At 47.3% G+C, this 142821-nt stretch overlaps 3 protein-coding genes across 3 annotated transcripts; 2 read left to right on the top strand and 1 right to left on the bottom strand.

Annotated features, from left to right (window-relative positions):
• Positions 1-447: 447 nt before the first annotated feature.
• FAM43A (family with sequence similarity 43 member A) lies at positions 448-2937 on the bottom strand. The gene has a single exon (XM_028101206.2). The coding sequence runs from the start codon at positions 1976-1978 to the stop codon at positions 671-673; it is 1308 nt and encodes a 435-aa protein (XP_027957007.1). The 5' UTR covers positions 1979-2937; the 3' UTR covers positions 448-670.
• A 13635-nt stretch (positions 2938-16572) lies between these two features.
• On the top strand, positions 16573-43161 carry LSG1 (large 60S subunit nuclear export GTPase 1). Its single transcript, XM_028101116.1, has 14 exons — positions 16573-16710; positions 18237-18363; positions 21337-21457; positions 21637-21723; positions 22243-22329; positions 25788-25848; positions 27587-27763; positions 31610-32035; positions 34881-34982; positions 35128-35271; positions 37282-37405; positions 39998-40077; positions 41478-41651; positions 42175-43161. The coding sequence occupies exons 1-14, from the start codon at positions 16612-16614 to the stop codon at positions 42352-42354; spliced, it is 1989 nt and encodes a 662-aa protein (XP_027956917.1). The 5' UTR covers positions 16573-16611; the 3' UTR covers positions 42355-43161.
• An 11404-nt stretch (positions 43162-54565) lies between these two features.
• Positions 54566-85709, top strand: TMEM44 (transmembrane protein 44). Its single transcript, XM_088017031.1, has 11 exons — positions 54566-54714; positions 57142-57268; positions 59426-59519; positions 60344-60510; positions 60703-60789; positions 64671-64841; positions 66359-66487; positions 68184-68288; positions 73271-73429; positions 82242-82271; positions 84810-85709. Exons 1-11 carry the CDS (start codon positions 54566-54568, stop codon positions 84957-84959), a joined length of 1368 nt encoding a protein of 455 aa, XP_087873157.1. The 3' UTR covers positions 84960-85709.
• Positions 85710-142821: the final 57112 nt, after the last annotated feature.

Below are 142821 nucleotides of genomic sequence, written 5' to 3' on the forward strand. Positions count from 1 at the left end.
GCAGGAGGAAGGTGTGTTTTTAAAGGAAAACTCCTTTTTTAAAGATATTAGATGTCTTTAACTGTAAACAAAATGCAACTTTCTTTCATTTCCCCACCACCACCACCCCCAAACAGTTATTTGAGGAATTTGGCAGAATTTCAAGGGTCTGAGTCTGAGGTAAACAACCCAAGCTCTCGCACCAAAAAGACTGGGGTTAAGGAGGTGGCATCAGCCTCAAACGTTGTGAGAGCAGGAAAAAAAAAAGTTTTTTAATGACATGTCAGTGACAGCGCTAGGCGGCTCCCTGTTATTGGGTCGGTCCGGGGAGGAAATTAACCCCTCCTCCTCAGGCCCCAGCTGTCCCACAAACAGGAAACTGGCCGGCAGGCAGGCATCCCTGGCGGGTAGGACTTTGCTAACCAGCAGGCCCTTCCCTCACCAGCCCCCCCAACGCCCACCCCCGGCCCCTAGGGCCCTGCCTCTCTCTCCCACCGTGCACTTTGCCCCCTCGCACATCTCCACGCGCAACCTGAGCCCCGCTTCTAACAGAGCCAAATGTGCTGAAGGAGAGGGCCAGGGTAACTCTGGGCCTCAAGCGTCCCGTTTCCCCTTTCCTGGAGGCTGTCCAAAAGACGGGTGGGGAGTCACGGTGGGGCGTCAGGGGCGCGCGCAGGGGGCTGCTGCGATCTCAACCCGAGTGGGGCTCCTCTGCGTTGGCGCCGTCGGCAGGGCCCGACCGGTCCCCGGCGGTGGCAGAGGTGGCGTCCGGGCCCCCGCCTTCGATGGAGCTCTCGCTGCCGGTGCTCTCTCCGGACAGCAGGCGCGTCACCCGCAAGTCGGCCTGCAGGCTGCGCACATCATTGCCGAAGCTGAGCTCTCCTAGGTCGTTAATAAGCTGGGACAGCTCGGCCTTCATGTCGGGGGCGCTGCCCATCAGCAGAGGCGACGGCCCAGCCCCAGGGCCCAGGGAGACCCCGCCGACTCCTAGCGCCTCCTCGCGGCCACTCTCCAGCGTGTCCAGCAAGTCCCCGCATTCCAAGTGCATGGCCACCACCAGCGCCCGCTGCGCCTCGGCCTCTTCCCCTGCCGGGTGTCGGTCCTCAGCACGGTCCTCCTCCTCCTCCTCCTCCTCCTCTTCCTCCTCCTCCTCCTCTTCCTCCAGGCAGCCCTCCGTGTGCTCCTCTTCCTCTTCCTCCTGCAGCTCCTGCTCCTGCTGTTCGCCGAGCAAGTCCTCGGTGATGGAGCCCAGCTTGGGCGCGCTGCGGCTGCGTTCCACCGGCGGCTTGTAGCAGCAGGGTCCGTGCAGGAGCAGCTTGCGCAGCGGCACTAGCGGGATGGTGTGCGCGCCCACCAGCTCCTGCTGCTGGTGACGCGCATCGTCCCTCCGCTTGAGCCGTTTAAATTCCGCCAGTGCGTTGGCCGACGTCTGGTACAGCAGCAGGGCCATGGCCTGAGCCTTCTCGGGCTTGGACACCAATACCGCGTGGCAGCGCAGCATTACCGCCTTGTGCTTGAGCTCGTGCCGGTATACCCAGGCGAAGACCTTGGGCAGCCGAGCGTCTGCCACGCAATAGGTAACGCGGTGCAGCAGGTAGAGGTGGCCCGGGCGGCGCAGCGCGCGCTCCTCGGCGTGCACCATGCGGATACCCTGCGCACTCACAGTCAGCTTCATCTTGGTGCCCTGACGACCCGCCTCGCTCTTGCTCCAGATCTTGCCCACCGCTAGGTCAGTGCAGCCGTCGCCGCGCGCCTGGATGGTGGTGGCATTGCCCAAGTAGAGCACGGTGTAAGTGGGGTCCTCGCTGGTGATGTGCAGCTTCTTGCGCTTGGAGCGGAACATGCTGCCCACCCGGCTGAGCGCGCCTTCGGGGCACGCCCGCGCCAGCGAGCTGAGCGCCGAGTAGTGCAGGCTCACCGCGTAGCCCTTGGGCTTGGACGCCTGCCGTGGCGGCGCCTCGGCCAGCAGCTCGAACTTGTGCTTCTTCCACGGCAGCATCTCCGGAGGGCGCCCCCGCGCAGCTGGGCGGCGGCGGCGGAGCGCGGGGTACAAGACCCGCCGAGCCACCCGCCCTGGCCGGGCTCGGCCCGGGCAAGACAGAAAAATAAAACTCTGCTGGGAGTGGCCCAGTGGTAGAGAGGGGGTTAGGGAGTATCGTGCTCTGGGACCCCGCCGAAGGGGGTACGGGTACAAATTTTAAAAGAGAAGAAAATATCTAGCTGCGAGGGGGCGGGGGGAGGAGGAAAGCGCGCACAGATTTACCCCAGCCAGGGCAAGGACGAGGGCAAAGAGTCTTAGGCAAGCAAAATGAGAGAAAGAAGAAATCAGAGAGGAACGTTAAAAAGAGATGCGCGCGCGCAGAGGGTGCCCCAGCCAAAGCAGCCGGGACGGGGCGAGAATATGCAGGAACTCCTCGGTGAACCTGGAAAGGCCCACCGCTCGCGCTCTCTCTCTCTCTCTCTCTCTCTCTCACACACACACACACACACACACACACACACACACACACACACACACTCCCCAAGGCTGGGACTAGAAACCGCGGAAACTCGATAGCGAGTGTGCCCAGCGGCCAGTGCTCCCCGCCCCTAAGTGGTGTTGGAGCCTGAGAGCCCCTCGTCTGGGCTGGTCCCAGAATGTTTGGCTTGCCGGGAGTGCAGTCAGATGCTGCCCCGGCTGGCCGCGGCTGGCCCGGCGCAGCACTCCGCCTGTGGCTCACTGCATCTTCGCTCCGGCCCGACGCGGGGACTCAGGCTCGGCTGGCTCACTGTCCCAGCTGGCTCGGCCGGGGCAGCGCGGGGCGCCGAGGGTGGGGCGCGCGCATGGTCGGCTCCGGGACGGTCGCTACCTCATTTCTTCCCTCCGGGGGTGTCCGACTCCGCTCCCGAGGTCCCGGAGGTCTGCTGCCCGCCCTTGCGGCGCGCCTGTCCCGTGCTGCGAGCAGTAGCCGGCTCGCCAGCCTCACATCCTTGCGGTCCGAGAGCCAGATCTCGGGTAAATATAGGCCGGCGCGAACCATTCGCTGCGCGGGGACAGGGGAGGAGCAGAGAAGAGGATGCGTTTCGGGCTCGGACGGCCGGTGGGTCCCTGGTCTCTTAAAGGGACCTAGTTGCAGCCATTTGTCGAGGGAAAGGGGAAACTGGTCCAATCCCGCAATTACATCTCAAATTTACCAACATCTCATTTATCTACAGGTATCGCCAAGACCCGGGGTTACCCCTCGGGAAAAGCAACTTGAATTCTGACACTCCACCCTCGGGCTGAATTGCAACTCGCTAAATAAATGTACGTCTACATCGAAACTTCTGGGGGAAGTGGTAGAACGTGGGATTTAGACTAATTTACTATGTAAAAAGGTTGGGGAAATAGTGGTTCTTTCCATGTGTGACAGCTCTCTGAGAATGACTGGGTGCTGTTTAATATTATTTTTTTTCACAATTTTTTTTCATTAAAAGTAATAGAAGCAAGGAAAACTGCGAGATTTATCTTTTAGGATCTTGGAGCCCTTTCTCCACAGACAAGCAGATAGTGAGAAGCGAGATGAACATAATGGGGTGACTGGAGTGAACAATATGGTATATAGCCCATAAATAAAGTGCTTCCTACGCCTAATCCCTAGCAGTAACCCCTCCTGCTCTCAGGCCTCAGAGAAGAGCAGTTTTCTGAGACCCATACAATTTCTAAGTAATGCTTATGTGTGATTAGAACTCATTTTATTTTGGCAGGTCAGTCGTTCAGTTTTATTACATCACTGACACATTTTGGGTAAGAATTCCTAGTAAAAATCCAAGTGACCTTTTTTTATTTCACTGTCTAATAATGCTCAGCCACCGTCCACTAGGAATGACAATCACATTATTATGCTTTTCTCCTATGCTGACTGAACAGTGTAGCTTCAGTCATCTGACCAGCTTGACCTTTGGCTGATAACTCATTTCTGGACCCTCAAAACAACCTGCTTGCCTCTATGGTCTGCTCAGTCAAAGCAAAAAAGAAAAACTTCAAGCTGGAATGTGTGATAAATGTCCAGATGATCCTGCATCAAACTCCCAAGTTTGTCCTGGAGGAGGACAGTGGACCCCTTTACTCCACAGGCCCCATCCACTGGGGATCTTGGATATCTTTGGCTTCCATGCCAAAACCACTGATTTCAGAACCACCACCGTAGCCCCTCCTGGAAATTCTCTGGAGCCATACCTTTGCTAACTTTTAACCTTTCTTTGAAATTTAAATAACTTTTCTCTGAATTCTAACCCCGTTTTCTCAGACTCATTGGTGCTGAGTTTCAATGTAACTTTTCTGAGTACGTTTTGGTGCCAGGCCCTGAGCCAGGAGCAGACCCAGTTCCTTTCTCCAAGGAGCTCCCAGTCCAATGAAGGATGTAAATTGCACCCAGCTCTGGGCTTCCACTGAAACTAGGAGAGCACCCTGTGTCCCCCAGTGCCTGGTACACAAATAGGCACTACTTGATTGTTGATTTAATGAATGAGACATGCATGTGAATGGGAAGACAGAGCTACGTGCCCTGACAAAGACCCAAAGTACTATGAGAAGCTGGAAGAAGAGCAGTTTCATTTTGAGTAGGAAAATCAGAAAAGGCTCCACAGAAGGTGATGTTTGAAGAATGAGCAGGCTTTCTCCAAGCAGGGAAGAACTAAAGGGCTTTCAGGATATAGAAGACAGCAGAATTATAGGACACGAAAATGCATGCACACGTGCAGACTAGGATGGAGTTTAATGATTATAACAATGAGAGTAGAAAGTTTCCCGATGGTGTTTTTGGGCCCCCCTAGTATCTGAGGGAAGGGATGGCCTTTTCACGGCTGACTCTTGCCCCAGAGTATCATTAGACCAGAGCTGTGATGACTTACTCCCCAGCTGCATTAATGGACTAATGGAGGGATACCAGGCCTTGTGCTGGAATGAACTAGTTAGGACTGTCATAAGCCATTTAAGCCAAAGGGAACTCCTCTTCTGCTCAAACTTCTGGAAAATCTTGCAGTGGCAATCAAGTAGACTGTATGTGCTCCAAACCAAAAAGTCTGGTAAAAAAAAAAAAACCCACAAAAAACACCAGATTAACCAGTGTTAAGCGACCGTTAGCTGGTCCATAATCTTGAAGTCTAAACTCTACGATAGTAGATGTCATGTTCAAGCAGGTACCATTTCCAAGTTGCTCAGAGGTCCAAGGCCCAGAAGGGTTCGCGGAAGACAAGAGAGGACCAGTGGTGGGAGCTAAGGCTGGTCTCAGCTTCCGCAAGGGCACCACCTCGGGCATCACACGGTAGCAGGGAGAGCTGTGGACCACAATGGCAGGGAGGTTTCCACTGGCAGGCCCAGCTTCTCCGAGGCAGTGACAGCATCAGTTCTGGGTGCGGAGGCCCACAGAACTGCTCCTATGGACTGGTCTCTGCCACGCCTGGACTACCTTCTCCATAATTTGTTTTCGACCTTGGGAGGACAGAAAGGTTCTAGGCAAATGTGAACACTCTAACGTGTGAGTCACTGTCTGTGCTGGTGCTCACAGACCCAGGAGGAGAAGGACAAGGCTGTCTCTTGCCCGCCTGGACCTGGGGCCTGGAGCTGGGCCTGGGCCTGGGCTGGCCTCTGGGGCCGGCCTCACCTCGTCGCAACTGAGGCTGAGTTTCTTCAGCCGGGAAAACTGGTGGCACCATTTATGAGCCCACACCACGGACCTGAGACACAGGGCAGTTCCAGAACAACATGAGCCAAGGCAGTTGGGGACCAGGTTAGCAACTGCTTCAGACCGCAGGCTTTTTTGTGTGATGCTGCCCCATCTACTGGTGGCAGGCAGAAGTGCCATTCGGTGGGCTGGTTTCTCCTAAACAGGTTAAGGCAGTGGTTGAATCCACACACAGCCAGGACACAGCCGGCAAGAAACCTGGCCTCTGACTTGACACCTGAGAGTCAGCCTTCGAGCTCACAGAAAGCGTCCAGGCCGGCTTTCTCCCACCTTATTTCTTGCATCATGATCCTCCCTCTTGGGCCTCCTCCCCCAACACTCCACGGAATGCATGTTGGCTTCAGAGACAACCAATGACTAATCTGGGATCCTCAAAGTCATTCAATAAACATTTGTTGTGAGTCTATGATGGATGTGATGTAGTCGCTGGGGATATGATATTAAAGCAGACAGACAGGTCTTTGCCCTCATGGGATTTATATCCTACAGGGAGGCAGAGACTAAGCAAACAAATAATAAAATCTCAAATAGTGGTAAGTCTCAACACACACAGAAAAGCAGGGCTAAGAGCAGAAGGTGGTTGGTTTAGACCACAAGGTCAGAGAAGGTGTCTCTGAGCAGAGATCTCAAGGAGGTGGAGTCAGGCATGCAGGAACATTCTAGCCTGTGCTGACCAGTAAGGAAGTCACAAGCCATGTGTGGCTGTTGAGCACTTGAAATCTAGTTGGTCCAAACCGAGGTGTGATGCAGGTGTGAAATACACGCTAGATTTCCAGGACTTCGAAAAAAAGAATGAAAATATCTCAATCATCTTATAATAATTATATATTGAATGATAATATTTTGGCTATGTTGAGTTAAATAGACTATATTATTAAAATTAATTTGGCCTGTTTCTTTCTACCTCTTTAATGTGGGTGCTAGAACACTCACAACTACAGATCTGGATAGCACTGTGCGGGGCAAACATGCAGGCCTGAAGGTGGGAATGAGCTCAGGGGTCCAAGGACTCTCCAGCTTAAAAAATCCTCCTGGGGCGCCTGGGGTGGCTCAGTTGGTTAAGCGACTGCCTTCAGCTCAGGTCATGATCCTGGAGTCCCGGGAAGGAGTCCCGCATCGGGCTCCCTGCTCAGCAGGGAGTCTGCTTCTCCCTCTGACCCTCCCCCCTCTCATGTGCTCTCTCTCTCTCTCTCATTCTCTGTCTTTCAAATAAATAAATAAATAAATCTTTAAAAAAAATAATAAATAATAAATAAAAAATCCTCCTGTGTGACAACAGCCTCTGGCTCTTTAGCCCTCCTCATTTCTAACTCCTATTATATCAACTCTTTTACCTCCTCAAGACCTCCAGGATCGGTATCAACATCCGTCACAGAGTGAACTCACCCACTGGCTGCACCAGGAGCCCCTGGGCCAATTTCTGGATCCCTTAACTCAGGATCTCTGCTGAAACTCCTCCGTGGTTGAACATATCCTGAAATTCGGGGAGCCCTGCCCTGGCCCACTTCATTCCTCCCACTATCAATTCCTTCCTCGCCTCTTATCCTTCCCCTCTCCCCCTCACAAGGCTCCTTCAAAGTGGGGATGGGGGCCTCCAAAACAGTATGCTAAATGAGAGAAGCCAGACATAAAAGGTCCCATGTCATTGGAGTCCATTCATATGAACTATAAGGAATAGGTGAATCCATAGTTACAGAGCACAGATGGGTGATTATCAGGGGTTGGAGAGAGAGAAGAATGGGGACCAACTGCTTAATGGATATGGGCCTTCCTTTTGGGGTGATGAAATGCTTTGGAACTACATAGAAGTGGTGGTTGCACAACATTGTGAACACACTAAATACCACTTCATTGTTGACCTCAAAATGGTTAATTTTATGGTATATGCATCTCATCTCGACTTTTTTTTTTTTTAAGTGGAAGAAGGAGGCAGAGAGAGGGTCAGAGTGATGTGATGTGAGAAGGACCCAACCCTCCCCTGATGGCTTTGGAGCTGGAGGGAGGGGCTACACGCCAAAGAATGTAGGCAGCCTCTAGAAACTGGAAAAGGCCAGGACAAATTCTCCCACAGAGCATCCACGAAGGAGATCCTGTGACACCTCAGTTCTGGCCCGGCGAGACCTGTGTTGGACTTCTAGCCGGCAGAATTGTCAGTTTCTGTTGACTTATGCCAAGTTTATGGTAATTTGTTACAGTGGCAGGACACCTCCCAGCCAGCCATCTCTTCTCTTCTCCTGATTCCATTTCCTCCCCGACTCGCCTCAGTGAGAACCCTTAGTCCTCACCACTCTTCCGAAGCTGCCCACTCCCCAGCAGAGCCAAGCACAGGACCTAGAGCTTCTTCAAGAAAATCAAGGCAGTCAGAGCAATGTTAACTGTGTGCCAACCCCCAACTAACCCACTCACTCAGTCACATCCATACCTTCTCCCACTCCTTTCCTCCAGGCACCCTGGGGCCCATGGGTGGCTCATTCGGTTGAGCGACCAGTTCTTGGTTTGAGCTCAGGTTATGATCTCAGGGTCGTGAGATGGAGCCCCATGTGGGGCTCCATGCTCAGCACCAGGTCTGCTGAAGATTCTTTCCCCCTCCCTTTCCCTCCCCCTCTGCTCTTCACCCCCTTCTCAAGTAAGTAAGTAAATAAAATCTTTTTTAAAAAGAAGTCTCTTTTCCTTTGAACCTGTCCCCCTCAAACCCACCCCCCACACTGATACCAAACCACAGATGTGACCTTGTAACCCTTCCCATTATAAGCACTCAGTGGGTTCCTACCAATCACGGGCTGCAGCCTCAGCTTCTGAGCATAACACATGGGAATTTTCAGGTCTAGCACCTGCCTACCCCTCCAGCCTCATTCACCACTTCTCCTGGCCTTCTAAGTCCTGCTCCAGCCATGGAGAATATGCTTCTCACCATGCGCCTGAGACTGTTTCTTGTCTTCATGCCATTGCTTAAGTGATTCTGTCTAACTGGAATGACCGCCTCCTGCCACTTCCCTGGGCTGATCCCTACTCATTTTTAAAAAGCCAGCTCAAGGACCATCTCATCCAGAAAAGGGGCCCAGGCCTCCCTAACTCCTTCTCCATGCTCCCTGCATCTCTACCTCTGAACTTCCTTATTGTAACGTTATTGTCTTTAACTCTGCCTCCCTCACTGGACTGTGAAGTCTTGGAGAGCAGCAACTATATTGAATTCATCTTTTTGTCCTCAGCTCCTAGCACAACGCCTGCCACCAAGTCAGTATACAATAAACATTGTACAATGAACAAACATTAACCCTGTGTTTATTTTCACAGCAGTTGGACTATCATAAGCATAGGTGGTCAGAACTGGAAGGGCCCTTCAGGACAATCTTTTTTTTTTTAAGATTTTATTTATCTATTTATTTCAGAGAGTCGGGAGGGAGAAGGACAAGCAAACTCCATGCTGAGCATGGAGCCCGACACAGGGCTCGATCCTGCCACCCTGAGATCAGAACCTAAGCCAAAATCAAGGTTCAGATGCTCAACCAATTGAGCCACCCAAGTGACCCCCTTCAGGACAAGCTAGTCACCCCCCCTTTCCTGATTCCACAGATGAGGAAACTGAGGTCCCAAGAGTGCACATGCATGGGTATACCGTTATTTAACAGTCAAGCCCAGATTAGGACCCAGGTGGCCTGAATCTCATTTCAAGGCTCTCTCCTTCAGCTAAACATAAAGCCAGAGACTTTTTTTTAAAGATTTTTTAAAATGTATTTATTTGACAGAGAGAGACAGCTAGAGAGAGAACACAAGCAGGGGGAGTGGGAGAGGGAGAAGCAGGCTCCCGGCCAAGGAGGGAGCCCGAAGCAGGGCTCCATCCCAGGAACCTGGGATCATGACCTGAGCTGAAGGCAGACACTTAACGACTGACCCACCCAGGTGCCCCAAGCCAGAGACTTTAAATACACAAATATGCAGAGCACATGTCAGGCTCCCTCTTCCCTCTATGAAGGGCTATGTTTGGGGGGTTCATGGCTTCATTTGGTAGACTGGGCAGGCTCAGCCCTCATCAACCAAACACTTCCCCCCATAACCTAAGCTGCCACTCACTGGGCCCCTTAATGGAAAATCCCCTTATTACTGGCTGTCACTGCCACCAAAGAGGTTAGAGTCAAGCATGACTGTCATGAGATTTACACGGTGAGACTTTGGTCTCTCTAGCGGTCAAGATCACGCCCAGGTCCATGAGAGTCTGGTGGCCCACTGGGCTCCTCCGCTCTGCCCCGTGACCTCTAATCTCTCTGGGGCTTTCACTTCAAAAACAATGAGAGTTGTAGCAGTTCTTATTTTACAGGAAATAGCATAAAGAAGTACCAATGAAATTAAATGTGCCTGGTAAATGCTTAGAGGTTTTCACATTGAGAAAGGATATTATGCAACTTGTGTTTTCATTTGTCTCTTGTTTTGGAACTTCTCTCTGGGCATGTTGGGCCTGGCACACCTTTAGCGAGCCTATGCAAATCAGCTGGCAAAGTAACAGCTATTCCATCACAAATGTTAAGGGCACTGGCCTCTCCCCACTAGGTGCTGGGGAGATGCACATGGTGTCACCTTTAAGGAGGTTATAATCCAGAATCCGTTGATTCAGAAAGAACTCGAGGAGGTACTTTTGGTATGCTGTAGGAGGTGATATAGGTGCAAATAAGTGTGATCTGAGCTAACACAGGCTGAGCTTTACACAAAGCACTGGGGGCTCACAGGGAAAAAAAACTTCTGGTCAAACAGTGAAGACACCAAGGCACTCATCACCTGGGAGGGGGTAGGCTTCATGCTCCACTGAAGGACAAGCAGGTTGCTATGGACAGAGACAGGAGAGAGAAGTCCAGAGGGAGGAAATGGCCCATGTACACAGTGGTTAGTGTTGAACACTAAACAACTGGACCAAAAGCAGGGAACTCAAGCATACTGAGCACCTACTAGGTGTCAGCCACTGTGTTAAATGCAAGTGTGGTGAGGTCCGTGATGTTCTCTTCACTAGAGGGAAAGGACTGAGGCTTGGAGGAGTTAAGAAACTGGCCTAAGATCGCCATAGCCTAGCTCTTTGTGTGCGAGTCAGGTTGGGGCCTGACTTTCAGGGGCCTTGAATGGCAGGTGGAGGCATTTCCCAAGCTGTGGTGAGTCATTGGGCATTTGAGCAGGGACTTGCTGTGATCAGAGCCGGAGCTCAGACACCCACATCCCCACCCTGACTCACTGAGGGTCCCTGGCCTCCCAGTTTGTGACCTAAGCAAATTCCCTTCCAGTCCTGAGATTGCAGGAGGCAGTATTGGTTTCCTAGGGCCACCACAACAAATTACCATAAACAGGTGGCTTACAACAACAGAAACTTTTTCTCTCACAATTCCAGAGGCCAAAATAAAGAAGCATCCTTCCTTGCCTCTTACCCTCGGGCACTAGCCAGCAATCCCCGCATTCCTTGACTTATAGAATCTCTGCCTCTGTCCTCACGTGATGTCCCCACTGCCCCGTGTTTTTTTCTGTGTGTGTCCAAATTTGTATCTTATAAAAACACATGTTATTGCATTAGGACCCACCCTAATTCAGTATGACCTCATCTTCACTTGATTACATCTGTAAATGTAAATCATCTCTTTCCAAATAAGGCCACATCCACAAGAACCTAGGGTTAGGACTATAATCTATCTTTTTGAGATACACCATTCAACTCAAAACAGAGGTCATGACAGGAAATTGCAGGAGTGAGAGAGAAACAGTAAACAAGTCAGACACCTACAAACTCCTGAGGTCACCCTTTGGCCCATGCTGGCCCTGACACCCCTCCTTTCACGGACTGCTTGTCTACGGTGTCTGCCACCCAGAAAGCACCCAGGCAGAAAAGCAAAGGCATGAGAAAGAAGTCAAAAGAAGCGAAACCTTGAGCCTTACAAGAGAGCCTTTCTCATCGGTGCTACCAGAGGCAGGAACCAGACTGGTTTGTCCCCTCTGAAGTTGGAGGGAGGAGAAATCACTAGCCCCTGCATGGTTAGCTTTAAAAAAAAAAAAACAAAAAAAAAACCCTAGCACCTTAACATTTTCGCTTGTGATATTATCATTTGTATCTAATGATGACTGAATTTGCTAGATGGTGGTTCACGGTGCCCTCAGCCTTCACATGACAAGCAGGGCAGATGTCATCTTCTCCCCAAACTACATGGTGAAGGCACTGCCCTGTGACTGCCAAACTGAGCACCCTTTCTGAGACCATCACTGTTGCCCTGTTATGTCAAATACTGGGGTGATGTAGGGTAGTGTGAAGAGGAAGGGAACCTCTCAGGGTAAGAAATCCGTTAAGCACCTCAGTGATCATCCATTCCAACCCCCCACTTTGGAGAATGAACCTGCTTTAGAACATCCTGACACTTGGTTATGTAGCCTTTGCTTGAACACCCCTGGTGGCAGGGAGCTCACTATCTTATAAAGCTGTCCACTCCATCTTTGAACCACTCTGATTGTAAGAAGGTTCAAACAAATTAAAACTAAAATTGTGACTCTGTAGCTTCAACCCATGTATTCTAGTTCTGCTTGCCTTGTGTCTACTCAGAGCAATGTTCTCTCCCTTCCCTATAACAGTCCTTCACATAAATAGAAATAGCCCCCACATACCCTTGGAGTCCCTACTCCCGAGGCTAGTCACACTTCCTTCACCTTTTTCTCATTCCCTCACCATCTAAGTTGACATGCTAACACTTGTTAGTGTATTTATTAGAGTGATTTAAGGGGAGTGGTTAGAAGGCCATTCTGGGAAAGTAGGGTCTAACTGGCGGTGTGGTTCATGGCTCCACCGCTGATCTGAGCTATTTAACATTGGATGAGTCCCTCTGCAGGCTGACAACCACTAAAATTTAAGCTCATAGGGGCGGGGTGTTTGTCCAATACTGAATCCCTGGAGCCTAGCGATGAACGAGTGAATGAATGAATGAATGAATGGGAAAAGCCTGGCACTTTCTAGCTGCAGATTTTAGAGTTGGTCATTATTAATTCTATGTCTCCTCTCCTTTACTTTGCTTCACTTTATTGCAATTTTTTTCCTGCAACTAATTTCTGCACTAAATTTCTGCAACTAAACGTTCAGAAAAATAGGGGCACCTGGGTGGCTAAGTTGGTTAAGCGTCTGATTCTTGATTTTTGGCTCAGATCCTGATCTCAGGATTGTGAGATGGAGCCCTGAGTGGGGCTCTGCACTGAGCGTGGAGCCTGCTTAAGATTCTCTCTCTCTCTCCGCTCCTCCCTCCCCCAAAAAGAAAAACAAATGCATAAGGTGGGAATGGGGAGTTACTCTTTAATGGGTACAGAAAAAAAAGTTCAGAAAAATAAAAGTTCCCTTTCTCATTTGACTACCATGGGGAAAAAAATAATTACAAAGTCATCTGTAGGTAGAAGACCCTGGATATTCCATATAAAACTATAAGAGTTGTGGGGAGCACCTGGGTGACTCAATCAGTTGAGTGTTTGACTCTTGATTTTGGTTCAGGTCATGATCTCAGGGTCATGGGATCAAGCCCCGCATTGGGCTCCGCACTTAGCAGTCTGCTTGTTCCTCTCCCTCTGCTCCTTCCCCTGCTCCCCTGCTCTCTCTCTCTCTCTCTCTCTCAAATAAGTAAATTAAATCTTAAAAAAGAAAACTACAAGAGTTTGGGGGAAAATGCATAGGTTCTAATATAATATATATAGAATCTTGTAGCCTTTATCACCAGAGCAAAAGGTCTTTTAAACTTTTCATTGCACACAGAACGACTTGCACCAGCAGGCAATCAATGTTTGATTGAAGTGATTTAAGTTAGTCACTTACAATAACCACAAATAAAGGGCTGCTAAATTATTGACACTCACTCATGTGTGAGAATCCACCCATTTTCAACAGGGATAAATTGAGAAAGGCAGATAATTGAAGGGAGTTTTCTTTACTGATTGAGTGACTACAGAGACTGCCAGACTTCTATTTTCACAACCCTCAACCTCACACAAACTGCTTTACTGTCCTGATGGAACGAGGTGCTGTAGAGAACGGGTGAGAGAGAGGAGCAGGGCTGCAGGCTTGCCTTGGAACAGGGTTTCTGCCACTGACCTGTTTTTGGCCAAGGGGTGAAAAGAAAAAACAAATTCACCCACTCTCCCTTCTCTCTCCCCAGACAGATATGGAGCCCAGGGAGGCACAGCAGTGTGGAGACAGAGAGCAGAAAGCCACTCCAAAATTTGTTCCTGGGTGTGGGTTTCAGGGTTTGCAACTACATTTGTTTAGCCACGGTAAATCAAGTATTATGCAACACCATCAATGAGGAACACTCACTCTCTGTTGCTATTTGGAAGCTGGATATGAATCAAAATCAATGCAACCTCCTCCAGAGGTCAGCTGTGCGGAGAATCCTGGCTTCAACAGAAGAGCTCAGCTATGTGGGAATCAGGAGGATCTGACCAGTTTTCAGACACAGACCTGGTGGATGGGCATTTCCACTGTCATGACAAAGTGACGAGAGTAGTTTGGCTGGGCTGTGTTGTTCCCTGAAGTGTGCGGGTGGAATGGCTTCAATGGTCGGAGGGCAAGAACCTGGGCTAATTCACCTTTGCAACCCTCCCCACTTGGTTTGCAGCCAGTACCATGCTCCACCCTTCACCACCACTATCATCACTCCGCACTCAATCTCACTTTCCGCTCAATCTGGATCCCATAATCTTATCTCATCAGCACCCTCAATCGCCTTCCTCCTTCTCAACGAACTGGTCTCATAATCCCACAACATGGATCAATTATACAGGTGGATTTTCACCTGCATCATCCAGTTGTTGGGAAAGAAACTGTTCAGCTGTGAAAACTGGTACCCCATGAACCACTAGGCAATGATCTTTCAGCATTATCTCATTTGCTACCTCTGCAGGACAGGGATTATTATTATCCCATTAAACAAATAAGAAAACTGAGGCTCAGAGAGTTCTTTTTCAGTGATAGATTTGAGAAATGTCTTGAGAGAAATATTAGAATTATTTATGTCTTACTTATTTGTCAGCTAAGAATAGTTGCTGCTATCGTAGTCTTACAATGTCGGTGTCTGTTCGACTCTCTACTAGTCTCGATTAAATTATCACTTTATTCAGTTAAGATTTTTTGGAGCCCATGGAGGAATGACAATAGAAACCCAAAGGGCTTGCTCTCTCTAAATCTCTGGAGATGACAAAATCTGGAAAAGGAAAAGAGGGTGCAATCCCAAGTTCCTGACTGAGCTCTAGGAATGAGATGGCAGGTTTCTTTATAGCATCTACTGTTGTTGTTAGTAGAATGTAAAAGCCATGTAATCTTACTTTATGAGTTAGTTTTATTCTTAACCACTCAGCTTCAAGAGAATTCCAGGAACTGTCAACTTACTCTCTTCCATGGATCTTTCCCATATCTTACTATGGAGATTTTGCAGTATTTAAAGACACACCCTTTCTATGTTGGGAAATGGGAGAAAACACATTCTGATTCATTCCTTCACTGATCTGCGGTCACTGACTTCCGAAAGCCTTGCCAACTACAACATGACTTTTCAGCAATCCCTTGGTTGTTTCCTGAAGTTCACTCCAACTCAGTTAAGAGTCAGTAGTGAGGTGTAGCCCACCGTGGGCTGCGCAGGGAACCCAGAGATGGGTGGGTGATATAGTCCCAGCTGGTTATGCCCCTAACTCGCTGTGATTGACATTTTAGCCAGTGCAGTGCCTTCCTCTGCACCAAACGGAGAGCACTCCTCTTGCTACTCAAAATGTGGCCCTTGGACCAGACCATTTGCATCGGCCTCACTCGGAAGCTTGTTAGAAGTACAGAGTCCCCGGCCCCATTCCAGACCTTATTAATCAGAATCTGCATGTTGACGCGATTCCACAGAGGATTTACAGGCATGATCAAGTTCGAGAAGCGCTGGGTTCTGAAATGTGTGCTAACAACCCTCATGCTTCCCTTTTCCCAGGAACATATAAGATAGTTGATGAGATCGGGGTTTGATACCTGACACCATACATATTCCATCTACGACGTGAGCAAGCTTCTTCCTCTCTGAACACGGTAACACTGAGGTGGTTCTCACGATTAATGAAATGTAAGCAAAACGCCCAGCACCCACACAACTCTCACCCAGCATTCCATCTGCCCATCGCTGGAAATTAACGATGGAGTGAACACCAAAAGCCCAGGCCACAGAGTGGAGCCCGCTCACCGTTTTCATTTTAATCATAGGACATATTAATGCAATTCTAAGTAGAACTTTTATGTTTTTTAAATAAAGCATTTAAGTCAGATCCTGCTGGCTTTCCTCGCAACCTTGCCAAGCTCTGGAAACATGGCTCACGCTTCCATTCCAAACTCCCATCCAGGCCGGGACCTTTCTCCCCAGTTCGCAGCTAGGAAAGACTAAGTAAACAAAAACTATTTAGATTCCGGCCTTGAAGGCGTTAGGACCACACCTTGAGAAGCACGCCGAAAACCGGCGCCAGGAAGCAACGCCACTTGGCGCGGCAGAAATATCCCTCACCCGTGTTTCCGCCTCTTGGCGACAAAAGCAGCTGGGAGGCGGGGCTAGGACCTGGAATACGCACGCCCATGTTTTTCAGGTCTCCCAGTTCCTTACCGGACGTTAAAGATCGACGCACGAATCTGGAAGGTACCATTGTTTTGATTCACTCATTCTATCCAAATTTGAGATATTCCTAGAGATAGCCATAGAAATTAAGTTCTCGGGCCATTTTCATATTTACATTCTGTAACAGTGGCAATGAGAGATATATGAAGGGCAGTTTGGAGTAAGTTATTCCGCCTTCTCTTCAACTCGGGCCTCCGCTACTTGGGCTCGCTTATACGTCACTTCCGGGCAGCGAGCTCTTGAAAACCGGAACACGCGCGTGTTGTGCCGGCAGGGTTCTCGCCGAGTGCGGTGCTGCGATGGGCCGCCGGAGAGCGCCAGGTCCCGGCACCCTCGGCCGGGCCCTTATCCGCCAGAAGACCCAGCGGAGCCGTAACCACCGTCACGGCGACTCCTGGGTAAGACAGCTTATCGTGTTTCTCAGCTTTTCTTTCTGGCTGTGAGAGAGAGTCTGAATGCTGGACGCCTGGAGTCAAAAGTCACAGGAAAGTTTTGTAGGGAAAGTGACGCCTAAGTAGGGTTTGGAAAGAGCAGCATATTTAAATTCCTGTCAGGCCGATAAGCAGGCCCTCCTTCTAGCAAGGCACAGGGCACAGAGGTAGAGGCTGGAAAGGAGGGCTAGTGTGACGATGAGGCTGTTGGGAGAGCTTGAAGAATCTTGAATGTAGGGAGCGTTTGAAAGTTTCCGAGCAGGAAAAAACGTAAAAGCTACTTCTTTTGGTATTTTTCAAAGAATGAATCCTCCAAGAGTGTCTGGTTGCCACCAGAAATACAAAATAACTCAAATGCTTGCTGCATCCTTATTATTCCCTAACGGTTTCGCTGGAAGATGAACAGTGCATCTCCAAACTGTGGTGAGCTGGCCTAATACTTCCGTGGACCTAGGGATGAACATAATTTCAGGATCCTTGAAAAATGATGAAGTAGTTTGACTTTTGTTTGTTATTCTGACATACCTCTAAGTATTTGAGATTTACTGAGTTCTCAATAAGAACCTGTGCTCTCTGTGTGTGCCACTGTAATACCATCTGATTTCCAGCCATTTTATACGCAGAGTAAGCAGCATATACAGGGCTCTTCCATAGTCATCAAGTCCAAGTTAGTCTAGACATTAGATTACTGATCATTTTAATTGATTTTGAGGGAACCTGTTATAATATAGCCTTTAGGAAGTGGTAGGAAGATTGAATATGAATCCTTAAGAATTGTATTCTAATCCTTACTCTGATTTTTTTTTCCTGACCTGTGGCCTTGCACCAACCACCTACTCTTTTAAGCTTCAGTTTTTTTTATTTATTTGTACTAGCATGTAGCTAGAATAGTGTTTATCAAACTCTGGATTGTGCCTGGGAATTAGTTAAGTAGGTCCCAATCAGTGGTTTTTTTTTTAACCCAACAGGATAGAACTCAAAATATCAGAGTGTATTACATGTGATAAGGTAACTTTGTTTCAGCATTCTTTTTTTTCCCCATATTATTCTACTTAGTGGCACAGAATTGTATCATTGTGCGTATGGCAGCATTTGAGTCACTGTGTAACGTGTATTTTTTACTGTGGGTCTCCATCAAAAATTTTCAGCTGTGTCTGTCAGGATCAGAGAGTCTGGATTTAAATTTATCTCTACCATTCATTAGCAGCAACTATAAGCAAGTTATTTTTATCTATTCAAGACTGTTTCCTCATCAGCAAAACAGAGATACAATAAGATTTATTTCAAAAATTTCAGAAAAAATTAAATAATGAAGTGCCTGTCGTGTTTAAGTGTTTACTAGTTAAATGTTAACTAGTATTAGCATTGACTCTAAAGGGGCTGACACCACCCTCAAGACCACAGAAGAGTTAGTTCCTTGGGAGGTTAGAGTTTGTTCAGATGTCAGAACCAGAAGAGAACAGCTGTATTATTACCCTGTGTTTTACTCATAGTTACACACAAGTGAGCTCAATGATGGCTACGATTGGGGTCGTCTTAATCTTCAGTCAGTGACTGAACAGAGCTCCCTTGATGACTTCCTTGCAACTGCAGAACTTGCAGGAACAGATTTTGTAGCTGGTAAGTTGTTTATTTCTGAGTACACATGACACTGGTCACCCTTCCGTCTTTGCTGACTAGATGCAAATTTGTCTATTTGGAAGTGTTTTTGTGGACCCTAATAAACTCATAAATGGGCTGTCTTTAACCCAAACGCAGATATCCCAGAAGAGTGTGGGAAGGTCTAATCAAGTAGAATCAAGCTGTGAAGTACAGAATGTGTCACAGTTTTAAAATTAAGCTCTAAAAAACCTTCAGATTATACATTGTATCAAATTCAAGAAACTGAATCTCTTGTAGGAAAAAGACCAGTCAGCATTATGACGGGCAATACCAGAATTTTCCAGAAAATGTTTTTTGATACCATTGTTAGAAGCCAACTCCCTGGGCCTGCTGTTGTTATGTGGGCAATATGAATTGTATTTTAAAGCACTTGTTGACACAGTATAGTGAATTTTCCATGCATGTAATTTGTTTTAGTCACTGCTCTCCCATGTTTTTTGGTGTCTTCTGAGCACTTAGAAAAGTACCTGGCACAGGTAGCATTATAAACTATTTTTATTGCTCTTTTATTATAAATGTTATTGTGCTATTTAGCAAATTCATTCATTTATTTAAATGCTTTTATTGGGCCCCAGCTACTCTCAGGGATTGCATTGGCTACTGAGAGTATAGTGTTGAATAAGATAACTTTGTTTCTGCAGAATTTTTAGGTGCTATGAAAGAAGTCTGTAGCAAGCAATGGGAACATAAAAGATGTAGTTAGTACTCATTCTGTCTGAAGGATGACCAGGGCCAGTCAAGGAAAGCTTTATGCTGGGGCTGAGTCTGAAAGGATGAGTAGATGTTAGGACAGGTGAGGTGACCCAGGACGATATACACAGGTGGAGGACTCAAGCTAACATGTGAGCAGCAGCTTACTTTGTTCAGAAAATGGTTATAAGTTGGCCTTGCGGGTGCTTGAAGTACACAGGGACAGGTGTGATGAGCAAACACGAGGGAGGTGGGCAAGGGCTAGAGCCTGGAGAGAATAAGGGCTTTAAAGGAATCTTTTGAGAGGTTTAAGCAGGTGTCAAATGTGATTTTAGATTTCATTGTTTTGAAAGATCACTGATGGATTTTGAGCAGGAATGACCAGTTACATTAGTCCAGCAAGAGAAGCAGGCAAGACTGAAATAGCAGTAATAGAAGAATGGCACAAAGGATCAGAACAAGATTAATAGGGACATGGACTAAACCAGACCTTGTGGAAGGGGGTGGAATAAGTGCAGAAGAGTGAGCAGTGTTAGAGTTCTATTCTTTTGAGAATTGCATTCTTTTAAGATACTTGACTATGGCAGGAAGAGGTGTGTGTGTGCACGCGTGCTTATGTGTGTAAGCATATGTGTGTAAGCATTAACATAAGGTTAATACCAGCGTGTGTATAGGTTATGGGGTGAGAGCCAGCACAGAGGGAGAGGTTGAAAATACAGCATTTGGTTTCACAGTATCAAAAATTTAAAGTGCATGTTTTATGACCTGGTGTTTCCACTTTTTAATACCTATGCTAGAGCAGTTATTTTAGTAAGCATCAGAATTACCTGGAAAACAGATTCCTGGGCCCCTCCTCTGGAGATTCAGTAGGTGTGGGTTGAGCCTGAGAATTTGTATTTCTGACATATTTTAATAATGAACACTTGGAAACAACCTAAATGTTCAATAGGTGGAAAAAATGGCTAAACTGTGGCACAGACACGCTATGAAATACTATATGGCAGTTAAAAAGAATGAGGTAAATTTGTGGATACTAAAGCGAAGGATCTCCATGACCTGTTACCACATGAAAAGACCAAATTGTGGAATAATGCATATGTATGGTACCGTTTGCATTAAGAAAATAATCCGACCGGGGTGCCTGGGTGGTTCAGTTGGTTAAGCGTCTGACTCTTGATTTCAGCCCAGGTCATGATCTCAGGGTCTTGAGATTGAGCCCCATATCAGGTCCTGCACTTATCAGGGAGTCTGCTCTAGATTCTCTCTCTCCCTCTCCCCGGAAAAAAAATAATAATAATCCAACCAATCCCTATATCTACGTGTATATTAGGAAAAAACTTGGAGGCCTACACATTTAATCAATAATCTCCAAGGAGGGAAGTGAGATTGCATAGGTAGGCAGAAGATTGGGAGTTGGTCAAAGAGAATGTATGCCCTTATTGAATTTTTTTAAAAGGAGTGTTTATGTATTGTGTAATTAAAATTTTTTTAATTTTTAGACACATGACGGAAAATAGAGATTAATGAGGAAATGGAACAGTTTGAGTCTGGAAGGAGATGAGAATAGAATGGGGTCAAAAGGAAGCTGGGATACCATCAACCCGTCCAAAAACACTCATTCCCTCTCTCTCTGTCTCTCTCTCTCTCACTCACACTCACACACACACACAGATAAATTTGGCATGCGATCTGTAGGGTTCACAGAGGTCTCTGGTTTGTACATGGACTTGGATTTTTTTTTTTATTCCTTTGAATTGTTATATAGCATTAATTGTGGGCATTCATCATAAACATCCTACATAAATGATGGCCGTGTAGTAGTTCACCAGTTTTTTAACTGGAGGGAGTCTCTTTGCTGAATCTTTGCTTCCCCACCCATTCCCATTGGATGATAATTATTCCCCATATGTAAAATGAGATTGGTTGTACTGAACTTTTACAGTCCTTCCCACTCTTAACTGTTTCTGTTTCCTTGAAGTGCATTCAGCATATGGAGTTTTATAAAATTAGTATTTGAAAAAATTTTTGGCCTTTTGGAAGCTTTAGTAAAGATTTTTTTTCTTTCATTCCTTTTTTGGTAGATAACTTCACTTGGAAATTATTTATCCAAGGCTGGAGGCATCTACATCAAGAAAGCTCAAATTCTGTTTTAGATGCTGCATTTTTAATTTTCCAAGTAATGACCAATATCCACTCTCTAGATTGCCACATCAATTACAGTACTTTCTTTTCTCTAAACAGAGAAGCTTAATATCAAGTTTGTGCATCCTGAGGCTAGAACTGGGCTGTTGTCTTTTGAGGAAAGCCAGAGAATTAAGAAACTCCATGAAGAAAACAAACAGTTCTTGAGTGTACCACGGAGGTGAGTTGAGCAAGAATGTAGAACATTACAAGGCATAACAAGACTCCTGAGTATAAAATTTTTCATTTGGTGTTCTCTCTTTTCCTGTTTCCTTTTATCGCTGCCATTATTAAATCCAAATCTTCTGTTTTATTTTGGTAACTCACATGGAATTCTTTTTCCCTCTATGATTGTTTCAGACCAAAGTGGGACCAAAACACTAGTCCAGAAGAACTCAAACAGGCAGAGAAAGATAACTTTCTAGAATGGAGACGTCAACTTGTCCGGTGAGTGTTAGAATATATGAAGATTTGTCTTGAAGTTCTGAGCCTGGCATTTTGGTGTGTTTGCATTGCTATTTGCATTTTGAAGGCTTGATTCTTTTAAAAAAGGAAATAGATTTCTTCTTTCAAGTGCAAATTCTGTGTGTAACCAGCATTACTGGGTACGTGTGCATCTTTGCACAAAGATGGTAAATTGATTACTACGCTCCATTCCTGGCCTTCTCTCCTTCATACCCTTCTCTAGCCATTAGTCACTCTGGAGTTGATCACTGCTCTCTTGAACATTCTTCCAGAAGGAGGTGTGTGGGAAAATGTCATTTTGTGGGATGAATGTCTAGGGCTTAAGTAGATTAAGTATAAAATTTCAAATTTGATTTTCATAATGACTCAGCAGAAAGTAATAAAAACAGTTTGATAGTTGATATTTGTGTATTTTTTAATGCAATGAATTTGAGTGTTTCTACTACTTGAAACCTTTGATTATAATCTGGCAAAGATAAAAACTTTTCATTCTAAAGCCAGGCTAGAAGAGGAACAAAAATTGCTATTGACTCCATTTGAAAGAAATTTGGACTTTTGGCGCCAGCTCTGGAGGGTGATTGAGAGAAGGTAAGTTACCATTTTCCTTTGGTGTAAGGAAGACATTAGTGGTGTTAGATTAGATTTGGATGTTGATGAATGCTCATAGACCCCGGGGGCTGGGGTGCTCAGGGATTAAGCTATGCAAATGGCTATTGAGGATTATTATAAAAACTGAAAGTATAATGCTATATTTCTTTCAAAGTATAGATTTTTTTTTGTTATTATTAGGTGAACATGCTGATAAGCATGTAAGAATGGTGAACGTTTTCTGTAAGATGAGTTCTGAAGTACCTACAGTTATTTTAGCAAATGTCTGTTGATTCCTATTGGAAATATGGAAAATACGGGTGTGAAAGGGGGTAGATGTCTGCTTGCAAAGAGAAAATACATTGTAGGGAAGGCATCAGGGGCACAGGAATGAAGCGCAGTCAGTCTTTGCACTCAGATGATCAGTCCTTGGTAAATCCAGAGTGTGATTCCTGCTGTGTTACAGATAGAAAGGCGGTGGGCCGAGTTATAACAGAGAAAGGAGCAGCTGATGAGTATTGGGGGAATCAAGGAGTGATTTGTTTTAATTGGAATTAGTGGTAATGGTTGCACAACTTCGCAAATATACTAAAAATTACTGAATTGTAAACTTGTAAAAGGGTTAATTTTATGATCTGTGGATTATATCTCAATTTTTTTTTAAGTCACTTACATACCTTCTCCATCCTGCTCCGGCAGGGGCAGAGAGAAGGCTATTGGGCTGGGATATGGGGGGGTCAGGGTAACAAGGCAAATCTCTAAGCCTGAAAAGTGTAGAAGCTTGCTGCTGATTCCCAGACTCTGTGCAGGCCCCTTTGATTCAGTTAGGCTTGAATGAGGCTTGGGAAGACCCATTGATTCTCCTGGGGAACTTCTGTGGAGCACAGTGGATCTCTTCTTCAGGGCCTCTTGAGCAGTTGAAGATGTGTACTGCTGCTTCCAAAGAGAAATGGTAACAAGGTTTAACATAATTGAAACCTGGCCTTGGAATGCCCCCATCTGCATATTTAACAGTATTGTTTTGTTTTTCTGTTCTTTTGATTTTAGGTTTTCTCCTTCCTGTATTGTCTGTCTTTCCTCTCTGCTTTTTTTTTCTATTTATTCTGGTTTCTGACTTTTATATAAGAGGCCTTCCTCAGATATCAAGTGATGTTTGTTGTCTGTTCATACATTTTTAAAGATTTTTATTTATTAGAGAGAGAGAGCACAAGCAAGGGGGAAGGGCAGAGGGAGAGGGAGAAGTAGGCTCCCCACTGAGCAGGGAGCCCGATGCAGGGCTTGATCCCAGGACTCTGGGATCATGTATGACCTGAGCTGAAGGCAGATGCTTAACTGACTGAGCCATCCAGGCACCCCAGTGTGGTCATATTTAAGAATGAAGCTTTATAAAGTTGATTGACAGGATGACCTGTTTGGGTGGAATTTGCCATCTGGTAGACTTCACTGTACAGGACCAAGTAGGTATCAATTTCATTTTGTTGGAATACCCCAAGATGTTAGGATCTGTAGGGGTTTTCCCTGGAGCCAGTCAGTTTCTTAAAGAGAAGAATGGTCTTCTGCCAAGAACATGGCTAAATGTGGTGGTATATTGCAAAGGGGTTGCTCATTTTCACCATTTGGTATGTAGACTTGTTTAATCCCCCCTTTTTCAGTATGGCACCTTTTCCCCCACCTTCTGTGCTTGAGGTCCCAATTCTTCAGCCTCTCAGGTTCATTTTCTCCATTATAAACCGTAGCCTTCTGCCATTGGGATAGGAGATTGAGGGGGTGTAGTTGCCTGCCTGGATGGAATAGGGGAGCAGACCTAAGAGCTCCTCATTCAGATTGATTTCAGTCCTACACTTCACCCTTGCCTAGAGACCTTTCATCTGACGCTTCTAATCTGCCTCCTCGGGGCTGTGGAGCATGAACAGGCTTGCTTCTTGACTGGGCTACCATGTGTCAGTTGCTCCTGTGTCCTAATGAGCTTCAGAGTTTACTTTCATTTTTATAGGTTTTGAGAGGGCAGCATATGTGTTCATTCTTTCACCTTTGACAGAATGGCCCTTTACACATATTTATGTCCCTAAATAAGCAACTGGTTTCTCCAGAGGAAGCCTGTACTTAGAACTCCTCACTTCAGTTAGTTTACAGTGTTACTTGCTCTGTTACTTTTATTATGAGGTATTTCTCTGTTTGTAAAAGAGAGTATGTTTGTAACTTATATATAGTTTATATCACATGGAAGTGGATCTGAATTACATAGAAATATTATTAATAAAGTGACTACTGCCAGATTTTTTAGCAGGAAATATTTATTGATGTGTTCGGTACAGCAGATGTCTCCTGTTTGGTAACAGGCTAGCTAAGCCATCTGCCTTTTTAATTTCAAGCGTAGTTATTGGAAAAGATTTGATGTATGCCCTGTAATTTTTTTTTTTTAAGATTTATTTATTTGAGAGAACGAGAATATGAGAGAGAGTATATGAGAGGGGGGAGGGTCAGAGGGAGAAGCAGACCCCCCGCTGAGCAGGGAGCCCGATGTGGGACTCGATCCTGGGACTCCAGGATCATGACCTGAGCCGAAGGCAGTCGCTCAACCGACTGAGCCACCCAGGCGTCCCTGCCCTGTAATTTGAAATGCAGGAAGCTGCTGGGGCACTGAGGGCAGAACACCATATTCCAGGAAGATAAGGCACTGTTGTACCACAGGAGCCTTTCCTGGTACACGGTCAGCACTGTGCTCTGCAGCCTCGGGTAGCACACGAAGCAAGCGGTCTTAAGTTTGTCTTTTCTTACTGGTGTCTACTTGTTTGTGGGTAGACCTGATGTTTGTGGACCTTGCAATTTTTTTATTAGGCTTTGTCCACATTTTGCAGTCATTGTTGCATTTACTGTTAAATCCTTACAGTTTGAAAGTGGTAGATATTACCTTAAGGAAGAAATACCGGGACCCACTTAATTAGAGAACTTAATTTGTCATTAATTAGCAAGGCTGTGAGTTCCTATGAATCACAGTATTATGCTGGAAATTTAACTATTCTGAAAGAAAATGCACTTTGATTGTCAAAGCCCTGCCTTAAATAGTAAGCTTGATTTAATACATTTTCTCTGTCTCCAGCCTAGTTGCATAAGCATTACTTCAGAACAGGCTAACCAGACACGGCTTTTTAGGAGACTGCTGTGAGCCTGTCTGCCGCTCATTTCCTTCCAGTGGCAGCTGGCCCTTAGAGCATCTCTCCTAGCCACGGGGGCAGAATGAAAGGAGGGTCCTCCCAGAGAAGTGGGAGATTTATTCTTGAAGCGCTCGGCTGCTCTAGTCCCCCCCTACATTTGTGAAGGTTCTGAGGAGCTTGTATCGGCTGCAGAAAGTTTTCTTATTGCTGCATCTTCTGTGTGACGAAGGAAGTTAGACTTCTCCTTCCTGCTTCGATGTGGCATCTTAAGTTGATATATTCCTGTTTCCCTTTCTTTTTCAGTGATATCGTGGTCCAGATAGTAGATGCTCGAAACCCACTCCTGTTTAGATGTGAGGATTTGGTAAGTGAAGTGTGACAATTCAAATGCGCAGTCCTTGGAGCCGCAGTGGGAGGACGGCATCACTGGTAGCCGTCACTGTGGGCAAGCGTTCGGTCCTCTCCTCTGTGTTGAAGGAGACCCCCCTCTACTCCCAGGGGCAGGTGCATGCATACTGCTGCTGTTTAGACAGGTGTCTTCCCTCGAAAACAAGTATTTCCATCTGTAGGAAGGGCAAACACATGAATTTTCTAGCTTTTAGTTTAGAAGCCAGTTTGTTAATAGACATTTGCCAGTGTTTCTCATTTTTTAAGAGACGTCCATTGAAATAGCATTGTGCTTATTAGTCGCATCTTACCCACACTGTGAGGTTCTCTCCCCTCATACCTTACTTATCATCCCCTGTGATACTTTAAAAGCGAACTAAGTTTGTAAAACACCAGGGGGACTAACAGTTAAGGAGTGAAGACTGCATGAAATAATATAATACAGGTTTTAAATTAATAAAACACTGTACACATGTGAAGTATTCCTATTAGTGTTTGAGTCCATAGTAGTAATAGTACAGAATATTTTTTTAAAGATTTTCTTTATTTGATAGAGAGCGCACAAGCAGGGGGAGCGGCAGGCAGAGAGAGAAACAGGCTCCCCACCCAGCAGAGAGCCCAACATGGGGGCCAATCTCAGGACCTCAAGATTATGACCCGAGCTGAAGGCAGACACCCAGCCGACTGAGCCACCCAGGCGCCCTAGTGCAGAATTTTTTTTTTTTTTTAAGATTTTATTTATTTATTTTGACGGAGAGAGACACAGCGAGAGAGGGAACCCAAGCAGGAGGAGTGGGGGAGGGAGAAGCAGGCTTCCTGTGGAGCAGGGAGCCCGATGTGGGGCTCAGTCCCAGGACCCTGAGATCATGACCTGAGCCGAAGGCAGACGCCTAACGACTGAGCCACCCAGGTGCCCCTGAATATTTTTAAATCCACTGGTGAGGGACAGTTTTAATACTGAAACTCATACGAAGTCAGCTTTTATACCTCGGGTGTGTTTCCTAATGAAGAGCTGTGGCTGGGAATTAATTTCAATTACTGGGTCTTATTTTTCTTTTAGACTTCAAAAAGTATTTTTTACGTGAAAAGATGAGATTTTTTTTTTTTTTTAAGACTTATGTATTTACTTATTTGACAGAGAAAGACACAACGGGAGAGGGAACTCAAGCAGGGGGAGCGGGAGAGGGAGAAGCAGGCTTCCCGCCGAGCAGGGAGCCTGATGTGGGGCTCGATCCCAGGACTCTGGGATCATGACCCAAGCCGAAGGTAGATACTTAACAACTGAGCCACCCAGGCACCCCAAAAGATGAGATTATTACTGGCTATCATCACTTGGCTGAAAAATAGTCCCTGCTGGCTGACAAATCTCCTAGTTTTGCAGTTCTTAAACTTTTGTGTAAAACAATTCAGCACTATTCAAGAGAGGAACTACATTACTTAAAGAATCTATTATACTTCGACAGGGTAGGAAAGCATTTCCTTTTACCCTTTCTAATTCTTTATGTCGAGAGTATTTCTAGGTATATATGATCTGACTTTTTCAGAGCTTGTTGAGAGGGTCAGTAGAATGTACCAGGATGAAAAATCTTTAAATTAGGATTGACTTAAAACTGAGCACAGTAAAAACTTTTAGTACTATATGGGGGCTTTCAATATAATTAGCCCAATTTTTACTTGTTTGAAGAGGCCTGTCTAAATACCTTTGTCTTGCCTAGGAATGTTATGTGAAAGAAATAGATGATAATAAGGAAAACGTCATTCTGATAAATAAGGCAGATTTGTTGACTGCTGAGCAGCGGAGTTCCTGGGCCACATACTTTGAAAAAGAAAATGTGAAGATTATCTTCTGGTCAGCTTTGGCTGAAGCCATTCAGCTGATTGGTGACTCTAAGGTAACCTCTGGGGGACTTTGTCAGGTTGCGTTTCTGGGAGGAGGATTTCAGTTCCTGGTTAGTAAGCATTGTTTTTTCTTATTGAAGAGTTATGGGAATCCAGGGCTTTTGTTTGTTCCCTAAATGCTCTGATAGTAGGATGACCCATAGAAAAATGAGTCACAAGGTTACTTTCTCTGGTGTCAAATAATCTGACATCTCTGGGGCTCTGTGGTACACACTGATGTTAGCTATAATTTTTAATTTTTTTAAAGTTTCAGTAGGAAATTGTATAGGAGGTTTCGTAATGACTTTATAATTGTTTTTAACAGGAGGCAGGTACAACCGAAGCATTTACCTCTACCTCTCAGGACTTGATTAGAATCTCTTTTGACATTGTTTTCAAAACAAATGAAGTAACCCTAAAGATATATATATATACCATGTTATCTTGGTTTATTTGTTTTATTTTTTTAAGATTTTACTTATTTTTTGAGAGAGAGTGAGCAAGAGAGCACGTTGGGAAGGGGAGAGGGAGAGAGAGAGGGAGAAGCAGACTGCCCACTGAGCAGGGAGCCCAGTGTGGGGCTCCATCCCAGGACCCTGGGATCACGACCTGTGCCAAAGGTAGACACTTACCTGAGCCACTCACAACCCCAAGATCAAGAGTCACATGCGCCACCCACTGAGCCAGCCAGGGACCCCTGGGGTTTATCTTCTAATAAAAAATGTAACTATTAGCTAGTAATAACTATGAAGTGAAATTGCTAGTAGAATCTTAGAGCTGAAAGAGACTTAAGTAATACCTTTTCTCCTAGCCTTTTCCTTTTCTCTTCTCGTATCTCTGTCAACCATCTGTAGACTATTTTGTATGTTGAGCTGAGTGCCAGTGAATACAATGCCCTCCCCTTGATGAGCTCACAGGTTAGCTCTAACTATGAATTCCTTCCCTCACCTTCAGGGCAGACAGTCACATAATCTCTCTGTTATTTATCTGCGTTAAATGATAAAGACCAGGTAGCTCACTCTTTCTATCTACATTTAGAAAGTTCTTCAGTTCAGTGAAGCTAAGTCCGCCTCCCTAGCCTTTGATCTGAGGACTCTTCCTTTGTCCCCTTAGTTCTCTCTGTGTATATTTTCTGGTGTCCTAGTCATCATGGACAGAATATCTGGGACACTCTTCATCTCAAGTGCCTGTCTGCCTATGTCTGGAAACACAGTTGGTGTCACTTAATTTATACGTTATATATTCAGAGGGATGATTATTTCTTGTGATCAGAATACTCCCAGTAATTCAGTTTTTTTTTTTTTTAAGAATTTATTTATTTGACAGACACGGCGAGAGAGGGAACACAAGCAGGAGGAGTGGGGGAGGGAGAAGCAGGCTTCCTGCGAAGCTCCATCCCGGGACCCTGGGATCATGACCTGAGCCGAAGGCAGATGCTTAACGACTGAGCCACCCAGGCGCCCCATAATTCAGTTTTTGTTAATTTACCCCATTTCAGAGGAGCTGTGTTATGCTCTTAGCTCATTTAACCTGTGAACAATGAAATCCCTCAAATATTTTTTAAAAAAGAAAAGACTTAGCAAATCTAATCCCATATTTACAATGGAAAAAGTTTTTCATTTTGTATTTCTCTCAATTTAGGACATACAGTTACTCTGAAATATTGTTAGTGATTTGGGGCTAAATAGGGAATTCATTTTGGTTGTACAGTTTGCTTTTCTCTCCTAGCTTTGAATCTGCCAATTTTATGTGTTTGTCCTTCTCTATATTCTTTCCAGTCATTGATAACATTGTTAAACAGATTAGGACCAAGGGGAGAGCTCTGTAACCTTTTGTGAACTTGCTAAGCCCTCTGTACCAAGCATTTTGATGTGATGAATACAGATGTGTTCACAAGGATACAACAGTAATAATTGTTCCATTGTTACTATTGTTAATAAAAACTAACCCATGAAAGCTTATTCTGTGCCAGGCATCACTGTCCTAAGCACTCTATACATTGTATTCATTTAATCATCTTAGCAGTGAGTATAAGTGCTTATTATCCTCAGGTAGTCTGGCTTCATGGCTTGTCTTCTTAACCATTACTTGTTGTTTCAACTCTTTCCTGGAAACTAATGTTTTACTGAAGTTTTTTTAATAAATATTTATCACTGTTTTACTTATCCCGGTGTACCAACCCAATAACTGTCAAAATGGGGAAAAGATTAGTTTCTACATCTGTGGTATTCCCTGAACTGTTAACCAAGTAGTACATTGGTGACTGTCTTTCTAGGGCTCACCAGCAATCTTGTAGACTTGCTCCCATACCCAATTCTGAGTTCACAGGGAGTGGTTACGGAAGATACTGTTTCTCCCTTTTTAAGTTAGCCATCATTTACTTCTCCCAAGTCTTCTGAAGTATCTGCCATTTTTCATGATTTCCCAAGACCAATAACCAGCTACTGTTGTGATATCATAGCTGGAATCACATCTGTCATTTGAGTATCAAACACGAATTTATTAGAAATAGTTTGATAGTCACTGTTTTCTCACCTACCTGAAATTTGGTTTTTCCTTTTACAGTTGTTTGATCCCTTCTTATTTAAAAAAAAAAAAAGTTTTCAAGCTGAATACTTCGGTATTCTCTTAGCCATCTGTTGCACTGTGTTTGCTCAAGGGATTGATTTTTCCTTTCTTTTTATTTTTAATATAACTGGCACAAAGTCCTTTTGTTGTCTTTAACATTTTTACTGAACCTAAAGTGCTTCTAGTTTTGGTTTTTTTAATACACATCCACATTCAGTTCATATTACTGTTTTCTGTTTCTTTCATATTTTGAAATGATCCAGAAGAGCTCACAGTGAAGACACACCGTCTTCTTTACATTTATTGCTCATTTCTCATAGAAATTGCTTCCAGTTCTGTGGTTCTATTATAAGCCATGCTGCCATGTTTCTTTTTGACCTGCCAGGTTTGATCATGAAATCATGTCTATCTTCCCTGACATTTTCTCTATATCTCTACTTTCCTAAAATTTAGGATACTTGTTTAACTGAGTTCATTGTGTCCTGTTCTGTGACGGTTACTCATTCTAACACTAGGTAATTTAGAAATGATACAAGGTTTGCATCACTTCTAAATCCAGACCTACTCACTCTTGTTAATTCAAATTAGTAATACTGTAAATTGTCTTATTTTTGCCTTAACCATCAGTAGGAATTCAGAAGAATTAACACATCCTTGAAGAGTAAATGATTTTTATCTTTTTCTTTGCATATGTGAATAATTTTCACATGTGGAGTTTTGTTGCGTCTGCATTTCATCCAGAGGAAGCTATGCTCCACAGTGCTTTGATTTATTAAAGGCAATTATAAAGGAATAGCAGTTTCCTTAAACATGCAAATCACGGTCTTTAAAAATGCAAATGTGAAAAGAAACTCAAATTATAAACCATGCCCTTCTTGCTTTGTGCAAAGAAGGGAATGTTAAATATTTTATCGTTAATGAGAAATGCTTTGTTCTGCAGCCTGGTGCAAAATGAATGTACTGCCAAAATTCAGCTTGACACATGTCGGACTTTTTTAAATGCTTGCTTTTTTTAAAGATGTATCTGTTACAAATGTAATGCATATTTTGTACAGGGTCCAAATAATACAGAAATGTCTAAAGTGAGGTCCCCAGAGGGCACCATTGTTGATTGTTGTGTCCTTCCACCCAAAGGCTTACCTTGTCTCCCTGTTTTCACTTTTTCTGGTCTCCTTCGTCACTTGTGTTGTCCTCTGTTCATCTGAGATAACCAACTCTGAGTACATTCACTAGAGTGAAAGGTGCCATTGTTATACACTTCTGAGCTTTTGTGGTTTCTGTCCTCTCTCCAGGAACAAGCGAACGGGGGTGCTGGAGAAGCCAACACAGCCGAGTCTGAAAAGTCCAGTTGTGATAAGGCTGCGGTCCCACACAGTGAGCCCAGACATCTCCCAGACTGCGGTTCCCTCGCACTTAGTGACCTTGCCCCTAGCGATGAGGACCCCAGTGAGTACGAGGACTGTCTGGAGGAGGAGGAGGAGGAGGAGGAGGCGTGGCAGACATGCTCCGAAGAGGACAGCAACCCTCACAAAGAGGCCTGTGGCCAGGACCGGCAGACAAGCTGCACTGCAGATTCTGAGGCTCAGGGTAGGAAGCCCCTGCAGAAGGAGTGCACACACAGTTTTAGCCACCTGGTATCAAGGCAGGAGTTGTTGGAGATCTTTAAGCAGCTGCACACTGGGAAGAAGGTGAAAGACGGACAACTTACGGTTGGACTGGTAAGATGAAATAGGTCCTAAGATTGTTACCACGTGGGTACCCTTTTTTTTTTTTAAGATTTATTTATTGGAGGGACACCTGGGTGGCTCAGTTGGTTAAGCATCTGCCTTCAGCTCAGGTCATGATCCCAGGGTCCTGGGATCGAGACCCGCATCGCGTTCCTTGCTCATTGGGGAGCCTGCTTCTCCCTCTCCCTCTGCCGGCAGCTCCCCTGCTTGTGCTCTCCCCACCCCAACAAATAAATAAAATATTTTTTAAAAGATTTCTTTATTGGAGAGAGAGAGAGCACAAGCCCCGGGGGTGGGGGGCAGAGGGAGAGAGAATCCCAAGCGACTGCACTGAGCATGGAGCCCAATGCGGGGCGTGATCTCAGGACCCTGAAATCATGACCTGAGCCGAGACCAGGAGTCAGACGCCCAATGACTGCACCACCCAGGTGCCCTACCACATGGGTACCTTTATTTCTAATCCATTGGTAGTTACACTGGCACCCAAGGGACCAGCCAAGCTTCTGGCATCATAAGGATCGTTATTGCCCTCTTGTTTCCCACTGGCCTTGTGGGGGTAGGTGAAGCCCAACTCAAAAGAGTGAACTCTCTCAAGGCTTATATTGGTTACACCCCTATTCATATTAATTATCTTCTCCCATCTTCCAGTTCAGCCCTACTGGTCCTGTGACTTACCAAGAGGTAGCAGAATGAGAGCGCCTGTAAGGGTGTCTTCACACTTCCAGTTCAATAATCTTGCCTTTTTCTATAGGCTTTTGGTGTCATGTGATCCCTGCCAACTTGTATTGTAAATGTTCCAGGTGAATGCATTTTAGGGAGAATCCCGACATCTTTGGGCCAAGCAAAACATGACTGGTGCTTTAGTTGCAGAAAAACAAGGGAAAGGAGATCACATCCCTAGCTAAATACATGCTAATTCTAGAGGTGGCTGTGAGAAGTGCTCAGACCTCAAAGACATACAGCACAGCTCCAGAGGCCCCATCTTGAGCTAAGGAAATGTAAGATGTTAGAGAAGGTATTTTAAAGGTCTCTCACCCAGGAGAACAAAACTGTGAGGGACTGTAGATCATGGCAGGTTTAAAATCTTCTAGCTCTTAAGTTACATGCCAAGTATAGTTAATCCTAATTGTTTTGAAGCGCTCCCCCACCACTTACAATGATTGTAGCAGATCAACATTTCACTTCAGAGCGCTAATTAAAGGAATTGCCCCTGGAGCCAGGCAGACCTAGTATGCCCCCCAGTGCTACAGTGGGATGGATTCACTGGCTGTGAACCTTGGAGAACTTACATCATTTCTCTCAGCTTCACAACTTCAGCTTCTTTTCTTTATATGATTGCTAAAAATCCATTTCTTACATGCTGCCAGAAAGTCCAGCTTCCCTAAAAGCCAGTTTCTTTCTTACTCACACTTATGGAAATGTCTCACATTTATGGAAGTGTTAACTACCAATGGATTAGAAATAAAGGTACCCATGTGGTAGGGCGCCTGGGTGGTGCAGTCGTTGGGAGTCTGACTCCTGGTTTCGGCTCAGGTCATGATTTCAGGGTCCTGAGATCGAGCCCCACATTACAGCCTCCACTTTCTGAATGTTTTACTCTATAAATCCTGAGAATAGGTTAATTTACTCATTCTACGAACATTTATTGATCACGTGCCACAGGCCAGGCATCCTGCTGGTCCATAGCAGTGTATCAGCGGACCAGACGGACACAGTCCCCACCCTCCCAGCGCTTGGTGTTCCGGGTGTCGTGAGTGCAAGAGGGCATCCAGCGGCCCGTAGGGGTGTACAGTGAGGGAGCCTGGTCTGCAGAAGGTGGGGGAGATGACAGCAACAAAAGTGCCCTCCCCCCAACAAATGACATCTAAACAAATAGTAATATGTCACGTAATCAAGATATAAATAAACAGAAGACCTGAGAATATTGAGAATGAGCAGTTATCTGCACTCTTTATGTAAGAGGTTGTACCTTAAAGTATGTGAGTTTTTGACAAAGTGACAGTAGAAGGGCCTTTCAGGCAAACAGAAGGTAGATGTTTAAGCAAAGCCCCAGGAATGGAAATATGTTCATGGAATAGCAGATAACAGTATGGCTAAGCGTGGAGAGGAGTGAGAGCGAAGACTGAAGCAGTGATGTTGTCTGTTATGAGGCCTGGAACAGAGGTGGAAGGTTTGGGGTTTTATGTCCGATGGAATCAGTATTTATAATCTTCCAGTCACACTGATAGAGGATTCTTAGAAGTAAGAGGGAATTGGATTTAGAGTCACAGGGGCAAGCCCGAGAAAAAGCCTGGAGCAAGGCTGCCATGATTTGAGTGCTTATTTGAGAACCTTTATATGATCCCGCTAAGAGTAATTGAAGAGCTTTAGTAGCTTATTAACCCATATCAAGTCAATGTGCCACTTAACATTTTTAACCAACAAGACAAGAGCTTTCTAACAGGTTATTAAAAATTAAAGATTAATTGCATGTGGTGATGATTAAAAATGTCTATCTGATGCTCGACTTCACCCACAGTGTGAAAAATACAGCGGAAACAGTGAAATGCCTGTAAGATGGGACATCGTGGGGAGAGCTGGGAACAGGGGGCTGAGGTTTACTGTAACATCTGTTACAGCAAGACCTATAAAAATGTACTTAGCTTGACTGTTCATCACTGGAAACATGTCTGAGTAAATAACACCCACACCACAGGGGAGAAAATTGTCAACAAACAGCATCTATTTCAAATCTTTTGAAGCCACCAAACACTTATGCTACTGTTGCACTATGTGTGTATTATCTTTGGGTTCGACAGAGCGTTTGACTCTTCAGTAACTTAGGTGTCTCTTGCAGGTAGGCTACCCGAATGTTGGTAAGAGTTCCACAATCAACACCATCATGGGCGACAAGAAAGTGTCTGTGTCTGCCACACCTGGCCACACCAAGCATTTCCAGGTATTTCTGCAGCATCAGCTTCTGGATTTCCTTCTCAGTCAGTTCCTCCCTCTGGGTGTTTCTGTGAAGTTCTTTGCCACTTGTGTGCTGGTCTTTTCCCTTCCTCTGCTGTGTGCCCAACATAAACTTCTCACTTGTCTTTCAGACCCTCTTTGTGGAACCTGGCCTCTGCTTATGTGACTGCCCCGGCCTGGTGATGCCATCCTTTGTCTCTACCAAGGCAGAGATGATTTGCAATGGAATCCTCCCAATTGATCAAATGAGAGACCACGTCCCCCCTGTGTCACTAATATCCTTCCTGCTTTGCAAAGATTGGTTGTTAATGTGTATATTAGGGCTTCAGGTTTGTTTGGGACATTGCTTTACATTGGATGTTTTCACAACTGCTATTGAACGGAAAAACATGAAATACTAGTGATCTGCCCAAGTTTGTGCAGTGAGGTAGCATCAGGACTGCGGGAGTAGAACCTCATGTCCTGATGGTGGCAGTGTTGCCTGGTATCAGTGGGAGAGCCCAGGTTTTGGATGGCGGTCCCCAATTGAATCCTGACACTGGCGTTTTGACTATTTGTGTGACCTTAGTAAGCTTGCTTAGCCTTCCAGAAACATTCCTTTTCTGAAAAATTCCGAAAAGCTACTTCACAGTTGATTGTGAGAATTTAATCGTTAATGCCATTTATTGTGTGCTTACTGTGTGCTTCACACAACACTTATCAAGTAATCTCATTTAATTCTTAAAGCAACCCTTGACGTGGGTACTGCTATTGAATTTTTTCGAGCTTGAGGAAAGTCAGGTGCAGAGAAGTTAAATAATTTGCCAAGATCTAACAGCTGGTACATAGCTAATTAGGAACTCTGCAACCTCCCAGCATAATGAGTTACCTTAAGTGAAGCATCTAGAGTAGCGTCTGATATGAAAAAAGTACTCAAAGATAGATCTGTTAAGAACCACGGTGTCTTTAAGATTTTACCCTCCTTAAAGCCAACGAGTTAGTCTGTTACTGTTCTGTGGGTACTGGTGGAACACAGGAGACTCCATGAGACTGGCACACTGATTTGTTAGTTTATAAGTATGCCAAATTACAGTTCTTGACAAGATCCTTGCCACAGGTTTTCATGCACCCCAATTTAATTTCTCTTTCTGTAAGAAATAATGAGGAAGAACTCATTTACCAGGATAGGTAAAATATAGTGTATCGCTAAAATAGAATAGTATACAGTAGTTAAAAATACTGCACTAGGGGGTACCTGGATGGCTCAGATGGTTAAGTGTCTGCCTTCGGCTCAGGTCATGATCCCAGGGTTCTGGGATTGAGCCCCACATTGGGCTCCTGGCTCAGCGGGGAGTCTGCTTCTCCCTCTCCCTCTGCCTCTCCCCCTGCTCATGCTTGCTCTCTCTACCTCTGTGTCTCAAATAAATAAAATCTTAAAAAAAAAAAAAATACTGCACTAAACATACCTGTAGTGACCTGGGTAAATCTCAAAACATTACATATACGATATGACACTGTTTCTGTAAAAAGTGTCATCTCGCAGAACCATACTTTATATTAATGGATACTCATGAATGCGAAAGTCTGCAAAGTGGCCTGGTGGCTATACCACAAACTCTACTTACCTCCAGGTGGCAGGAGGGGCTGGTATAGTGTTCCAAAGGTTTCCATTTTCAGTGCATTTTTTTGATAGATGACATTGTTACTGCCTCCTGATAGTTGGGAACACAGATGTCACGTTACTGAATGCTTCTCTGTATATTTTCAACTCTGAATTAGTAATCAGGTGTGTACTGAGCATTTATTACAAGCCAGGTTAGGTTGGGTTCTGTGGAGGCTAGAGGCATGAATCAGCCATGGATCCTGCCCTTGCCGGATTCACTCTGGAGGGCAGATGGGGCATGTGCATGAATAACTGGTACAAGGTAGCATGGTGTTTAAAGAGGAAAAAAAAGTATTCAAAAATTAATGAATAACTACCCTTTTTTTCTGGAGAGGTGAGAAGGCTTCTGTCTTAGAAGTGCTGAATTAGGGGCGAGTGGGTGGCTCCATCATTATGCGTCTGCCTTTGGCTCAGGTCATAGTCCCAGGGACCTGGGATCGAGCCCCGCATCGGGCTCCCTGCTTAACGGGAAGCCTGCTTCTCCCTCTCCCACTCCCCCTGCTTGTGTTTCCTCTCTCGCTCTGTCTCTGTCAAATAAAATAAAATCTTAAAAAAAAAAAAAGTGCTGAATTAGGAAGCACGTGTCAGAAGCTGTGGTGGGGCAGGGGTGAGTTCAAGGGAATGGATTCCTTGACAAGCTTATGTTTGCCAGAATATTCCGAGACACGTCTTAGAAGCCACCTATGGCATTAATATCGTAAAGCCTAGAGAGGATGAAGATCCCCATCGACTTCCAACATCAGAAGAACTGTTGACGGCTTATGGATGTGAGTTGTGATTTATTTTAAAACATGAACAAAAAAAGTAACAACATAGTTAATGAGAGAACTACTCCTGCAAAGATACAAATTCACATTTTTCCTTAGCATTTGTCATGTCATCTTCCAGCGTTGATGCTTTTGTTGTCTCTGTGGGCCTTGCCCACAAGCTGTTCTGGTGGTGGGTTCAGAGTGCAACAATGAGGTCTCGAGAGCTGAGTGCTGCCTGAGTAGTGTGTGTTAAGCGCTGTCTAGAGTTAGAGAAGGAGATGATTTGAGTCCCTGGCCTCTTCTGGTCTGCCCTTTGTGGACCTTCACGGTCACAATCAGTCCCGTTCCGGGGGACACATGTCTTCCCATGCTCTCCTGGTCTCGGGCCCCTCCCTGTCGGAGGCCTACATGCGGACCGGTTGAAAGCTCCCACAGGGCACACAGGGCGAGCCAGCCGCTGTCACATGCTTGGAAGACAAGGCCCTTAGGGCATTCACTTTCGTGTAGATATGACTGAGGCTGCGTTGGCTTTTTCTGGAGTCTTCTCCCTTCTGTTTGTTGGGAAGAAAATGAATATGCTATCATAGCAGGATAGGAGAGTTGTGAGGGCAGCATGGGAGAGGAAAGCCCTCAGAGATTGGGACAGAGTGGAGCGTGGTCAGGATGGGAACACAAAACAGCCTCCCTCGCCTTCCATCAGTCCCTTGGAAACCTTGTTTGACAATAAAATGAGTCCACCGCTCTCCCACCTCTGTGTCTTACCCCAGTTCTATGTGGGAGCTATCTGCCTGTCATTCTTCAACTGATTGTGATTTATTTACCTTAAATACAAACTTTAAAGGTGGTCTGGAGGAACCTACGTCTACCTGAAGAAATAGCAATGTTAGAAACATTTCCATACATCTGTGGCATGCCTTTAAAGGAACTGCCACCAACAGGGAAGGAGTTCAGGTTATTGAGTGATTTGATACGAAGAGAAAAAACTTGTATTTTTCTCACAGAGAAAGGTGATTTGATATGAAACACACTTAAACCAGAACTTGAACTTAGTTTAGTTGGGAGACTTTAAGGAGGATATATACTAAGCAGTTTTGATGAGACTGGTGTAGTCACAAAATCAGAACTAGAAAAGACCTTAAAAATCAGGCTACCTTTCACCTCCTTTTTTTTTTAAAAGAAGTAATCTGAAATCAGAGCATGAAATGACTTATCCGCGGTGGTGTCTGGTCAGTGGTATAGCCTGGATGAGAACCCGTTTCATAATCCAGACCTCTCTCTGGTGCCAGAGCCTGAAAGATGGGGAAAGGTGGACCTCCACCAGACTTCCCATTTAGTTTGACTTCCAGATAAAATGAAAAGTAATTGAGTTTGAGTTTTTTAAGATTTGTCATCTAAGTCGGATAAAATCAGAATAAAAATGGATGACCACATATGTACAGTTTCTAGGATCATCTGCAGGTCTGTAAAGAATAGTTTCTGACAGTTCATTTTAAAAGATGTTGCTAAATAATTTGCATTTCTTTAAATAGTAGTGAAATGGGACCTCTGTCCATATGTTAGCCATTTCTGTTTCTTCTGGGAATCACAGTTTTCTATGCATCTTTTGTTGTCTTAATGATTTGTAGGAGCCCTTTGTGGTTTCTTTAACCCTGTAGACATTAACAATTTTAATAGCGTTTTTTTTTCCTTTTCCTTTTTGGCTTGTTGAGGTTTGGTGTTTTACTTGGGGAGGGCCTTCCCTATCTCAGAAAGACAAAATTGTTTCCCTCTAATATCTTTTTTTAATATCTTTAGATTTTTAATCTGCCTAAATGTATTTTTGTGTATTATGTGAACTAGGGTTTTCACTCTTTCCTTCTAAACATGACAGAGCCTACTACACAGCAACTAGGTGAGAAAGCTGAGTTCTGAACCCCGCTTGTCTGCCAAAGCCCGTATTCTTAACCACTGTGCTCTGCTACTCCCTCTATTGAGTCAGTATTAGAGGGATCTGTATAGTATGTTTGAGAAACTAGAAAAAGCACAGATACATGACTAAACAAAAAGAGGCTTACTGTATTGCTTTTGGTTTTGCTCATAATAGTGACAACATAGCATTCTACAGGTAGCCTCCATGATTAAATGTTTTTAAAATCAAGAGATGAAAGAAATAACTGGAGTAGAGAGAAATTGAATGTTACCTCTTGGTGCTAGGATAGCAGAACAATACCGTCTGTTCACCTGGATTCTCAGATGTCTTTATGGTGCTAACCAGATTATCTTCTGCCATGATAGTTGCTTTTTTAAAGCTAGCAAGTCAGGGGCACCTGGGTGGGTCAGGTGGTTAAGTGTCTGCCTTCAGCTCAGGTCATGATCTCCAGGTCCTGGGAGCAAGCCCCATGTTGGACTCCCAGCTCAGCAGGGAGTCTGCTCCTCCCTCTGCCTCTCCCCCCTGCCCGTGCTCTCCCCCCCCACCACAAAGGAATGAATAAAATCTTTTTAAAAATTTTTTTTAAACTAGCAAGTCAGGATGCATAGTAAGTGGGGTAAGACTAAACTTCCGTCACCTCGGTTATCCTTGTTGTGACATTCTGGCTCCTCACTTGGGTTTTGCACCATTACTTCTCACAGACATGCGAGGATTCATGAGTGCGCGTGGGCAGCCAGACGAGCCCCGGTCTGCTCGCTATATCCTGAAGGACTACGTCAGCGTAAGTGAGCCCGGCTCCTTGTTGCTCTGGAGTAAACAGGCCTTCGTCCTCACGGTGTGCTTTTACATGCCGGCAAGCTGTTGAGTTAGAAAGGAGATACTTCCTCACTGAGGTGGTGGTGTCATTGGCGAGAGGCAGCGTTGGCAAGATTTGAGCGGCTCTTCTAGGGGAGGGGATCTGCCGCCTTGGCCGGGCATTCTTGATCCAGGGGAGCTAGCATCGTCTGAACCCTACATGTAACCGACAGCATAATGCGAGGGAGATGCCTCTACACACGTCCTCAGTGAAAGTGAGAAAATGTGTGCCTCTGGTTTTTCCATCTCCCGAAGCCCTTGCTGGTTCCTATGACAGCTATGTCCCCGCCCTCCCTGCAGCATAGCCCGTCATCTGCCCTTCTCCCTGCGCTTCCCCTTGTGACAACAGCACTCCCAGCGCGCCCAGCTGAGGGCAGTGCAAAATGTTCTCCGTGTTGTCACCTGGTTAAGAATACACAAGTCTATGAGGTTGTTATTCTCGTATTACAAATGAACACGTGCTAAGTTGGGGGTTTTCCTTATCAGTAAAATAGGAATTAATAGTACCTATCTCATGAGATGATTATGGGAAATAAATGAGAAAAATACATGTATGTGGAGACACACACACCACTAAGCTTAGTGCCTGGCACATAATTAACCCCCAATAGTTGTTGTGGATTAAGCTTAATTCTTTTCACAAACAAGCATTCCGGGTCTCCGGTAATAACTGGTTATGAGGATTTGGCTTTGTTACCCCTTCTCAGTGCCACATCAACAGAGCTCTGGGAAGCACAGGAGTCAAATTGGGCAGCATACTCTCTTGCCTTCAGTTCAGGAAGAAAGAAGTTAATGGAATATTTGTATGGATAAATTATGTATTCATTTACCACTTGTAAAACCTTGGAAGATGAGAAGATGAGTTAAAACCAACCACAGTTTATAGAGCGCTTACAGCAGGAAGCAGAAAATTTGTGCCCAGTGAGCAACCATGGTCAGCCCAACATCCCCATAGTATCATCCTGCTGTCCAGTTGTGTCCTGGTTTTTGTTGTGGGAAATATTTATCCTAAGTACAGTCATGTCGGCGTACTGAAGGACACTTGAGTAGAGATGCAAACAAGGTAAAAAGGAGCACAGAGGAGAAAGATTTCCTTCTGTGTGGGGGCTGTGGGCCGGCGAGGCCTCCCGAACATGTGAAGGAGCACAGTTGGTGTCTTCATTAGGGCTCTCCAGTTGTAGGTGACAGAACTCTGCTCAGCTCCCATCAGAAAGCGGGAAGCTTGTCAGGGTGCCTGGCAGAGAGGTCTTCTCAGAGGACTTTTTCTTCTGGGATAACACAGATGGCACCTGTGAGGTGCTGTTACGCTTCTTGTTGTCTTCGCAGGGTAAACTTCTGTACTGTCATCCTCCTCCTGGAAGAGACCCTGTGACCTTTCAGCAGCAACACCAGCGACTCCTAGAGAACAAAACAAATGGTGGCGAACTGAAAACACATCCAGGCAGAAATAAAAAGGCAACACAGATTGAAAACATAGTTGATAAAACTTTTTTCCATCAAGTAAGTTTTAAAGTTTTTCTTTACCTTCTGATCCAACACATTTTATATAGCAGTTTTGTTGAAATACCCCTTCACAGAGCATAAAATTCACTCTTTTAAAATGCAGTTCAATAATTTGTAGTATATTCAGAGTTGTGCAACTATCACCATAATTTTAGAACATTTTTTCACTCTAGAAGGAAACATTGTAGCCATTAGCAGTGACTCACTATTCCCCTCTTCCCCCCAACCCCTGCCAACCACTCGTCTACTTTGTCCTAGATAGATTGGCCTGTCCTGGACGTTTCATATAAATAGAATCGCCCACTCTGTGGCCTTTTGTGACTGGCTTCTTTAACTTGGCATCGTGACTTCAAGGTTCATCCATGTATTATCAGTACTTTTTTTTATTGCCAAATAATACTCCGTTGAGTGGATAGACCACATTTTGTTTATTTATCAGTAGGTGGAATTTGGTTGTTCTTGGAGTTCTCCATAAATAATTCTGTGCTCACATATCAAATAATACTATCTTACTTCCTAGGAAAATGTGAGAGCTTTGACCAGAGGAGTCCAGGCTGTGATGGGCTACAAGCCTGGGAGTGGCATGGTGACCGCAGCTACTGTGAGTGCTGAGAGCCGGGCTGGGAAGGCCTGGAAAAAACATGGCAACAGAAATAAAAAAGAGAAAAGTCGTCGACTGTACAAGCACCTGGATACATGAACTTGGGCTGCAACAGAAATGGCATCTGCATTGTGCATCTGGAATAGAACAGGAGCTGCTCTGGCCTGTGATTCCATAGAATGGACCCTGGTCTCGTGGCACGCAGCCACACCAAACAGCCAGTGTCCAGACAGAGGGGCTCCTTGGAGCACCAACTCTTAACGCAGTCATCTTGGAGCCCCAGAAACCTCATCCTGTAGAAGGCTGAACTTAAGATGAGGGAACAAATGATTGTATGTGTGTGTGAACAAATATGCAGATGCATACTAATTCGTAAGTTGGAGTTTTGTTTTGTTTTTTTTTTCAAGATACTAAAATTAAATTGCCACTGACACATGTTTTACTGATTTATGTAGATAAACTGCCATTTGGACATTTCATGTTCTTTAAATAGTTTCAATTTGCCAAGACATGACTGGGATTTTAGATGGCTTCTTTAGAGAACATTATTTAGGTTAATGACTCTCAACCTCACACATACCCAGTACACCCCTGGTATGGCAGAAGGCATATCAGATCTTGGAATGGGGGACTGGCGTGTGTAGTTTTCAGAGGCTTCTGGAGCGCACAACCTTCTTGGAAAATCACCATCAACATGAGCTGCCATTACAGAAGGAAGCATGCGGTCTTCTGTAGCTAACTACAGGGATGAGAAAATGGGGGGGTAGATAATCAGCTAGTTTTTGTTTTAGGCATAGGGATCCCTGATCTCCTTGGTACTTCCAACCATCAAGAATGACAAAGGCAGTTTACCTTTTATAGCACCATTGTTTGTAATAAATACACAATGGCTATTTTACCCTCTCACTTTACTTTTGTCTCTCCCTTTTTCTGTGGGCCTCATTATTCCCTTAACTCGGTTCCTTACCTTGTTTTGTGTGGTAGATACTTTTGGAAATCTAATGGAAGTTATGGATGCTTTCTTCAGAAAAATGCACATTCCCATAAGAAACACAGACCCTCAAAGTTCATCTATGAATTCACAGTTAAGCCTTGCCCTATGTGGTCATAATGAATTTAAGATATATTTGAAAATTTCTTCCACTCGGAGAATAAAAAAAGTACACTTGTTCATTTAACAAACCCCACCTCCTGTGTGGCGGGAAAGGGCACTGGAAAATGGCCACAGCAGGAGTAGGGCCTGAAGCAGGAAGGACGTTAGCAAGAGTTGCCACACGGGGCCTTTGAGCGTGTGGGGAGGATTCTGGATGTTTTCTCAAAAGAACTGGATAAGCCAAGGAAGAAGGGTTTATAAACAGGTAAGGGGTTAGTATTCTAATTCTTTAAATACTGAGTGAAGAGTTACTCCAGACCAAGGCTGAGGCAAATTGAGAGGAGGCAAAGCTAAGGAGGTTCTAAAATGGTGTTGGTCCATCTGCAGCCATCTACTTCTGGTCATTCCCTTTTATCTGAGAAAAATGAGACAGTCTCGGTAAAAAAAAAAAGCTCATGGTAGAGGAGCAGCATTGGCATGTTAAAATAGACTTTGTTCCATTTACTGAAGAACAAGCACAGTTGTGTGGGAGAAGCCTCCATACCGGATGAACAAAGCGTGTACTGATTTAGAATAAGTTTGCTTTAATGATAGTGTAATAGCTAAAACATGAGACTTTACAAAAAAAGTAGGTACATATGTTTCCATGCTCTTGATTATTTTTGTAACAGTGTTACTGAGATTCATATACCATGCAAAATCACCAATTTAAAGTGTACAGTGCAGTGGTTCTTAGCACATTCAGAGTTGTGTAACTATCACCGTGATGAGTTCTACGTTACTGTCACAGAAAGAGGCCCAGGACCCTTTAGCTACTGGCTCCCAACCCTCTCATCCCCCCGGCCCCAAGCAACCACTCATCTGCTTTATACATGGACCTGCCTCTTCCGTACATTCATATAAATGGAATCTTAAGCTGTGTGACCTGTGGCTGGCTTTCCCTTAGCCTGACGTCTTCAAGGTTCACGTATTTGAACATCTCTCCGTACTTCATTGCTTTTTATTACCAAATAATACATTCTGTCGAATGTATATACCACAGTTTGTTTATCCATTTATCAGTTAAAAGACATTTGGGTTTCCAGGGGCACCTGGGTGGCTGGGTCAGTTAAACGTCTGCCTTTAGCTCGCCTCGTGACCCGGGGGCCCTGGGGTCCTGCGGTCCAGCCCCACCTCAGGCTCTGCACTCCGCAGGGAGTCTGCTTCTCCCTCTTCCTTTGCAGCTCCCCCCACTTGTGTGCTCTTTCAAACAAAATAATTTAAAAAGGCGTCTGGGTTTCCACTTTCTATTATAAATAATGCTGCTCTGAACATTTGTGTGCAAGTTTTTGTGTGGACACAGGTTTTTTAATCAGGCATATAGGAGTGGAACGGCAATACATTTAACCTTGTGAGCAACTACCAGACTCTTTCAGAATGGCTGCACCATTTTACATTTCCCATCAACAGGTTCTAATTTCTCCATGTCCTTTTTTTTTTTTTTTTTTTTTAAGATTTCATTTATTTGAGAGAGAGCGCAAGTGGGAGCAGCAGAGGGAGAGGAAGAAACAGGCTCCCCGTGGAGCAGGGAGCCCGATGCGGGGCTCCATCCCAGGACCCTGGGATCATGACCTGAGCCGAAGGCAGACGCTTAACTGCCTGAGCCACCCAGGCGCCCCCTATTTCTCCATATCCTTGTCAACACTTGTTACTGTTTTTTTATGTCTTGGCCATCCCAGTGGGCACAAAGTGGTATCTCATGGTTTTGACTTGAATTCCCTTAACGGCTAATGATGTTGATTGAGCATCTTCTCATGTGCTTACTGGCCACTTGTATATCATCTTTGGAAAAATGTCAATTAAGATAGATCCTTTGCCTATTCTTTGAGTTATCTCGTTATTGAGTTACAAAAGTTCTTTGTACATTGTATGTACAAGTCCCTTATATCATAGCTGTCATTTGCAAATGTTTTCTGCCATTCAGTGGGTTGTCTTTTCATTTTCTTACAGTGTCCTTTGGAGCACAGTTTTAATTTTGATGAAGTCCAAAGGTATCCATTTTTTTCTTGGGTTGCTTGTGTTTTGGGGGTTAAATTTAAGAAACTATTGACAAATCCAAGGTTACTAAGATTTGCCCCCTATATTCTTACTAAGAGTTTTATAGTTTTAGCTCATAGATTTACATCCGTGGTCCAATTTGAGTTATTGTATATGGTGTGAGGTAGATGGACCAACTTCATTCTTTACATATGGTATCCAGTAGTCCCAACACCATTTATTGAAAAAACTAGTGTTTACCCATTGAATTGTTTTGGCGCCCTTGTCAAGAATTGAACATAAATGTATGAGGGCTTATTTCTGGATGTATACCTTTGGTATTTAACTTTTGTGAATGTGGAACAATTGTGAAGAGGTTCTGACTCAATTTTCTAGCAAGTACTACTGGTAAGAGATGTCTTTGTGGATGCCCCACACCACTCCATATCCCTTAGCCCACTGTGAGTTCACCGGCAGCCCCAGTGGACAGTTCCTGTGCAAGTCTTTCCACCACAAAAGCCCTGTATTCCTTTCTCCTGCCCCACAGGAGCCTGCTCAGCCTGCACACAGGGCAATCTAGAAGGGCTGGGGATGTAACACCCCCAGAGCAACCGCCAACTGGTAAAGAACAGGGGCTGGTTAGTAAGTGCCCCGGCTTCCCTATGACTCAGTGCATACATTGTACATGTGCCTCACTGCATCCTCAGAGGAACTGAGCCCCACCTGCCCACAGTGAACATCACCTCACGAACTCACCGGTGGCCTTTCTCCCTTCCCTCACTTTCTCCACTCCCTCACTTCTGCTTCATTGGATTGCCTCCCAAATAAACTAAGCCTAAGGGGTTGCGGGGTGGCTCAGTCAGTTAAGCGTCTGACTCTTGAGCTCAGCTCAAGTTGTGAGCTCAAGCCCCATGCTGGGCTCCACTTTAGGTGTGGACCCTACTTAAGAAAATTAATTAAACCTAAGTCCTCTGCTTAGAGTCTGAAAAACCAAAACTAGGACACCCTGAAAGGGGGCTTTCTAGTTTCACCTTTGCTTCTGCCCAGAATGGGTGTCCTGTTAAGCATCCTTTCAGTTTTTTTAGGTATCCTCACCCTTGCAGCAGTTAGTACTTTAGACTTACCAATTCGTCATTAGCATTATCACTTTATTGTTTTGATTTTTTTCCCAGCATTTTATTACAAGAAATATATTGTCCTTTTAAAGTAGAACCTGGTATACATCTGTCATCTGTTTACTTTTTGGGAAACTAGAAGGAAGTTAAGGTTTTGGTCAAGATGTCAATAGCAACATATGCTTTCTTCGTAGGTAAATTGGAAAATATGGCAGCAAGCCAGAAATCTGCTTAATGCCATCCCTCTAACGTCTTTGTGGAGAAGTGAGGAAAATCATTCAAAATATCCACCCTTAACCATTTGTTGTCTGTCATGTTCATCATACTATTGACCAGTTGAGGGTGAAGAAAGGGCCCTAGAGAAAGGAAAAGATTTTGCTTTCAAAAGACTCTGATAGGAAGGGAAAACAATTTTGAGCAATCTAAAAGTGAAAGGCATCGCTTCTCGGCCTTTTGGCTAAGATCAAGTGTAAGTGAAAAGTGCCCAGTACACAGTAGACTCTGAATACATCTTTTAAATGTTGTATTGAGGTGTAATATGTATACAGAAAGCACACAATCGTAAGAGTATAGGTAGCTGACTTTTCACAAACAACACATGGATGCAACCAGCACCTTGATTAAGACACAGAAGGGTCGGGGCGCCTGGGTGGCTCAGTTGGTTAAGCGTCTGCCTTCGGCTCCGGTCTATGGTTCTAGGGTCCTGGGATCAAGCCCCACAAACCTGCTTCTCCCTCTCCCACCCCCACCCCCACCCCCGCTTGTGTTCCCTCTCTTGCTGTGTCTCTGTCAAATAAATAAATAAAATCTTAAAAAAAAAAAAACACACAGAAGGGTCAGCATTCTGTGCTTCCTTTCAGCCACAAACTGACCTTCCCAAGAGTAACCACTATTCTGACCTTTTCACCAGATTTTGTATGACACATATACCGTCTACATTGTGTACTCATGTATCTGGCTTCTTTAATCCAACATTGTGAGATTCGTCCATAGTCTTACATATGATAAGTAATAAATCATTGTCATTGCTGTAGGGTAGTTTATGGTTCTATTATTGATGGACACGTAGATGTTTTTGCAAGTTTGTGTTTTTTAAATTTTTAATTATTTTCTAGAACAGTGTTTGGTTCACAGCAATATTAAGCAGTAAGTACAGAGTTCCCATATTCGCCGGTCCCCACATATGCACAGCCTCCCCGACCCTGACCACCCCGCACCACAATGGTTGCGTCTATTAACAGTGAACCTACACAGACACATCATCATTCTCCAAAGGGTTTTGATTTTTAAAAGTTATACTGCTATAGATGTTGTAATACAGGGGTTGTCAAATAGAACTTTCTGGCTACAGTGCAAATAAATGTTCTGTAATCTGTGGTATCCTATAGGTAACTACAGCCAAATGTGACTGTTAAGCACTTAAAATGTGACTAGTAACAACTTCAGAAGTTAATTGCTAACAGTAATGACTTTTAACTCTTGCCTGACCCAACAAGCAAAGGTTTCAGAATGGTGAGAATTTTTTCAGGAGAGTGGGGGAAGAAAGGGGTGGGTTTCATATTTATAATTTGTAAATATTGGCTACTTCTAAAGTAGGTAACTAAGAGTTGCAAATATTCAAGTACTGAATTCTATTTAGTTGGCTCTTTAAAAGGTGAGTAACCAGGACGCCTGGGTGGCTCAGTCATTAGGCATCTGCCTTCGGCTCAGGTCATGATCCCAGGGTCCTGGGATCGAGTCCCGCATCAGGCTCCCTGCTCGGCCGGGAGCCTGCTTCTCCCTCTCTCACGCCCCCTGCTTGTGTTCCCTCTCTCACTGCGTCTCTCTCTGTCAAATAAATAAAATCTTTAGGAAGATAAATAAATAAAAGGTGAGTAACCCGGGGCCCCTGGCTGGCTCAGTCAGTAGAGCATGCGACTTGATTCTCAGTGTGTGAGTTTGAGCCCTACACTGAGGGTAGAGATTGCTTAAAAAATTTCCTTAATGTAATGTTTCAACATCTATGAGTTCCATTAGCCCTTGCCTAGCTTCTGAGCATCGTGAAGTGAGTGACTTTCAGCAATGGGGTGTTACTAATGAAGAACTTGAGGGGGAACCAAAAGTAGAATTTTCACAAGACCAAACAGTGACTTGATGATGGAGGTTAAAGAAGAACCCAGGACCCCGACAGTTCTACCACCTGCTTCTTTCATGACAGTCCAGCATGTCCACAGTGGGCCTGATTCAGATTTGGAAATGCCATTATTTCAAAATGCATCCTCTGAGAATTGATTTCTATCTTGCTAGCAGGTAAATCCAACTGGCAGAGAGCCTTTTTTAATGTTGCTGTTTGAGTAGTAGCCACAAGCCCTTCTCCTAAATAAAACATCCTACAGGGACACTGGCAGGGGGCAGCATGTCCTCAGAAGGGAAGCAGCTGAGCTGCCGGCCTGTCCCCCCCCAAGGAGACTGGCACTTCCAGCCGCGCCGGCCGCCGGCTCCTGCAGGACAGTCCCGGCTGCCGCAGCCCTTCCTTGCCCAGGACAAAGCCTGTGGGCTCGGTGCCCCTACCAATGGGAAATGCCGCAGAGGGAGGACCTGTGTGACGGTCCTCTTGTTAGCTTTTCTTTTCGGCAAACTCTGGACCGTGGCCAAAGGAACATTAGCTTTAGCTTCTGGGTGCGGCAGCTGCCAGGCCTCCAGGAGCCTGGTGAAGGAACTGATTCACTTCCTGAGGGCCAACTGTGTGAAAGGCCCTTTGGAAGGTCCTGGCAGAATTTGGGAGGGGTCCTCCCAGCAGGGAGGGTGTAGGTTCACCTATATAACCCTGTGTTCCCGACCGGATGAAGTCCTGCTTCCCTGATGACTGGGTGGCGTGGCCGCTCTCCTGCCTGTCTCCTCCCTTGCTGCAGGACCTCTCCTGCAGGGCTTCAGCTTTTGCTCGTGCCACACTTCATGCCAAAAGCAAGCTTACCCTCCCAAGCCCCGCTTGTGGGTTTCTTAAAAAGCCCTTCCAACCCACCCGCATGCACGATGGTGGGGGCACCGGAGCATCGTAAACATGCTCTCACTACAGTACATATCATGTCAGTTCGGGGCGCCTGGGTGGCTCAGTCAGTTAAGCGTCTGCCTTGGGGTCAGGTCATGATCCCAGGGTCCTGGGATCGAGTCCCGCATCGGGCTCCCTGCTCGGCAGGAAGTCTGCTGCTCCCTCTCCTGCTGCTGCTCCCCCTACCCTACTTGTGCTCTCTCTCCCTTTCTCTTGCTCTGTCAAATAAAATCTTTAATAAATACCAACTGACTGGATGGTGCAGTCAGTTGAGCATCCAACTCTTGGTTTCAGCTCAGGTCATGATCTTAGGGTCCTGGGATTGAGCCCCAAACTGGGCTATGCACTCACTGGGGAGTCTGCTTGAGATGCTCCCTCTCTCTCTGCCCCTCTCACTCGTGTTTCTCTCTCTCTAAAATAGATAAATCTTTTTTTAAAAAAATCCATTCGGGCACCTGGGTGGCTCAGTCGTTGGGCGTCTGCCTTCGGCTCCGGTCATGATCTCAGGGTCCTGGAATCGAGTCCCACATCGGGCTCCCTGCTCTGCGGGAGGCCTGCTTCTCCCTCTCCCACTCCCCCTGCTTGTGTTCCTGCTCTCGCTATCTCTGTCTCTGTCAAATAAATAAATACAATCTTTAAAAAATAAAAAAATTAAAAAAATCCATTCATGGGGCGCCTGAGTGGCTCAGTCGGTTAAGCGCCTGCCTTTGGCTCAGGTCATGATCCCAGGGTCCTGGGATCGAGCCCTGCATCGGGCTCCCTGCTCGGCGGAGAGCCTGCTTCTCCCTCTGCCTGCCACTCTGCCTATTGTGCTATCTCTCCGTCAAATAAATAAATAAAATCTTTAAAAAAAAAATCCATTCGTTCAGTAACTATTTTCCTTATTATGGGCTAGGCACTGAATCAGGTGTTGGGGATACAGATATGAACTAGAAAGCCCTGGCTGAAGATGTTCCCAAGCCTGGCAGAAAGACAGCACTCATCCCACTCTGAGGGGTGCGCTAGCTGAGGAGGAGTATAGGCCCAGGGGCTTGTGCCCCTCCAGGACCAGGACACAGAGCAGCCTGGGCGGGGGGACTGCTTCAGGAGGCTCCAAAGCCCACATTCTTCCCATTGCATTTTCCTGTGAGCCAACATGTCCAGGGACTGGCAAGAGCTCCCCACAGCCTGTCTGTCCCCCACTGAGGGCCATCTCCATAAGTCCGCATTTCTCATAAGAATCTCACAGGAAGCTTGTGGGAAGGCAGTGTCGTAGGCTGACTAATGGCCCCCCAAAATACCAGGTCATAATCCCTGGAACCTTATATGGGAAACAAGTCCACTGATGTGATTCAGTTAAGGATCTTGAGATGGGGGGTGTAACGTGGATGATGTGAGCAGGTCACAAATGCAATCTTTATAGGAAAGAGACGGAGATCTGACACAAGACGAGGCCAATGCGAGCGCAGAGGCAGAGACAGAGTTAAGTGATGAGGCCTCAAGCAAGGAGCCCTGGCAGCCACCAGACACAGGATGAAGCGAGACAATGAATGGATTCCCCTTCTAGAGTCCCCTTGATTGTGGTCCAGGGAACTTGCTTTCAGAACTGGGAGGGAATATATTTCTGTTATTTTAAGCCACTAAGTTTATGCTCATCTGTTAGAGCAGCCACAGGAAATGATGAATCGGTGCAGATTCCAAGCACACGTGCCCAGAGAGCCGGATTCAGCAGGGGTGTTTTCTGACAGGCCGGCTGAGTGATCCCCACACTTCCATCTATGCACCACACCGCCCCCAGGGCTTTGGGAGGGGACTCAGGGCTTAACCCCTTAAATGAGGGGGTTTTATTTATTTTTTTTAAGATTTTATTTGTTTATTTGGGATAGAGAGAGAGAGCACAAGCAGGGGGAAGCAGGCTTTCCACTGAGCAGGGAGTCCAACACCTGATCCCAGGACCCTGGGATCATGACCTGAGCCGAAGGCAGACGCTTAACCGAATGAGCCACCCAGGCGCCCCTGAAACGAGGGGTTTTTAGTCTGGGGTCTTGTCTTCCACAAAATCTATAGTTGCATTTCAGGACTTCCAGAAATTCCTTAAGATTATATGAACAACTGCGTGGGTGTGCACACATGTTCCTATTTTTTAGGGTTGAGGTTTTCTCCAAATTCTCAAAGAGTCACTGAAAATCAGGCTGAGAACTAACCACTCTAAGGACAAACTGCTGAGGTGTGTAAACCTGGTCTAGGGTGGGGTGGGGAGGAATGAAGCAATTTGTTCAACTGGGCCCAGCCTCCAAGGGCTTATACTGAGCCTGAGGGACAGGGAAGTGCTAATAAGAAGCAAATCAAATTAAATTCTGGCGTCCTCAAGCCTCAACAAAGCAGAGCATAAGGTAGCTGTGCCCTACGGGAACCTTGTGAGAGGACACAGGCAGGGTCTGTCCTCGTTTTAGCAACATAGTTCATGGAATGGATTCTCTTTTGGGAACAGTAGGTAGGCCATGTCACCAGCGTAACCCAGGATCCAAGCAATCACAGGTCAGTATCCACAGGTGCGCCCGAAGAACCCACAAAGAACCAGCAGGCAGGGCCATCAGACTGTGGGTATTTGTTTATAGTCTCTGAGAAACTTGGCTACTATATTTTTTCCTTTTATTTTATTTTTTTTAAGATTTTATGTATTGGAGAAAAAGCGAGAGAGATTTTTTCCTTTTAATTTAACCTTTTAATCTTGCCTTAGTTGGTATTCATTTTATATCACTTTATCTTAATCATTTCCATATTTTAATTTTGGCCCCTTCTTTTGAATAACATATCATTTTACTTTTGCTTGTTCTATTGCTTGATTGATGTCTCTCTCTCTCCTACTGGACTGTAAGCTCCATGAATGTAGAGACTTGTCTGTTTTTCTCAAAAACATGTCCTCAGAGGCACCTGGGTGGCCAAGTTAATTAAGCACCTGCCTTCGGCACAGGTCATGATCTCAGGGTCCTGGGATGGAGCCTGGTGTCTGGCTCCCTGCTCAGGGGGGAGTCGGCTTCTCCCTCTGGCCCTCCCCACTACCCCCCCCCCCCGCCCTGCTCATGCCCTCTCTCGCACTCTTTCTCTCTAAAATAAATAAAGTAAAATCTTTTAAAACAACAACAACAAAAAACCCATCCTCAGCTCCTAGCCTGACAATATCTGACAAACAGTGTTTTCATTTCTCCTGTGAGTGGTCATAACTTTAAATATAAATGAATCTGTAAAATAATGTAGCCACTTTGGAAAACAGTCTGGCAGTTCCTCAAAACCTCAAACACAGTTACCAGGAGCCCCAGCAATTCCCCTCCTAGGGACATGCCCAAGAGAACTGAAAACCTCTGTCCACACAAAACCTTTTACACAAATGTTCACAGCAGCACTGTTCATAAGAACCAAAACGTGCAAACAACCCAAGTGTCCGCCAACTGATGAATGGATAAATAAAATGTGATATATCCACACAATGGAATATTATTCAGCCATAAAAAGAAAGGAAGTTCTGACACACTCTAAAGCATGGATGAACCTTAAAAACACTATGCTGAGTGAAAGAAGTCACAAAAAGCTCACTTATTGGATGGGACTGCCTTTAGATAGAATTTCCAGAACAGCAATGCCTGGGTGGCTCAGTTGGTTAAGCGTCTGCCTTCCACTCAGGTCAGGATCCCAGACTCCTGGGATCGAGCCCGCATGGGGCTCCCTGCTCAGCCGGGAGCCTGCTTCTCCCTCTGCCTGCCCCTCCCCCGGCTTGTGTGCTCTCTCGCTCACAAATAAATAAATAAAATCTTTAAATAAATAAATAATAGAATTTCCAGAACAGACAAACCCGTAGAGGCAGCAGGTAGATTTGGGGTTGCCTAAGGCTGCCAGTGTGGAGGGGAAAGTAATTGCTGATGAGTACCGCTTTACCGGCTTCCTGGCAAGTGAGGAAAGCGTTGTTAAATGAGATAGTGGCGGTGGTTGCACAACTATGTGGATAGATTAACAACCACTGAATTGTACACTTTAGCAGGTGAATTTTATGGTATAGGAATGAGATCTCCATAAAGCTATTTTTATTTTTTTATCTTTTAATTTTTTTATTGTTATGTTAATCACCATATATTACATAATTTGTTTTGGTGTAGTGTTCCATGATTCATTGTTTGTTCATAATAAAGCTGCTATTTTTAAAAAAGAAAAAAACCAAAGTGATACGGTCACCTCTTCTTTATGCAAACTTACTAAAATCAACAAGGAAATTTTAAAATGATAATAGCTTGTTTTCAAGAGGAGCTCTGTGTACCAGCCTTGTGTGGCAATGTGGCAGGATGGGACAGCAGGATGGCCAAGACCACCGGCCTCCTCGGCTCGCTGGGCACCTTCTAGAGTGACTTCTGGAAGTCTGTCTTGGGCGACTGCGTGGGGGGTGGGGGTGGGGGTGGGGGGCGGTCGCTGACGGCTTTCCGACAATGGAGTGAGACGAGATGCGGGGGTGGGGGGGGTTGTGTCCTCCTGCCCGGCCTCCCACCGCACCCTTTCTTTTGTACCCTCAGAAGGCTCAGACCGCCCGCTCATCCCCGGGATCGCCGGCACCCAAGAGCTGCGCCAGGCGCGAAGTATTGCTCGGTTCAGAAAATGGGGTGCATTAATGAGCGAAGTGCCTTGTCCCGTATCCCCCCGGTTCACGGTATTCGGCTCTGGCCGCCAGGTCGCGGGGTGGGGGACCGCAAGGGGTCCGGGAGCGGCGCCGCCGCGGCTGTCGGGGGGCGGGGGCCGCAGCCTTTGTGCGGAGGCCGCTGCCCGCTCCCGCCGCTGGGGGGCGGCCTACGGCCCGCCGACCCCCGACAATAGCGCGCCGGGTGGGGAGCCGCGCGGTGCCGGAAACTTTTCTCTCGCGCCGCCGCCGCTGCCAGCGCCCATCTCCGGGCCGCGGCCGTGCGCTCTGCCGGGGCCGCCGCCGCCGCGGGGCAACCGGGCCGGGCGAAGGGGGCGCGGGGCGGCAGCGCGGGCGGGCGGCGCCCGGGCCCCGCCACGCGGGAGGCTGGGGCCCGGGCCGGGCGGAGCCGGAGAGCCATGGGGGAGGCTGCCAGCCCCGCGCCCGCGCCCGCGCCAGCGCTCTGGGACTGGGACTACCTGGACCGCTGCTTCGCCCGCCACCGCGTCTGCATCTCCTTCGGCCTGTGGATCTGCGCCTCCTCCTGCTGGATCGCCGCCCACACGCTGTAATGGGGTCGGGACCGGGCGGCGCGGGGGTGGGGGCCGGATCGGCCGCGGGGAGCGGGGGGCGCGGGGCGCTAACCCCACATCCCCGCCGCCAAATCCCTCCTAGAAACCTGGGAGGAAGGGGGCAGAGAGGGAGGAGGCAGGAGGCAGGAGGCAGGAGGCAGCTCAGCTCCGGGATCGAAAGGAGCCTTCGGCTGCGGACTGAAGTCGGGACTTCTTTCCGGATTCCGCTCACGGGAGGCTGGCTGGGGGCGGCAGGAGGAGGCCGGGTGGGGCAGTGCGTGGAGCCGGGGACGGCAGCAGCAAGTCCTGCCTGGGTTCTATTGTCAGCCTTTCCCCGCCGACTGGCGGTGTGAGCTGGGCAAGCTTAAAACCTCTGAGCCTCATTTTCCTCACCTAGATGGGGATGGAAACACATGGCAAGATTAAATGAGTTAGTCCCTGTAAAGCTCTTAGTATGTGCTCATTAAACATCCTTATCATTGTTCCTGCGCCACCACCAACCTTTGGCAGAGGGCGAGGACCTAGGACAAGGCTCTCGGTGTTTCTGGTCTCCCTTTACCCAAGGCCCTCTGATCAGCCATGGGGACTGGCAATGATCCGACTCTGGCCACAGTGGTCACCGTCACCTGGGTCCTAAGCTGGCTGAAGTCGGGTTAAAGATGGCCTCCAGGTCTTCGGCCACCCTGTCCCAAGCTGGTGCAACGCAAGTATTCCCCGGCAGAGGAGAAAGGACCAGCAACCCAGAGAGGGCTGGCGCCGGCTCATCGTAGGCACCTCGTGGACATTGCACTCCCTCGTGTGATATCGCTGCAGAGATTTGGCAGCCCCTGTACTCAGTCACTGGAATGCAAATAAAAAGACCCTTAGAACATTTACTGTGGGCCCAGTGTTGCATTTATTAACTCATTTCATCCCTGCCACAGCCCCATGAGGGAGGGACTGTTATTACTCCCATGTACTCAAGAGGAAGCTGGAGATTCTGACAGGTTAACTAACTTGCCTGAGTGAATGGAAAGAACTGAACCCCCAGACCCTTATAGAAAGGGGCAGACTTGTGAGGATTAAACTGTCCAGTGGACACTAACGAGGCACTCTATGTGCATTATTAGGCATTTCCTGACCTGGAAACTCGAGTTGGGAGAGGTTAGGTAAGTCCCCCGAGAATGCCCAGCAGGTCATTCTGAGGGCAGAGGCTCTGCTTTTTCAGCCCACCTCAGGTCTGCTCACCCATTGTTTTCAGGACTTCCCCCTCCCTGAGCCCCCCCCCCCTCTTCAGGCAATGTATGTCTTCCAAGCTGTGTGTGGCCTGGGGTAAGGTCAGCCCAGGATTCCCCTCCCCTGAGAGCTGGGGAGCAAAGCCTCCACATGCAAAGCCAGAGGGTCTGCCGTGAACTCACCTAGTATAGGCCTCACTTTTCCCGGCTCTCCAATGTGAGGGTTGAAATCAACTATTTCTAATCTGAGTCCAGAGAGTCTCTAGAGTCTTCGCTCTTAGGCTTTGAATTGGTGTCAGGAGCCCAGGGTCCAAATGAAAGGTTTCTGTTCTCACTGTGAGCTTGGGGCTTCATCTGGCAGATCAGGAAATGTGGGAACCCAGCAGCCTTCCCTCCTCCTCCATTGTGCCCCAGGGCGGGCCCTCAGAACCAGCCAAACAGTCCGAAAGACGTGGAGTGAGTACCACCTTGTGGTTGAAGAAAATGAAACAAGAGCTGCAATGGTGCCTCAGTTTCTCCATAAAATGTAGCACGGAAACATCTAGAACAAAGTGTTTCTAAGAGATCTCTGAGCCCTTCCAGGCTGTTGGGCCTTTCTGTGCTTGTTCCAGGGGAGTGGGGCAGGGCAGGAAAGGGGGCATGAGGGAGGGAAGTCAGGCCCCTCCCTAGGGGCCTGTAGGGAGAGGTCAGCCCAAAGTGCCCTGGCATCTTTGAGAGGTCTTGCTCGCTGTATGTGTGTAAAGAACATGCTTGATCTGGGCAAGGGCTGGTAGAAGCCAGGCCACCCCCCTTGCACGTACGGCTTTGCAGGATTTCATGTGAATTTGAAAGAATCAAGTTCCCTTTTTCATTTAGGCAATTTTTTTTATAACCCACATGTTTCTTTCAATAATCAGACCTAACAGCTAGTTCGTCAGCACTGAGTAGTAGGTCATGAACTTGAGTTGGCCTGATTTGTGGGAGGAAAGAAATTCCTCTTCATTAGAGAGGCAGGTCGGGCTCGTGCCGTCGGCTTGTGCTGCAGTCTTTGATCCTTGATTTTCCCATCTGTAAACCAAGTTCAAAAATACCCGCCGAATCCCTGGGGGAGAGAGTGCTTCACAGAGACACAAAGTCAAAATTGCCCTTTTCAGACCACCTGCTTTGGGAACCCACTCATGGCTCTGGTGTTCCGTCCATACCCACCCACACCCCTGTCTGTCACCACAGGCTTCTCTATCTGAGATGTGCAAAGAGATCCAGACAGGACCAGTCAGCGCTGTGTGCTGCGTGCTGCCTCCTGACCAGCCTGTGTGACACCATCGGGGCCATTCTGGCCAGACAGCTCACGATCCAGGTGCGTCAGGCCTACAGGTGACAGTGGCTTCTGTCTGGTTTCATCACCATCAAGGTGCGGTTTCGCCTCATGCCTGTGCCCTTCTTGGTGTTTCTGCCCCCGTCCAGTGCTCCTGCCCTGAGAGCCACATGGCTCACTGCTCATCTCCTTCGAGGCTTTGCTCAGAGGTCAGCTTCTTGGTGAGGCCTCCCCTGAGCACTCCCGTGAAGCCGTGCCCTACCTCTACAGCAGGGGCTCCAGACCCCTTCACCCTGCTCTGTTTTTTCCCATAGCTGACCCCCCCCATACACCGTCTGTTTTCCTTACTTATTGCTTATTGCTTCTGGTCTGTTAACCCCTACCAGAGGGTCAGCTCCCCAGGGGCAAGAATTTGTATTCACTGCCTTATCCCCATGACTTCAAACAGCAGCTGGGACAGAGTAGATGCTCAGTAAATAGTGATGGTTGTGGTGATTGTTTTTAGAGCCTGGAGCCCAGCCCCAGCTCAACAGGGCTGGCTGAATGCTTTCCCAAGTGGTGATGCAGGCTCTGGGGCAAGTGAGAAACAGTGTCAAGCTTTCCCAAGGTCTAGGCCCTCAAACCTGTGGAGAAGGGGCCTATCCCAAGGGCATATGCACTGCAGAGGCCCCTCATGGGCTGGTGCCCACCCAGGTAGATGTGACAGAAGGCAGCCTCGTGTCTGCAACACACACTGGGAGAGTTCGAGACCCTGCTTTGAATAATACTGTCTCACAAACAAACCGCCTTTCATTTTGGGTGCCCGTTCTCATTAGCTGATGGAATATAGTGACACCCAGCTCCATCCCGGTAATAATAGCTGATGTTTAGTAAATACTTCACTATGGGGGCGCCTGGGTGGCTCAGTCGTTAAGCATCTGCCTTCCACTCAGGTCATGATCTCAGGGTCCTGGGATTGAGCCCTGCTCAGGCTCCCTGCTCAGTGGGGAGTCTGCTTCTCTCTCTGCCCCTCCCCCCAACTCATGTGCACCCTCTCTCTCAAATAAATAAATAAAATATTTTAAAAATAAATAAATACTTCACTATGTACTTGGCACTGAGGGCTTGTCTCATATGAGTTCATTTAATACTCGAATTATCTTATGACCTAGGCTCTCTCTTTATCCCTGTTTTACACATGTGGACACTGGGGCTTAGAGGTTGAATAACTTTTTTTTTTTTTAAAGATTTCGTTTATTTATTTATTTCACAGAGAGAGAGAGAGAGCACAAGCAGGGGGAGCATCAGGCAGAGGGAGAGGGAGAATAGGCTCCCTGCTGAGCAAGGAGCCCGATGCGAGACTCAATCCCAGGACCCTGGGATCATGACCTGAGCCGAAGGCAGACGCTTAACCAACTGAGCCACTGAGGCGCCTGAGGTTGAATAACTTTTATAAGGTCCAGTAAGCAGCAGTGCCAAGTATCAAACTGCTCTTTTTTTTTTTTAATTTTATTTATTTTGAGAGAGAACACGCTCATGAGCTGGCGGGGAGGGGGGTGGAAGGGGGTGGAGGGGGGGGACATGTGGGCAGGGCAAAGGGAGAGAAAGAGGGAAAGAATCCCAAGCAGACTCCACGCTGAGCATGGAGCCCCACTCAGGACTCGATCTCATGACCCTGAGATCAGGACCTGAGCCGAAATCGAGTCGGACACTTAACCGACTGAGCCACCCAGGTGCCCCTCCAGAGACTGCTGTTAACCAGTGACTCGACTGGCATAGTGGCTGGTACATTGGTAGGTAGGAGCCTTGTCCGTTCCTCCAGGTGCTGGTCTGAGCACTTTCCATGTATTGGTTCATGCAATCTGCTTAGCATGGAGGGAGGCACTGTTACTATCCCTGTTTTACAGAGGAGGAAAGTGAGGCCCAGAAAAGGTCAGTGGTTGGGCCAAAGTCACACAGAAGAGGCTGGCCGTGCGCTGGGAAGAGTGCGGAGTGAGAAGTGGAGGGCTGGTTCTGCTGGTGGGCCTCTGCCTAAGGGATCGGTTATTCACGCGCCCCACCTCTTCGTCGGTCAAATAGAGTTGATAACCAGCCTTTCCTGGGGCCAGTAGGCGTCTTTGCCGGGAGCACCTTATCAGTGGGAGAGGAGGCCCAGGATGAGAGGTGCTGTGGTCACTGGAGAACGTTCGAACACCAAGACTGTATCTCCTTTGCTCCCAGGTATTCACAGGTGCCTACCTAGCAGCTGTTGACTTGGTGAACTTTGTCTTCATCCTTTTCCCCATCTGTGGCTGCAGACTGAAGTCTCACCCGGGTGAGTGTGTGGCCTTCTGTTCCTGTGTGCAGCACCCACTCTTTCGTAGGCGTGCTCAGTGCCTCCTCCTTGTCGCGTCTGAGCTGGGCCCCTGCCGGGTGCAAACAAAGGAATGAGCTCCCTGACCCCAGCCAGAGAAGAGAGGCAGGGCCCTAAAGAGTCATCGGTTCTGCTAGTGAAGCGGTGCACGCACGCCATGCACAACCGGAGGGAAGGATGTGACCGTGGAACGGGGCCCGCAGGGAAGGGTACTCCAGGTGAAAAGAACAGTATGAGCAAAGGCCAGGAGGTGGGGTGGTACAGGCTGTGGGAAGGAACAGTGATAGCTCAGTGTGCGAGCCCAGGATGGCCAGACAAAGCCCCGTAACTTCTGGAAATGGATGCCAGAAGTGGGTGTGGGCCACCTCGGGCAGAGAGTCACTGAGCTGGGATGGGTCACCCTGACTCTGCGGGACTGGGCCTTCCTGAAAAGGGGCAGCAGTGTGCCCAGACCCTTGTCCAGAAAGGGAGTGCTTGCATCAGTGGGGTAAGGTAAGGTGCCCCCAGCTGCTCAGCACTGCCCAGAGGAGCCATGTTCTTACTAGAATTTTCAGAGGACTATCTGTCTTGTATTTCAAGGAGACTTCCAAGACCGTGCTCCTTTTTCGCTCACAGTTTCGGGCCCCAGCACAAACACATGGATGCATTCCCCAAGGTTGTGCCGGCTCTGCTCTGTGCCAGGCTCTGCGGAGCTTACAGAAGCTGGGTTGACAGCTGGTTTTCACAGGCTGCAGTCCGTCGAGTTCTAGATCCTAGAGCCTGTGGCATTGTGGTGTTTGTTGCAGGTCGGGGCTCCCGGGAGAGGAAGAGGGGGCGGCGGCTCAGGGCCAGTGTATTTGCTCTGGCCCTGCCGCTGAGCCTGGGGCCAGGCTGGGCGCTCTGGGCCGCCGTCCCAAAGGCTTCAGGCCCCATCCGAGGGCCCCAGCGGAGGCTGCTGGAAAGCCTGCTGCAGGTGAGGCTGAGCCCAGGAGGACGTGGGGGTGTGCGTGTCCTTTCCCTCCTCAGGGTCCCAGCAAATGCCCTGGGTAGGGATAGGGTTTGGGCTTGCCGTGGTTGGGAGGAAACTACTAAAATTGGGAAAGGATGGGTCTGGGATGCCTGGACTGTCTCCTCAGGGTGCTGAGCATGTCGCCTACTCCTGCAGGACAATACTGAGATCCTCGGCTACCTGCTGGGTGGCATCGCTGCCTTTGGCTCCTGGGCTTCCCGGATCCCCCCGCTCTCCAGAATCGTGAGGCTGGGTCAGGGCTGGGACTGTGGGTCACCATGGCAGGTCTTAGGGCACCTGGGAGCATCTTCCAAGCTCCAGGTCCTGGGGTGGAGGGTTGTGTCACATGTGTATCACGTGTGTGTGTGTGTGTGTGTGTGTATGCGCGCGCGTGTGCGCGCGTGCAGGGGCTGGGCAGCCAATCACGGGAGCTCATGGGGCCTGCTAGAGCCTTTCCCGGGACAGCCCATTGTGTTCCCTCCATAGCAAAGAAAAGCAGGCTCTCAGGAAAAAGGCCCTGGGGTTCGGTAAACGAACATCCCATTAGGAAGTGAGACGGTTTCAGAGGAGAGCATCACGCAGCTGCCAGGCTTCTGTGTATTCGGGAGCACCTCCCCCCAGAAACTGCCCGGGCATCTAGGCTGAGGGAAGCCCTGTGTTGGCCGGTTCCGGAGGGGACGCAGCCGTGACTTGAGATGCTGTGCTTGCCCTTGGGAAACTCACAGTCTCCTGGAAAGACGCAGAAATGCAAAGCAGGATATTTTAATGGTCTGACAAGGATAGAATCAGATGTTTGGGGTTTCGGAGGAGGGAGAAGAGGCTCTCACGCTATTCAAATGAGTGAGGGTGAGATGGTCACACCGCCAGGCGCGGGGGAGGCCGCCTCAGCTTGGCCCCAAAGGGAAGGTGGGCCTGGAGGAGGCAGAGGTGAGGGGAAGCGGGGAGCCCCCGGGAAAAGCCACCGAGGCCGGAGAGCTGCTGCGGAGGAGCAGGATATCGTGGGTGTGCAAACCTGCTCTGCTGTGCCTGGCGGGCCTCGCTGACAGGAATAACGGCCAGACCTAACACTGGAAACGTAACGGGCTCCTCGCTGGGGCTAAAAAAAAAACATCACTTGCCCCAGAGCATCATTTCATAGCAGTTCCAGGAGAACAGGAATCGGGGGTGGCAGTGCTTCGTTGATCATTTGTGGGAAGCGGAAGCCTGTGTTGTGCTGGCCGGGAACCCCCCGGGGCATGCCGCCCCCAGATCGAGGGAGGGGAGCATGGGGAGCCCCTGGGACGTGGGGCTCGAAGACCTTCAGAGGGACTGGTGTGTGCCTGGCTGTATTAGTTCCCTGGGGCTGCCGTAAGAAAGGTTCACAAACTTGGGACAACAGAAACGGATTGTCTCAAAGTACTAGAGGCCGGCAGACCAGTACCAAGGTGTCAGCAGGGCCATGCTCCCCGTGAAGGCTCTAGGGAAGGAGCTCTTTCAGGCCTCTTTCCAAGTTCCTGGAAGATCCTTGGCCGATGGCTACGTAACTCCAGGGTCCACACGGCATTCTTTCTCCCGGTGTGTGTCCTCATGTGGCCGTCCTTCTGTACGTGTCCAGGCCTAACTTTCCCTTTTATAAAGACACGGCCATATTGGGTGAGGGTCCACCCTAATGATCTCATCTTAACGAGGTCATTTGGAAGGACCCTGTTTCCAGAGAAGGCCACGTTCACAGGCTCTGGAGGCTGGGACCTCGGCATCTTTTGTGAGAGGGGAAAACAAGTCAGCCCCTAACGCCACGCACCTAACATAGCCCCACGACTGTGTCCTTCCTTCCGCTTCATTTTATTCACAGTGTTTGTCACAGGCTGAAACTAGCTCCTTCAGTTATTGACCAAGTTGTTGGTCCCCAGTAGAACGTGAGCGCCCTGAGGGCAGTGGTCTCGTCTGTTCTGTTCCCCTCTGTATTGCATGTGCTTGGAGCCTGCCCGTGGTAGGTGCCAGCAGACACTTTTTAAAGACTTAATCTGGTCTGGGACAAAGGAAGCTCATGGATGCAGGAATCAGAAGGGCTTTCTTGGGGCAGAAAGAGCAGCCCTGTTCTCTGTGGTCTAGGGGAAGAGAACCGAAACCAAGACTGGAAAGAGGTTATGGGGGGGGGGGCCACATCCCATTTATAGGTTAGATGCTTTGCATAGTTTCTGGAATGTTGAAAGCGATCAGTATTGTTATTCCTGTTTTAGGAGGTAGTGGGCTCCCCATCACTAAAGGCATTCAAGCCTGATGGCCCCCTGGCAGGCAGATAGAGTTAGATCATGTTAGGGATTAGATTGGGCAATCTCTGAGGTACTGTCTCTGGTCCCACGAAGAAGAGCCCAGAGCTAGGATCCCCTTACTAGGGAGAAACTCAGCAGGGCTTGGGGTGTTCTGGGAAGCCTAGCCAGCATGGCTGTGAAGCCTAGATTCCCCTCCAGAAGCTGCTTCTAATTTACCCCTGGTGGGGGCGCTGAGAAGCAGAATGGTTGCGTGGCTTTGGTGGAAGAAGGCCCCCTTCTTCCAGGAGGGACGCGCCCGCTGACCAGTACAGCCTATGCTGGCAGCACTGGGACGGGTCGCCGTTGCAGGAGTTGAGGCACGGCTTGCTTCCAGCCCCCAGCGCAGATTTGCCAGGCAGCCCTCTCGCTGAACATTCCCGCCCTGGGTTATGTGTGACCAGCCAGACGAAGCCCGCATGTGCTGGACCTGCCTTATCTCGAGTCACCGAGCCAACCCCAGGCTATAGCGGTTGCTCAGCACCTACGGCGTGTCCAGTGTGCAGGCAAATAGAGCCCCATAGGCCCTAGTACTGACCACGAAGGGAGATTGAGTTTTAAAGTCAGTGCGCACCAGGAATGGGTTGGCACGTGAGTGACAGCAGAGAGCTCACCCAGCTTGAGCTGATCCAGAGGAGCTGCAGGTGCAAATTCAAGAGGCAGAAGGCAGGTCCCAGCCCTGGCCCTGCAAGTCACCTCCCCTCTCGGGCCATCAGTGTCCACAGGAAATGGGGGTGGGCAGGTGGGGGGATCCCGAGGATTTCCCATCACAGCAGTGCTGACTGGGACAGAGCTGCTTCCTGGGCTGAGTCAGGTGCAGCCGGCAGGTCAGGGACCACCCTCCCCAGCCTGGGTGCTGGCTGTCTTTATGAACCATTCTTCAGGGCGTGGCCAAAACAAAACAGGGAGCCCCGGGAACAAAACTTGAACAAATGCAGAGGGAAACAAAACTCCCAAGGAATCTTTTTGAGAGTTAAAATAAAAATGGGGAAAATCAGCCAAACCTTACTTTTTCCTCTGAATTTTTTTCACTCTCTAGCCAAGGCCTGTATCTCTAAATATAATTATTTAATAAGTAAAATGAATTGTATATAATTTATATGTTTAAATATGCCATGTGATAATATATAATTGAAAATATATAGTATTTGTGTATATACATATAAATGTATACACAAAGTGACTTCATACCTGTAAAGGGTACTTAACATATAAATATTGAAAGTGGCTTTTTTGGCTTTTGTTTTGTTTTGGTTTTGGTTTTTTTAACCAATATTGTCATTATTCATTCTCCAAAAATATCCCCTGGCTTCAAAACTTCCAGAATGTTATCTCTAATGTTCTTGACCTTTTCCCGGCTGACCAGATTCAGCACTGGTGGCCCCAGGAAGAGAAGTCAGTCCTTGGCTGTTCATAATTTGTCCTAATTCCTTCCCATTCTCCCAGCTGACATTCATGATCCCCTACCCAGTGCCCGGTGTCAGGAATGCTGAGATGGGGAGGACACTCTCAGGAGCTCTCTGTCTGCTGGAATGTGTCATGTGTCATGGGGCCTGGAAGTGGGCGTGACTCGCCCCTGTTAGGGTGGAGATGGTATGGGAGGTTTCTCAGAGCTGAGTTTAAGCCAGGTTCTGAGGCATGAATAGGAGTGTACCAGGCAAAAGAAGCAGCTTAAGCAAAAGCCGAAGCAGCTTTGGGGACTGGCCATGGGCAAAGAGAGGGCTTGCCCTCCAACCTGCATGCCACCAAGAGTCTAGGTCTTAGACTCCAGCTCTGAGGAAGGTGGAGGAAGGCAGTGCTCCTCCCTGCCCAGCTCCCTCCTCTCTCTCTGTCCAGTGCCAGGGTAAGGCGTTTCCCTCCATCCACCTGTGGACCCGGCTCCTGTCGGCTCTGGCTGGCCTCCTCTATGCCTCGGCCATTGTGGCCCATGACCGGCGGCCTGAGTACCTGCTTCGGGCCACGCCCTGGTTCCTGACTTCCCTGGGCCGAGCTGCACTGGACCTGTCTGTATCCACCTGGGACCTAGGGGGCTTGACTGCTTGTGTCTCATCTCCTCCCTGCCCCTGTGGTGCCCTCCCTCCCTCTTGCTAGATGGAGCTCTCTCCCAGGGGCCAGGGCCAAGATTTGAGGCCTGGGGCCCACAGATGCAATTGCAGTTATTTGCAATTTTGTATTTTGTTTCCTTTATATACATATAAAAGAAAGAATGATCTCTTGGCTGGAGCTCTGTGGAGCAGCAAGGGGGAGTGTGCAGGTTCCTGGCCCTGGAAGCAGGAGACCCGGACACCAGTCTCACTGCTGCTTCTCCCCTGGGCCGGCCCCCACCCTCCCGGGAACCTGTTCTCCTCATCTTTGCCCTTTCTCACAAGGCTAGGAACGGGCTTTGCAAGCCGACCTGCCGTGCAGGGCTAAGCATCCCTGTTCTCTTGCCTTTGGCACTGGAGCCTGGGCTGGGGACACAGATAAAAGCTGACAAGGGCTGCCCTTTGTCAGTGACTGCTGAGCACCTTTCTGGTTCCCCAAGGGGTGTTGCCTGATGCGCAGACACCCCAGTGACCTTGACATGAGAGCCTCAAGGGCAAGCAAAGCTCAGACAGTGCGTAATTTGTGTATGAAAAACCTGTGGATTTATCAAACATAGTTTAGAAATAGTTAAAAACCGTGATTTTTCTCATTAGCTGCCATATTAAGTTACCAGAAGTTGGTGGCTTGAGACAAAAGAAGTGTATTCCCACAGTTCCAAGGGCTACAAGTCCAAAGTCCACGCAGGGCCACGCTCTCCTGGAGGCTCTGGGGGAGAACCTTCCCTTGCCTCGTCCAGCTTCTGATGGCCCCTGGTGCTCCTTGGCTCTGGTAGCATAATTTTATCTCCTGCCTCAGTCTTCACAAAACCTCTTCCCTTCGTGTATCTCTGCCTGTCCTCTGATCTTATAAGGACTCCAGTCGTGGGACTAAGGGTCCAACCTAATCCACATGACCTCATCTTAACTATATCAGCAAAGACCCTTTAGAGAAAAAAAGAAAAGATTTTATGTTTAAGTCATCTCTACACCCAGCGTGGGGCTTGAACTCACAATCCCCAGATCAAGAGTTGCTTGCTCCATCGCCTGAGCCAGCCAGAGGCTCCAAGCCCCTATTTTTAAATAAAGTCACTTTCTGAGCTTCCAGATAGATATGAATTTGGGTGGGGGTGGAGGGGCACTAGTCAACCCACTCCGTGTACTGTCCCTGTAAGCCAAGCCCTTCAAGGAAGATGTTTTTCAAAATGCTTTTGTTGAACAAGTATTTACTAAGTATTTACTAGATTCTTAGAGGCAGGGTCTTGCTGGCTGCTGGGCCCTGGTGGGGGAAATGTCAGACCCGGTTCCATTCTTAAATGAACGTGTCTGTTCTGGGGCCAACCCAGGCAGGATCATCCCCGGGAGGGAGAGAGCCCAGTCGGGGGGCCCTCGGGGTGTAGAGGTGAAGGTAGCTGTGGGTGGCCAAAATGCTCTGCTTCCTTGGACCTTAACTCTCCCTCTCAGATCATATTCCTCTCCTGGGTGATGAAGAGCAAGATGAGACGGACCTTGGGATTTGCCCCTGAAGCCAGAGAGAGCCCTGACACCCAAGCCCTCTTGACCTGCGTGGAGAAAGAGGAAGAAAGCCAGGAGGCAAGGTCTCGCCAGCTGGAAAACTGCTGGTCCCACGGGGGTGCTGTGTGTGGAACCCGGAGGCTCCCTCGAACTAGGACAGTTGGTGACTTTATTTATTTTTTTTTAAGATTTTATTTATTTATTTGAGAGAGAGAGAGACAGCGAGAGAGGGAACACCAGCAGGGGGAGTGGGAGAGGGAGAAGCAGGCTTCCCGCCGAGCAGGGAGCCCGAGTGGGGCTCGATCCCAGGACCCTGGGATCACGACCCGAGCCGCAGGCAGACGCTTAACCGAATGAGCCGCCCAGGCGCCCCTATTTTTTTTTAAAGATTTTATTTATATATTTAAGAAAGAGAGAGAGAGAGAGCATGAGCAGGGGGAGGGGCCGAGGGAGAAGCAGACTCTCCGCCAAGCAGGGAGCCCAATGCGGGGCTCGATCCCAGGACCCTGGGATCACGACCTGAGCCAGAGGCAGACGCTTCACCGACTGAGCCACCCAGGCGCCCCTCTTCCGTAGTTCTTTACAGCGATGGTTCTCAGCGTGTGGTCCCTGGACCAACTTCGGCCGTGAACTTATTGGGGATGCAATTCTAGGGTTCCACCAGCCCCACCAACTCTGAAGCTGAGGGTGTTCTAATAAGTCCATTGGGTGCTTCTGATGCACACTTAACATCTGAGAACGATTGCTTTACAAAAGCATTTATTTAGTGCCTACTGCAGTGGTTCCCAGACTTTGCCACACTTTAGAATCATCTGGGGGGCTTTGAAACTCCAGGTCACATCCCTACCAGTAAATCAGAATGTCTGCTGGGGGGTGGTGGGCAAAGCTAAGCATCAGGGGTTTTTTTGTTTTGTTTTGTTTTTAACATGCCGGGTGACTCCACTATGCAGCAAAATTTGGGAACCACTGGCCTACTGTGACCTCAAAGAAAGAGTTAAGAGGGGCACCTGGGGGTGCCTGAGTGGCTCAGTTGGTTGAGCGACTGCCTTCGGCTCAGGTCATGATCCTGGAGTCCCAGGATCGAGTCCCGCATCGGGCTCCCTGCTCGGCGGGGAGTCTGCTTCTCCCTCTGACCCTCTTCCCTCTCGTGCTCTCTCTCATTCTCTCTCTCAAATAAATAAATAAAATCTTAAAAAAAAAAAAAAAGGAGGGGCACCTGGGTGGCTCAGTCAGTCAGTTAAGCATCTGCTTTCAGCTCAGGTCATGATCCTGGGGTCCTGGGATTGAGTCCCGCATCGGGCTCCCTGCTCAGCAGGGAGTCTGTTTGTCCCTCTGACCCTCTCCCCTGTTGTGCTCTTTCCTCCTTCACTCTCTCTCTCAAATAAAATCTTTTTTTTTTTAAGATTTTATTTATTTATTTGACAGAGAGAGACACAGTGAGAGAGGGAACACAAGCAGAGGGAGTGGGAGAGGGAGAAGCAGGCTTTCCGCTGAGCAGGGAGCCCGACGATGCAGGGCTCGATCCCAAGACCCTGGGATCATGACCTGAGCCGAAGGCAGACGCTTAACGACTGAACCACCTAGGCGCCCCTCAAACAAATAAAATCTTAAAAAAAGAGAGAGAGAGAGAGAGAACATAGGAAGCAGAAAGTGAAATGTACCATGAAAGAACAGAAAAAAATATTTTAGGGATTCTTTTGAAGAAAATGGGACTTTGTTTTTGGAAAATATCTCCTAAGAATTCTGTTTTTGTCTCCCCGTCTCTGCTTGAAAGAATTCAGATTGGGTGCCTCTCACTACACTACCACCCTGCAAATCACTCAGGACAATGGCAGCCATCAGTCGCTACTTGGAGCTGACCATCGAGCCGGTGCAGCAGGTAAGTGGCAGTGGGCCACAGCCAAGGGTCCAGAAGGGTGGGAAGTAGTCATGGAGGGCTTCCTGGAGGAGGTGACACTTTAGCTGCAGGTGGGCAAGATGAGGCAAGAAAGCATGTAAAAGGAGGAAGGAGCTCTCCAAGGCCTCAGTGGGGGACGGGTGAAAGGCTGGAGAGGAGGCGAGGGAGAGATCGTCCCACTGTGGAGCCTGTCTTCCTGAGGGGCAGGAGTCCAGGAGGCATCGGGCCTAGAGACTCAGGGGCAGATGTGCCTTTCAGAGGTGTCACTCAGGCAGCATTGCGGGGCAGACGAGGCGAGAGGAGATAGAAGCAAGGCCGTCAGTGAGGGACAGCTATAAGTCCGGGAGAGAGGTGGTGTGGCCTGAACCAAGGCTGGGGCAGGGGGAGAGGCGGAGACTGAGGGGAGGCTTGCGAGGCCGAGGGGGGCTGAGCGCTCCCGATGACTCCCGAGGTCCTAAGCCTGTGCGCGGAGGGTCCTCGGGAGGAAGAAGTTTAGAAAAGAGATGGGAAGAGGTGACAGGAAGCCCACCCCCTCGTCCCACACCCACTAAGACTTCCAGCCACCTCCAAGTCCGTAAATCCTGGGTCGGCTCTGTCCTGGTTAGGATTGAACACACTTGGCCACTGGCTGCTTCGGATTTATGGAGCCCCGGTGCTCCCAGCTTCTCTGCCACCTTGTGCAGGCCCCTGAGGGCGGGCTGGCCCCCGAGGCTGCAGCACCCCGGCTCTGTCCCCGCAGGGCTCCCTCCTCCCGGCGTGCTTGCCTGCCCAGGCCTGCAGTCCCAGAGCTCTTGGGGCCGGCTCTCGCTGCTGTCCCCAGCGTGCGTGCCCACACCGTCCCCTCCCAGCGGGGTCACCACATGGCACCCCACCCTTGCCGTGTCCGAACAGAACTTGGGATTGCCATGCCCTCCCCCTCCCCCGTCCTCTTCCATGCAGTTGGCCAAGCCCCAAATTCTTCTCTCCCCCTCACTGCATGTGCACTCCAGCTGTGAGTATCCTACAATACTGCTTTTACAATAGAGCCAGCAGCCTCCTACCTCATTCCCTCATCCCCTTCTCGGCAGTTAACCTTGCCCCCCCTCCACTTGCAGCCAGCAGCCAGAAGGGGCAACTACATCGTGTTCCTCCTTGGTCTGAAGCCCCCTGGCTTCCCATCTCATACAGAAAAAAATCTAAAGTTCCACAGACTTGCGAGACCCCGGAGCCCAGCCCTCGCTCCCTCCCCAACTCTCTCCTATTCTCTTCCCTCTTCACTCACTCCTCCCAGCTGCCTAGGATTTCTCTCTCCATTCCTGTGCCTAGAATGCTCTTCCTTCTAATTGCTTTTATATGGCTGCCTCCTTCCGGTCTTCCGGACTTCCGTTCAAACGTCACCTTCTCTGGGTGGCTCAGTCGGTTAAGCATCTGCCTTCGGCTCAGGTCATGATCCCAGTGTCCCTGGATCAAACCCCGCCATGAACTCCCTGCTCAGCAGGGAGTCTGCTTCTCCCTCTACACCTCCCCCCTGCTCTTGATCTTTCTCTCCCTCTCCCCAAAAAAACAAATAAAATCTTTAAAATAAAATAAATGTCACCTTCTCAAAGACCATCCCCGACTACACACTCAAAAGTAGCCTCTACCCTTCTATCATATTTCTCTGTTTTACTGCCTTTTTAAGTACTCTACAAAGCACTTCTCACTATCTTTTACTTCGGTTGTCTGTCTCCTGCTGGGATGTAAACTTTGCCTCCTTCTCTCCTGTTTGCCTAGACCCTGGTGTGTGAGGCCCTCGGTAAAGGCTGTTTGGATGTTTGGAGCGTGGCGCGGAGCTCATTAGTAGCGGCCCCGTTCAGCTGCCCGAGGGACGGACTGGTGCTCAGGATTTGGGCCTGAAAGATAGGTTTTATTACTCTTTGTTGTGGTTCCTTGGAAAGGGGGCACAAGTAACCCCAGGACGTCAGTGGCGTTCAGAGAGATCGAGAGCACGCTTTCACAGTTAAGAGCCCACTTGGGCCATAAAACCCTTCTTAGGATGGGAAGTCTGGGGAGAGAGCACAGGGAACCCCAGCAGCATCTGGGAACGTTTTACGCTAGAAATTTTTAAATCATCGAACTTCTGAAAAATAATAGTGCAAAACTTGCATTCACTGTAACCCTCCCAGTACCTGAATCTTGAGTGGATTCATGCCGCGGAACAGACTCCGGGAAAAGAAAAGTGTGTCCCTCCTTCATTCTCTTCCATTGAGGCCACCTGCAGCACATTTTTGAGCAAATAGTCCCATTTGGCTTCTTCGTTCTGTGTCCACCAGAGGGCAGTGATGTCGCTGAGACAGCTCCCAGCAGCCAGCCTGCAGGCCCTGTTCCCCGTGGCACGGGAAGCAGCTTCTCTGGGCTCCAGGGCCACCACTCCCACAGTAGTGTGTTTATTGAGGGCTAACTACTTGCCAGTCTTTGAGACAGTAATAACAGCCATCGCTTCCGTGATGCTTCTTACGCTGGTCATAGATGGTGCTTAGAGTACTGGACTAAGTGCTTTGTAACCAACCATAGAAATGCTCCCTCTGGGCTAAGTGCTTTGTGTACATGAACTCATGTAAACCTCACAGCCGACCCCCAACCTCATTTTACAGATAAGGAAAACGGGGCACAGAGAGGTTAAACAACTTGCTCAAGGTCGCACAATCTGTCAGTGGCAGAACCAGGATTCAGACCTATCTCTACCCGAGTCTGTGCACTTGACCATTAGGCAACACTGCCTCTTACTTGGCATAATGTCTGACACCAAGTAAGCACTTGATAAATGGTTGGTTTTTAAATTATTATTAATGCAAATTCTCATAACTATTATTATTTCTATTGTTATTATTGAATGATTAACCATTGTATTATGATTTTAAATTGAGGTGCAGGGAGGGTTAAGTAACTTGCCCAAGATCTCATAGTTAAAAAAGCACAGGAATGGGTTTCAAATGAAGCCTGTCTGATCCTGGGACCTGAGCTTTTTTTTATTTTTTATTTATTTTTTTATTTTTTTAGATTTATTTATTTATTTATTTAACAGAGAGAGACAGTGAGAGGGGGATCTCAAGCAGGGGGAGTTGGAGAGAGAGAAGCAGGCTCTCCGCTAAGCAGGGAACCCAGTTCGGGACTCGATCCCAGGACCCTGGGATCATGACCCGAGCTGAAGGCAGACGCTTAATGACTGAGCCACCCAGGCGCCCCCGAGCTTTTTTTTTAAGGAGAACATGTTCTCTGTGTTCATTTCATGCCTGCTCAGTTAGCCAATTTTTTGTTTTTCATGGCAATGTCCCAGGGGACAAGGTTGTGGTGAAATAGGTCCCCTGGTGCCATGTGCATCGCTGTGTGTCCTGTCTGCCCAGCCATCTGGAAGTGGACAACAAGGCCACAGGGATGCTCATTTGTCTTCCCAGCAGTCTCTCCCCGGCGCTCGCTGGTCCTAAGGAGAGGTTTTCCAGGAGATGCACCTGGGTTCAGGCTGAGCTGAGAGGCTGAGGGCCATGGGGTCATGGGGATCATGGCTTGGAGCATTTGAAAACTCATTTTCTAAAAAAAAGAAAGAAAGAAAAGAAAAGAAAACTCATTTTCTCTCTTGCTTCAGGTGTGGTCGTGCCCTGAGGAATTCACAGACTCTATTGTTGTTGCCTGGGGGACCTGTGCCCCCTACCCCCCCAGCCTATCTAGCCAGCTCTCGCGTGAAACCCTGCGCCTGATGCATCCAGGCCTGGAGTCTGCGTCATTTGGGGTCCAGTACAAGTAGCCATTCTCATGTGTCCGGGGCATTTACACCTGAGCCCTCTGACCCCCCCACTTCAAAGGAGGCAAGGCAGGGACTACTACCCCCTTTGCTAGATTAGGAAACTGAGACTCAAGGAGGAGGCATTTCTTGCCAAGGTGTGCGGTTTGTTGTGGAAGATGTGGCTCTAGAAGGCAGGTTGTTCCCCTGTGGTGTGTCAGTGGAAGGACCCAAATCCTGCCTGGTTCTGAAGCCCCAGCCAGCAGGGCTTTGAGGATCTCCGACCGAGCCTCCTGAGCCCTGTGGGGGGAAGCTCTCTTCTGAGATGGATGGATGGATGGATGGATGGATGGATGGATGGATGGATGGATGGATGGGTGGGTGGATGGACTGACGGAAGGACGGAAATCTTGCAAGTTTCTTCCTCCCTTTACCTTCCCGAGCTGCTGGTGGGTATGAGGCCATGCATTACATTTTGGCAGAAGCTCTCCAAATTACAAATGTACATACCCTCTGATCCAGGAATTCCGCTTCTAGAAATGTTTCCTTTAAGTACCCTGAAACCTTGAATGTACAGTAGAATTTCCTGCAGCCAGTGTTGTAAAAGCAAGAGACTGGGAACGCCCTCAATGTCCGTCAGTAGAGGACAGGTTTTGCAGATTGGGAACACCTACACGATGCCACGAAAGGAACAGAAAGAGCAACAAAGCCTCTGCTATAGAACTGTCTCCAGAACATACTGTGAAGTGAGAAAAAGCAAGGTGCCTAGGAGAGTGTAGATGTGCTGCCACCGTGTGTGGAACTAGGGGAGCTGTATATTTGCATTTGACTGGTATGGATGGACTATCAGGATGGATGCACAGGACCCCGAGTCCTGGCTGCCCCTGGGGAGACCTGGGTGGCTGCGGGATTAGGGTGGGGGCTGACTTTGCATTCTACACCCTTTTGTACCTTTTTTAAAAAAGATTTTATTTGAGAGAGAGAGAGAGAGAGAGCATGAGTGGGGGGAAGGGCAGAGGGAGAAGCCGACTCCCGGCTGAGCAGGGAGCCCCATGTGGGGCTAACCCCAGGACCCTGAGATCATGACCTGAGCTGAAGGCAGATCTTAACCAACTGAGCCACCAGCGCCCCTTGTACCCTTTCAATACTGGAGTATTTGAATGCTTTGACAATTCAAAAATAAAGCAAGCTAAGTCTCCCTGCCTGCCTTTTCCCACACACCTTGCAGGCAAGCTGCAGCACCACCAGGCTGCCCGGCGATGGACAGATGAGCCCTGGAGACACCACACTGCAGGAGCCCCCCTCGTACCCTCCCGTTCAGGTCATCCGGGCCCGTGTGTCTTCCAGCAGCTCCTGCGAGGTCTCCTCCATCAACTCGGACCTCGAGGTACACGCTGCCGCCCTCCAGGTGCATGGCTGTCACTCACTGCCGCCTGCCGGTGCCCCCGCGGCGCTTGCACTGCTGTGCTTGAGGCTGCCCACGCTAAGCTCACGCCCGCTAGGCGGTGAATGAGCCTGCACGGCCCTCCCGCCCCGGGAGGCGTGCACGCCCGCTGTCCGGTGAACGAGCCTGCATGATGCTCCCGCCCCCGGAGGCGCGCACGCGGGGCGGGGCTGAGAAGAGCTTCCTTGGTCAAATGAGTCAGGGCCACAGGGCGTGTTGCAGTGCCGTCTTAGAGTCACTTGCATGTTCAAGTCTTACAGAATTAAACGCATGAGTGATTAACTTTCACAGTCGGAGTGTTCCCTGAACCCATTTGACCATGGAGCATCTCTTCCCCCGGAGGAGCACCAGCTACCGGCCTGGAGCTCTCAGGGTCTCGTACTCAGGAGCCCTGTGCTGGGCACCGTGCACGGCACTTCAGCAAACTCCACCTCAGATCTGTGAAGAAAACACAGGTCATATTTTGGATGCCACAACTGGCTCTAACTCTCGGGTCGAGCTGTTAGGTCACTGTCCGTCCCCCCGCTGTGGCTCCCGGCCCGGTTCTAGGAGAAAGTTTCCCTTTGCCTGTGGAAAATGAGAACAATGACGGTGTCGTGGGTGTGTGGAGGCAACAGGAGAGTGTCCGCTGTCTTTGGCAGGGCTTGGGTAGGGAAAGGAGGACTGTCCTTCCCCCTGGGTTTGTCTTCTACACTCTTGGAGTTAAAATGCCCTTTTATAAAATGATGATAATAGCAAGTGGTAGTTGGTGTTGAGTTTTTGGTTTTGGCTTTTGTAATGGCCTTATCTGGCAAAATAGTCAGTTAGCCATCTTGGATGAGTCGAACTTGTTGTGAACTCCAAAATCGGAACGACTCAGAGCCAATGATCTGTGGGATACAGTCCAGATTCTTTTTTTTTTAGATTTTTTTTTAATTTATTTTATTTGAGACAGAATGAGAGAGAGAGAGAGAGAGAGCACATGAGAGGGGGGAGGGTCAGAGGGAGAAGCAGACTCCCCGCCAAGCAGGGAGCCCGATGTGGGACTGGATCCCGGGACTCCTGGATCATGACCTGAGCCGAAGGCAGTCGCTTAACCAACTGAGCCACCCAGGCGCCCCAGATTCTTTAATGTGAGGTTCTAGACCTTTCACCGCTACCTTAGCCTCATGGGATCACCCCCCACCCTTATCACCTCGATGTCCACCTTGGCAGTAGACTGTTCCCTGTACCCAGGCCTCTGGGCCTTTCTCCCTGGGGTTCTCCCTGGCCCATGTGTCAGAATCCTACCCAGATGCCACCTGCTGGGTGATGTTACTTTCACGACGACAACACACACACATAGGAGATTAATGGCTCCTTCCCTTGGGTGCCAGAACATACACCTCTCTTACACAACTTCCATTGTTCACCGTGTCATCTGATGAGCTGTAGGGGCGTGTCTCCCCACCAGGCTGGGCATGAACTTTTTAGGAGTAGGGCCTGAGCCACTTTTACCTTTCTCTGCCCCTCGATTCCAGAACACAGCGGGCCATTGAAAGCTGGGTTTTGAGTGAAGAATTCTGCACCAGACTGAGGACCATTTGGGGCCCATGTGTCCCCATGTCTTTTGGTGATGTTTATTTCCTGGATCCAGTCTCAGAATTTGTAGGACACCCACAGCACATGGCTTGGCAGCCTGCATCCCTCAGTCTTGGCAGAAATCTAAGGCTAGGGGGGATGGATGCAGAATGAGCCTGACGGCCAAGTGTGTTCAGTGAGGAGGAAAGCCAGATAAGTCAATGAGTCAGGGAGGGCCTGAGGAGACCCAGGATCAGTATTTGCTCTGTGGAAACAGGGGCAGCCAAAGTTGAGGTAAGGATTGGACAGTGACCTTGAAAAATTGAGAACTTTGTCTCCGTGGCAGGTTTGGGCCATTCAGTGATTTGTGGTCCTTGGCCTTCCCCCGTTCTTTACAACCTCTGTTTTTCTAGCCATTGATTTTTTAAAACTATCTAAGTACCAAGGGGACAGGGTTACACTTTTAAATTAGGCAAATGGAAGGCTTTGCCCATGTTGAAAAGAATACAGTTTTTGAAGCTCACCTGCCCCAGCCCATGGCACAGTCCTCCGGCTTCACTCCCAAAAGCACACACACCACAAATGACAAAGCTACTGAGACCTGCAAAGAAATAACTTAGAATTCCACTAGATATATACGCTAACAGATCCAACGGAATTGGAAAACTCCCAACACAGACGGTTCAGTAGATGAGCAGGAGACAGTGGAGCTTTTGTCCGCTGTGGGTTCCACTGGGCCTGCTGGTTGTCTGCATGTTCTGTTCTTAAAAGTAATACATGTTTGTTGTGGAACATTTGGAAAACGCAAAGAACAAAATTGAAATTACCCCACAAGCCTACCAACCAACAGCTGCCTCTGGGTGGTGGGACTGTCCAGGCTTGACAGGGTCCCCTGGTTTTTGAAGCAATATTCCTTAAAGATCCCAGTTCATTGATGGCAGAATATGAGCAAGAAGGTGTCTCTTGGCAGGTGAGTAACCTAGCACTTCACCTGCCTGTTTGGTCACTTACTTGGCACATATTTTCTGAGCATGGGAATTGGAAAGAAAAATGCCTGAAGGCTGGCCTGAGCCCACCTCACAGGGTGGCAGGCACCGGGTAACTTGGTCACAGATGAGAGTGTTACTCCCCCAGACCACACTCCTGAGGGACTGAAGCCTGGGGACCGATGCCAGAGCCTCAGTCCGGCACTGCCTCTGGCTTATGACTTCTTGCTCTCAGGCTTGCACAGTTCAAATCTTTGCTGGCGTTAGGCCGAGACAGCTGTGGCATCTGACCCCACTCTCGGGCTGCGCCACCCTGCCCGTCTCCCCTGGACTCCCCTGAGGTGGCCTTGTCTGTCTGTCTTGATGGCTTCTGCTTGTCCCCTCGGACCCCTAAGTGAATGCATTCCAGCTCCCCACCGTGGAGGCCTGGGAGCCCCTCTGTGTCATTGAGGTGATGTGTTTATCTCTCCTGTGGTCCTTTATGATGTTGTAACTCTCAGATGGTGGCTTTATGTCCGTGTGCCAGGCACACACTGACTGGGGTGAATACTACTTCCTGCGGTGCTGGGGAGGCGGGTGGGCTGGGGCGGGGGGTCCCCACAGCACCTAGTTCACTCTGTGCCTGCACATCCATCAGTCAGGATGATGGTTGTCATCGCTGACACTGACGACATGTGGGTCACATGCCAGACACTGCGTGCTCTGTACTTTACAAGCGGCAGGCGCTCCAACAGCCCCGAGGCAGGTACCTTTGTTATTCTTTTTTTTTTTTTTTTAAGATTTTATTTATTTATTTGAGAGAGAAAACACATGAGAGAGAGCTTGTGGAGATGGGGCAGAGGCAGAGGGAGAAGCAGGCTCCCTGCTGAGCAGGGAGCCCTATGCGGGGCTCAATGCGGGACTCAATCCCAGGACCCTGGGATCATGACCTGAACCGAAGGCAGATGCTTAACTGACTGAGCCACCCAGGTGCCCCTACCTTTGTTATTCTTGTTTTCCAGAAGAGGGGACTAGAACTCAGTGAGTTTAAGTAAGTTGCCCAAGAAAACGTTAATAGTAATAATAATAATAATAATAATAGGGGGCAGGCGTGGGGTTTGACCCCAGCTCTGTCTGGCTCTGAAACCCCTGTTGTTAACTGCTACACTGCACTGCCTTGGCAGGGACTCCTACCCAGGGAGGTATGCAGGACCAGGCTTATCCTGCATTCGCATTTTACAGATGAGAAACCCGACTCTCTGTCCAGGACTCTTCCTGCCCCCCTGTACTCCCCTGGGTGTTCAGGGAATGCCCTAATAGGAGAAAACACTGGGGTTTGCAAGTAAATGCACTGATGGCAGAACAGGAGAAGGGCCGAGACAGAGACCGATAAGGCCGGGTGAGTTCACATGGAGGGAGACTTTGGATTATTTTCACCTTTCCTCAAGTGTGCAGGGCTGGGTTGGTCAGGCCAGATGAATGATGCCAGAGCCTTCAGTGTGACCTGTGACCCTGTAGGGAGGCCATGTGTTTGGACTGTGTGGGACTCTGGACGTCTGCCCAAGAGATGGCATGCTCCACAGAGACAGGATCCACTCGTTCATTTGCTCACTCATTCACCCACTCAGCACAAGGCAGCCCTGCTCCTGCAGAGCCATCCGAGGGCAGACTGAACAGATGCTGCGTGTCTACAGTGGGGGCCGCAGCCCAGAAGGACAGGGCTTTCGGGAGTGGCCTTTTCCCTTTCTGGGGCAGCCAGCCCCTGACTTTCCTCCAGTGTTGAAACTGTTCCTGTGCCTTTTGAAGCCCTTCCCTTCCTTTCTCTCCCCTCCCCTCCCCTCCCCTTTCCTCTTTTCTTTTCCTTTTTCTTTTCTTTTTCCTTTCCTTTCCTTTCCTTTCCTCCACCCGCCCCCACTGGGATGCAAGAAAAGATTTAAGTCCAGCTTTGTGATGAAAGAGTATTTAGTCTTTTTTCCCTCTGTACTCCCTCAAAATGCCATAGACCTGGTGGAAGAAGCTTTGTAGAAATTTTGCAAAGAGGCTGTTTCTGTCTTTGGAACAAAGTCTGTTGTGTGTACATGTGTGGGGCATAAGAATGGGCCCGAACACCAGATTGCTCTATTTGAAGAGGGTCAGGTCCCTGTATGTCCCTGCTAATTCTGTGCCTAAACCTGTTGACAACCAAGACTGCTCGTTCCCTCTCTAAACCCTGCTTCCAGCACCAGCAGACCAGGACAGATTCCTTTGGATGTTTGCCATTCTTAAGGCCAAATCATTCTTTTAAGGAAAAAAATTATATGTATGTGTGTATATATATGTACACACATATATATATAATGAAACATTTAACTTTTTATAAAATGTATATTATATATAAATTTATATTTGTGTATAAGTTTATTACCTATATTTTTAAATATATATTTATATTAATAGGCTATAAAAGTGCTAATTTTAGAAGAAAATCATGTTAGTATGAAGAAGGAGGCCAGAACATTCCAGTAAGTCCAAAGTTCAAAATCAAGTTCAGGACATGGATTCTGCCCTCCACGGATCTGTGTCCTTCCCAGAGAGCTGGCGCCACTTGCAGTGAGACCATGAGAAAGAATACTTCCTGGAATGTGTGTTCAGTCAGCTGGTTCCCCCCGGGTGAGCAGAGAGGCTCCCCTGGGCCCCAGAGGGAAATGGGCTGTGCAGGACACAGCACAGACTCGGGCTTCTCTGGGCTCTCACTGACCTGCCAGGCAGCCTTGGGCCCCCACTGGACTTCTTGAGTTTTAGTTTCTCCTTCTGTACATAGGAATCTTGAGACTTGTGCTACCTGTATTACAGGGTGACTGGGAGGATCAGGTAGGGGCAGCTGGTGTGCTACACATAGGAAAGCAGGCTGGAGGTGGGCTTGGATACGCACTCTGGGCCTTCTGGCCATGGTATCAGTGGGACTGCACTCATCCTTTCTCTGGACCTACTCTGAAAGTGGAGACAATGATTTCAGGGAGGGCGCTGAGTCTCCGCCAAGGTCGGGATGTGAAGAGCACTGTTCCCACAGATGCTCACTCTGAAACCCCAGCTTTGGACTGGGCTGCCTAACACCATGACCTTAAGTGTAAAAGTGTATTGTGGAGTTTGGGCAGGTGGAGAGAAGGAAGGAATGCGTGGGGAAGTGAAACCCTGCTCCGTCTATGGTAAGTGCTATAGAATAGCTTAATGAACTAGAGAAATAGAAAGGGTGCCATTTGGAAGCATATGGCGTAATTTTTTAAAGTCTGTAAGGCTCCAGGTCAAAAGGAAATCTACTTAATGAATTCTGGGAGAGAATTATAGCTGGCATGTACCTGGCCAGTGTTTAACACTTTATAATTAGAAGAAACAAAAAACTCTGTAATCGGTCCTGAGTCCAATACCATGTCACCTCCCCAGTTTTGGGAAAAGTCACTTCTCCCTAAATGCAAGAGGACGAAATCTAAAATGTAAGCCTGGAAAGTGACCCTGTTTCCTCAACGGCTAGGACATACCTCAAAAGCCTTCAGAAAAAAGGAAAAGTTACCCCATGCTTTGTAGATGGGAAGCTACATGTTGCTTCTTTGATTTCAGAAGCACAAAGAAGTGTGCTTTTAGAAAGGAGCTGAACTGACATATTACATGCTGTGGTTCATGTCGGTGATAGAATCATGGTCCTAAAGACAATTTCAAGACGCGAGGTAATGGGGCGCCTGGGTGGCTCAGTTGTTAAGCATCTGCCTTCGGCTCAGGTCATGATCCCAGGGTGCTGGGATCGAGCCCCGCATCGGGCTCCCTGCTCAGCGAGGAGCCTGCTTCTCCTTCTCCCACTCCCCCTGCTTGTGTCCCCTCTCTTGCTGTGTCTCTCTCTAATAAATAAAATCTTAAAAAAAAAAAGACATGAGGTAATGCTCACAGATGTTAAGGGAGAAAAGCCATTTGCACATTTTGGTTTGTGTGTGTGTGTTTATGTGTATTTCAGAGGGCTATTCAGTAACTGTTCATGGAGGCTCTTTCTTGGAGGAGAATTATGGGGTAGAATTTATTTTTTGAAAAAATTTCTGCACAGAAATTAACACATTTTGCTCTTGAAATGGGGAAGGCACCAGAAAATGTTATTTATTTTCACTTTTGGGGACGTGGAGAGAGATCTCTCAGACATTTGGGTTCATTGCCCTCCTTGGGCACATTGTCGTTTTTGGCTCAAGACGTAACTTTAAAAAGAAATCCTCACTACTACTGCCGCTAGAGGGCACTCTTCTTAAATTTTAGACTGTGATGTTGAAGATTGGGAAAGGAAGTTTCAAGCTTTCTTATCAATCCAATTGGAGGACTCTTGGGCCTGTTTGCTTGGTTTTAAATAACCTTTTTAAATTTTGTAATAATTTGAGATTTACAGAAAAGTTGCAAAAGTAGTACAGAAAGTTCCTGCGTGCCTTTGCCCAGTTTCCTGTAATGTTAACATCTTACACAAGACTGCTTTTGGCAAAACTGAGAAATTAACAGTAGTACGTTACTATTAAGTACTACAGACTTTATTGGGACGTCACCAGTTTTTCCATTAATATTCTTTTTCTCTTCCAATATGTCACACTGCATTTAATAATTTTTTTTTTAACAAATACAGCCGCTCACTGTGGTAACATCAGATTACTATTGCTATTTTGCATGAACATCTGTATTTCCTAAAGAAAGGTAAAAGCAACTTTTCTTTCATTTCTCTCTTTATTTCTGTTGCATTTGTAAAAGTTGTTTCACTTTTCAACCCCTACGTCCTCCCAACATTTCTGTCATTTGCAGTGTGTAGAATGATCGTTTTAGTAATTTCATATCTTCTCCAATTGATCCTGTTTTTATTTTCAATTCTGTGGGTTTCTTTTTTTCCAGTTTATGTCTCCCTCCCGCAGCAGGATGTCATTAAAAGATGAATACTATGGAATTATCACTAATTTTGTTGGGTCTAACAATGCACTGTTCTTAGGGGTTTTTTTTAATGCCCTTATTTATGAGAGGCGTGCTGAAATATTTACAGGTGAGATTATTTATTTTAAAATACTTAAACAAATAAAAAAAATTGGGGAGCTAGATCAAATAAAACAGGTGTGTCCATGGGTGTCCATTAGATGTTCTTTTATTGGCGTATGGTTGAAAATCTACAATTAAAATGGAAATTTAAGGGGCGCCTGGCTGGCTCAGTCAATAGAGAATGCAACTCTTGATCTCGGAGTTGTGAGTTGGAGCCCCACATTGGGCATAGAGATTACTTTTTTAAAAAACACTGGACCTTTAATTTAAAAAAATAATAATTTTTAAAATAATTTAAATTAAAAAAATTTTTTAAAGATTTTATATATTTGTTAGAGAGAGAGAGAGAGAGCACAAGCAGGGGGAGCGGCAGGCAGAGGGAGAAGCATGCTCCCCGCTGAGCAGGGAGCCCGATGCGGGGCTCGATCCCAGGACCCTGAGATCATGACCTGAGCTGAAGGCAGATGCTTAACGACTAAGCCACCCAGGCGCCCCTAAGATGTTTTTTTTTTTATGGAAATTTAAAAGAATTGAACAGTAGAGGCTTTGTTTTAATGTAACAACACCAAATCCTGTGGACTGTGTGGATCAGCAGCTATTCAACAGACGCTGAGAGATCAGTGTACCACACATCTGTAGATTCACAGCTGTATGTCAGAAACACACATCTCCCAGGCACTGCGTGAGCTGCCAAACAAACAAGAGCAGCCCATCATGCACCCTTCAAGAACCTGAGTCAGGCATATTTGAGCCTTGGGGTGGAACCACCCATGCAGTAAAGGCTAATTAAAAATGAATCTTGGCTGGTAGCAAATAACCTGTATTTTCAAGGGGATTTTATTTGCATCTCTCCTAGTTTTATGGGTTTGAGTTGACTCATCTCAGCCATGTGGTTAATAAATGGAAGATCTATTATTATGCCTGATAATAATAATAATTTCTGATAATAGTAATTTTAAAATATTGTATAGATTGTAATTTTTCCGAGGACCTGCAGCCTTTCCTAATTACCACAATTATCCTAGTGATCATTTAGCTAAATTGTAGCCACCAGTAGCTGCTGCCTTTCTGCTTGCTGAAGTCAGCTTCTCCTCTGGCCCCAGATCACTGAAGGGCCCTACCACCTCGCTCACTGGGCTGGCGCTGAGCTCAGCTCCGCTCTGCTCTGTGATGCTGGCAAAATCTAGCCAACACTTGTTTCCATCTCTCTTTTTATTCTGCAGCAGAAGTATTGGGAAGCCCTAAACTCGGAGCAGGTATGGACAATCATACTCTCTCTATTCCAGAAGGAACGTCCCTGTGGCTTGATTCCATTTGCTGTTTTTGTGAGCCCTCCTTGGATGGCCGGGCCCATGCTACGTTCCTTTCGGTAAAAAAAAAAAAAAAAAAAAAAAAAAGGAATGAAAACGAGAGGGCAGTCGGAGGCTCAGGGGATTTTCCAGCCTCTCTCAGTTCAGAGTTCTTTCTGCTCTTCCCGGCCATCTGGTAGGGACTCAGAAGATGTGTAACCCAAGGAGAAGCATGGTTTGGAACAAAAGCCCAGGGACAAGCCGAGTAGCTGCAGGTTAGCGGTCGTAGTGGTGCTGGGGGTGGCTACATCCCCCCACACTGTCATTCTGGGACCCTAGGCCGCTGGCGCTGTCTCCATGCCTCCCTGGCCTGCAGGGGAGAGCTGAGCTTGCTTTATGCCAACCACCTGTGCCTGTCATCTCCCAGGATTCCTCCTGGTAAGAGTGGAGATCATCCTTTGCTCAGATTTTCTTTATGCCCGGATTCCAGCAATGTTTTTATTGCTTAAGATGAGGTTTCAAAACGCAGTACTCTGGGGATTCAGAAGGAAGACATTTAAAATGTTTTCATAAGCTTAACCCACTTCAAAGAGTGCACTCGATCGAAGAGGCTGGCTGTTTGGCGGCAGCTGAGTTGGTCAGGAGTAGCAAGAACCAACTCTTAAGCGCTTTCGGGAGCTGGAGCGGTGATTCTGAAATATCGCAGCGGCTAGAAATCACCCTAGGCGCTTGTTAAAATGTCAGACCTTAGGTCCCAAGCCAGAGAGGGTCGAGGGCGGGTGCCCGGCATCCGTCTTTTTTGACGAGCACCTTGGGCACTTCGGGTGAGGTTGATCCACAGCCCACTCTGAGAGCTGTGATCTGGAATATGGGCCTCGGCCTGAAATCGGCATTCATCGAAAAGCATACTATCCATCCTCAAAAAATGGAACAGGCCCCTACTTCCACTACTGGGCACCTGGGCCATGGAGGCTGAAGGGCTGGGGAGCTCTTTGACTGGGGCTTTGCTTGTTATCCGCTCCCCCAAGTCTGCAACCACACGTAGATAAGTTAGTATTGGAAGGGGCTGCCACAGCCCCAGACAGGTGCGGGAGCCAAGCTGCACCAACCGGATCAGCTTAGTCCCTGGCCTGCAGGGTTACTGCGGAGGGGGTGGCATTTTTAACATGACGCTCTTTTTAGTCACCAAGTAGTAAAACTCCGTTATGGGTAAATCACTAATTGAATTGGGCTCTTCCTTTCTATTCAAAACAAAGCCACATTTTGTATTTTATAACTGGCATGGTGTGGGCATTTCTCTCAGTGGCTCAGGGAGCCCTGCAGACCTCATCTGAGACCCCTAAGACTGGACTGTTGGATTGAGCTTAAGTCTGAGCTGCCGGCAGCGTGTTTTTGTTGGGAGTTCGTACCATGACTGCCTGTCTCCCTGCCCAGATAGGTCATCTGGCCCAGGCGGACACGTCTTTTCCTGTGCTTTTTCCTGGGTCTCTTGATATTGTCAAATGTGACCTTGTCACCCGAGTTATCAGTCACAGAAACTCAGAATTTAAAGAGGTCATATTTAGTGTTGATCCAACACCCTAGCTTACCCCTGGAGAAACTGAGGCCCAAAGAAGAGAAAGCAAGTTAGTGGCAGAAGGAGGACTTGAGTCCAAGCCCCACTTGCCTCCGTGGCTGGACTCACCAAGAAGTCCCTGCTCTTGGCCATGTGCAAAGTTCTCTCTCTCATTGGTCACATGAAGAACAATAGGAGGGCTTCGCAAACCGTGTCATCAATGCATATGTGACTGCTTCTCTTTTTTCAACCTTTTACACCTAACCTTTCCCATACTTGTGTGAGTCAGAGTAATAAAATATTCACCGCAGTGACCACCATTCTCAATTAAGTTTTAACTGTTTGTTTTGGACAAGCCTGCTGTGCCTCGAGTTTAGAGGAAATGGCATGGTGGGGAGGAGGGGCAGGCCGGTGCCCTGCTCTTAAGGAGCTCATCGTCTACCTGAAAGGACCAGGTGGTGCCCATGCTTAGCTACAAATGAACGGTATGGGCAGAACAAAGAAAGAGGGGTGTGAGAGCTCAATGGGTGAAAGCAGTCAGAGTAGGCTTCCTGGAAGAGGAGGTACTTACCTGGGCCATAAAGAATGGGTTGAATTTGCCTGGTCTATTCCAGGAATGACTTAGGCATGGAAGTGGGCATTCTCGGGATAAAATGACTCATTCTCACTAGAGTAAAGATGGAAAAAGGGGGTGGGAAGTGGGGCTGGTCCGTTCCAGGTGGTTGTCCATTAACTCCTTGCTCTAAAGTTAAACGTGTCCCATGAGGTCCTAGAAATGCAGGCCTGATTAACCTGCCCTTACTGTTTCTCCTGGTCTGTGCCTGGGTCATGAGAACCAGGACTGGAAGCTGTTGTTAGTGGGGTGGGGGGGCGGCGGCGGCGGCGGTGGCTTTGTAAGAGATGGGAAGCATCTGTTCCATCCAGGTACCATTTGTGTCTTTTCTCCACAGTGGGACCCTGAAGACGTAAACCTTGAAGGGAACAAAGACAACATGGAGATGCTCAGATCCCAGGTGCATAGGAGCTCCATGGGCCCAGTGGCCCTGATATCTGATGAGGAACACCTCAGAGCCCCCAGTCAAGCGTTTGTCAGGAACTGAGCAGGGATCATCCTGCAGTGACACCCATGGCAGGAATCACAGCTTCCGCAGAGGCGGCGCATGAAAGTGAGGAGCCAGGTGCTGTCACTGAGCTTGGCTGCTCTGCATCGTGGCTCAGAATGGAGCGAAGACTCAGTCCCGTAGACAGACCTGGACATGCACAGAGTTTGTTCTGATCAGAAGTTCCCAGACCACTCTTGCTTTGAAGTAGAAAACTTCATCTAAAGGACATTGGGCCCTCTCTTCCTTTTCCCTTCAGATTCAACCATACCCTGAATATCTGCTAGGTGCCAGGAAGGAGTTCATCTAACAAGTAGCTCATGTGTTTGGGTCTCCATAGAGCCCCATTCTGCAAGACCTGGCTAAGCCCAGGAGATGAGACCGGTGGGCCCATATGCCGGAGATATAGGACATGGTCACTGGTACTCATGGGACCTGGCTCCTGCCCTCCCAGTCAGCCACTTGAGTTTTCTGCTAGAAGTTGGAGGTGGGACTGCTTGGTCAACCAGAAGTTTGTGAGATCACAGGTGTGGAAAGGGGAAGAAAAGTTAATTGCTCTAGGTACCAGGACTTGTTCCAACCCGCCAGGGTATGTGCTGGGCAGGGTTTGCAGGTGAGGGGGACAGTCTGCTTCAGGAGCTAACATGAAAGCAGGCAGAGGGTAAGAGGCACCGTGGGAGGTGTTAAATTCAAGCACAGCCATCTCATTTTAGGATTATTTTGATACTGTGATCACGGGAAAGGGAAAGGGTGGAGGGACACTGGAGTGAATAAATCATGATCGAGTTGAAGCATCTCACTGTGGAGCACAGAGATGTCTGAATCCCAGCACAGCCACAAAAGCCAGCCATGAGGGCAACTGAGAGACATGAGGAAACATGGCTCTGCTCCTGGCTGGCCCCTTGGAGCCTATGTGACTCGGTTGCAATTGCCCAGTTTCTCCAAAGGGGTAGTGCAAATGCCAGCAGCATGAAGAAGGGGGTGCCTCAGGGAAGTAGATGGGTTCCACAGATCTCTGTGGAGATCTTAATCTTTTGAGTGGCCTCTGAGCTAGAAGGGACCTTAAAGCCACCCTATTTATCCCCTTTATCCAACTGCTTTGATCCCTGGGTGTCTTGTAATGGAGTTTGCTAAAGCCAGTTTTTTGTGTTTTGTTTTTTTAAGATTTTATTTATTTGACAGACAGAGACACGGTGGGAGAGGGAGAAGCAGGCTTTCCATGGAGCACCTGATGCCGGGCTCGATCCCAGGACCCTGGGACCATGACCTGAGTCAAAGGCAGACACTTAATGACTGAGCCACCCAGGTGCCCCAAGCCAGTTTTGCTTGGTGATCTTAACCACGGAAGCTGTTCTTAGAAGATAAAGATTTGAGTGGGGGATGGGGTAGAGAGCACATTCCAGAAGAAATCATACAGAGGATTGGACACAGGGAAGGATGGAATCCAGTCCAGGAAGGAGGACTCTGATGTGGCCGGGATGGATGGTGCAGTCTGGGCTAGATGGTAAAGAGGCTGGCAAGGCATCAGACCGTGGAGGCAAGGGAGTTGGCACTTAGTACTTGGTAGCCATGACCGATACCAGAGTAGGAAGGTGACTGACATGCCTCTGGTAGGCCACGGCTTTTCAGGATGCAGAAATGTAGTCATGGACACAGTAGGAATATGGAGAACATATTTAATTGGAGTGATAACAGCAGAGCAGAAGGAGGGCTCATCTTTAGAAAGGCAAGGCGCGGAGATAGGATACCATCTCTGGAGTTTACCTTTTGCATATCCTCCCTCCCTCAAAGGGAAGCTGGCCCTCGGTCCCGGGGGGCACCAGAAATTGGCTGGGTCTTGATGGAAATGGCCATTGACCCAAGAACATGGAACAGTCTCACTGATTTGAGCAGCACAAACTACTTGAGTCCCAGAGGTTGTCTGTCTCCCTAGTTCCCATTGTCCCAGCCTTCCTTCACAAACCAGTTCCCCATGTTGTGGTCCAGTCTTGTCCAAAGCTGAATCCCAAGTCTCTTCAGCCAGAGTGAACTATTAAACTGAAAATTTTGGTAGCCAACTCTGGCCTCCTTGTTCAATAAGAATCTGCCTGTTATGCAAAGCTCTGGAACCCTGGAGCCTTTGTAAAGAGGTGCCAATCAAAATGCCTTTTTCCTAGGTGGAGAGTCCCTGCCCTGGGCCTCCATTGCAGCTTCACCCGTCAGACCAGGAGGATAATGGGAGTTACTTGCCCTGAAGACTCACAGTGAAGGGGGTTACCTATAAGGGGAGAGGCTGGGAAACAAACTGTAATCATCTTCTCCTGCCCACTCATCTGGATGTGAGTGATGGTATACTAGGGCCTCAGTTGTGCTGCCTATTATCTCCATGGCTTGGAGCATGTTACCTAACCTTTGTGAACTGAGGTAAACAGAACCCCTATCCACAGAGCTTGTTGTGAAGACTAAGTAAATCAACATCCATGAACCGCGTAACACACAACGCCTGACTCAAAGTAGACCTTGAAAGGGATTTAGTTTCCTTTCTCCCTATACTTGCTGGCCACTTACGTGCTGAAAGGCTGTTAGTAACCAAAAATATCAGACCCACAAATAGAACGGTCTCCAGAGGTTTGAATCCCCTCGACAATCCTTATAAATGATTATCTAGCCCCCACTGAAGCTCTTCCAAAAAAAAAAAAAGATTTCACTATTTTGTATTCCAAAGTCTGTATCCTTTAGGGAGAGTTCTGATCACTAAGACTTTCTTAAAATCCTGTCCTAGATCCAGAAGAACCACGATCTTCGCATCTCCTGCCAGCACTTCAGTATGCTGAAGAGATCTGTGAGCGACACCTGATGCCACACTCACATCATGTTTGTTACCATGGGGTATAAGCTCCAACAGAGTAAGGAGAGGTACTCAGCCAAGGCGCGTGGCTGGGCTCTAGCTCCCAGATCTGATTCAGTGTGATCCTTGTCAAGTCATTTTCCTTTCTGGGTCACAGTTTCCTCATCTGTAAAATGAAAGTTAGGCCAGATTTCTTTCTTCCCTTTTATGAATGTGCCACTGAATTTGTTTTCCAGAGAAGACGGACATCTTTACAAACCTTATTAAGACATTTCAGATTTACTTTGAAAGTAGGATTCAATGTGTAATATATACTTGTTTGGATTTTGCTATCCAATTAAGATAAAAATTTGTCTTTGTAACATGAAGGGATCATAGCATTTGACCTTTAAAAATTTTGCAGATTCCTTCCAGTACGGAAAAACCGAAAACTATACACCACCTTCTTTCCACACTTGGGCATTCTGGTGAATTCATTTAGTTTCTTTATTAAGAGGCTCTATTATTGATTGGCAGTTTATTTTGGTCAAGTGTCATTCTTGCTAAACCATCTCTTATATTGAAGGATACATGAAAAATGTTGTCCACACTGGGAGAAAAAGGATCTGTATCCACTGAGGAAATGATAGAGATGTCTTAGGAGTGTCTCAAGACTGACTTCAGAATACTTTCAAGATTGTCTCCACTTCTTTTTCTGCGCCTACTTGATCATTCTCCAACTATGCGGGCATGCTCTACTCTCTCCGACTTTACATTGCTTTTTTTCCCCCAACGTTCAGGTCGATGCTTTGGCAGAGAAGGCTCTGCCTTGAAATAAGCCAAGATACGCAATGCTGACAAAGATCTCTTCAAGTTTACACATCCTATCTGGTATTAATCCAAAGGTCACCATCAGGTGAGAGGGGCGTTCTTAAACAAGAAAGAAGTTCAAGAAATGGTGCTAAATCGAATGATTTGGAGAACATCTGCTTTGCTTTTTCCTTACCAAACTCAGAAAGCTAAACAAGGCACCAGGCATCCTGGACTGCTGCTTCTGGGTTGGACACTTCAACAGCGCGTTAACTTTTAAGTGCCTTCGGATTCACTTCAAACTAAGCTGTTGCTTGGAGCATGCATCATACTCTTCCCGATTCCACCGGAAATTTTCCACCAGCAGCCGGCACTGGCGGCAGAGGGCCCTGCTCTTCTCTCCCGGGGTCCTCAGGGTCTGCAGCTGCGATTGCAGCAGGGCCTAGTCCCTGTGGGGGTCAGGGGCTCTTGCCCCTCTTCAAGCCCTGCTGCTGGCCCGATCAGAACTGAATCCGGCCGACCTCGTTCCCGAGAAGCTGCCGAGCCCCGCAGTCCCGCGGTCCGCTCAAACCGCCGCCGCGGCACTTCCGAAAGGACGGCACCGCGCGGCTCAGCGCGTGCGCACTGCGCAGCCCCCGCCTCCCGCGAGTCCCGCCGCGCGCGGGTTCCCGCCTCGCCGCGGCCGCGCCCGGGGATCGCCGGGTCGCCGGGGTCAGGAGAGCGGCCGAGCCGGGGCTGCCGGTGTGTCGCTCGCCCCGCTGGTGTGTTAAGGGGATCGTGCTGAGATGATGTTACCTTGCCTAATGTAGTTAGACCACTTGACGTACTCTATGGTGTACTGTAAATCACTCTCGTCTTTGCTTTTAAATATTTTTTTAAATAAAGATAGGGTAATGGTTTTTTTTTTTTTTTAAGAATCGGGTTGTAGCAAAACGTTTATGAAGAAAAACAACAGTGCCCTGCTCCTCCCCTCCGCCCTCAACAGCCCTGCTTCTCAAGCAACCATCATTTTTCTCTCTCTTCTTTTCCCTTACCTCCTCTCTCTCTCTCTCTCCCTCCCTCCCTCCCTCTCCCCCTCCCCCCTTCCTTCCTCTTTCTACCAGTCTTGCTTGTTCTAGTAGTTTTCTCACTAGGTTTGATTTCAAACATGCTTTTTGGCTCTCGAGTTCCAGGAGGATACTTTTTTCTCTTAGCTGGACTGTCTCCAGCTTCCCCGACGAGCGGGCTAATGAGGCGGAGCAGCTCCACCTGTGTGTTGAGAACTGTGTATTAAGAACTGTCTTCACATCCTGCAGGTTGCTGTGGGATCCTCCAGTGCCGGAGCCCCGTGGGTTCCTCGGTGACTCCTAAACTAGCTTCCAGCTTCTGAATCCAGCCTGGTCCAATTCACATATTCCTTCAAGGCAGCCTGGCAAGTTCCACTCCTCTACTCTGGACTTGACCTTATCCTTCATCCTGTTAACCTCTTTTTTTTTTTAGTTTTTTTATTTATTTGTTTGACAGCACAAGCACAAGCAGGCGGAGCGGCAGGCACAGGGAGAGGGAGAAGCAGACTCCCCGCTGAGCAGGGAGCTGATGTGGGGCTCGATCCCAGGGCCCTGGGGTCATGACCTGAGCTGAAGGCAGACGCTTAACTGAGTGAGCCGCCCAGGCGCCCCTGTTAACCTTTCTTCCTGCAGGTGTCTTAGTACTTGGAGCATCTCCAGTGCAAGTTTGAGGGATTTGGGACACCCACAACGGGACAAAGGGCCCTCATCCACTGCAGCCATCTTAGCCTTTACCAGAGATAGCCTGGCCATAAAAGAGCTATTCCATAGGCCTTTCCTTCTGACTAGTAATTGCACTTTGTGAATATGTCTATCCCAAAGCTCTGATTTGTGTGATACCTGTTCAAATGTAGGCTCTTGGGCTCGACCCCTCGGTGATTTCCTAGATCTGGGCAAGGCCTTGCCATCTTTACCAAGCTCCTCAAGTGATTGATTCTGTTACAGATGATCCAGGCCACCCTTTGAGAAATACTGCTCTAAGGAAATTGCCTTAAAACTGATCTATCTGCATGAGTTGTTCTCATGAAACTATTTAGAACAGAAAAAAAAAAAAAATGTGGTCAAGTCCCCCTACCCAACTGTTGGGAAAGATTAGACATTGTACTTTAAGGAAGCAATGATATTTTACCATTAAATCTAAAAGATTAAAAAAAAAAAAACCCTAAAAGATTATAGAACCATAGCTGGAGTATTAGACCTGAATGACCTTGAAATCATCTAGTTCAGTGGCTTGCTCATTCTCACAACATGAATTCCCAGTTCTAACATGGTTTAAAAAAATCTACAAAAGACAATTTCAAGTAACAAAAGTAGAACACAAGGGAGTGTGCCTCTATTAGCAATTATTTTATTTTTTAGCAATTATTTTAAGAACATTGTTTACAAATAGGATCAGGAGAGCCTTATCAGTCATTCTGTCTTTCCGTTGTAAAGGGATTATGTGGATTCAAGTAGTAGCTACTTGACTGTGGAAGCTGTTAAATACATGCCCCCAACTAAAAAATATCTCCTCCTAAATTCCCTTTCCTTTGAAGTTTGCAGCATAAACACCTTTGTTTCAAGAGAAACCCCATGGCTCAAGCAGATGATGCAGTTCCAGTTCATTGCCAAGCACGTCCTCCAAGACCAGATAAAGGTAATGGGAGACCAGATAATAACTACTCCCAAACGGGGAAAATAAGCAGGAGAGAGCCCCTGGGAAAATATGACAGCCACGTAGTTATTTAAAGGCCAGACAGGAAAATTAAAAGGACAGAACGTTTTTAGAGTTCTTAATATAAATAAGAAAAGAGGCATATGAAAAAAAAAATGTAGGGACGCCTGGGTGGCTCAGTCTGTTAAGCGTCTGCCTTTGGCTCAGGTCACGATCCCAGGGTCCTGGGATGGAGTCCCCGCATCAGGCTCCTTGCTCAGCAGGGGGCCTGCTTCTCCTTCTGTCTGCCGCTCCCCTTGCTTGTGCTCTCTCTGACAAATGAATGAAATCTTAAAAAAAAATGTATAAGTAACCTTGTCATGGATATGTTTATGAATTTTATACTTTTAATGCCTTCTACACTTTTTCAATTAGTATATATCTATTATATAATTAGACAAAGTAAAGAAAGTTATACATATCTGCTCCCCCAAATAAATTCTGTATAAACATTAGAAAAGGGGGAGGGCGCCTGGGTGGCTCAGTCGTTAAGCGTCTGCCTTCGGCTCAGGTCATGATCCTAGGGTCCTGGGATCGAGTCCCACGTCAGGCTCCCTGCTCGGCGGGAGACCTGCTTCTCCCTCTCCCACTCCCCCTGCTTGTGTTCCTGCTCTGGCTGTGTCTCTCTCTGTCAAATAAATAAATAAAATCTTTAAAAAAAAAAAACACATTAGAAAAGGGGGAAATTCATATGTAACTGCACTGTGTATTGTGCATGTGTTTTTATCTTGCTCTCTGTGTGTATGTAGAAATTCTATTTCCTTTTTACTTTTCAGTATTTTATGCCTTTTCTATAGTGAGTTTTTTTTTTTTAATTTGGGTAAAAACAAAGTGATCCACCGTAATAATAATTGTTAGGCAAGGACTTCAATAGTTGCTAAAAGCACAGGGTTAAAGGTTATTGGGAATAGTCACAGGGTCTCAAATATCACCCCACAATTTACTTTGTTAATTACAAACGGAAATGGGTTTCTTTAGTGAAATCTGGAGGATATCACCTTGACGGAGTAATCACATTCACATCACCAGAATGAGACAAACTGACATCACGTCCCTCCTGATGTAATATCCTGAGCAGGATACAACACCACCTATGAAATATTCTTGCCAAATATTGTGATTGGAATCTACTTTTGAGGAAACAATCGGACAAATCCCAATTGTGGGGCATGCTACAAAACAACTAGCTTGGATTTTTTTAAAATGTCAGTGTCATGAAAGACAAAAAAATAAACACTAGAGAACTGTTCTGGTATGAAGGAATCTAAAGGGAGGGATAGGCTGCGATGTGGCATTATCGGGATAATTGAGGAAATTTTAATGTGTACGGGATATTAACTAACATTGTTTCATTTTTTGAGAGGGATAATACTGTTATGGTTGTATAGGAGAATGCCCTAGTCTTAGGATACACATGCCAAACTCTTTAGGAGAGAAGCATCATGATTCAGCAACTTTTCAATGGCTTGAGGGGGCTGAGGAGTATTTATTTTTAAGGTGTATATGTATACGGAAAGAAAGAGCTAAAGTAAATGAGACAAAATGCACAACGAGTGAATAGAGGTGAACAGTATGTATGTTCGTTGTATGATTTTTTCAACTTTTCTGTAGGTTTGAAGTCTTCCTGCGTCAAAAGTTGGGCAGGTGTAGGGGAGGGCACAGGAGTAAAGCCTCTCACAGTCACCCCCACCAAGAGACGGCTGTCCGGCTGTCCGGCTGTCCAGCTGTCCGGCTGTCCAGCTGTCCGGCCCACTTGCCAGTGGAGGATCCTGAAGCCTCAAGGCTTTTCGAAGCAACCAGTCGGATTCTTGGGGACTGCTTTTCAAGCAGCTTCCCGGTGTGGCTAGAGTCAGAGCCGGCCAGTTGTGGGATGATGTCAGGACACAAAGGATGGACAGATTCCAGTTTGTCTGGTCCTGAGAAAAAAATAGGTCCTGTATCTTCGACAGCCCTGATAAGGCGCCTCCAGGGATATGAGTAATGGTCAGCCCCAGCGGATGAACCCGGGCTAAGAGAGCTGGACAATGGAAAGCCCTGAGCACCGTGACGAGGAAATTCTTCCCCTGAATTGCCTTTTCCTATTGAGATAAGATAGTACACAATAAAGGGCCAGGCTCAGAAGTGCTGCCACGGATCGCAGGGGGAGCAGCCTGCTTGAGGTCCTGAGTGCTCGGCGCTGGCGGCACCTGGGAGGTCGCCAAGAGGGCTCACCCTGGCCTGCCACAGGGCAAAGTCATTGACCTTGAACGCAGAAGGCCCGAGGGCAAGCCCTGGTCCCGCCACTCCCCAGCTGTGAGACTGATTGCCGATTTTCTCCTTCCTAAGGAAGTTCACTCCTCTCCCACCTGCCTCAGGGGTGGGCTGTGCGAACACTGGAAACCAACTGGGAATGGCCTTTTCAGCCCCTCCGCGCCACTGAAGTATCACTTATCGTCATAACTTTGTAGGCATGAAGCAATTTGTTTTGTAGCTCTCCCCCCTTTTCAGGTCCAACTCACCTGGATGTCTTTTAAGCCTCGACTGCATTTTTATTGTGAGATTGTATGAGTAAAGCGCCTTTGAACTTCTGAGGAGGCTGGATTGAGATACTTTGAGATGCTCCCTCTCTCCTGAGCAAACCAAGAATGGCAGAAGATGTCACCCCCCCTTTTTTTTTTAAGATTTTATTTATTCATGAGAGACAGAGAGAGAGAGAGAGAAGCAGAGGGAGAAGCAGGCTCCCAAGGAGCAGGGAGCCCGATGCGGGACTCGATCCCAGGAACCTGGGATCATGACCTGAGCCGAAGGCAGACGCTTAACCATCTGAGCCACCCAGGCGCCCGATGTCACCCCTTTGATACACCTTCACCAGAAAATAGATCCCCACAGACAAGTGTTGTGCCAAGGGAGGAGCAAGTGGGCCTCGGAGCTGACACTGGGTCGGTGTGCTGCCAGGGGGGGGCAAATGGGGCCTCCTCTCAGTCCGAGATGTGGGCTTTGACTTCTCAGGTGCAGTAGGGCAGAACCGGGAGAGCGGAAGGGGAGCGGTGCCTCGGACTGGGCTTCAGGGGGAGAGGACTGAGCTGAGTGAGGAAGTATATGCGCCGAGCTCCCGGACACCGGAGTGATTCCAACCCAGCTCCACCCCCCTCTCGAAGAGGCTTTGGGCAAGAGATTTAGATCAGGTGATAAGCCAGGGTTCTTCCAAACTTAAGAATCTGAGCTACTTTTGTCTAGCAATGAATTTGTATTAACTTGTCCTCTGCTCACTAGCCATGTGACCTTGGACATGTTTCTTAGCTTTTCTCAGTTGTAAAGTGAGATTATTAACATTTACCCTACTTACCGCATAGAGTTGTTATAAGCATCCACCGACATAGGATGAGATTCCTGGTGAAATCATAAATGTACTCCCCTCTGTCTGTGTGCTCTGTCCCCAGTTCTGGGGTGACCAGGTAAGTGCCTGGAGTGGCTGTCCCATGGGTCAGAGCAAAGGTCACATGTGCTCAAGGGATCAGCACTATATCAGATTTCACTAGCCGTCCTCCCTACGTGGTGACCCCTATGACCCTTTTAGTCTTCCCTACTACCTCCTGTCTTTACTCTGCCCTTCTTCCTTCCCTTGTGTTCCCTCAGCTAGCACGTTCTGAGAGGTTCTATGTCCCAGATAACCTGCTGGACTGGGGGCAGTGCACGAATCCCATGCACTGGAGACTGGGTGTCCTGCCTGGTGCTGGAGAACCCGGAGCCGGAACGGGACGAGGTGAGCAGTGGTCTCAGGGAGGCTTGTGCTGTGGGCTCACAGGGTGGCAGTCCTTGGGCCGGGGCAAGGCTGGAAGAGTGGAGGCCAGACAGAGGAAGTGTTCACCAAGAACCAGACGTTTGAGCCTGTGTTTGAAGGACACATAATGATTTTCCACACAGAGAAGACAAGGGGTAAGCAAGAACAAGCATGTGGATGCCTCTCGAGCGCCATGGACTTTGCTTCCCTGCTCCCCAGGCCTTCACCAGCTCCTTCCCTCTGGTCTGCTTCTACAGGCAGCTTCTTTCTAAGCAAGATGATTTCAAAGCTGGCAACAGGTCTTGGGATCACTGGTGGCTGCTCCCGGGGGCTGTAAAATATTACTACGAAATCAAGGCAGGAATTCTCAACCCTGGCCATGCACCAGAATCACCTGGGGTTTGGTTTTGGTTTTTTTAATTCAGGTTTCCTGGCCCCACCTTTCGTATCTTCTGATTCAGGCCCCCTGGGATTGGTACGGTCTGCTCTCACAAATCTGAGGTGGAAATACTGTCACACCCACTTTGTCTTTCCAGTCTCTCCCTGAAGACTGCACACGTTTTCTTGCGGGAAGCCCAGCAAACCCTAGGAAAGATTTCCACCTCGCTTGGTGTTGCTGAGAACCCTGAAGCCTTTGCTGGTCCAAAAAGTGAAGGAGCTGTGATGGGGTTGGGGGGCACTAGTCCGGAGGGGAGAGGATGGGCGATGAACTGTCCACTACTTATCTTCCCTATGCCTCACTTTCGTCATCTGTGAAATGGGAATACAAACAGTTCTTCCCTCATGAGCTAGGCTAAAGGAGCTCAGAGAACGTAAGAGCACACGGTGAGTGCTCAGTGATGATCGCTGCCCTGCGGTTAGGGCAGTGGGCTCTGGAGCCAGATTCTCTGGTTGGCAGCCTGGCAGCTACTCTCTGTAGAACCTCCGTGCCTCAGTTTCCTTCTCTGTACAATAGAGGTGATCGTGACTCCCTCCCGGAACTGTTACTGGATATTATTAAATGAATGAATAAGCGCAAGGCTCTGAGATCAACGCGGGGCAAACACCACCAAAGAAACGTTAGCAGTTACCGTGACTTCTGCCGTGACCTCTCGCGGCCTCGTGGTGTCACTGTTGGACACTGAGCCTCTCACTTCTCAGCCGGTGCTCGCCCCCGGCTCCTGGCAGCCTTTCAGGCCCAGCTGTGGCCCTTCCAGGGGGGACATCTGCCTCCCCCTCTGCTGCCCGTGGCCGAGGGTACCCTGACTTGGTCTCCCAGTGTAGTAGTTCACCACACAGCCTCCTTCCAGGAGACCGGCTGGCGGCGCAGAGCTGAGTCAAACTCGGATCCAGCCCCTCCAGCTGGCAAAACAAGATTCCCCATTCTCCCACCCTCTTCCCCGCAGGGATTCACCCTGCGCCCGCAGCTTTTCTGTGACCCACCTGGACTCTAAGGGTCTGAGCCTATCCCCTTCCCCAAAGAGGCTACTCTTTTTTTTTTTTTTTAAGATTTATTTAGGGACGCCTGGGTGGCTCAGTTGGTTGGGCGTCTGCCTTCAGCTCAGGTCATGATCCCAGAGTCCTGGGATCGAGACCCGCATCGGGCTCCCTGCTCAGCGGGGAGCCTGTTTCTCCCTCTGCCTGAGGCTCCCCCTGCTTGTGCTCTCTCTCCCTTTCTCTCTCTGACAAGTAAATAAATAAAATCTTTAAAAAAAATAAAGATTTATTTATTAGAGAGCACGAGCAGGAGGGGCAGAGGGAGAGAATCTCAAGCAGACTTCCTGCTGAGCGTGGAGCCCAACGTGGGGCTTGATCTCATCACTGTAAGATCACGACCTGAGCTGAAATCAGGAGTCTCTTGCTTAACTGACTGTGCCACCCAGGTGCCCCGAGGCTACTCTTTCAAAGGAAGTTACCGGGGGAGTCCTGGGGTCACCACACCCCATTTTGTTCAGAAGGCTGTCTGTTCTCTGTTGCACCAAGTGATTCACCCTCATTGGGGAGATTCCTCAAGAGATCACCAGGTGTCCCAACAGGTACCTTTCTGCCGGAGATACTGCCAGGGAGCCTAAGACACATTTTTGCTTCTTAAAGAGGCAAAAATCTGCTTCGAAATCATGTCATGTTTAAAAAAGAAAAAAAGAAATCACATCGTGTGTAATTTTTTTAAAAACCCTACGTGTGATTCTAATATGCAGCCAAGGTAGAGAATCACTGAAACAGGAAGACTGACACCTAATGGTTATTAAAACTCACCTATGCTCATGGCGGTGTGCTTATTCCCTGGAGGCTGCCATTCCTCAGAACACTTTGATCCTAAAATATTGCAGCTAAATCTGTCCTTGGAGATCAGCCTCACTGACCGCCAAACTCAGTGCACAGCAGAATCATCTGGGGGTGGGGGTCCTGCTTACCATACACATTCTCACGGCCAGCTGCCTCAGTGGGTCTGGGAGTGGAGGATGGGGGGGAATCCCAAACCCTAGTGAGATGCCACTCACACCCGTGAGGAGGGTGTGGACAAAGTGGATGGAAGGCTGCCCCCCTCAGTTGTGCCTGAGCAGGAAGTTGTGCGGGGCCCGGGTGGCATCCCAGGGAGAATCCGACAGTGAGGGTGTGCGCATCAGAAGCTGGAAACAACAGTGCAATTCTCAAAGTTAAATTTTAAATCTCTTGCCAAATAATATATCCCGTATCTGGCTTTTGGAGCGTATTCTCAGATGGAAGATTTCACCAGCCGTTCCTGTCCAAAGCAGGAACCCCAGTATCAGAACCGTCCGTGGGAGCGGAGGTGAGCCCCTGGGAACGCAAGCCGGGAGGACAATTGCTGCCAACCGTCAGCGAGGAAAGCCTCAGGCTCCGATGACCTCATGGCTCTTTTCTGTCGCCGGTGACCGGACACTCCCTTCCCCTCTGCCCACCTCCACCCACAGGCATATCAAACAGATGACCACATGAGCACAGGGGAAAAGTGTTCCCCATCGATAACACACACCGTCACGTGCTACTGCCTCATCTCCTGAAAGTCCCATGATGTCAGGCTGAGCAAGCCCGAGTGAGGTCGGCGGGAACCCTCTCTCCCTGGACACACAGGAATTGTTTGGAAAGTCGTACAAGGGCAAATGCCTGGTCAGGCCTTGAACTCTGTGTGTGTGAAACCTTTAGCTCCGACAGCTCAAGTCACATTTGCTCCTTGCCTTGCTGGGCATGGTTTTGTTTTTCTGAGCAGGGTACGTACGTTGTGAGAGGTAAAAGAATCTACCTCGGAAGGGGTCTCCCCCACCCCACCTCTCTGCCTTCAGGCAGTGACCCTAAGTGACCTTCCAAAGAACTCAGGTAGTGAGAAGGAACTCAAGCTGTGGGAGCAGAGCCTCCTGGGTATCACCGTTCCCAAAATAATGCCAGAGGATCACCAAAAGCAGTCCTTTCCCCACGTGATCACGCTCTCAAGCCTCTGACCGCTCCCCAACCTTCCCGGGCTCCTGTTTGGCTAAATATTTGGGAGCTGAGACAATGCCTCACTGAAGCAGTGGTGGGCAATTGCTGGAAAGTCACGTGATTGTCCACATCGAACCAATTTGTCAAAGACCATTTTCCTCCCACTCATCACCTCCCCCACACCCCACGATAAGATAGGGTCCCCAGAGCACAATAATCCTTTCCTGAGATACAATGTAAGGCCCCTGAGAAAAGAAACAAAAGTGAGGCTAATTTTGGCTTTTCTGGGACTAAAGAAAAGGAGGCAGGCAGGCCCCATCCAGCTCAAGGAAGCCGGGGTGGGCCTGGTTTCATTGCTCCAGGGTATCTGCTCAGATCACCAGGGGATTTGGAGAACAATGCAAGGGGGGGTGGGGACGATGGGAACAGTCTTGTCTTGGCCCGGGCCATGGAGCCGGAAGTCTGGTCCAGGCTCCGAAGAGGCCTCCAAAATGACAATCCATGACTTCAGACTTGAATTTTTTTAACTGCAAACTCCTCACCATGGCTCCCCAACTAAATTATTAATGAATTAAGATTCAGGGATTCCTTACAGACCAGCAGCGGTCCTCTTGCTCTTCGGGGCTCTGCAACGCCCCTAAAGTTGTAGGCGACTGTTGGTATGCATCAGCACTTTTTTCAGGGGTGAGGGTCCTTGACTTTCCTCTCATACTCAAAGGATGGATCTATCATCCAAAAAAGATGTGCACCTCTAGGAGGAGTGTGACGGCCAGGCAGAGCTCCTGTCCTTTATGGCAGTGCTGGTCAGATTTCATTGTGTGTTAGAACTGGCTGGGTATCAGGTTAAAACATAGACTCTGATTCAGGAGGTCTGGGCGGGGCTCAGAGTGTGCGTTTCCGACCATCTCTACGTGACTCAGAGTCGGCTGGCCCCCGGACCACATGATTAAGTAGCAAGGCCTGAGGGCCAGCACTGAGTCTCTCACTCCAAGCCCGGATCATGGCCACAGCCTCCTAACTGATCTCTTGTCCACCCTCCCGATGGCCACCAGAGTGACACAGTTCTAATCTCATTCTACCTCCTTCTGTTTCCCCCACCCGAGCTTCTATGTTAAATAATGGCACCTCAGAATCCATAAACAAAATGTTCCATGATTTGTCTTCATCCTATCTTTGGAGCAATTCATTCCATTCGTGCTGGATTATAGAAGGGCAAGGACTGGGGGGGGGGGCGGGGGGGGAGTCAGACCAGTCTGAATTCTGTTCCTGCCATTTACTAGTTTTGGGACCACCTGAATTCCAGTTCCTTCACATGTGCAATGGGAATAAAAATATCTTCCTCATGGAGTAACCGGGAGGAGCAAATGAGGTAGTGTATGCAGAGCATTTAGCCCAGCACTTAGACAATGCAAATGCTCGCTAAGCAGGAGCCCTTGTGGCCTAATCATATGTGCCCTAGAGTTTCCATTTGTCACGTGATTCCCTGCTTGGATTATTCTCCCAGTTCCCCTTGTCTGCCTGCATCAAATGCCACCTCCTCCTCCAATCCTTTCTGATCCTCCAGGTACCATCCTGTCTTTCACCCCAATTGTCATACTATGGGTGATTTCTTTCTCTGTCCTGCCTGCAGCCGGGGCCAGCATGGTTGGAGGCACATATCAATAATTGTCACTAGTGGGACACCTGGGTGGCTCAGTCGGTTAAGCGTCTGCCTTCGGCTATGATCCCAGGGTCCTAAGATCGAGTCCCACATCGGGCTCCTTGCTCAGCAGGGAGCCGGCTTCTCCCTCTGCCTGCTCCCTACTTGTGCTCTCTCTCTCTCTTTCTCTCTGACAAATAAATAAAATCTTAAAAAAAAAAAAAAATAATTGTCACTAGTAAAGTCTTATGCAATTGAATTATGTTCCTATTTCTTTTGGTTGTGTATGTGTAATACATGCCTGTAATGCCTACTCCTTAGCCACGATAGATATATATGTATTATCCTATAATTGGAGAGGTTTGCTTAGTTATTTCTTTTTTCCCCCGATTAATTTAATCCTCAGTAATATCTATTACTTCTGCCCTGACAAGCTGCAGATCTCAAGAGAGTATTGGATTAGCATGGGCATTACCTTATATTGGAATCAGTTCACTCAATGAACATGTATGGGCATCTTCCACGTACCAGACACAATAAATGATAGTAGTGAAGATCATCACAATTTTTTTAAAGGAAGTTGAGGATTTTTTTTAATTTTATTTATTTATGTATTTGAGAGAGAGAGCACATGAGAGGGGGAAGGGTCAGAGGGAGAAGCAGACTCCCCGCTGAGCAGGGAGCCCGACGCGGGACTCGATCCTGAGACTCCAGGATCATGACCTGAGCCGAAAGCAGTCGCTTAACCAACTGAGCCACCCAGGCGCCCGAAGATCATCGCATTTGCTTAGCAACAACACAGGTGCGTGTAGCCCGCCTTTTGGAGGCATGGGCCCTAGGACTGCTTCGGCCACTCGGGAGAGAACAGGGCCTGTGCTGGGGCTTCCCTCTGTCGGTCCCATGGTGTGCCCTCAGGGAGCCCATAAATACCAGGGATGATCCGCCCTAGACCTAAACAAGGATCCCTTGAAGCCATTTTCCAACTGCAGAGTTGTTTGGGCAGATTAGCCCAATTCTCTGCAAAATCAGTCCTTCTGAGTATTTGTACTCCCATCCAAGCCTCAATTCCCCCAAAATAAAGGCTACCGCCCAAGCAGTCTTTACAGCTTAAAGATGTTGCTGATCTTTGTCTTGATTCTGAAAGGTAAGCAGGACAGGGTTCTAGATCCCCATTTTTTTTAAAGATTATTTATTTACTTATCTATTTGAGAGAGAGAGAGAGAGGGCATGCACAGCGGGGAAGAGCAGAGGGGAGGACCAGAGAGAGAGGGAGAAGCAGACTCCCGCTGAGCAGGAAGCCAGCCGTGGGGCTCGATCCCAGGAACCCAGGATCATGACCTGAGCCCCTGAGCCAAAGGCAGACGCTTAACCAACTGAGCCACCTAGGCGTCCCTAGATCCCTATTTTTAAGTTGCGGTGCCAAAAGCTCAGAGGAATGAAGGGGTCAACCCAAGGTCTTGTAGCAAGTAAAGCAAACGCTCAAAACCCAAAACCAGACCTGCTGACTGTAGGTCCAGCAGTTCTTTCTGTTGTGACAGGATCCTGGGCCTCTTAGCTAGGAAAAGTTGAAGCGGGTTATCAAAACTACCCCTCTGCCGGCCTTTCTCTCTGATTCTGAGCTCCACCAGCTGCCCATGGGCCTCAGGAACTTGTTGGTCCTCCACCTGCACCTAAAGCAGGGAGGCAAGCAACCTCCCTCTCAGAAGTCAAGTGCACAGAAGCAGGAGCAGATTTTCTTAATAGATGTCACTTCTCGTGGCTGATTCCTATCAGTTGTCCCTCAGATTTTAGCCAGGCTGTATTTAGCTGGGAATCAGTGGTCCTCTGTCCAGTGTGATAGTAGCACCTGTGATTAGTGAGATCACCAAAGGTAAGGTGACTCTCAGAAAATAAGTCCAGCTGCCCTCCCCCTGGGAAGATGTCCCTCCATCACTACCTTTAGGATTAGGGGTGATTTTTATTGAGCAAACCCAAGTTTCCACAGATGGGGAATATAAAAATTTCCATCAATCACTTCTCGGTACTTTTCAAGGATTGGGGTTAACAAGCTTCGAGCTCCAGTCCCAGCTCAGTTGCCAACTAACAGGCCAGTGCCAGGAACTGGGCCTCTCTGCTGAGGGTTGTTGTCATGAAGGGTTAAGTGATTTCAGGCTCCAGTGCACATTCAAATCACCTGGGGAGCTTTTTTAAACAATACCTAAGCAGGGACCTCACCCTCGGATTCTTTTTTCCTTTTTTTAAGATTTTATTTATTTGACAGAGAGAGACACAGCGAGAGAGGGAACACAAGCAGGGGGAGTGGGAGAGGGCGAAGCAGGCTTCCTGCTGAGCAGAGAGCCCGATGCAGGGCTCGATCCCAGGACCCTGGGATTATCACCTGGGCTGAAGGCAGACACTTAATGACTGAGCCACCCAGGCACCCCTCACCCTCGGATTCTTAATCAGTTGGGCCACATGAGGCTGAGGAGTGGTATGGTTTACAAGGTCCCCCAGGAGATCTGGGGTAGAGTCAAGAAACAGGATGGGTTCATCTCTGAGACCTTCTGAAGAGCTGGGTAAAAACTCAGGGGCCCATCTGGTCCACACTCTGCAGTGCAGCCTGTGGCCACTCCAGCCTTTAGAGCAGACAGCACTGCACAGGGGCCACTGGTCAAGTCCCTTATTTTAAAGGGCAGAGGCTCCGGGGAACAATGGGTCCAGGCACACAGGCAGGCAGAGCAAGCAGTCCCCAAGCCAGTGGCCCTGTCTTAATGCCACACGATGCTGGAGGAAGCCGGGGCATCACTTTCAAAGTAACACTTTTGCCCACAGACTTAATCTGCACTTAATAAGTGTGTTTCCAAGCCCCAGAGAAGCTGGTTGTTACCATCACAGAGGAAGAAGCTGCAAGGGGAAAGCCGACTTGGTCACACGGCACCATGATAACAAAGGCCGTGTAAACGAAACTGAAGCCCTTGCTTCCCTTCCTTTTCACCTTGACTTAGCTGTTGAGAAGCAGCAGGGCTCAGGTGCAGCGAGCTTCACTGAGAACAGGGGCATGCCTGTGTGGGGTGCTCCTGCCCCTTGGATGTCCCAGGAAGAAGAGAGAGTGCCCCCTAGGCGCATCCCCCACCGCATCTCTGGTGGGGCAGCTCTGCGGCTGTGCTTTTGGTACCTCAGTATCTCTCACATGTTACCAAACCCTTTCCCGTGTTCGCTGGCTTCCCCTGCCCTGTGTTCAGACCCGAGCTATCTCGGCTGCCCCCAACTACATCATTCCATCTGGAAAGGCAAGATGGCAGGCAAGCTCCCACTGGGGGGGTTGGCTGCGTAGGAGGGGATGAGAAGGAAAACTGTAAGGCTTTCTGTTGTCCTCTGGGTCAGCAGAACAGCTGCGAGGTGCCCTGGCATTAAACTAGCCTGCCAACGTACAAAGTCTTGCTGGCTCCTGCGGAGTGTTGCGCATCACCACACATGCATATTTATGGCTGTGTACAAAGAGGGAGAAGACTATTTCCGTCCCAATCCACAAAGTCATGTAGATTTCCTTTCAGCTTTGCTCAGTGGAGAGTCATTTTTGAAGCCCTGCTGTTATTTCACTACCCCTTCCCACTCAGCTCAAAATCCATTTAAAGTCACAGAGTACATCCGGCAACTGTGCATCCCATAGACATGTAGCAAGCAAAGAGTTTGGCCAACCCAGCGAAGGGGCTTTGTGTGGTTTTGCTTTGAAGCTTTCAGCTGATGCTTCCCTTTTAGGAAATGATAAAATCTCCACCAGGGCAAGGTTATTTGGGCTGATGAAAAATCTGATAGAGCAAGAACACTATCTATAGACACTTTGGCTGCAAGAGCCAGGACACTGAAACACCTGTCAGTTTGGGTCCCTGTCAGCTGTCTTCCCTCTAGCATTCTGCCATACTACTCTGATCTGGCTTTGACTGACCTCTGCCATACCATGCATGGCAGCCAGTCTCCAAGATGGCCCCTAATGATCCTCGTCTCTTGGTATTGACTCCCTCAGTGGTCCCCTTGAATAATGAAGAGGGCTGATCCATGTCACCAATAGGATATTGCACACCTGATGGTGTATCGCCTCCCAGGTGAGATCATTAACAAAAATTGCAGCTTCCACCTTGGGCCATTGAATTTCTCACTTGGGGAAGACAGCCGCCACATTGTGAGGATGTTCAAACAACACTGTGGAGAGACCATGTCAGGAGGAATCAACTTCCGTCATGAGTTTGCCGGGTGCATGAATGAGCTGTGTCAGGAAGTGGACCCTCCCGTCTCAGTGAGGTCTTCAGACAATGCTCGCTCCTCAGTGTTTGAGTCTTCAGCTGAGTCTCCAGACAGCATGGAACAGAATTCAGCTGATCACATTTTGCCCTGTCTGAACTCCTGACCCACAAAAATAATGGGATGATAAGTTTGTTGTTTTCTGCCATTAATTTGCAGGGATGATTTGTAAGGCAAGAGGAGATGACTCCAGCCTAATTGTGTATGGATACGGGTCATCACAAAACTGTATCTGTAAAACCCAGCCCACTTTATAAAGGAATCATTTAAAGTTGGATTCTTAAAAACCTACCTTCTAAATCATATTATATAGTCTTACATATTCCTAATAGAGGTGGGTCCTCCACCTACAAGTACCAAGGAAGGCTCAAATGCACTTTGCTGATGGAGGGACAATATGAGTCCGCTAAAGGAGCCGTCACTTGAATGAGCAATCAACACTCACCATTCCTCCCACTAAACCTGTCTTAGCCCCTGGGAGTCCGACCTTGGTCTCTACCACTCCCTTGGAGTCATCCTCTCCTCAGTCATCAAGGGCCTCCTCATCTACAACTCCAGGAGCCCATGTTCTAATTCTCCTGTACCTTCTTGGTCTACCCCCACTTTGACTTCCCTGATACCAACCTCCCTTTGTTCCTGTTTGGTCTACCTACTCCTTCCTCTATGTTACTGACAAATCTTCCCCCTCAAACCTTTTTCATCATGGACTTCTCTCAAGAATCAGCCTTTTTGGGGTGCCTGGGTGGCTCAGTCATTAAGCATCTGCCTTCGGCTCAGGTCATGATCGCAGGGTCCTAGGACTGAGCCCCACGTCGGGCTCCCTGCTCCGCGGGAAGCCTGCTTCTCCCTCTCCCATTCCCCCTGCTGGTGTTCCCTCTCTCGCTATGTCTCTCTCTGGTGAATAAATAAATAAAATCTTAAAAAAAAAAAAAAGAATCAGCCTTTTTCTCTTTCTGACTAAAGAGAAATGGGCTGCCTTGGGATGCAGTGAGCTTCCTGCCCCTGAAGTTGTTAGTAGATACAGGTGACCATCTAGCAGGGATGCTGTGGGAAGGATTCCAGCAGTGGTCTCTGAGGTGCTACTCGACAATATGTGTAATTACTGAAAGACTTAGATACCAAGATACCGTTAAAGGTATTTGGAACCAGGACTATTATTCCCAGAATTCAACCTCATCCTAAAGAGTCAAAGCTAGACAGGATCTTTGAAAGCATCTAAATGGTCTCATTCAATCTAAAATTTCAACTCTCCCTAAAGAGCTGAATCCCATTTTTTTTTCATGACTAGGACTATTTTCCAAGAGCTAGTTCCAAGTTTGCTCCAGGAAACTATATAGCTGCCCTTAGATATAGCCCAAGTCTCTCAAACTTAGGCTGGCTAAATCAAATACACTCTCATTTATTCCAAACCTACTCATCCTCCTGACTTCCTTATCTCAATTAAGCACACTACCCTCTGGTTGGGTCTCCAAGGTAAAACCTTAGAATCATTCTTGTCTCTTTTCTCTGTCCTTCAAATCTATATTTTATCAGTTGCCAAGACTTATCTCTTCTTTCTCCTTCATGTTCTTCCCTTTCTTCCCCTCTGTATTAGTCAGCGTTCTTGAGAGAAACAGAAATAAACAGAAATATATATATATAGTTGACCTTTGAACAATGTGGGGCTTAGGGGCACCAACCTCCCACATAGCCAAAAATCACATATAATTTTTGACTCCCCCAAAACTTAACTGCTAATAGCCTACTGTTGACTGAAGTCTTTTTTTTTAAGATTTTATTTATTTATTTATTTATTTATTTATTTATTTATTTATTTATTTGACAGAGAGAGAGACAGTGAGAGCAGGAACACAAGCAGGGGGAATGGAAGAAGGAGAAGCAGGCTTCCCGCGGAGCAAGGACCCCAATGCGGGGCTTAATCCCAGGACCCTGGGATCATGACCTAAGCCGAAGGCAGATGCTTAACGACTGAGCCACCCAGGTGCCCCTGTTGACTGAAGTCTTATCAATAACATAAAACATTGATAAACACATATTTTGTATTTTATGTGTACTATATACCGTATTCTTACAATAAACTAAGCCAGAGAACAGAAAATGTTATGAAGAAAATCCTGAAGAATACATTTACATTTACAGTCTGTAGTGTATTCATTGGAAAAGAATCCACATAGAAGTGAACCTGCACGGTTCAAACCTGTGTTTGTTCAAGAGTCAGTTATTGAGATATATAATTTGTTTTAAGGATTTGGTGCACACCATTTCTAAGGCTGCAAGTCCCAAGATCTGCAAGCTGGAGACCCAGGAGAGTCAATGGTGTAGTTCCAATCAGTCAGAACCCTGAGAGCCAATGGTGTAGCTCCCATTCAAAGGCTGGTAAGTTCAAGACCCAGGAAGAGCCAGCGTTTTAGTTTGAATCTAGAGGCAGGATAAAAGCCAATATGCCAGTTTGGAGGCAGTCGGACAGGTGGAATTCTCTTACTTGAGGGAGGTTCAGCCCTTATATTCTATTCAAGCCTTCAACTGATTGGACAAGGGCCCTCCCACATTAGAGAGGCCAATCTGTTTTACTTAGTCAATCGATTTAAATGCTTATCTCATCCAAAAACATCCTCACAGAGACACCTTGAATAATGTGCACCTCATGACTTGGATGACACCTGAAATTAACCATCACACCCTCCTACCCATCCCAACAGGCTCTGCCCTAACTTGGGCCTGTATTAATTTTCTACCCCTGCCATCACTCTTAGCTTCTCAATCTGTAACTAATCTCAAGCAGGCCCCAAGTGAGGTACAAAGTGTGACCCAGGAGGAGATACATGACACTTTCCAAAAAAAATACATGATTTTTCCAATTTATACATATAGTAGTCTGGACAATATGTGTAGACTAGATCTTAGAAGTATAGTCATGGTGGACAGAATATAAAGTCGAATCAGGTAGAATTTTTTGATATGGGTCCACTCAGCAGAGAATCTGAATTCAGTGTTTTAGATTGAGGGGTTACAAAGGTCTCTACAGTTTGATTGGTTGGCCAAACCATGGACCTAAAATGAAGTTAAATGCCAGAACTGCTTTGGCATATTGTAGAGGAAGGAATCCAAAAGCTTAGGGAGACTGGTATGTTTGAGTACATTTATCATGGAAGACCTGCTCACCAGCTCCAGCAGGGCCAAGAGGACACACCTTTCACCATGACTGTAAAAATAAGTTTGTGAGGGGAGTCTCAGCTTCCTTGAAGAGTTCTGTGGTCACTGTTATTTATAGGTCAAATATTACAATAAGAATCGCAGCTACTAAACCAGAATCCCTAACGCAATGGGGTTAATGGGATCTTGAAGTGGCAGGTACCAAATGACAACACTTAGTCACCAAAGACAAGATGGGTATGGTTACCATAATGGACAACTGAGTCAAAGCAATAGTCACACTAGCATGACTCATAGAGACCTCTGGCATTTAGCCTGTAGATCATGGTGCCTTTGAAAGAAAGATGATTGGTGTTAGTAGGGTTCTTTCTCAAGAAGACCTGGACTCCACTTCATTCAAGAGGTTCTAGGTCTGTAAACCAGCTCAAGTGCAGGAATTGATTGAAGGGCCATCATGGCTCTCTGTTTTGGTGATCCAAGATATACTACTATTCACTCAACCTAGAACTCTTCTGCTTAAACTTAGGCAAGATTCTATGCTGATTCATGCGCTATGATCAATGGTTTGGCTGGATGGTCAGGGATTTGAAAGGAACAATATTGGAAAGTTGGTAACAAGGAGGTCTGGGGAAGAGGTAAATGTATAGACCTCTCTGAATGGGCAGTGGGTATGAAGATATTTGTGTTTCATGTGAATGCTCACCAAAGGGCAGCCTCAGCAGAGGGAAAACTTAATAATCAAATGGATGAGACAACCCATCTTGTGGATACCTATCACCTTGTTTCCTCAATTTGTCCTGTCATGCCTATTGGGCTCATGAACAAAGAGGGAATGGTGGCAGAGATGAAGGTTATGCGTGGGCTCAGCCACATGGACTTCCACTCATCAGTGCTGACCTGGCTAAGGCCACTGCTGAGTATCCAGTCTGCCAGTAGTGGAGACCAACCCTGAAAACACTGTATGACTCTGGGGTGATCAGCTAGCTACCTGGTGGCAAATTGATTACATTGGACTGTTTCCATCATGGGAGGACCAGCACTTTGTTCTTACTAGAATAGCCACTTAGTCTGGCTATAGATTTGCCTTCCCTGCACACGATGATTCTGCCAAAACTACTATAAATGCACTTACAGAATACTTTATCCACAATCATATTATTCTATATAGCACTGCTTCTGCTCAAGGAACTTACCTTATAGTGAGTGAAATGCAACAATGGACCTACGCTCATGAAATTCACTAGTCTTACCATGTTCTCCATCATGTGAATCAGCTGACTTGATAGAAAGGTGGGATGGCCTTTTGAAGACTCACAGCACCACCTAGGTGGCAATATCTCATGGGGCTGAGGCAGTATCCTCTAGAGTGCTCATATTCTCTCTAAACCAGTGTCCGATATATAGTGCTGTTTCTCCCATAGCCGGGATTCATGGGTTCAGGAATCAAGGGATGGAAATGGGAGTTGCTCCACTCACTACTACTCATAATGATCCACTAGCAAAATTTCTGCTTTCTTTCCTTGTGGCTTCAGGCTCCGCTGGTCTAGACATCTTAGTTCCAAAAAGAGGAATGCTTTTACTAGAAAACACAAGGATTCCATTGAACTGGATGTTGAGACTGCCACCCAGCCACTTCAGGCTCCTCATGCCTCTTTATTAACAGGAAAAAAAGGGGGTTACTGTCCTAGGCAAAGGATGTGAACACATCTAAAGAAACTTGATACATACAGGCACACTTTCTATCCATTCTTCTTAAAAGAAATAGTAAAAGCAAAGAAGCACATATATGGAACGAGCCACTTCCGAAGTTCCAGTATAGGTATTGAGGATTGTGTCCACTTGGCTAGACTACAGTCCCCAGTTATTCAATCAAACACTAATCTAGATAGGGCACCTGGCTGGCTCAGTTGGTATCATGTGACTCTCAGTCTCAGGGTTGTGAGTTCAAGCCCCACATTGGGCATGGAGCCCACTTAAAAAAACAACAACAACAAAAAACAAAACCATTAATCTAGATGTTGTGTGTGAAGGTATTTTGTAGATATGATTAAAGTCTTTAATTAATTGACTTATGTAAGGGACATTATCCTAGATAATCAGTTGGTTTAATCAGTTGAAAGGTCTTAAGAGCAGAGCTGAGGCTTCCCTGGAGAAGAAATTCACCTGAGAGTTCTAGCCCACCTTTCCTGATGGTCCGCCCTATAATTTCAGGCTTACCTAGTCAACCCCCACAATTGCATAAACCAATTCCTTGCAATGAATGTCTTAATATATTCATATATATCTCTTACTTGTTCTTCTCTAGTTGAATCCTGACTGATAGAGACATTAGAAACCCCTGTCTCCAAAGTCCCTCCCTTTTCCCACCTTTCCATCCAGCAGAGAAATCCACGAGTTAGGGAGCATGCAGGCACTATTTTCTGAAGTTAATGGAAAAGCACCTTGTATTGAAACTCTAGGATTTGAAAAGCGGAGGGACTTCTGTTCCTCTACAAAATGAAAGATTAAAATTATGTTGACAAAAGGAATATGAAGTATTCACATAGACCCATTGAAAGTTCGCATTCATCACTGGAGCTCTGAGTAAAGAAGTGTCCACCCTGTTTTGGGTTCTGAGATCTAAAATGGGATGAGGGAGACTCTCCCCTCCAAGATCAGTGTCAAGAATTGGAAACACTTTCATTGAGGCTGCCAAAGGGCACTGAAGGGAACAAGAGAATAGTGCCTTTTGTACACCCTTTGCAAAGTGACTCAGAGTGTGGAACATGGGGTGGAAATTACAGGGTGACAGATTTACTTCTGCCAAGAAACGTCTTTTAAATGCTCTTTCTGACTAAAGGGAAAGGGGCTGCCTGGGGAGGAAGTGAGCTTCTTGTCTCTGTAGGTGTTAGTAGGTACAGGGTGCCACTGAGTACGGGTGGTGCCAGAGGGATTCAAGTGTAGACTCTGAGGCACTATTCAACAACAGAATTTTCTAGTTACTGGGAGACTTAGATACTGAGATAACTTTAAGAATATTTGGGGCCAGGACTATGAGATGCTCTATTATAAACTCAGTGTTAAAACTCATCGTAGAGGGGCGCCTGGGTGGCTCAGTTGGTTAAGCGACTGCCTTCGGCTCAGGTCATGATCCTGGAGTCCTGGGATCGAGTCCCGCGTCGGGCTCCCTGCTTGGCAGGGAGTCTGCTTCTCCCTCTGACCCTCTCCCCTCTCATGCTCTCTCTCTCTCTCATTCTCTCTCTCAAATAAATAAATAAAATCTTTAAAAAAAAAAAAAACTCATCATAGAGAGCCAGAGTGGGATAGGGTCTTTAAAATCATCTTGTCTAACTTCCCTCCTTCTCCCCTTTTGTATCAATGAAAAAGGGTTAGGCTCAGAGAGAAGTGACTAGCTCAAGGTCATACAGCTAAAAAGTGGAAGATCTGGGCTGGAACCTGGAACTTGGAGGCAGATTCCATCTCTCAACATCTTCGCTGGTCTCATCATCAGATCTGCTCAGCAATATCTGGAGTCTTACCAGGAAAAAAAAAATGGAAACAATTAAACCTTGACAAATGACAGCTTCTTCAGATATCCTTTAAACACAAAGAAATATAAGGAACTCAACTGCTGAAGCTCCTTGATAACATCAAGGAAAAGGAATCATTTGACATAAATCTCAGAGATGATGTCATCTAAACATACAAGCGGTTAGTGGAAGCTCCAGCTCATTATGAAGGAAATGATTCTTATAAATAGTTTCGATCTAGAGATACCATTTGGCGTCTTCAAATCATAGATTCCTGAAATAGGAAGACCTACCATAGAGGTCATCTGACCAGGGCACGCTGATCCTGCAAATATGGGGCAAATGCCACCCTCAACTCTGTTTCCAGGGTACCTCGTACCAGTTGCTGCCCCAGCACTTTGAACGTTACAGTATTCCAAATTGAACGGAAGCTTCTTCTTTCAAACTGAAAGTCCGTTTTTTTCCTATTTATAAAATAAACATGCTCATTGTGAAATTTTAAATAATACAGAGAAGAATAAAAAAAGACTTACCAGAAATCTCACCACCCAGAGATAACCATTGTTAGCATTTTGATGAGTATCATTCAGTTATTTCTCCATGCACGTCTCTTTACACTTGCACATCCATGGGTTTTTGTAAAATTGGGACGAGAGTCTAAGAATGTGCAGTTTTGTCACATTCTTTTTTCTCACAATCTGTATGGATCTATATTTTCACTTGAACGGTTTCATGATAAACCTTAATATGCTGTATGAATAAACCTTAATATGGTGAGCCAGACCCTGGCTGAGGGATTAGTTCGTTTTTGCTAACTTGGGGTTTACTTCCTGCTTCAGGGAGAGAGGTCATCTTGGTCACCTTGGGAGGGTGAATCATCTCTGGAACCTAAAAGTAGCTTGCTTGCTCTCAAGTGGTGAGGGGAGTGAGTGTGGGGCTAAGGGTCCCTGGAGAGCGAGGGGGGTGGTGGGAGGTGCTGCTGTCTCCCCCGGGGAAGGGAGTAAAAGGGGCCTTTTGGTTTGCTGGAGAAGCTGTCCGTGCTCCAGGTGGAGGCCTCGAGGAGAGGGCAGTGCCTGAGCCCATCTGACCTTGCAAACCCGCCCCCGCCATGCCCAGAGCCACAGGCAGAACCGAGGGCCGGGCCAGCACCGGGCCCAGGACTCAGCTCAGCCAGGCTAGCTGTTGCTGCATGATAGGGGCTCCGCTCCTGGCCCCAGCAGGGGAGGGGGCTAACTTGTTCCTTAATTCACTAAAGGAGGCTAAAGCTTCATTCACTTCCGGGCTTTGGGTACGGATTACGTAAACAACTGCCACTCTGTCACCAGCTATTCCCCTTGCAACTCTAGTACGAGATACCATCCTCTAAGTCCCACGGGTGCTCTGTGAGGCAGGCACTGGGGGGCTCTAGCACCCACCCACACTCTGGGGACAGCGTGGGATACAAAGTACCACCCCCACCACCTCTAGCTGAGGAAGAAGGCGGATGACAATGCAGTTTTTCTGCATATGCCTTTACATACTTAGCCAGCTCTCTCCTCGGCACCAACTCCTCTAGGTGGAGTTGCCAGGTCTGTGGAAAAATGCTAAACAAATCTTGCAGTAATAGTGGGTGGTGCCTGGGAAGGACCAGCTGGCCGACCGCTGAGCGCCTTCACAGGGTAGAGACCTGGTGTAGAAGTTGCCGCTGTCCAGGGTCTGGCCTTGAAGGTTCAGAAACTTGATCTCATCAGGGCCCCAAAGTTAATGGGACTCGGAAAGCTGACTCACTCAGAGGAGACTGGAGGGGATGAAGCAGAATGCCAAATGATTAATTTATAATGGGATGTATAAATGCCAGGTGAAGCGGGCATTTGGGTCAGCCTGACCAGCCCGTTCTTCCTCGCTGTGGGAAGTCAGCTTGCAAAGCCAAGTCGTAATCAGGAGGCTAATGGTGGCCCTAGAACAGAGTAAGGAGAGTTAGTTTAGTCACCTGAATGGGGACCTGCTGCAGTCACTCCCTCACCAGGGTGATGAACCCCTCTCAACAGTGGTTGCAAAGGGAACTCAGGTGAGTCGTAAGTACAAAATTGCTCTGGGGCTAAGGTGAACCCCAAGCCATTCTCCTGACAGATGTCTGTCTTCTATCAGGCAGACTCGAGGGCCTTGGGGACTCACAGCTTTTCTTGCAAACAGAGAGGGTGCAGATGGATCAAATGACAGCATAGGGCCCTGTATTTTTTTTAATAGCTTATCCATAGCTTTTAATAGCATATCCATCCTTTCTTTTCATCTATTCATTTACTTACTCGTTTAAAAGGATTGTTGGTTGCTGCTCAGGTCCTGGGGGACAGCAGTGAGCAAAGTAGATAAAATTCCTGCTCTCATGGAGTTCACATTCCAGTAGGGGAGGGAAACAATAGACATATAGTCTAATAAATACACAAAAACCAAAGCAAATATGCCAATAAATAAATAAGACAATTACTAACTGCAAAACCTATATGCAAGATATTAGATGGCGATATTTGCTATGGACAAAAATTAAGTGAGGTAAGGAGTTACAGAGTGATGGGTGGGGGGGCATAATTTTTATAGGGTGATCAGGAAGGTCTTTCTAATAAGGTGACATTTGAGCAAAGACCAAACCACACAGATATCTGCAGGAAATGTATTCCAGGTGGAGGGAATAGCACGTGCAAAGGCTCTGAGTCTATTTTTTTTTAAATTTTTTATTGTTATGTTAATCACCATATATTACATCATTAGTTTTTGATGTAGTGTTCCATGATTCATTGTTTGTGCATAACACCCAGTGCTCCACGCAGAACGTGCCCTCCTCAATACCCATCACCAGGCTAACCCATCCCCCCACCCCCCTCCCCTCTAGAACCCTCAGTTTGTTTTTCAGAGTCCATCGTCTCTCATGGTTCGTCTCCCCCTCTGACATACTCCCCTTTTCTTCCTCTCCTGTTATCTTCCTCTTTTTCTTTTTTCTCAAAATATGTTCCGTCAATTGTTTCAGAAGTACAGAACTGTGATTCAACAGTCTTGCACAATTCACAGCGCTCACCGTAGCACATACCCTACCCAATGTCTATCACCCAGCCACCCCATCCCTCCCACCCCCCACCACTCCAGTAACACTCAGTTTCTTTCCTGAGATTAAGAATTCCTCATATCAGTGAGGTCATGTGATACATGTCTTTCTCTGACTGACTTATTTCACTAAGCATAACACCCTCCAGTTCCATCCACGTCGTTGCAAATGGCAAGATCTCATTCCTTTTGATGGCTGCATAATATTCCATTGTGTATATATACCACATCTTCTTTATCCATTCATCTGTCGATGGGCATCTTGGCTCTTTCCACAGTTTGGCTATGGTGGACATTGCTGCTATAAACATTGGGGTACACGTACCCCTTCGGGTCCCTACATTTGTATCTTTGGGGTAAATACCCAGTAGTGCAATTGCTGGATCGAACGGTAGCTCTAATTTCAACTGTTTGAGGAACCTCCATACTGTTTTCCAGAGGGGTTGCACCAGCTTGCATTCCCACCAACAGTGTAGGAGGGTTCCCCTTTCTCCACATCCCCGCCAACATCTGTCGTTCCCTGACTTGTTAATTTTAGCCATTCTGACGGGTGTGAGGTGGTATCTCATGGAGGTTTTGATTTGGATTTCCCTGATGCCGAGCGATGTTGAGCACTTTTTCATGTGCCTGTTGGCCATTTGGATGTCTTCTTTGGAAAAATGTCTGTTCATGTCTTCTGCCCATTTCTTGATTGGATTATTTGTTCTTTGGGTGTTGAGTTTGATAAGTTCTTTATAGATTTTGGATACTAGCCCTTTATCTGATATGTCATTTGCGAATATTTTCTCCCATTCTGTCGGTTGTCTTTTGGTTTTGTGGACTGTTTCTTTTGCTGTGCAAAAGCTTTTTATCCTGATGAAATCCCAATAGTTCATTTTTGCCTTGGCTTCCCGTGCCTTTGGCGATGTTTCTAGGAAGAAGTTGCTGCGGCTGAGGTCGAAAAGGTTGCTACCTGTGTTCTCCTTTAGGATTTTGATGGACTCCTGTCTCACGTTCAGGTCTTTCAACCATTTGGAGTCTATTTTTGTGTGTGGTAAGGCTCTGAGTCTAGAGCACACCTGCGACAGCAAAGAGGCCAGTGTGGCTGGAATATATACATATAAACAAGGGGAAGATGTGGTAGGAAATGGGGTCAGAGGAGTCATGGAGGGGGGATCAGATCATCTAGGGCTTTGCAGACTTACATGGCAAAAGTTGGATTTTATTCTGTATTATATGGGAAGCAACCAAAGTGTCAAACAAACGTACCTTTTATAAGAAGTTTGGCTGCTGATTGGTGAACAAACTGATTAGTGTGTCAAAAACAGAGCCACTGAACATTAGGAAAGGGACTGAGATCTCTGCTGCTCAAAGTGTGGCCTGCAGGCCAGAAGAACTAGCGTCGTTTGGGGCTTGTTAGACACAGAGAAACCTGGACCTCACCCCAGATCTCCTGGGTCAGAATCCGCATTTAAAACAAGATCCCGGGGCGCCTGGGCGGCTCAGTCAGTTAAGCGTCTGCCTTCGGCTCGGGTCATGATCCCAGGGTCCTGGGATCGAGTCCCACATCGGGCTCCTTGCTCAGTGAGCGGGGAGTCTGCTTCTCCCTCTGCCCCTGCCCCCCCTCCCCGGCTTGTGTTCCCTCTCTTGCTGTCTCTCTCTTTCTGTCAAATAAATAAAATTTTAAAAAACAAATAAAAAACAAATAAAACAAGATCCCCAGGCCATCTATGTCCATGCGGAAGGGCGAGAAGCACTGGTGTAGACCAACTTCCTCATTTTACAGGGTATGACATCAAGTGTCAGTCCGCAGAAGTGACTTGCCCACCATGGTCACAGGGCTGAGCTCATAACAGGGCAGAGGCTCAGGCCCAGGTCTGCTGACTCTGGCGAGCCTGCTTTCTATGGCCCTTACACGACCATGAGGCCAGTAGATAATCCGTCAATAATTCAGTCCCTCCCGCCCTCCCTCATCACTAAGGCACCATCCCATAATCATTAACAATCATCTCGCTAAGGATTTTTACCCTTTTAAGAACTCAAGGGCAAGAGAAACTGATAAAAGGCTAGGCTAATCTAAGGTAATTGACCACCTACAATGATTGAAAAAAAACCCTATCATATTACAGGTTTCAGCTGCCCTATTTTTCCCCCGCCCCATCTCATCATCTGCTGAGATTTGCTGGAAATGCCCAGGATGTTTAGGTGGGGTGCCCCCTGAAATGTTTCTTCCTCCAGAAGGGTGGGAAAAAGCACAAATTTCATTGTCTTCTCAGCAGAAAATTCCCCTATGGCCTGAAGCAATTAAAAAAAAAAAAATCTCTGTGCGGGTACCACCCTAGGATCTTGGAGATTAGACATAGAAACCCAGGTCATGTCCCAAAAGGGAAGAGTGGAGATAGGAAGGACTATTTTAGGGGATTGATAGGGTGAATGACTGGAAGTTTCTACAATGGAAAAAAAAAAGGCGGGGTTATCATCTCTGTCACTGCTATTATTGTTGTTGTTATCAAAAACTTGTAAATAGTGCTCTTAAATGATTGTCCCTTTAAAACAATAAAGGAGATAACGGAGCCTTCTGTGTGCATTTGCAAAGAGAATATTGCCATTCACCAGCAGCTTTGCTTTAAGAAAATTGGCCCGGAGGTGACCAACGGGATCCAGGCAATTCCCGGAACAAAACTAGGTGTGTTGTTTAAGGACCTAAAGAAATGGTTCTGGCAGAGTCAAGGGTGCTTCCAAGGGAAGCAAATCACCCTCTAGAAGGCCATTTGAGCCATCCAGGTGGTAGCAGCAGGGGAGAGGAGAAGCCGAGGAGAGGGCAGGTGGGAGGGAGACACTGCGAGCGAGACTTCCATGAGGGGCAGACAGGAGGCCTTGAAGATGTCTCTCAGAGACCAAGCCTGAGGCCCTGAGGGGTTTGTGGGTTCCTGGGAAAGCCGTCAATTTCTGTATTAGCCTGGGCTGTTGCCACTAGCTGCTGCCCCCCTCCTCCAGCCCCTCCTCTCAATCTTAGGCACGACAAAGGCTTATTTATTCCCCACTCCTAACAGTAAGATGTGGGTGGCGCTGGTGGGGCAGGGGCTCCCACACAGCTCTCTTCCAGAGACATCGGCATCCTGGCTGGACCCCTCTGCTCACTTCACCATCTTGGAATCCTTTGTTTCCAGCCAGATGGACAGAAGAGAAAGTGCAGCTTTGTCCCCACCACGGCGAATGGCGGTGAGCCATGGCTCACACTTGCTTCTGTTGGTGAGGATGCGCGTTCCATGGCCCCAGCTGGCCCCCAGGGGCTGCGAAAGCTGGTGTAGGCGAAGACCCAGGAGGTGAGGCTGGGTGGGGAACAGAGCCCGTGCGCAGCCACAGGGCGGACCCACCCGAAGCAGCGAAGGCTATGCTGCTCACACCGTGCCTGGTGCTCAGGAGGCCGGTCCGCGGGCGGGGCGCTTGCCCCGAGAGCAGCGGGGAGATGGTAGGTGTGTCCTCACTCCAGCTCACACACTGGCGCAACGTCTGGACTGTCCTTGGTTAGGGACAGGCTGGGAGCCGCCGGGGCCACCGGGGCTCTGGCGATTCCCCTCTTGCAATTAGCAGAGCCCTGAACTGTGTTGTGTCTTGTGGCTAGGCAAAGTGTTCTGCCTGCTTGGACCTCGGTGAGGTCCAAGAGCATGAGCGAGGCCCAGAGCATCCATGGATATGAGAGCGAGTCCCTCAGTCAGGGTCCCCGGAGGCAGCAGGTGGATACTCAGAAGTGCTTAACTGGAGGAAGGGCGGGGAGGGAATAAGGGCTTCATGAAGGAACTGTTTACCAAGGTATGGCTAGAGTGAAGGAACCAACACAGAATGGCAAGGCACCCAGAAACGAGGCCCGGACCCGAAGGACCAGGGGAGCAGATGGTGTGCCCGGAGGCCTTGAGAGCTTCAGCCATGAGAGCAGGGCCCCCCCCCCAGAAGCCAGCAGAGGACATGACCATTGCTGGAAGAGCAGTAAAGCGGGGAGCAAGGCAGTGCGGATGTGGAGAGACGGAGTGGGGAGGCAATGCGTCAACCTGGAATGTCTTGTCAGTGGCTCCCATTGGTTGAGCCCAACAGGAAGCCAGAGGACCAGGGAGCCCGGTGTGACCATTATAGAAAGCAGAGGGCACAGAGCAGGGCAGGGAGCAGATGGGGAGACACGTGGAGAATAACCAGGACTCCCGCCTCGGGTCTCCCCCAGTCTTTCCCCGCAACAATGTGAGAGGAGTCTGAATGGCCTGCACCGGGTGGCACACTCCCAAGGAAATTTCCAGCCATGTGGGTGATGTCAGCAATAAATATGAAGACGGTGACTTTATCTTGAGTTTATATAACCATGTTCTCCTGAAATAATACCCCACAACAGGGAGCATCTTTCACAGCATGGGAAGGAACCAGGTCAAATCTTTTCCACCTTCCATTTGAGATTTCCTTTCGACACAGATTTGGACCCTGTTCTGCCTTCTTCCTGAGTGGTGACACTCGCTGCTGTCAGTCCCCTGAGAGCTGGAGGAGCAGAATAAATTTAGACCAGAGGGTTATTATGCTGGAGCCACTTATTTTAAATACTTGATTTTTAACATGACCTTGACCTCTATGCCCTGCATAACTGCATATTCCCCTGTCCTGGGCTTGACCAGCTTCTCAGTCTCTTGCCCCCACACTCCTGTGTACCTCCCACCCCCAGCAGCTATGAATAGTCGGTGTGTACAAGGCGACTGGGTGTCGGGCTGTATAATCAGTTCCCACTCTTGTCAGATACCATCACTGTCAAAACAAAGTCAGCTATGTGAAAACCCTCGCCATTCCGCCTGCCTCCTTTTGGAATGCACTGTTCTCACTGCAAGTACAAAGCAGCAATTTATAAGCATGAGCTGGTGCAGAAAACAAGACACAAAACCAAGAAAATGAATATGACACGGCATAGCATGACATTCAGAACTGTAAACAGACAGGGGTGGAATCGGGAATCAGACGACATTTTGAGATTAGTATACATGAGATCGGAGAGCCAAGACACTAGACCTTAGGTATTTTTCTTAATGGCTTTGCATGGCCACATTCACTATGGAATTACCGTCAGTAGATAGTTTTCCTACGGCACTTTTAATTTAAAAGTTTTAAAACAAATGTGTTTGTGCATTGGCCATGTCTTTTAGTACTATAAAAACGGGGGAGGGTATAGAAAGGTTTTTGTTTTTTTTTTCACCCTGTAGTATAGAGTATTGTAATTTACAGACTCTGGGTCACAACCCAGGAATAGCTCATGGGGTTCATTTAATGGAGTATGGTCAGCATTTTTCATAATGGAGTAAGAATGGAATATGAGCGTCAGAGTATATTACACAGTAAAGTTAACTGGTGGATAATACACACACACAAACGTGTGTGGGCTATTCATGTAGGTATGCCTCTTGGCTGCGGGCCTTAGTTTACTAGAGTTGGCTCGGTGTCAGGGCCCTTGGGCCCTTGTTCCAATACAGCTATTAATCTCCTAAGCGGCCTCCTCTAGGCACCACTTGTCCCCTCTGGCCTTGTTATCTTCATGTGCAAAGTGATCTGTTTCGACCCAATGAACCCCAAGAGCCTTTCCATCCCTCTTCTAATACACATTTATTGAGCACCTACTAGGTGCCAAGCTCTGGGGATTTAGCAGCAAACAAAGACCTCACCCTCACTGAGTTTATATCCTGGGGCTGGGGGGGGTTGGTTGACAGTCAACAAACAAAGGAATGGATAAAATGCTAAGGGATGAAGCTAGGATAAGGAGCAAGAAATGTCTGAAGGGCGTGGGTGCCATTTACAAGGAGGCCTCTCTGGTAAGGCGATAAATCAGTGGAGACACTGAGAGGGAGAATGAAGGGATCAAGCCCAGCAGCTACCTGCCAAGGCTCGAAAGTGCCTGCCTTGTTCGAGAAAGAGGCCAGAGTGGCTGGAGCAGAGCCAGGGTAGGGGCCAGCAGGCAGGGCAGAGGAAGAAGGCCCGGGCCAGGGCAATGGAAGCCAGTGGAGCGCTCCCACCTGATCTGACTCATGTTGCAAAAGAATCCCCATAGACTTGAGGAGGTGAGCTCAGAGGCTCCTAGAATCCTCCAGGAGCGAGATAATGACGTCTTACCCCAGCATGGTAGAGAGGGGAGGTGAGAGGGATAGATATTTTGGAAATAGAGCAAGTTAAGATTGGCTGATGGTTTAGATAGGAAGTGAGGGAGAAAGGGATGTAGGATGAACTTAGGGTAATGAAGAGGCTAGGAGGAAAGGCTTTGAGGAAGGGAGGGCGAGGGAAATGTGAGGGAGGACTTGCTTCTTGGACATGCCTGTGGTAATGGATGTCACTGGCACTTGGCAGTCTGGATCTGGAGAGAGGCATTTGGGAAAAATCAGCACAGGGTGAGACAGAAAGCCAGGGGCTGGATCTGCGGCCCTTGGGAGGGGCTACGTGGGTGATTAGAAGAGGGCCTCCCCCCCCCCCCGCTGATCCTCAGGCCCCCCTCAACTGTAGAGGGGTCCTGAAAATGCGGAAGAACCAGCTAATGTTATTTGACTCTGATTCTTTTTAGAAGAGGTTGCTGAATGAGAAGAGGAAAATCTGAAAAATGTGGGTTTTGTTTTGACATAATTAGCATGCTTTTCCTCCCCATCGTTGCTAAAATTATCATTCCTGATTACCAGGATGATAACTTCATGCATAAAGCCAGGCAGAAGATTCCAGGCGGGTTTAAGTGGAAATACATAGGGATTGACTCAGAGTTTCTCCTAGTTTCTTGGTGCTGTGAAAACAGTGGATAAATGGCAGCATATTTGCTTTCAGCCATCCACTCAGACCAGATGAAACTGACTCCCCAGGGGTTGCCCCAGCAGCTCCCAGGCCTGGAGGGCCCCTGCACACTGGACCCCCCCCCCCCAACTCTGCTCTGGTCCACATGAGCGCCCTCCTGCAGTACGATTGCAGGGACCAGGTCCCAAGCCTGGGAATTGCTCCTTTCTTACCAGGAAGGCCGGACTGAAGCCCTCAGCACACGCCTCTTCACTGGTTTCTCGGGCTTCAGGACTAGCTCTCCAGCCAGGAGCAGAAGGATTTTCAAATTGAGGAGGACTGACTACAACCCGCAGCTTATGAAAACTTGTCTTCTGGAAAAAAGGATTCCAAACTGCAATGTTCCGCAAAACCTGCAGGGGTGCAGGGCTTGTCTTTCTGCCCGTGCCTGATTTCAACTGCAATTTCTTTTCTTTTCTTTTTTTCTAAGATTTTATTTGTTTATTCATGAAAGACAGAGAGAGCGAGCGAGCGAGCGAGAGAGAGGGAGGCAGAGGGAGAAGCAGGCTCCCAAGGAGCAGGGAGCCCGACGCGGGACTCGATCCTGGGATCACGACCCGAGCCAAAGGCTGACGCTTAACCATCTGAGCCACCCAGGCGCCCCTCAACTGCAATTTCTATTGGTCATTGGGACGCAGCCGCTGGAAGGCTGTGGTGGCCACACCGAGATTAGAGGGGAGAGCAGATGCTATATTAGGAGCAGCCACAAACGGACCTAGTAATTTTTGCACCCCAGGAAAACTTCCTAAACTGCCTCCCCCCACCACCATTGTCCTCTGCTGGCTGGACCTCTTTCCTTCCCCTAGCAACCAATTCTCTGCTTCTATGGTGACTTCTCTGGGCTCCCAAGCCAGGACCTCGTGCATTCCAGAACTGTACCCTGGGCCTTCATCCTCCTTTCTTTACCCCCTTGGCCCTTAGAGCCCCAAACTCCTGAAATCATTACCCCTGGCCCGCAAGACAAGGTGAAGTTGGAGGCTCACCACCCAAGAGACTGGGTGTAGTTAAATATTGTCTGAATCAAAAAGGAAGACGTGTTGAATATTTTTCAGCCTTCTGAGAGCGTACTTGCGGGGCCGAGGGAAGCGCTCCTCTCCTACCCACCGGGGTGGAGGGAAGGGTGGGGGAAGGGAACAACACTGGGGCCAACGTATAGCCTCACAGAAAGTCGGCTTTTGTTCCTGGCTGTACTACCCTGAACAGAGTACGTATTATTTTTAAAAGTCCTTCCTTAGTTTCCTGGTACCTACAGTACAGGGACTAACCTTGTGGCTCCTCATTCAAAGCCTCATACCATTTAGACCCTTAACAATAGTAAATCATATCCTTTTCACTACTTCCTGTACGGGACACACACACACACACACACACACACACACACACTCTAACATTCTATCCACTATGGCCACAAGGTCTTTACCCCAAAGTCTTCCCACATCTCTGGGCCTTTGTCCAAGTCTTTCCCTCGTCTCTTGGCTCTCAAATCCACCTTCCTAAACCCTAAATTACCTCGTTCCCCTCCCTGGGCTGTCAGAAGAATTTATAATATGACTTGCCACAGTCTGCACGGCACTCACGAGCTGTGTCGGTTCCTAACCCAACGTCCCCATCCCTGTCCCCGTCTCGTCCTGCCCCGCCCCCCAACTTCACGCCCAGGCACACAATAGGTTGAGCTCTTTGAGGGCAAATTAGCACAAGTAACAGTCACATGGCAGGGGCTCAGGCACTTTTTTTTTTTTTAAGATTTTATTTATTTATTTGAGAGAGAGAGAGAATGAGAGCGAGCACGTGAGAGGGGGGAGGGTCAGAGGGGGAAGCAGACTCCGCGCGGAACAGGGAGCCCCATGCGGGGCTCGATCCCGGGACTCCGGGATCATGACCTGAGCCGAAGGCAGTCGCTTAACCGACTGAGCCACCCAGGCGGGCGCCCCGGGGCTCAGGCACTTTTACAGAATCAAAATAAAGGAGACTTTGCTATTTCAAAATGGTACCAGCCTAACAACTCCCATTGTACTTTCTGCTAATTTCCTGTATGAGGATTCCAAAAAAAAGATGAAACTTGACATCTTCAAAAACAAAGAAAACCTGGCACGTAGCCTGGGACTTGGGCACACCAAATACCTTCCAATTGTGGTTCCAGGAAGGTTGTGGCCAGACACTTGATAGAGGCAGCTACCTGAGCACAGTCTTAGAAAGGTGAGCGCCTCTCTGATCCAACAATTATATCGCTAGGAATTTAGCCGGAGGAATAAAATTTAAACGCAAGGGACAAATAAGAGCAAATTACATGCCCCCTAGAAAGGATAGGCTGCATAATGGGGATCTGTGTGAAGATGTATTGTACCTCAATAAAAACTATGTTTTAAAAGTATGTTTACTGGGGCACCTGGGTGGCTCAGTCGTTATGCTTCTGCCTTCAGCTCAGGTCGTGATCCCGGGGTCCTGGGATGGAGCCCCGCATCGGCCTCCCTGCTCCTCGGGAAGCCTGCTTCTCCCTCTCCCACTCCCCCTGCTTGTGTTCCCTCTCTCGCTGTCTCTCTCTCTCTCTGTGTCAATTAAATAAATAAAATCTTAAAAAAAATAAATAAAGGTATGTTTACTGTTATGGAAACTGTCCACGACTTATTGTTAGTAAAAAAAAAAATTCAGGTTATAAAACAGAATACATTATTTTTACAGAATACAGTTTTTACAGTAAAAACCTACCATAGATAAATGCAGAGGATAAAGGTTGGAAGGGTATATGTGGAAATGTTAACAGTGGTTATCGCTGGGTAATAGAGTTATAGTTGATATTTACTTGGCTTTTTTAGCCTATTTGTTTACTTCTACGATGAACACGTGTTTCTTCATTAATACATAGGCAGGCATGAAACAGAGGAACCACAGAGATCCTTGCATAAGAGCGTAAGTTCCCTGAGTTGGATTTCATCTACCACTAACTTGCTGTGTGATCCTACAGGAAGTTCCTTAACTTCTTTTCTTCTGCAAAATGTGTTTAACAACAATATCTAAGGCAATTTTTAGAGAATTGGAGAAATGGAGAAAAAAATAGTCTTTTAAACACATGGTGCTTCGGGGCGCCTGGGTGGCTCAGTCGTTAAGTGTCTGCCTTCGGCTCAGGTCATGATCCCAGGGTCCTGGGATCGAGCCCTCCATAGGGCTCCCTGCTCAGCTGGGAGTCTGCTTCTCCCTCTGCCTCGGCCTGCTGCTCCCCCTGCTTGTGCTCTCTCTCTCTCTCTGTCAAATAAATAAATAAAAATCTTAAAAAACAAAACAAAACACATGGTGCTGGACCAACTGGACATCCACATGCAAAAATACAAATTGAGGCACTGACCTTATACCCTTCATAAAAAGTAACTCAAAATGAATCATAGACCTCAATGTAAAACACATGACTATAAAACTCTTAGATGGTAACATAAGAGAATATCTAGGTGTTTTGTTTTTATGATGGTAATTACTGGGACAGGTTTAATTAATTAACTTATTTATTTATTAAAGATTTTATTTATTTATATGTCAGAGAGAGAGCACAAGCAGGGGGAGTGGCAGGCAGAGGGAGAAGCAGGCTCCCCGATGGACAAGGAGCCCAACGTGGGACTCGATCCCAGGACTCTGGGATCATGACCTGAGCTGGAGGCAGATGCTTAACCGACTGAGCCACCCAGGTGTCCCAAGACATGTGTAATTTAAACACCGATGAGAGAGGATGCTTCCTTCATGCCCATGAGTGACAGGGAAGAGCATGGGTGCAGATGCGGCAGTGGGAGGCTGAGGCAATCCCCAATCCCTGGTAGAGACTTGTCTTTTCTTTGTGCACAAGGGAGCCAGACCATTTGCTAAGACTGGGGAGAATCAGTAGGGACTGGGGAGCTGAGCGAAGTGGAGAAGGTTTGAAATGGTCTCTGTGGAGAGCAGGACGGCCATAGACTAAAAGCTACAGACGGACTGTGAGGTCCTTATACAGGTGGGGGTCCTTCCTCCCCACCTGTAATTCTTCCCCACCTCTAATTCCACAACCAAGGACGCTGAGACCCAGAGAGGGGACGTGATTTGCCCAGAGCGAATGGCAAAGCTTTGGCTGGCATCAGATGGCTGGGCTCCTGGGAGGGCACTTCCATCACAAGGCAGCAGACATTTTCTCAGTCGTCTCTCGGCTCTTTGTCGCGTATAGTTCATAGTTACGTCAGGCTCTTTGCAAAGGATGGTCTCCTGGGTCTTACTAGATGCTCCGTCACCCCCTCACACAAAACTTTGCATAGAGAAGGAATATTTTCTCAGTAAGTGAATAATGGACAATTAGGCCATCCTTCTTCTGTCTCACTGTACCTTAGAGGGAAGTCTACCTTTTACGGAATTCCCCTCTATTTCCGAATAAGCTAAGGATAGAGCAGAAAAAGGGCGCCCAGTCTCCTTGGCATTTAGAGTAACAGACATCAACAGACAACAGTAGCTCTTTCCCTAAATTGGGACATGGATAACATATTTATTCATACATACCCCACTTTGTTCTAGAAAGGAATTCATACCTCTAGGGTGTATCAGTTCATTCACTAAAAAGTAATAGTCCTTCAGTTTATTGCAGATGTCCCAAGGCACCACAAAATGGGATTTGGCTATTACAGATTCCACTAATTAATTCATGGTATTTCCTCAGGGGCTTGGGAACCCATTTATGTATATGAATGCAAAACAGATGGCACATTAGAATTCCTACCCCCAAAACTTGCCATCTTATGAAGATAGAATCAGGAAGGGGTCATCACCATTTATGCACTCAACAGGATAGCTGAGCCGATAAATGGTTTTTGCAGTTACAAAGATGTAACCCTATAGAAATGCCAACAGAAGACCCATAACCTTGTCGTGGTGGGTGGCAGGCCCTTGACCGTGGGATACTCAGATCGTGGGATCAAAGACGCACAGTGTGATGGCAAGAACAACGAAGATGTGGCTATCAAGAGAACTCTGTTCTAGGCTTGGTCTTACTACTTTATTTCTAAATCACATCTCTTCCGAGTCTGCTTCTTGATGGACTAGGTATAAGGAAGGGTTCTAGCGGCTCTGACACAGCAAGAACTTCTGGAATCGAAACTATTTCTGGCTGTGGGCCAGGCCTTACACCGCTTTGCTTGTCCCTTCAGGCACAACCACCAGCCGCTTGTCCCTGGGGCAGTGAGCACTTCTCAGTGAATGTGAGAAGCATGGTCCTGCTGGTCTCATCACTCGTGTCAGACTCACAAGGGCTGAGTCTGGATCAGAAACTTCTGGTTTGAGCTTATCTATAGGCCTGACCAGAGGATTATATATGTGTAGATAAGGCTGGCAGCGACCAGAAAGTGACCTGACTGGGAAGAAAAATGTGCCTGTGGCTTGAGCTGTTTCTGGAACTCCTGAGCGCTTACTATGAGCAAGAGACTGTCCCAGGGCCGAGTATTCAGGCCCAGGCAAGATGAAGGAGAGCACGAGGAGCCTGCAGTACGGTGGGTGCTTTCTGTCCTCAGCAGAGGATCAGGCCACCAGGTCCTGCTGATGGGAGTTTTTGAATGCTGGTGAGGTCTGGAGCCGACAGCCAAGAAAGAATTCTTAGGATGGGGGCGCCTGGGTGGCTCAGCCGTTAAGCGTCTGCCTTCGGCTCAGGTCATGATCCCGGGATCCTGGGATCAAGCCCAGCGTCGGGCTCCCTGCCCGGCGGGAGGCCTGCTTCTCCCTCTCCCACTCCCCCTGCTTGTGTTCCCTCTCTCGCTGTCTCTCTCTGTCAAATAAATAAATAAAATCTTAAAAAAAAAAAATAAAAAAAGATAGAGGCAGCAAAAAAGCAGCCCTTCACGGGGTCCCTTCAGTTTCCCTACCTCAAGAACCTCAACACACTTGGACCCCAGCAAGGTGCTGTCCTGCCAGAAGGGCCTGGAAAGCCAGCTGTATTTTGCTCTTTCTCTGCTCAGTCAGTGGACTTTATTGCAGGAACTGCTTTCCTCTCTAGCCAGGCACAGATTTTTCAGAATGTCGGAAAATAATCGTTTCCTTTTGTACTTAACTTGCTATTGACAGTGACTCTGCATATAGTCACTTGCTGTCTCCAGCTCCCACCCTTAAGGAAAGAAACAATGTCCTGGAAGCACCTCTGCTTCCTTTTACATCATGAAATGCATCACCTTCCTTTACAGAAAAGTATATGCACAGTTTAATAAATAATAAAATAAGCACCTGTTACCCACTAATGTCGGAAGCCCAGATGGGCGCCTCTCCCCAGTCTCTGCCTCTTCTGACCGCCCCCATCAACCCAGGAAGCACTGTCCCGATTTTATGTTAATCATTCTAGTTTCCTTTACAGTTCTGCTCCCCAGGTTACCTGGCCCTAAACTATCTGTCTCTCAGATCTGAATAACACAAAGCCAGCTGTGTAAAGAACAAGCACCCTTGCCAGTGTGAGATGAGATGGTCCCCAAAAAACAAGCTGAAGAGAGCCACTGGGTTAAGCTGCAGCTTTCCTGAGTTTTCAAAAGCCTCTTCTGGGGAATTGAGAAGGCAGTTATGAGTAGAAGCAGATCTAGGATTTGCGGGGCCTAACCATTATGTAACCGGGGGGACTCTTTAAGAAGATTATGAGTTCAGGGGCACCTGGAGCATGCGACTCTTGATCTCAGGGTCAAGAGTTCGAGCCCCACGTTGGGTGTGGAGATCACTTAAAAAAGAAGTTACGAGTTCAAAATTACAAGTACTGGGGCGCCCGGGTGGCTCGGTCTGTTGAGGTCGGCCTTTGGCTCAGGTCATGATCACAGGTACCTGGGATCGAGTCCCGCATCGGGCTCCCTGCACAGCGGGGAGTCTGTTTCCTCCCTCTCCCTCTGCCCCTCCCCCTTGCTCCTGCATGTGAGTTCTCTCTCTCAAATGAATAAATAAATAAATAAAATCTTAAAAAAAAATTACAAGTACTGAACTGGGTACAGGGCCTTGGGTGGGGCAATTATAAGTAAGGAACTTAAGTTTATAAGGTAAGTCAGTTTCTAGCAATGAGGGCTCACCTGTGTCTGGGCATCTGGGAGATCTGCAGTACGGGCTAGGTGCTGAACACCTTAGAGAAATAGAGGCAGAGGGAGAGCGATGCTTTGTATTATCTGCTTCTAAGCGTACCATAGCCTATTTGCAGCTCTCAAGGGTAGGTCAAAGCAGAATACTTCAGAAGTGGGGATTTTTTTGAAAATTAGTGTTCTCAGCTAATACTAGCAGCGAGGCATAAAGAGATGGGCAGGAATTTCCTTAATACATGGTGAAGCCATGATAAACCCAGATAAACCTGTCCTCAAGTTTAAATGAGGGTATAATGTTAGTGGGGATTTTGGTGGTGAGAGTTCCTACAAGATTTGTTTCTTGAGCCACACGTCTCCAAATGCAACTGGTTGCTCTCTACATCTGGTACACAGCTATTATGGGATTTTCCCTTCACCATCCTCCTGGGAAATCTCTTTTTCTCTCTCCTGTTTTGGATCTTTCTCCTTGATTTACTTTATTTTTTGTCCAGTAGCTTTTTGAGAAAGGGTGCACAATAGGAAAAATTGGGACTTTATATACTTGAAAAACATTGATTTTACTCTCATACTTGTGCAAATTCAGCCTCTTTTTCTTTTTTCTTTTTACAATTTGGGTAGTTTTTTTTTAAATTTAAATTCAATTCATTAACATATAATATATTATTTGTTTCAGGGGTATAGGTCTGTGATTCATCAGTCTTATATAATACCCAGTGCTCGTTACAACACATACCCTCCCCAATGTCCATCACCCAGTTACCCCATCCCCCCACTCGCCTCCCTTCCAGCAACCCTCAGTTTGTTTCCTGAGATTAAGAGTCTCTTATGGCGGGGCGCCTGGGTGGCTCAGTCGTTAAGCATCTGCCCTCGGCTCAGGTCATGATCCCGGGGTCCTGGGGTCGAGTCCCGCCCTGGGCTCCCTGCTCTGCGGGAAGCCTACTTCTCCCTCTCCCACTCCCCCTGCTTGTGTTCCCTCTCTCACTGTGTCTCTCTCTGTCAAATAAATAAAATCTTAAAAAAAAAAAAAGAGTCTCTTATGGCTTGTCTCCCTCTCTGGTTTCATCTTGTTTCATTTCTTCCTCTCTTCCCCTATGATCCTCTGCCTTGTTTCTTAAATTCCACATATCAGTGAGATTATATGATAATTGTCTTTCTCTGATTGACTTATTTCACTTAGCATAATACCCTCTAGTTCCATCCACATCGTTGCAAATGGCAAGATTTCATTTTTTTGACGGCTACATAGTATTCCTATACACACACACACACACACACACACACACACACAGACACCACATCTTCTTTATCTATTTATCTGTCAATGGGCATCTGGGCTCTTTCCATAGTTTGGCTATTGTGGACATTGTTGCTATAAACATTGGGGTGCAGTTGTCCCTTCAGATCACTACTTTTGAATCTTTGGGGTAAACATCCGGTAGTGCAATTGCTGGGTCGTAGGGTAGCTCTACTTTCAACTTTTTGAGGAACCTCCATACTGTTTTCCAGAGCGGCTGGACCGGTTTGCATTCCCACCAACAGCGTAGGAGGGTTCCACTTTCTCCGCACCCGCATCAACATCTGTCATTTCCTAGCTTATTAATTTTAGCCCTTCCGACTGGTGTGAGGTGGTATCTCACTGTGGTTTTGATTTGTATTTCCCTGATGCCAAGTGATGTGGAGCAATTTTTCATGTGTCAGTTGGCCATTTGGATGTGTTCTTTGCAGAAATATCTGTTCATGTCTTCTGCCCATTTCTTGATTGGATTATTTGTTCTTTGGGTGTTGAATTGGTAAGTTCTTCATAGATTTTGGATACTAGCCCTTTATCGGATATGTCATTTGCAAATATCTTCTCCCATTCTGTCGGTTGTCTTTTGGTTTTGTTGGCTTCATACTTGATTGAAAGTGTGGCTGTGTATAGATTTCTAGATTGGAAATGACATCCTTCAGAATTTCAAAGGCTTCATTGTATTTTGGTTTCTAGTGTTGCGGATGAGAAATCAGAAGCCATTCTGGTTCCTAAACTTTGTATACAACCCACTTTTTTGATCCTCTCTGGAAGCAGTGAAATCTCTTGGTCCCTAAAATGGTACTGGCCACTTAGGAGTCCTTTAATCTGGCAGTCCTTCATTCTGTTTCTGAATTATACCATTGATAGTCCTCCCCCACCCCCTTTTTCCTCTTCTCTCCTTCTGAAAACACTGCAATTTGGATGCAAGAACTTCCAAACTAATACTCGAATTTCTTACCTTTTCTCTCCTTTTTTTCTACCTCTTGCTCTATTTGCTGGAAAATTTCCCCAATATTATATTCCAACCATTATGTTAGTTTTTTATTTCTACCTAGGCAGATAATATTCCTTTCAAGATCCTTATGGGTTTTTTTACTGACTACAGAAGTATTATGTGTGCATTATTTAAAAATTAACTATTACAAAAATATTTTCCATAGAAAATACAAGGTTTCTAGAGTTCCATCTAGTAGATCATGGAATAGACTAGAGTCCAGAAATAGACCCATGCATATGTAGCTTAAGCCTTTGTATACGAACCATGTTGTCTATCTATTTTTGACAAAGATGCTGTGTAGTAAGAAATGTGGCTTCACAAAAGAGGTCTGGCTTTTGTCCCAGTTCTGTGAAGCAACCTCTAAACCCTTGGAATTTTCTGAGCAATAAGGGTGTCTTTGTTATTCATGGCGACCCCTGGAACTACACCTACTATTTTATGCCAATAAGATGATTTGGAGTAAGGGCTGGCCATGCAAGAAAGGCCAACTATGTGATTAGAGGTTTGGGATTTTGGGTGCTGTGATATCAGGCCAACCTCCAGGGAGGGCAGAGCTAGAGATTGAGTTCAACCACATGGACAATGATTCCATCAATTGTGCCTGCCTAATGAAACCTAACTAAAATCTCTGGATATAAAGCTCAGGTGAGTTTCCGTGGTTGGCAATGTTCTGTGCATATCAATGCCAGTACGGTAACACATTCCTCATGATGACAGAAGCTTCATATTTGGAACCTTCCCAGATTTGCCTGTGTGTCTCTTGTTTTGGCTGGTTCTACTTTGTATGCTTTCACTATAATAAATCTGTAATTGTAGGAATAGAGCTTTCCTGAGTTCTGTGAGTCATTCGAGTGAAGTATCAAAACTGAAGATGGTTTTGGGAAACCCCTAAACTCGAAGTTGGTGTCTGAAGTGAAGGCAGTAGGGACTATTCCTATTGACCGTGCAGTTTGGCAAAGTCCTTAGAGTTTAGAAAATGGCACTCTCCCACAAGTGGTGCTCTAATCATTGATACCATATGTAAACAAACAAACCTCAACGCTTACCTCTTAGTATATACAAAAATTAACTTGAGGGCGCCTGGGTGCCTCAGTCGTTAGGCGTCTGCCTTCGGCTCAGGTCATGGTCCCAGCGTCCTGGGATCGAGTCCCACATCAGGCTCCCTGCTCGGCGGGAAGCCTGCTCTCCCTCTCCCGCTCCTGCTGCTTGTGTTCCTGCTCCTGCTATCTCTGTCTCTGTCAAATAAATAAATAAAATCTTAAAAAAAATAAAAATAAAAATGCCTTTAAAAAAAAATTAACTTGAAGTGGATCATAGACCTGAATGTAAGAGTTGGAAATAAGACATTTCTAGAATAAAAAATAAGTATTTTTGTGACCTTGGGTTGAACCTATATTAATATATTAAATAAACCACAGAAAACAGGAAAAACGATGAATTGTACTTCATCAAAATTAAAAACTTCTCATCTTCAAAAGACGGTTGAGACAAAGAAAAAGTAAGCCACAGACTGGGGTAAAATATTGGCAAAACATACATCTGTCAAAGGGCTTGTATCCAGAATATATAAAGAATTCTTACAACAACCAGTTACAGTATAACCAGTTTAAAAAGTGGGCTGAAGATTTGAATAGACAATTCACCAAAGAAAACATATGGGGGGCAAATAAGCACATGAGAAGATGCTCAACCTCATCAATCATTAGGGAAATGCAAATTAAAAATACACTGAGATACCACCATGCATCCACTAGAATGGCTGAGTTTTAAAAGACTAGCCATGACAAGTGTTGGCAAGGATGTGGGGCAACTGGAACTTTTGTACTTGGTTGACAGGAATGGGAAATGGTACAGTCACCTTGGAAAGCAGTTCAGGAGTTTAAAAAATAATGTTAAGTATACACTTACCATATGACCCAGCAATTTTGCTCCGAGGTTTTTATCCAAGATAAATGAAAATATATTTTAAAAATCTGTACATAAGTTATAAAAGGAAAAATTGATAAATTGGACTTCTTCAAAATTAAACAATTTGTTCCGTGAAAGTTGCTGTTAAGGGGATGAAAATACAATCTAACAATGGAAGACTATTTACAAGCCACATGTCTGACAAAGAATTAGTTTCTAGAATACATGAAGAACTCTCAAACCTCAACTGTTAAAACAATCCAGTTAGAAAATGGGCAGCGACATGAACAGACACCCTAAGGAGGATATACAGATGGTAAATAAGCACATGAGAAAGGTCATCGTCATTAGCTGTTAGGGAAATACAAACTAAACTAAAATGAGATATCACTACACGCCTAGCAGAATGGCCAGAATAAAAATGACAACACCCAATAAATACTAGAGAGGGTGCAGAGAAACGGAATCACTCATAAGTTGCTGGAGAGAATGTAAAATGGTACAGCCGTTCTGGAAACCAATATGGCAGTTTCTTTTAAAACTAAACACATAGGGCAACTGGGTGGCTTAGTAGGTTAAGCCTCCGACTCTCGGTTTCAGCTCAGGTGATGATCTCGAGGTTGCAGGATCAAGCCCTGTGTCGGGCTCCAAGCTCAGGGCAGAATCTGCATCAGATTCTCTCTCCTGGGGCGCTTGGGTGGCTCAGTCAGTTAAGCGTCTGCCTTCAGCTCAGGTCGCGGTCCCAGAATCCTGGGATCAAGCCCCTCTCTCCTCCCCGGGGAGCCTGCTCCTCCCTTTCCTGCTCCCCCTGCTTGTGCTCTCTCTCTCATTCTGTCGCAAATAAATAAATGAAATCTTTAAAAAAAAAAAAGATAAATCTTAAAAAAAAATCTTTTAAAAAAGGATTTTATTTATTTATTTGTGACAGAATGAGAGAGCACAAGTGGATGGGAGGGGCAGAGGGAGAGGGAGAAGCAGACTCCCATTTGAACAGGGATCCGGATGCGGGGCTCGATCCCACCTGAAACAAAGGCAGATGTTTGACTGAGCCACCCAGGCACCCCAATAAGTAAAATCTTAAAAAAAAGAAAAAGATTCTCTCTCCCTCTCTCTGCCCCTCCCCCCCACTCATACTCATGCTGTCTCAAATAAATAAATAAGTAAATCTTAAAAAAAAAACACCTAAACACACACACACACAAAAACAAACAAAAAACTAAACGTACAACTATCATACAACCCAGCAACTGCTCTCTTGGGCACTTATCCCAGAGAAAAGAAAGCTCATGTTCACATAAAAACCTGTGCACAAAGATTCATAGCAACATTATTTATAGTAACCCCAAACTGAAAACAAACCAGATGCCTCTCCAAGGTGAATGGCTGAATACACTGTGGTACACCCACGCCATGGAACACTCCAGTAAATAAAAGGGAACAAACTATTGATATTTGCAAAGACTTGAATGGTTCTCCAGAGAATTATGCTGTGTGAAAAAAGTCAATTCCCCCCACATTATATATTGTATGATTCTATTATATGACAGTACTGAAATGACAAAATTATGGAAATGGAGAAGAAATTAGTGGTTGCCAAGGGCTGGGGAGTGGAAAGGGAGGTAAGTATGTCTATAACAGAGCAACACGAGAGGCCTTTTATTGTCTTACACCTCAACAGAGTTGACCACTTTAATTATGTATTATGGACTTCTAGCTTCCGGGCATATAGCTTTACCTTCTTTTCACAATAGTTTAATAGTATTTCGTTGTATGGATGCCCATAATCCCACAACGAATTTAATTAGTTCCCTTTTGGTGAGCATTTGGGCTATTTTCAATTTTTTTATTTTACAAATAATGTTGGGATGGTCAACCTTATCATATATCTTTGCACACTTGCGTAAGTGTCTTATTGAATGGATTCCTAAAAGGGATATTGCTTGGTCAAAGGGTATACACACTTAAAATTTTAGCTGTAGGAATCAAATTGCCCTGCAAAATAAGGTTGTGTCAACTTGTACTCTCACCAATGGTGAATAAGAGTCCTGTGGTTGGTCTTTTTAAGCTTATTTATTTGTTCCTTTTCCCACAGCCTTTTCATCCAGTTGATGTTTACCTTTTCACAACTCCCAGAAGATTTCTGTAGCTCTGAGTTTTGATTGTTGATGCTTCGCCAGGGCTGGCAGAGTGACCTAGTTACTTGAGGACCATTCAATCAACAAGGAACTCATATGGTAGTGGGGAGACCCACATGAAAAGCAATACTGCATGGCATGATAAATGGCATGATACATATATAAGTATCGTATACTAATAATGATGAAAGAGAAGATGATGTTAGTGCTAATATTTATAATAATAGCTAAAAATTATCAAACACTTACTATAGTCCAGGAAGTAGTTGTCCCACAGCAACCCTCTGAGGTAGAAACTATTACAACTGTTCCCATTTCATAGATTCCTAGGCTGGGCATTGAAGGATGAATAGGAGTTAACTAGGTGAAGAAAGGTGGTGGCAGATTCAGTGGAATCCAGGCAGAATGAAAAGTGCACACAAAGACACTGAGGCAGAAGAAAGTGAGGTCTATTCAGGAGTCCTGTGAGTAATTTCAGATGGCTGCCCCCTGAAGAGGACTAGGGGAAAAGAGGAAGCAGGAGAGAGCTCATGAATGGGTGGATGTGGCTATTTCTCATTTGCTCTTGTCAAACACGCACACAGATGCTGCATTTGGCTACCCCCACCTTACTGATGTGTGGTTTCGTTGGAGTCTAGGAAGCGATGCCTGGGTTAAAACTCAAAGGTTGGGTAAGAGTCACCCAGACACAAAAGAGGAAGTGAGTGTCCAGGCAGAGGAAGTGGCAAGAAATGTCCTGGCTGGCGTGCTTAATCCTGGAGGTGGCGAGCTATAAAGTCCTAAGGGAAAGGAGGCATGAATGAGGCCAAAGAAGGTTAACTCATATAGGGCCTGTAGGCCATGTTAAGGAGTTCAAACCTCATGGTGATTACAAAATCAATCCATAGAAAAGAAATAATCAAGTATCCACTCCAGGCAGGCCCTGTAGATAGGGGCCCAGGGAGGTACAACAATGTGCACAGCCTCTAAGGAGTTCACAGAGTAGCTGAGAAAGTAAAACCTGAGTGAATATAAGGGAGCTAATCAAGGGTAAAAGGCCACATATAACAAGGAATACATATGCGGCGTTGAAGTATACGGGCGGGCGGGAGTGACAATTGGCTGGGGCAGCAGGGTTAGTCAGAGTGGGGAAAGGAATGGGGCCTTGAAGGATGGGTACCGTTTGGGAAGGAGACAGGGAGACAGCTTTCTGGATAGGACAGCCCAAGCATGAATAAATGGATCCATCAGACATATTCCGACAAGACTGAGTAAGCCCTCCTGGCCAGAGGGTGGGTACGTGCAGGGAATATGAAAGAACCTTAGAAAGGGTGCATAAGGTCAAATCGTGAAGCGTCCCACATGCAAGGCTAAGGAATTTGAATTTATTTACTTTTTATTTTATTTATTTTTTTAAAAAGATTTTTTATTTTTTTATTTGAGAGAGAGAGAGACAGAGCCAGCACAAGCAGGGAGAGGAACAGACGGAGAGGGAGAAGCAGGCTCCCCACTGAGCAGGGAGCCCGACACGGGGCTCAATCCCAGAACCCCGAGGTCACAACCCAAGCCAAAGGCAGACGCTTAACCGACTGAGCCACCCAGGCGCCCCGAGGAATTTGAATTTAAATCTCTGTGGGCAAAGAAGGGCCATCCTACCTTTTTCAGTGAGGAGCAACTGGATTAAGGTGATCTTGTTTGGTGATTAATCTGGAATAAAAGAGATAGCCAAATCAGGGCGACAATTTAGGGGAGTGCTCATGTGCAAGTTCTGAACAAGGTTGGCCATGTTAAAGAGGAAATGAGAGGTTAGAGGAAAGAAAGTGTGGCCTGCCATTTTCACCTTCGTGCAGGAAACTTGGGTCCTCCTCATCATACAGCTGGCTCTTGCCGGACACGTTTTCAAGGCAGTACAAATTTTTTGAGGAACTACAATGTGCCTGACATGGAGCTGGGCACGTGGGAGAGAAAAGAAAGATCATGAAGACTGCCTTGTAGGAAGTTTGTAGCCTAAAAGAAAGGAGGATGGAGGAGGAACAGATGTATATTAAAAAAAAAAAAATCACACTCATAAACAACATCAACCATGTGTTAAAATAGACTGTGGGAAAGCTGTGGAAAAGGGAGGGGTACTAATTTTGCCTGGAGGCAGAACTTGAAAGGGGCCCTGAAGAATGGGAAGGAAGTTTTCTCCCCCCCACCACCATTTTCGCCATAGGAAGAGAGAATTCCTGGGTCCCTCTCCCCACCTCCACTAGTCTTATCACTTGGACTCCCTACCAGCTATTCCAAAAAGAGGAAGGTCAAAGTGTGTACAACCTTCTCTTCAGTAATGAATGGAAAGGGCTAATATGTGCCAAATGTTTTCCAACTGTCATCTCTAATTCTGATAACAACAATGTGCTGGTGAGCATTATCTCCATTTTACTGAGGAACGTAGGTTCACAGCTAGAAAGTGGCTACACCAGAAAAAAAACAAAGAAAAGAAAAGAAAGTGGCTACGCCAGGACTGAAGCTGAGTCCATTTTTTTTTTTTTTAAAGATTTTACTTATTTATCTGAGAGAGAGAAAGATCATGAGCAGGAGGAAAGGGTAGAGGGAGAGGGAGAAGCAGACTCCCCACTGAGCAGGGAGCCACTGAAGCTGTGTCCTTCTAACTTCAAAATCTACCTTCTTCCCTCTATGCTGCATGGCTGCTGTGGGCCTGTATTAAGGCTTTAGGATGGGACACCTGGGTGGCTGAGTCGGTTAAGCATCTGCCTTAGGCTCAGGTCATGATCCCAGGGTCCTAGGATCGAATCCTGCATCGGGCTCCTTGCTCAGTGGGGAGCCTGCTTCTCCCTCTGCTTGCTGCTCCCCCTGCTTGTGCTCTCTCACTCTCTCTCTCTCTGACAAATAAATAAAACCTTTTTTAAAAAGGCTTTATGATGTCATGTGGTACCCTCAAACACACATATATAACAGACACTTAATACTTGTGTGGTGAACTGGGTATTTACCCAAAAAATACAAGAACACTAATAACTCAAAGGGATACATGCACCCTTATGTTTATGGTAGCATTATTTACAATAGCCAAATTACAGCAGCCCAAGTGTCCATTGATAGATGAATGGATAAAGAAGATGTGGTATACACAGACACACACACAGGAATATTACTCCACTATAAAAAAAGAATGAAATCTTACCTTTACAACAACATGGATGGAGCTAAAGAGTATAATGCTAGGCAAAATAAGTCAGAGAAAGACAAATACCAAAGACAAATATGATCTCACTTATGTGGAATTTAAGAAGCAAAACAAATGAGCAAAGAAAAAAAGAGAGAGAGAGGAGACAAACACTTTTACCTATAGAGAACAAACCGATGGTCACCACCGGGAAGGTGTGTGTGTGTGGGGGGGTGAAATAGGTGATAGGGTTTAAAGAGTACACTTACCCTAATGAGCACTGAGTGATGTGTGGAATTGTTGTCACCATGTTGTATACCTGAAACTAATATAACACTCTGTTAACTATACTGGAAATAAAATAAAAAACTTAAAAAAAGTTGTGCAGTGAATAAATGGATAAGAAAAAAGACTAAGCTTCCCAGGACGGGCAGCCACTAGGAAGTGAGTCCTGCATCCTGCAGAATGAATTTACCTTCCTTGCTGTGGCGGTCAGAGTCCAGGGCGCTGGGAGACACGCCCCAAACCAGAGAGAAACAGCACCTCTCAACGGGAAGCCAAACCTCCAAACTGCGTGAGTTCATCAAATGGTTATGGAGGGCAGCCCGTACTTGGTGCTGCCGTTGAGCAGGAAGAATACTTTTCCTGAGTTTCAAGATCATTGACAGAGCTCCTCGCTGTGTATGTATGCCACCAATTCGATAGAACAAGTTCACTTGTTTGGTTTTGTCAAATTTGTTCAGTCCAAATTTTGTTTTATGATTTTCTCATATATTTACAAACATCCAAAAGAAATCCACCAAATGAGATACATTTAGAAAATGCTACCTTCCATCTAGTCCTCACTCTGGTCCCTGTCTCCTACGTATAACCTTAAAAAAAAATTGTTACGGTCTTTTTCTTTTCGTGTAACTGAATAAGCATATCTAATATATTCATGTATCCTTCCCCGGGGACAGCACGCCAGAATAAATTTCTTACCCTGGCTTTTTCCACGTAGCCATGGGCCCTGGCAATTCCTCCCCCGCAGGGTAGGAATGCAGCTCATCTCCCCGCCTGCCAAACCCTAGCGGATGCTCGGCGGCCCGTTCTGCACAGGGTGGGCGGTTTTCAGTCCTCTGCTACCGCCAGTAGCGCTGCAGTGAGTAGCCTGTGTGCATTGCTTAATTTCTGAATTTTTGCCTCTGTGTCTTTAGGACGGATTCCAAGGAGGGGTATTTCCGAGTCAGAGTAAAGGCCCTGGTAAAACTGTGGGCTATTGCCAGCCTCCCCGAGACACTGATTTCTATGGTGCAGCGAATTACAGCTGTGACAGTACAATGACAGGATGGTGAGGTGGAGGAGCCCCAAGGGCGATCCCACGCTCTCTGCAGCAGGGACCCCACCGTGACTCGTGGTTTGTTCGCGCTGCCGCTCCTTGCAGGCGGGGGCCCCTTGCAAGCCCTTGCCAGAGACCCGGTGCCACCTGCAGTCCGGGCCCTCTGCTCGGCTGCCCCACCCGCCCCGTGGAAGGAAGGCAGAGGACATGTGAAAGCAAAATCGGCCCCATTCAACTAAAAAGCTCAAGATAATGTAGCAATTTATTATCACCAAAGTTCAATCAGCTTTCTCAAGAAAACCGAGTCGAGGTCAGGAGACGGTGCCATGTGGACTTCATGTGCGCTTGGAAGAGGACACCACAGGGCCGAGCTGGTCACCTCCCCTCGCTGGGAAGAGAGCAGTCCCAGTTTCTCTCAGGGTCGCTCTTTTGGCTGCTGGTGACATCAAGGATCTCCTGGTGGGGTCCTGACAGCTGGAGAGCGAGCAGCTCTTGTGTCTGACAGCCTCCCTTCAGCGGGGGTGTGTAAGCGCTCCCCCCTCTGCCCCCCAGCATCGCCCGGTGACACGTGGATCTGCCCAGCCGGAATCCTGGCCCGTGCCTGAAAGGTGATGGCACCAGCTGCCATCCGCTCTGCCCGGCCTTGCCATTGTCTGCCCTGGACGGTCACCCCATGTGGCGAGAACAAGGCTGTAGGCTTCCTGAAGATAGGCTCCCACCTGCATCACCACCCTGCTGCCCATGGTCCCTGGGACTGAGGACGCTGGTCGTCCCAGGCTTTCCCAAAGATTTATAGAGGCCGACTTGTGACTTGAAGCCCTTTGTAAAATCTAATGTGAGATAAAATTATTATTATTAGATAGGCACTTGATAAATGTTTAACAAGTGAGTAAACAAAGGGTGGTGTGGAGAGCGAGGATGTGGTGGGAGTAAGTGTTTCAGAAATTCAGATCAACGTGGGGGGAGGGGCCGCTGAAGAAGGGCAGCTGGGGTGGGCATATGGGAATGGGGACAATCTCTAGCCTGGAAACATTACGCCAGCACTCAGTTCAGCAACAAGCACCATTAGTCTGCAGGAACATCCTGGTCAGAGGGGCCATGAAGAAGTTGTGAGAAAGAGGGCCCCAAAATAACTCGGTGATGGCTAACATTGATCAAGTGTCACTTTGTGCGAGGTAAGTGCTCTACCTTACCTAGCTCAGTCCTCACACAGCCCCAAGATATGGTTACCAGATCATCCTCAACCAATAGAGCAGGTAACTGAGACCCAGAGAAGTTAACTAACTTCCCTGAAGGCTAGTGAGAGCCCAGTCATTTGGTGCTTTGAATGCCAAATTAGGACTCTGAATTCCAGCTGTGGCAGAGGGGAGCCACTGAAGGTTCTTAAGCAGAGGAGTGACATGGTGCCTCAGAAAAAAGCAATAAGGCATTAGCAGTTAGGAATGTGGACTTTGACACCAATCTGGGTTTTTTTTAAATCCCAGTGCTGCCAGTTGCTAGCTGTATAATCTTGGACACATTATCTGACTGCCTGGTGCTCTGGTTTCCTTATCTATAAAATGCGGGTAATAAAAGCGTCCAGGTGTTAGGATTTTATGACAGCATATGAGATAGTAAAAGTAGAGCCCTTAGAGCAATGATAACACGTATGTGTATGACAATTGTCAGCCATTATCAGTGTGTTAGCTGTCTACTGGACTGGCTAGAGAGAGGTCAGAGGCAGGGAGGCCAGCAGGACGTAGGACTGAGGCATTGCTGCCAAGGGTGATAGCAACTGGAATAGAGAACGAGGTATTCTGAAGTAAGATCCAGTAGGGTTCACTCGCTGGAAATGTGGGATAAAGAAGAATAGTTAGGGGCGCCTGGGTGGCTCAGTTGGTTGGGCATCTGCCTTCGGCTCTGGTCATGATGCCGGGGGCCTGGGATTGAGCCCCAGTTCAGGCTCCTTGCTCAGCGGGGAGTCTGCCTCTCCCTCTCCATCTGCCTCTCCCCACTGCTCATGAGTGCTCTCTCTCTCAAATAACTAAATAAAATCTTAGAAAAAAAAAGAATAGTTAATAAGGACTCTCAGGGGCGCCTGGGTGGCTCAGTTGGTTAAACGACTGCCTTCGGCTCAGGTCATGATCCTGGAGTCCCGGGATCGAGTCCCACATCGGGCTTCCTGCTCAGCGGGGAGTCTGCTTCTCCCTCTGACCCTCTTCCCTCTTGTGCTTTCTATCTCTCATTCTCTCTCTCTCTCAAATAAATAAATAAAATCTTTAAAAAAAAATAAGGACTGTCAGGTTCCCATTCTCATTAACTGGGAGAAAAAGGACTTCTGAGAGCAATAGAAAAACTAGGAAGAGAACTAGTACTTGGAAGGCAAGACACAATTTGGGAAGCATGGGAGTGATGTCAAGGGGACCTTGGGTTCCATGGTTAGCTCTGCCACCAGCTGGGCCATCACCTTGGCAAACGCCTCCTTCTCCCTCCGGGCCTCAGTTTTCTCATCAGTAAAATGAAACTTTTGCACTTGAGGTCTCAAAAATCTCTCCCAACTCAGGTATTTTCCATCCTCACCTGGGAATGCTCTAACGGGAGAATGATACTGATGACCTGGCTCTTAGGCTCTTTGAAGTTCAGGGTTAGGTGATAGGAGGAAGGCAGTAACATAAGAGGACGCCCCCTTTACTTCACACCCCCTTAACTGTTGTACCTCAGGCCCTGTGATAGCCCCCTCATCCAGGCTCTCCAACGCCGCCTGTCCCATAGATCCTTGCACCCGTCAAGGGTTCTAGGCACTGGTATCAGAGAAACTGAAGTTCAATGTTTATTTGATTTAGCCGCACTCTCTTCCACTTGATTGGCTCCTGACTTGGGCTTTGTTTATCTACCAGATTAGAGAAGAAAGGGGAGGTTGTTTTTAAAAGTTCACTGTCCTTAGCGCTGGCGTCAGACTCACAGCCACGGTGAAACTGAACCATTGGTGGTGGCGGCTGACCAGGAGCTTGTGTTTATGAGTGGACGCCCCTGAGGGGGTGGAGCACCACCTGCCCAACTCGTGCCTGCAGCTGGTCTCCGGCAGGTGCGCGCAGAGCGACTTCCATTCAGGATGGCCCTGGGAAAATGAACAGCACTCTTCTGAGAAAAGCTGCATTTTGAAATAAGAGTTTCACATAAAATAGAATGACAAAACCAAGGCCGAATAATGGAAATGTTGAATGCGTGTCAATCCACTCAGATAGAAACAAACACCTGGGGAGACTTTTTTTTACCCCAGTGTAGGTGCCCACCCCCCATTTTAGCTGGCAACTGTGCCTAGATCTCTTTCCTCATGTTGTGACAATTTTTAGGAAATAAACTTAGGAATTAAAATTAAGTCTAACATCTGGTGATTGATAGTCACTTATGAAACCTTGAATTGGCTCTTAAACTTAGTAATTAGAGGGAACTTTGACATTAAGTAGGCTTCTTTTGGGTCACACAGAATCATCACTGTCGTTTGTGTCGGCAAATATTTACTGGGCATTTTTGTATTTAAAAAAATCTGGGGCGCTTGGGTGGGTCAATCATTAGGCATCTGCCTTCGGTTCAGGTCATGATCCCAGGGTCCTGGGATCGAGCCCCGCATCGAGCCCCGCATCGGGCTCCCTGCTCAGCGGGGGAGCCTGCTTCTTCCTCTCCCACTCTCCCTGCTTGTGTTCCCTCTCTCGCTGTGTCTTTCTCTGTCAAATAAATAAATAAAATCTTTAAAAAAAATCCTGTCTGTCAAAAGTATTTTATACAGTTTAAAGCACTATGCAAAGATGTTAGTGTGTTTGGCAGATTCACAGACTCCAGAATATCATGCCCTATGTCTTACAGGTAGGGAACCAGAGGTCCTAGGAAGCAAAAAGAATCACGAAACACCTTTCTCGGTTTTAAGTGATAGCACCAGGCTCTCATGAGTCAAAGAGACAAGACATGCAAATAACTGATGATCCAGCTCAAGAGAGAGGACACTGAGAAATTCAACCCACAGTGTTTGATTCTTCTTTTGTACTTCATTCGAAT

This window comes from Eumetopias jubatus, unplaced genomic scaffold (genome assembly GCF_037043125.1).
Source record: "Eumetopias jubatus isolate StellerSeaLion01/CBP00866 unplaced genomic scaffold, mEumJub1_p1.0 scaffold_1, whole genome shotgun sequence".
NCBI lineage: Eukaryota > Metazoa > Chordata > Mammalia > Carnivora > Otariidae > Eumetopias > Eumetopias jubatus.

Coding starts and splice junctions, on each gene's coding strand:
- FAM43A (XM_028101206.2), bottom strand. CDS start 1,978: ATGCTGCCGTGGAAGAAGCACAAGTTCGAGCTGCTGGCCGAGGCGCCG.
- LSG1 (XM_028101116.1), top strand. CDS start 16,612: ATGGGCCGCCGGAGAGCGCCAGGTCCCGGCACCCTCGGCCGGGCCCTT. Junction 18,364..21,336: donor AGGAACAGATTTTGTAGCTG/GTAAGTTGTTTA, acceptor TTCTCTAAACAG/AGAAGCTTAATATCAAGTTT. Junction 37,406..39,997: donor ACTGTTGACGGCTTATGGAT/GTGAGTTGTGAT, acceptor TACTTCTCACAG/ACATGCGAGGATTCATGAGT.
- TMEM44 (XM_088017031.1), top strand. CDS start 54,566: ATGGGGGAGGCTGCCAGCCCCGCGCCCGCGCCCGCGCCAGCGCTCTGG. Junction 59,520..60,343: donor CAGACTGAAGTCTCACCCGG/GTGAGTGTGTGG, acceptor TGTTTGTTGCAG/GTCGGGGCTCCCGGGAGAGG. Junction 68,289..73,270: donor CCATCGAGCCGGTGCAGCAG/GTAAGTGGCAGT, acceptor CACACCTTGCAG/GCAAGCTGCAGCACCACCAG.